General features: G+C 44.1%; 3 protein-coding genes across 3 annotated transcripts; 1 reads left to right on the plus strand and 2 right to left on the minus strand.

Annotated features, from left to right (window-relative positions):
• Nucleotides 1–6,869: 6,869 nt before the first annotated feature.
• LOC105464738 (ERCC excision repair 6 like, spindle assembly checkpoint helicase) lies at nt 6,870–50,955 on the plus strand. Its single transcript, XM_011712770.3, has 2 exons — nt 6,870–7,038; nt 47,265–50,955. Exons 1-2 carry the CDS (start codon nt 6,971–6,973, stop codon nt 50,953–50,955), a joined length of 3,759 nt encoding a protein of 1,252 aa, XP_011711072.1. The 5' UTR covers nt 6,870–6,970.
• LOC105464737 (peptidylprolyl cis/trans isomerase, NIMA-interacting 4) lies at nt 44,206–71,644 on the minus strand. The gene is made up of 4 exons (XM_011712769.2): nt 71,494–71,644; nt 67,112–67,185; nt 56,825–56,944; nt 44,206–56,349 (listed from the first exon to the last, which is right to left on the minus strand). Exons 1-4 carry the CDS (start codon nt 71,633–71,635, stop codon nt 56,191–56,193), a joined length of 495 nt encoding a protein of 164 aa, XP_011711071.1. The 5' UTR covers nt 71,636–71,644; the 3' UTR covers nt 44,206–56,190.
• A 28,343-nt stretch (nt 71,645–99,987) lies between these two features.
• LOC105464736 (TPT1-like protein) lies at nt 99,988–101,289 on the minus strand. Its single transcript, XM_011712768.3, is given in 2 exon segments — nt 99,988–100,310; nt 100,313–101,289. Coding segments are annotated over 2 exon segments (498 nt in total). The 5' UTR covers nt 100,707–101,289; the 3' UTR covers nt 99,988–100,206.
• Between the last annotated feature and the right edge of the window lie 3,397 nt (nt 101,290–104,686).

Below are 104,686 nucleotides of genomic sequence, written 5' to 3' on the forward strand. Positions count from 1 at the left end.
CTCGGTCTCAATCCTCTATCCCTACCCCCAAATCCCACCTACTTTATAAGAACCCTAGCTAGAAATGGGGTGGGAGAAGCCTAATTAGGTATCTGGGAAACACAAATTCTTTTTTTTTTTTTTTTTTTTTTGAGACGGAGTCTCGCTCTGTCGCCCAGGCTGGAGTGCAGTGGCGCGATCTCGGCTCACTGCAAGCTCCGCCTCCCAGGTTCACGCCATTCTCCTGCCTCAGCCTCCTGAGTAGCTGGGACTACAGGCACTCGCCACCGCGCCCGGCTAATTTTTTGTATTTTTAGTAGAGACGGGGTTTCACCGTGGTCTCGATCTCCTGACCTTGTGATCCGCCCGTCTCGGCCTCCCAAAGTGCTGGGATTACAGGCGTGAGCCACCGCGCCCGGCCGGGAAACACAAATTCTTACTGTTGGCAGAGCTTGGTGGCTCACACCTGTAATCCTAGCACTTTGAGAGGCTGAGGCAGGAGGATTGCTTGAGCCCAGGAGTTGGAGAACAGCCTGGGCAACATAGCAAGACTCTGTCTCCACAAACTATTAAAAAAATTAGGTGGATGTGGTGGCAGGTGTCTGTAGTCCTAGCTGTTAAAGAGGCTGAGGTGAGAGGATCACTGGAGCCTGGAGGATCACTTGAGCCCAGGAGTTTGAGGTTACAGTGAGCCAAGATCACACCACTACACTGCAGCCTGGGCAACAGAGACCCTGTCTCAAAAATAAATATGTAAATAAATGATTACTCTTTATAATCACTTTCATCTTTTTTTCTGCCCCACACCCACTCTCAGCTCCTTTTTTTTTTTTTTTTTTTTTTTTTGACAGGATCTCACTCTGTCACCCAGGTTGGAGTGCAATGGTACGACTCTGCTTACTGCAGCCTCGAACTCCTGGGTTCAAAAGATTCTCCCATCTCAGCCTCCTGAGTAGCTAGGACTACAGCACACACCACCACACACAGCTAATTTCTGTGTTTTTTGTGGAGATGGGGTTTCATCATGTTGCCCAGGCTGGTCTCAAACTCCTGGGCTCAAGCGATCCTCCCACCTCGGCCTCCCAAAATGCTGGCATTACAGGCATGAGCCACCACGCTCGGCCCCAAACCCACTCTTGATCTCCTTGCCCACGAAGACTTCATTTGGTTATCAAAAACACTCTTCCATTCTCAGTCCCCAAGAGCAACATTTTGCTGGCACTCCCTCCTCATATGCAGGGAAGCCATGATGTGTGCTGGAAAAAATGCTGGGTTGGGAGTGAGGGTACCTAGGTTTGAGTCCTGTTTCTGTCACAGGTGCAGGGTCTGACCTTGGACTGGTCACTTCCTTCTTTCCCACTGGCAGTTCCCTTACCTGTGGCGTTAGACTGGAGTCCAAAAAACCATTTCAACTCGGCCTTCTAGGCTTGCTCCAACCATCTTAGCCTTTTTAGTTTTTCATACACATCAAGCCCTCTCCTGCCCCAGGGCCCTTGGTCATGCTATTCCCTCTGCCTGAAATGCCCTTCCCTTCCCTTTTTGTTTGGTTAACTCCTCCCCATCCTTCAGCTCTTAGCTCAAATGCTACTTCCTGAGAAGAACCTTTTCCAGCCCTCCAGATTGGGTCAGATACCTCATGGTATGCTGTCATAATTGCCTGTAGTTTTCCTTCTGAGCCCTCTTCACGTTTGTAATTTTCCAAGTGTTTGTGTGATTATTGTTTCAAGTCCATCTTCCCCATGGAACTTGAAGCTCTTTGATAGCAAGGACTTGTCTGTTTTGCTCACCACTCTACCCCCAGCACCTGGATCTTTGCCTGCCCATCTTGTAAAGGCTCAACACATATTTACTAAACAAATGAATAAGTAAATGGATGAATTAATCCTTTTCTTCACCTGTCAGCTGCTTTCTATATCTAACTAGCATCGTGTTAAAGAGCAAAAAGTCGAAAGCCAGACTGCCTGGGTTTGGAGTCCTGCTTCACCACTCACAAGCTGTGTAAACTTGTGTAAGTTATTCAGTCTTTCTGTGCCTCAGTTTCCTCATCTGTAAAAGGAGGATGATAATAGTATACACTGTCTAACAAGGTTGTTGTTAAGGATTAAAAGACAGCGTATGTAAAGTGCTTAGACCAAGACCTGGCAATCCAGTGCTATCTAAGTAATAGCTATTGTTCTTATTCGGCCTCATCCGTCTCTCCATTTACGCATTCTGAACCCTCCCACAAAGCCTCATTATCTTATTTCCGGCCTCTGAGTGCAGATGACTCAGTGTAATTTGCAGATTAGGTTGAAAAGTTTTGTTTTTTAGAATTCTTATTATGGAAATGTTCAATCATACACAGAAGCAGAGAAGAGGATAATGAACCTCTGTAATAAGCTTCAACAATTATCAACATTTTGCCAATCTTTGTTCATCTATACTCTCCTTTTTTTCCCTCTGTACTGAAGTATTTTAATATAAGTCGCAGATGTCATATCATTTTGTCTGAAAATACTCCAACATGTATTTCTAACAGATGAGGACCTTAAAAAAAACACAGCAATACCATTATCACCCTTTTAAAATTAACAATAATTAGGGAGAGCTTTTTTTGTTTGTTTTTTTGAAATGGAGTTTTGCTCTTGTAGAGGCTGGAGTGCAGTGGTATGATCTTGGCTCACTGCAACCTCCGCCTACTGGGTTCAAGCCATTCTTCCTGCCTCAGCCTCTCGAGTAGCTGAAATTACAGGCGCCTGACATCATGCCCGGGTAATTTTTGTATTTTAGTAGAGATGGGATTTCACCATGTTGGCCAGGCTGGTCTCAAACTCCACCCACCTCAACCTCCCAAAGTGCTGGCATTATAGGTGTAATTCACTGCACCAAGCCTAGGAAGAGCTTTTTTCTTTTCTTTTCTTTTTTTTTTTTTTGAGATGGAATCGCCTTCTGTCGCCCAGACTGGAGTCCAGTGGCGAGATCCTGGCTCACTGCAACCTCCGCCTCCCAGGTTCAAACAATTCTCTTGCCTCAGCCTCCCAAGTAGCTGGGATTACAGGCGTGTGCCACCACACCCAGCTAATTTTTGTATTTTTAGTAGAGACGGGATTTCACCATGTTGGTCAGGCTCGTCTCGAGCTCCTGACCTTGTGATCCGCCCGCCTCAGCCTCCCCAAGTGCTGGGATTACAGGCGTGAGCCACCACGCTTGGCTGGGAAAGCTTTATAAACCCCATTCCCTTGAGAGATGCTGGGGGAATGGGAGGCCTTGATTAGGTATGCATAATGAGGAACAGCAGAGAATTAATCTATGTAAAGTGTTTTGAATGGGGCCTGTCACATAAGAGGGATATAGTAGTAACTATTATTTTGATTCTCTTTGATTCTCTCCATTTACCCACTCAAAATCCTCCCAATCTCTCTGTTATTTTCAGGCTGTGAGCCTGGATGACCATTTATAAAGGAGGACCAGGAGCCTGGGCTGGGGAGTTTCCTGGGTCATCAGAGCCCTGGGTTGAGACCTGGGACTCCAGAAGGCACCAAGAAGGGCCCAAAGGAAGCAGACTACAGGACTGAAGGGGAGGGGAGGAGCAGCCAGAGCTGGGGAGTTTAAAGGAGGAGCCCTACAGCTGTGTGAAAATGGGGCTTAGAAAATCCAATAGCCAAAGGGCAGGCAAGCTGAGGGTTGGTCCTTCCTTCCCAGTGATCAGGGCCTTTGGGCACCACTGCCAGCTGGGAAGCAGGGGGAGGTCGCCAGGGCTCCTGAGGGAGTTCTCTTTAGCTTTTCTTCACAGCCCACAATGGGGCATGCCTACAACAACCACCAGGGGCCTGCTTTGCTTCATCTTCAGTTCTCAACAATTCCCAGGATATGAGTGATGATGGTGGACCCTAAGCCAAAGCACAACTAGACATGGCCTTCCCCAGACTCAAGATGAAGATTTTTGTGCTCTCATCTCTCTTTTCCTTTCTGCAGAATTCTCTCCTACATCTTCTCCCCTATTCTGCTCTTCTCATTCTACTCATCCTTTGGGTATCCAGGGTGCCTGGACACTCGACTCATCCTTAGCTCCTTTGTGCTGCTATAATAAAATGCCACAGACTCAAACTCATATATATATATATATATTTTGAGACGGAGTTTCACTCTTGTTGCCCAGGCTGGAGTGCCAATGGCGTGATCTCGGCTCACCACAACCTCTGCCTCCCAGATTCAAACGATTCTCCTGCCTCAGCCTCCCGAGTAGCTGGGATTACAGGCATGTGCCACCATGTCCGGCTAATTTTGTATTTTTAGTAGAGACAGGGTTTCTCTGTCAGGCTGGTCTCGAACTCCCGACCTCAGATGATCCGCCCGCCTCAGCCTCCCAAAGGGCTGGGATTACAGGCGTGAGCCCCCGTGCCTGGCCGTCAAACTCATAATTTATAAACAATAGAAATGTATTTATTGTGGTTCTGGAGGCTGAAGAGTCCAAGATGAAGGTGCCAGCAGGATTGGTGTCTGCTGAGGGCTGCTGTCTGCTTCCAAGATGGTGCCTTGTTGCTGCATCCTCTGGAGGTGAAGAAATACTGTGTCTTTACGTGGTAGAAAAGCAGAAGAGCAAAAAGGGCCTAAATAGATTAGTTCCCTCCAGCCCTTTCATAAGGCACTAATTCATTCATGAAGTAGGATCCCTCATGACATAATTACTTCCCAAAAGGCCCCGCCTCTCAGTGCCACCATAGCGGGGATTAAGTTTCAACACGTGAATTTTGAAGGACCTTCAGACCATAGCACAGCCCAATCCAAGCTTGCCTCCAGGAAAAGATGTAATTTAAACACTTTAGCAGAGTAAACAAGTTCCTTCATAACCTGGCCTTCAACTGCCTCATCAACTTCATTTCCCACCACTGCCCTCTTCTTTCCAGTGTGACACAGTGAAACAGCACAGATTTGTGTCCATACGGACCTAGTATTGAATTCTGGCTCTGCTGCTTCCTAGCTCAGGAAGCTTAGGTGAAGTCACTTTATCTCTCTGAGCCTGTTTACACATCTGAAAAATGGGGATAATAGTATACTTAAAAGGCCTCTTAACAAAGGCCTTAAAGTCATACAAACCAGGAAAATAGCCCATGTTCTCCAAGTTCTCCAAGATCCCCCACCTCCCTCCGACCTTTTTTTTTTTTTTTTTTTTGAGACGGAGTCTTGCTCTGTTGCCCAGGCTGGAGTGCAATGGCACGATCTCAGCTCACTGCAACCTCTGCCTCCCGGGTTCAAGTGATTCTTTCGCCCCAGCCTCCCGAGAAGCTGGGATTACAGGCACCCGCCATCATGCCCAGTTAATTTTTGTAGAAACGGGGTTTCACCATTTGGCCAGGCTGATTTTGAACTCCTGACCTCAGGTGATCTGCCCACCTCGGCCTCCCAGAGTGCTGAGATTACAGGTTCAGTGAGCCACTGAACCCGGCCTCCAACATTCCTTTTAACTCATAACGGTCTATGAATTTTATAAAAAGCTTAAAATTCTCTGTACATGTGATGTATGACTGGGCCAATAGGTGAGTTTTCCAATACTGAATGCTAAATTAGTGTCTTGAGGAATCATGTCTGTGTTCTTAACGATATATGAACAAAGACAATTTTTGTTGGCCCACAACCTCCTATTTAGTGTCACCCAAGCAAGTCACTTAATCACATTTCCTTAAGCTCTAGGCTCCGCCTTTTTTTAGGCTCTGCCTTTGAAAATGACTGTATCTTAGTTGGTGCTTCTGAAGAAATGGTGACCACAGCACTACTTCTTTCTTTTTTTTTTTGAATTATTTTTGTCCTCTTCTTATTACACCAAGTATGTGAACCTAACTACTTATTTCTTAAATAAGAACTTTATTTTCTTTTATTTTTTTGTGAGATGGAGTCTTGCTCTGTCGCCCAGGCTGGAGTGCAGTGGCATGATCTTGGCTCACTGCAGCCTCCACCTCCCGGGTTTGAGATTCTTGAAGACCCTTCTCTCTTTCTCTCTCTCTTTTTAAAAAAATAAATACAGCATAACGCCCTGTGGAGAAGAAAAAAAAATTGAAAAAGAGATGGGGGTCTCACTATGTTGCCCAGGCTGGTCTCGAACTCCTGAGTGCAAGTGATCCTCCCACCTTAGCCTCCCCAAAGGCTAGGATTACAGGTGTGAGGCACCGCACCCAGACTTTTTAAAATTTTTTTATTTTTATTTTTGAGACAGAGTCTTGCTTTGCCACCCAGGCTGGAGTGCAGTGGTGCAATCGCGACTCACTGCAACCTCCACCTGCTGGGTCCAAGCGATTCTCGTGCCTCAGCCACCTGACTGGGACTGCGGGCGCCTGCCACCACGCCTGGCTAATTTTTTGTATTTTTAGTAGAGACGGGTTTTCACCATGTTAGCTAGGTTTGTCTTGAACTCCTGACCTCAAATGATCCGCCCGCCCCGGCCTCCCAAAGTGCTGGAATTACAGGCGTGAACCACCGCGCCTTCTTCAATGTGAGTTTAAATCACAGGGACTACGCCTCCCAGGGTGTTTGGATTCAAAGCACGTTCAGTGCCAGGTACTGGCGATCAAGGAAGGGAAGGTATCTCTGGATGTGGGGCAGGGGTTGACTGGGGGATGCAGGCGTTGGAGATCTCCAAGGGTCGCCACAACGACTGGGATCATATCGGGCAGCCTCCTCCACTCACAATGATAGCACACGCATGCGCGAACGAATTGGCCGCAGCATGGTTTGAACTGGGTTGAAACGCAAGGGACTACAGAGTGACGCAGCACACTCCGTGTCTCGAAGGCAGAGGTCACCTCCTACCTCCAGGCGCGCGTAGGCGCAGGCGCCTACCCTCATGGGCGGGGCTCAGGCGGTGGCGTCGCAGCGCGTGGTCGCGGATTGGCCGGCCGCGAGGCCGACGGTTGGCTGTGTCCCTCGCCACAGGCGCACAGAGCATGCGCGGGGCGGGAGTGCGCGAAATTCAAGCTCCAAGCTCCCGCCGGGGTAACTGGAACCCAGTCCGAGGGTCATGGAGGCGTCCCGTAGGTTTCCGGAAGCCGAGGCCTTGAGCCCAGAGCAGGCTGCTCATTACCTAAGGTATGTCGGGGCCGCTGGGCGGGTCTAGCTAACCGACCTGGCCCAGGGTGGAGGTGGGGGTGGCCCCCAGATCCCCCTGGTGACCCGAACTGTTGAGGCGCAGCCTTTTGAGGCGCGCTCTCGCACTCTTCTCGCAGTAGGGTGTGGGAGTCAGCTCTGGATGTTTGACCAGATTTCTAAAACCTCAGGAGACCCCGATGCCTTTTCTTTTGGGCAGATGACCCTGCAGTATGAGCTCCGTAAGAGCCAGAACCTTAATTAATCAAGCCCTTATTGATTCTTTTCAGCTTATCAAGCCCCAAGCCTAGGGGATACAGAGATGAGTAAAACAAGGTCCCCGCCCCCAAGTTGTTTGTAATCTAGTGGTGGAAACGGATTTGTAAAGCAATAATTACTAGGTTTGATAAGTGTTGTAAGAGGTATAATGTATGTGCAGGGCATAGTGTTGGCATAAAAGAGGGGATGGCCAACTACAAGGGTGGTCAGCTAAGGGATGGCATGGCAAGAGGAGACATTTGAGCTAGGCGTTGAAAACTAAGTTAGCATTCACCAGTTGGCTAAGGGTGGGGGGCGTGGTAATGTTGTGATGAGCATTTAAATTTTTTCTTAAATTGTGGTAAAGTACGCATAACATAAAATTTATCTTTTTGTGCAGAAACTGGGTTTTATGAAAAATAAAGTTTATCATCTTAACCGTTTTTAAATGTACAGTTCAGTAGTGTTGACTACATTCATATTGTTGTGCAACTGTCTGTCATCTCCAGAACTTTTCTTATGTGGCAAAACTGAAACTACTCCCATTAAACAACTCCCCATTTCCCCCTCCCTTCAGCCCCTAGCAACCATTATTCTGTCTCTGTGGATTTTACTGCTTTAATTTTTTTTAGACAGGGTCTTGCTCTGTCGCCTAGACTGGAATTCTGTGGCCTGATCATAGTTCACTGCAGCCTGGAACTCCTGGGCTCAAGCAGTCCTTCTGCCCCAGCCTCCCTAGTAGCTGGGACTTCAGGTGGGTGCCATCATGCCCAGTCAATTTATTATCTTATTATTGTTGTTTTATATGTTTTTTTAGAGACAGAGTCTGGCTCTGTCACCCAGGCTGGAGTGCAGTGGCTCGATCTCTAACTCAGTTCACTGCAACTTCCATCCCCCGGGGCTCAAGCGATCTTCCCACCTCAGCATCTCTAGTAGCTGGGACCACAGGTGCACACCACCACACCCAGCTATTTTATTTTATTTTTTTTGAGACAGAGTCTCGCTCTGTCACCCAGGCTGGAGTGCAGTGGCACGATCTCAGCTCACTACAAGCTCTGCCTCCCGGGTTCACACCATTCTCCTGCCTCAGCCTCCCGAGTAGCAGATACTACAGGTGCCCGCCACCACGCCCAGCTAATTTTTTGTATTTTTAGTAGAGATGGGGTTTCACCGTGTTAGCCAGGATGGTCTCGATCTCCTGACCTCGTGATCCACCTGCCTCGGCCTCCCAAAGTATTTTTTCGTATTTTTAGTAGAGACAGGGTCTTGCCATGTTGTCCAGGCTGGTCTCGAACTCCTGAGTTCAAGCAGTCCTCCTGCCTCAGCCTCCCAAAGGGTTGAGATTACAGACGTGAGCCACCATGCCAGGCCTTTCATTTAGATTTTTCCAATTGTTTGCCGTTTTACTTTTGTTGTAATAGGCAGCCTTTTTGTGAATTTTTGTGCACTTTATAACTGAGTGTACACTTTGGAATTCAGAGTGCTGTATCTTAGGGAATGTGTATTTAAAATTGCTATTCAAGAACACCATGCCAGATTTTAATAAAGTCAATAGTGTGAGTAAGCATTTATTTATATTCTCTCAGGCTGGTGTGTGATGAGCTATATGAGTCAATTCAAAAGTTAAGATACATAGTTTTACTTTTGAAGCTAGGACTTGTAGTATTTTCTTCTACAGATACACTTACATGAGTGGGCAAAGATGTGTGTGCGTGTATATACAGTAAGTCCTCATTTAACATTGTCCATAGGTTCTTGGAAACTGACTTTAAGTGAAATGACATAGCAAAACCAATTTTTTTCTCATCAGTGTTGCAGCAAAATGATATTGAATGAACCAGTGTCATTCAAGGACCTGCTGTGCGTCATTTTGCTTAAAGTTGCAGTTGCCAAGAACTTACTGACCACGTTAACTGAGGACTTACTGTACATGTAAACATATACCAGAGGTGTGTGCCACCAAGCTTGTCTAATTTTTTTTTTTTTTTTTTTGAGACGGAGTCTAGCTCTGTTGCCCAGGCTGGAGTGCAATGGCCGGATCTCAGCTCACTGCAAGCCCCGCCTCCCGGGTTCACGCCATTCTCCTGCCTCAGCCTCCCGAGTAGCTGGGAGTACAGGCGCCCGCCACCTCGCCCGGCTAATTTTTTTTGTATTTTAGTAGAGACGGGGTTTCACCGTGTTAGCCAGGATGGTCTCGATCTCCTGAACTCGTGATCCGTCCGTCTCGGCCTCCCAAAGTGCTGGGATTACAGGCTTGAGCCACCGCGCCCGGCCACTTGTCTAATTTTTAAAAGATTTCTGTAGTCTGGGCACAGTGGCTCATGCCTGTAATCACTTTGGGAGGGCGAGGTGGGTGGATCACAAGGTCAGGAGTTCAAGACCAGTCTGGCCAACATGGTGAAGCCCCGTCTCTACTAAAAATACAAAAATTAGTCAGGCGTGGTGGCAGGCACCTGTAATCCCAGCTACTTGGGAGGCTGAGGCAGAATTGCTTCAACCTGGGAGGCGGAGGTTGCAGCGAGCTGAGATTGCGCCACTGCACTCCAGCCTGGGCAGTACTCCAGCCTGGGCAACAGAGCAAGACTCTGTCTCAGAAAAAAAAAAAAAAAAGATTTTTGTAGAGATGGAGTCTCACTGTGTTGCCCAGGCTGGTCTTGAACTCCTAGGCTCAAGTGATCCTCCCACCTCAGGCTCCCAAAGCACTGGGATTACAGGTATGAGCCACCATGCCCAGCAGAATCAGACTTTTTATTACACTTCCATTATTATACCACCGTTCAAGCATTCTACTCTCCATCCTCTAGAACACCAGTTCCAACAACTGTTTGGTATCGTTGGGACCTATAGTTCATTGATTCCATTTTTTCACTGTTGCACACCCCTCAGGTTCTCACTTCTCTCCTTACATAGTTTGAAGTTCAGAGTCAATAATTGTGGAGGCTTCCTTGTATACAACCTTAACTTATTTTTTTTCTCTTTCACACTTCATTATACTGGCTTGGCAAGACCATAGCCTTCGTATGGTAAGCAGAGTAATGGCCTCCCAAGAATATCCACATACTAATTTCTGAACCCTGTAAATATGTTACCCTCATATGGTAGAGAGGAATTAAGGTCGCTAACCAGCTGACCCTAAAATAGGGAAATTGGAATATCTGGGTGAGCCCAGTGTAATCACAGGGTGCTTAAAAGTAGAAGAGGGGCTGGGTGTGGTAGCTCATGCCTGTAATCCCAGCACTAGGGGAGGCCAAGGTGGGTGGATCACCTGAGGTCAGAAGTTCGAGACCAGCCTGGCCAATGTGATGAAACCCTGTCTCTACAAAAATACAAAAATAAGCTGGGCGTGGTGGCACACGCCTGTAATCCCAGCTACCCAGGAGGCTGAGGTGGGAGAATTGCTCCAACCCAGGAGGTGGATGTTGCAGTGAACCGAGATTGCGCTGTTGCACTCCAGCCTGGGCTACAAGAGTGAAACTCCATCTCAAAAAAAAAAAAAAAAAAAAAAGTGGAAGAGGGAGGCAGAAGAAGAGGTCATAGTGATGCAGGGTGAAAAGGACTCAACCTGTTCTACCTGACTTGGTAGATGGGGGAAGGGGCTATGAGCCAAGGAATGTGTATGGCCTCTGGAAGCTGGAAAAGTCAAGAAGCACATTCTCCCCCTAGAGCCTCCAGAAAGGAACATAGCCCTGCTGCAACCTTAATTTTAGCCCAGTGAGACCTGTGTCAGACTTCTAACCTATATAACCTGCAAGATATAACCTGTAAGATAAAAGATAATACTATGTGTTGTTTTAATATTTGTGATGATTTGTAACAGCAGCAATAGGAAACTAATACATTTTGCTAAATCCAACTCTGGCCCTCAGAGATGAACATGGTTGAATAAACAATCATGCTGACTGGTCTTACTTGAAATCTGTCAATATTAATGTCAAGCAGGCCCTTCATGCTGCCTGGCAATCATATTACATTTCTTTAATGTATTCACTCATCCATTCTACTAGAGGCCTGTTTCACACCTTCTTGCTTTTCAGACCCTCAACACCTCTCCCTCATCTCTCTTGCTTCCAATTTCACTGGGTTGATAGAAGCAATCAGAAGAGTTTCCAGGAGCTTCTCCCTTATCGACCTACTTCCCAGCATTATTCCCCCTGTGTTCTTTGCCTTCTATCCTGTTAGTATGGATGAACTCTCTGCTTCTAGCACAACCCCTCCATTTGTGCAAAAGATCTCATCCCTTGTCACTCACTGGTATAAGGACTTCAACCCACCAATTCTTTTTTTTTTTTTTTTTTTGAGACGGAGTCTTGCTCTGTCGCCCAGGCTGGAGTGCATTGGCACAATCTCGGCTCACTGCAAGCTCCGCTCCGCCTCCCGGGTTCACGCCATTCTCCTGCCTCAGCTTCCCAAGTAGCTGGGACTACAGGTGCACGCCACCACGCCCGGCTAATTTTTTGTAATTTTAGTAGAGATGGGGTTTCACCATGTTAGCCAGGATGGTCTCGAACTCCTGACCTCATGATCCACCCGCCTCGGCCTCCCAAAGTGCCGGGATTACAGACGTGAGCCACCACGCCCGGCCCCACCAATTCTTTCACTGTTAAAAAAAAAATCCTCTCTTGATCCTATTTTCCTTTCCAGTTATTCCTCCATTTCTTCTCTTTCCTTTACTGCAAAATTCCAGGTGTCAATATCATTGTCTACACTTGTCATTTCCTATTTCTTTCCTCCTAACTTCTGTTGAACTCGTCCCAATCAGGTTTTCACCCCATCACTTTACTCAAACTGCTTTTATCAAAGTCGCCAATGACATTCACATAACAAAATCCAACAGTCAATTCTCAATCTTCGTCAACCTAGACCACTAGTACTTGACGAAGTTGATCACTTCTCCATGAAACACATGATTCATTAGTCTTTCAAGGAGCCCTTGCTCTCTGTATTTTCTTCCTACCTCACTGACTGCTGCTTCAGATTCTGTTGATATTCCTTCTCGTATCTTCTAAGGTAATTTAAATCCCCAGATATGACATTTCACGCTGAAATACTTAAGTATATGTTCCTTAAAAACAACAAACATATTCTTTTTTTTTTTTTTTTTTAACACGGAGTCTTGCTCTGTTGCCCAGGCTGGAGTGCAGTAGCGCAATCTTAGCTCACCACAACCTCCGCCTCCCGGGTTCAAGTGATTCTCTGCTTCAGCCCCCCAAGTAGTTGGGATTACAGGCAACTGCCACCACGCCCGGCTAATTTTTGTATTTTTAGTATGGGGTTTCACTATGTTGGCCAGGCTGGCCTTGAACTCCTGGCCTCAGGTGATCCACCTGCCTCGGCCTCCCAAAGTGCTGGGATTATAGGCATGAGCCCCCTTGCCTGGTCAAAAAAAAAAAAAAAAAATCATATTCTTACAAAACTACCATGCCATATCACACCTAACAAAATAAATGAATTCGTTGATATCATCTAAAACATAGTCCATATTCAATTTTTTTTTTTTTTTTTTTTTTGAGACAGAGTCTTGCAATGTCGCCCGGGCTGGAGTGCAGTGGCGCAATCTAGGCTCACTGTAAACTTTGCCTCCTGGGTTCAAGCGATTCTCCTGCCTCAGCCTCCCGAGTAGCTGGGATTACAGGTACCTGCCACCATGCCCAGCTAATTTTTGTATTTTTAGTATGGGGTTTCACTATGTTGGCCAGGCTGGCCTCGAACTCCTGGCCTCAGGTGATCCACCTGCCTCGGCCACCCAAAGTGCTGGGATTATAGGCATGAGCCCCCTTGCCTGGTCAAAAAAAAAAAAAAATCATATTCTTACAAAACTACCATGCCATATCACACCTAACAAAATAAATGAATTCGTTGATATCATCTAATACATAGTCCATATTCAATTTTTTTTTTTTTTTTTTTTTTTGAGACAGAGTCTTGCAGGGTCGCCCGGGCTGGAGTGCAGTGGCGCAATCTAGGCTCACTGTAAACTTTGCCTCCTGGGTTCAAGCGATTCTCCTGCCTCAGCCTCCCGAGTAGCTGGGATTACAGGCACCCCACCACGCCCAGCTAATTTTTTGTATTTTTACTAGGGACAGGGTTTCACCATGTTGGCCAGGCTGGTCCTGAACTCCTGACTTAGTGATTCGCCCGCCTCGGCTTCCCAAAGTGCTGTGATTACAGGCATGAGCCACCGTGCCCAGCCTCAAATTTTTTGAATGGTCTATCAGGATCCAAAGAAGGTCTACAACTTCATTTGGGTGTTATGTTTCTTGAACTTCTAATCTAGAACAGTTCTCCCCTCCCTTCCATTTTCTATGACAATGATTTGAATTACAGCGTGATGGCTTCCTTGTAGTGTCATTAGTTTGTTCTGTCTCCTATAATTTAAACTAAAGGCTTGATAAGATTAAGCTTCAATATTTTTGGCATGAATACTTTATAGGGAAGGCTGTGTACCTATGTTGGGTCATATCAGGAAGCATATAATGTCTGACTTTCCTACTTTCAGTAATGCTAAGGTTGACCAATGGGTTCAGTGATTCCAATCTGATCCCTCCTTTGCAAAGTTGCATTTCCCCCTTATGATGAGGAAGTAACACATTTAGGATATCTTAGCATGCTGTGAATATCCCGTTCCCAACCAACCCATCAGCCTTTAATCCATTGATAACTATTGCTCAAATCATTTTTTTTTTAAAGAGTTGGGGTCTCCCTATGTTGCCCAGGCTCGTCTTGAACTCCGAGTCTCAAGTGATCCACCTGCCTCAGCCTCCCAAAGGGTCAAATCAGTTATTAGAGATTACAAAGTGGTGATTTTCTTTTCTGAGATGGAGTTTCGCTTTTGTTGCCCAAGCTGGAGTACAATGACGCGATCTCAGCTCACTGCAACCTCCACCTCCTGGGTTCAAGTGATTCTCCTACCTCAGCCTCCCGAGTAACTGGGATTACAGGTGGGTGCCACCATGCCTGGCTAATTTTTTGTGTTTTTAGTAGAAACGGGGTTTCGTCATGTTAGCCAGGCTGGTCTCGAACTCCTGACCTCAGGTGATCTGCCCGCCTCGGCCTCCCCAAGTGCTGGGATTACAGACATGAGCCACCAAGACTGGCCGCAAAGTCGTGATTTTCTAGTTTCACCATTCTTTGTGTACTCATTAGCTGGAATTCTTCTATAGATGATCTTAATGTTGGAATGCCATGTCTTTTTTTTTTTTTTTGAGGCAGGGTCTGGCTATGTTGCCCAGGCTGGTCTCGAACTCCTGAGCTCAAGTGATCCACCTGCCTTGGCCTCCCAAAGTGCTGGGATTACAGGCATGAGCCACCATGTCAGCTGTCTTTTTTTTTTTTTTTTTTTTTTTTTTTAGTACTCCTTCCTTGGGTGATCTTATCCAGGTTCTTGGCTTTAAATCTCATCTCTGTGCTGAGAACTTTCATATTTTTTTAGTAAACCTTTTACTTTGGCATTATTTTATTTTATGTTTTATTTTTAAAGTTTTTGGGTTTATTTATAATTGACACATAATTATACATGTTTATGGGGTACAGTTTTATTTCTGTTTTTTTGGAGACAGGGTCTTGCTCTGTCACTTAGGCTGTAGTACAGTGGTGCCATCATAGTTCACTGTAATCTTGAACTCCTGGACTCAAATGATCTTTCTGCCTTGGCTTCCCAATGTGCTGGGATTACAGGCATGAGCCATTGCACTTGGTCAGTTTTATTTTTAACCAATAATTATACAATTATTTTAACAATAATTGTATATATTTGTGGGGTACAATGTGATGTTTCAATGCATGTATACCTTGTGGAATGATCAAATCAGGCTAATTAACATATCCATCACCTCAAATACTTATCATTTCTTTGTGGTGAAAAAATTTAAAATCCATTCTTCAGCCTGGCCAACATGGCAAAACTCTGTCTCTACTAAAAACACAAAAATTAGTTGGGTGTGGTGGTGCGCATCTATAGTCCCAGCTACTCGAGAGGCTGAGGCAGGAGAATCGTATGAACCCAGGAGGTGGAGGCTGCAGTGACCTGAGATCATGGCACACTGCACTGCAGGCTGGGTGACAGAGGGAGACCCTGTCTCAAAAAAAAAGGTTCATTCTTTTAGCTATTTTGAAATATATAATTCATTATGATTAATAATAGTCACCATGCTGTGCAGTAGATCACTAGAACCTATTCCTCCGTTTAACTGAAACTTTGTACCATTGACTAACCTTTCTCCTTTCCCCATCTACCCCTATCCCCCCAGCCTCTGGTAACTACTATTCTACTCTCTACTTCTTTTTTAGATTCCATGTATAAACCAGATCATGGAGTATTTGTCTCTCCGTGCCTGGTTTATTTCACCTAGCAAAATGTCCTCTAGGTTCATTCATGTTGTTGCAAATCAGAATTTCCTGCCTTTTAACGGCTGAAGAATTTTTCATTGTGTGTATATACCACATTTTAAAAATCCATTCATCCTGTTGATGGCTACTTTGGTTGTTTCCTTTTCTTGGCTCCTATGAATAATGCTGCAATGAACATGGGAGTGTAGGTATCTCTTCAATATACTGATTTCAGTTCCTTTGGAAGTACCCAGAAGTGAGATTGCTGGATCATATGGTAACTTTATTTTCAGTTTTTTGAGGAACCTCTGCACTGTTTTCCAGAATGGCCATACTTATGTACGCATTTATTTATTTAGAGACAGGGTCTCCCTCTGTCACCCAGGCTGGAGTGCAGTGGCATGATCTCGGCTCATTGAAGCTTGGGGCTCCTGAGTTCAAGCAATCCTCCCACCTCAGCCTGCCAAGTAGCTGGGACCACAGGTGCGTGCCACCATGCCTGGCTAATTTTTTGTATTTTCAGTAGAGATGGGATTTTGCCATGTTGCCCAGGCTGGTTTCGAACTCCTGAGCTCAAGCGATCTGCCCACCCTAGGCCTCCCAAAGTGCTGGGATTACAGGCGTGAAGCACCATGCCCAGCCCAGAATGTCCATGCTAATTTATCATAGTACCAACAGTATACAAGTGTTCCCTTTTCACCACATCCTTGCCCACACTTGTAAGAGTTAAAGAAAGAGGAAAGAAACACAAAATGCGGCTTGACAGTTAAAGGCAGGTTTACTTTAGATAAAACCTGAGAAGGGTTCTGGCCGATTTTTTTTTTTTTATTTAGTCAGGAGCGCTTTCTCTTACAGACTAAGAATATATATTGGTTTTAGGGTGAGGGGGCTTATCACAAGCTTGGAATGTTTCTGTGTGAGGGAGAAGTTTCTGTGTGAGGGTTGGAATGTCTCTGGGAGGAGGGGAGGTTATCTTGGGGCAGACATCTTTCCGGCCGAGGGGTGTTATCTCAAGGCTGGCATCCTCCTGGCCGGACGGGAGTTATCTTGGGGCTAGCATGTCTCTGGTCAGGGAGGAGTTTGGAATTGTGGGATATGATGAAGTTTCTCTTCAAATAGCCTGATCAATCCTTTATTCTTTAATTCATAGTACCCCGCACCCCCCCACCCCTGCCTTCCCTTTTCTCCTCTGTCCTTCCTATCTGCCTTTGTTACATGCGCAGACATGCCACAGTACCAGCTCACATTCCTTTCCTTATTTGGAAAGAAGACTAGCTCTCTAGCTCATTGCAGACACCCCTTTCCCCTTTCCCCTCTCGCCCTATGTGCCCATCTTATCTAAAGAAAGTTCAAATGTTTAGCCAACTGGGGCTAGTTTAGATTGTGTGGCCTGATTCCAGCCAATGGGGAAAAGGCACAGGGGCAGGATTTGCATCAGGAATAAAGGCTCTTGTTCCCCTTTGTTCTGGTGTGCTCTCATGGTGACTGGCCAAGGAGAAGCACCCCTCTGTGCAGAAGTAAAAATTGCTTTACTGAAAATCCTTTGTTTGAGTGCTCAATTTCCTTAAGACTCTGAGCTTTATTTTGACAGAATGTTTCTGGTTGGAGATGTTATTTGTGGTTTATGGTCGTGCTGACCTTAGCCATTAGGCTGATGCCCTTTGGATTTAGGTGGTTTTTTATTAAGTGAACTTTAGAATGAGGGACTTGTCTAAGATGGCGATGCTCCTGCTCTGTCAATCCAGACTCTATAGTTATAAAAAGGAGGAGGGACAGTGTGTTCTTTCTGGCTACTTCCTGCTGTTGAGGGGACAGAGAGTTTTCTGGTCTCCGGTTGACTGTGGGAGCATTGCTGTGTGTAGATGTTTTGGGGTAGTTGTCTGTGAAATGGCCATGATCCTGTCAGTCAAAAATCTTTGGCCACGTGTGGTGGCTCACACCTGTAATCCCAGCACTTTGGGAGGCCAAGGCAGGCAGATCACCTGAGGTCAGGAGTTCGAGACCAGCCTGGTCAACATGGTGAAACCCTTTCTCTACCAAAAATACAAAAATTAGCCAGGCATGGTGGCGAATGCCTGTAATCCCAGCTAATCGGGAGGCTGAGGCAGAAGAACCGCTTGAACCCGTGAGGTGGAGGTGGCAGTGAGCCAATATTGCGGTGCCACTGCACTCCAGCCTGGAAGACAGAGCAAGACTCCGTCTCAAAAAAAAAAAAAATCTTTGAAAAAGGTTAATTAGGCAGGGTAAGAATATTAGTCCCAGGAATGGGATGACCCATGCTATGATTTTGTTCCCAAACCAAGAATCTACTTTGTTGTTTTGATATTCCCTTAGCGTTTTAGTCCTTTCTTTAAGTTTTTCAGCAGCGTCTCTTACTAGGTCTGATTGGTTGAGGTAGAAACAACATTCCTCACCTCATGAGGGGCAGAATCCCTCTTTCTTTTTCAGCTATTATAAGATCTAGTCCCCGTCTGTTTTGGAGGACTACGCCAGCCAAAGAGTCTAGTTGGTCTTGGGCTTTTTTTTTTTTTGAGACAGATTCTTGCTCTGTTGCCCAGGCTGGAGTGCAGTGGTGCGGATCTCGGCTCACTGCAACCTCCACCTCCTGGATTCAAGCAATTCTTCTGCGTCAGTGTCCCGAGTTGCTGGGATTACAGGCATGCACCACCACGCCCAGCTAATTTTTTTGGTATTTTTAGTAGAGACGGAATTTTACCATGTTGGCCATGGCTGGTCTCGAACTCCTGACCTCAGGTGATCCACCCGCCTCAGCCTCCCAAAGTGCTGGGATTACAAGCGTGAGCCACCGCCCCTGGCCAAGGTCTTGGACTTTTATAAGGCTTCGGGCTGTGTCTTCTAACGAGTCCTGTAGTTCTGTTGAAAGAGCCTTAAAGTATGTTATGGAAGTGGCTAATCCGCTTGCTCTCAATCCATGTCCAGAGGTTATACCCAAGGTGGCTATTAAGGGAATGAAGTGTATGGCCCTTCCTTTTCTAACATATTGGATGGATGGGATGGGCAAAGGTCGATTAGGAGGAACAAGTCCAATGGAGGGAGATAGATAAACTAGGGTACAGGTTCCAGTCCAGTTGGTAGGGAGACAAAGGTATGTGTTGGTACCACACAAGAAGAACAGGCCTTTGTCGTGTATACAGGCAGAGATATAGAAAGAGAATAGGTGAACTAAATATGGAGTGTTTTTTCTTTCCTGTGGTTCATTACTCCAAATGGACAAGGAGGGGGCCAGGGAGACACCTACTAGAGTAGAAATATAGGAAGAGTTACTTTTTACACATTTAATGCAATAGGATGTTGCATCGTTATATTGAGCCATGGAAAAAAGTGGGCACCAGGGACAGCACAAGTTAGGCCAGTGGCATTGGTTGAGAGAGAGGCTGTCAAATGAGCCAGTTACAGAAATGCTCCATTTGCTTCAGGTGATACTGGGTGGTTAACTCTTAGTTTGATGGTCGGGGTGTTTAATAATGATAATATGGTTGCATTGGTTAAGTGTTAAGGATCCTACAGGGAGATTTCCTTCAGAGGCTGAAAAGCAAAGTGAAGCTTGTTGTAAAAGAGGGTGTATTTAGTTATAGGCCCTTTAATGGGAGAGTCTTGGGGCTTGAGGCATTGCAGGGAGTTGTAATAGGCTTGAAATAATTTGTTAGCCTGATTAGTCCTGGAAGTAGGATAATTGCCGACCAGGGTGTCAGCTCTTTCAAGAAAGGAAGCTCCCTTTTGGAGTGTATACATTAGGGTTATGCTCCCTGCTAAAAGGTCATGAAGGGGTGCAGGAAGGGCTGTGTAAGCTGAGGAAGACAGCGATAAGAACGTCCAGCATTTGGGAGCAAAGGAAGAGTTAGCTCGCAGCGAGAGGGATTGTGTAAGGTTTATAGTTCGAGCTTGAGAGCAGTGAGAAGTGGTTGTATTAGTGAGGTTGATGTACTTAGGGTATTTATATTGGAAAAAAAAAAAAAAAAGCAAAAAGAGAAAAAGGTTATTTGGGTAAGAGTAAAGTCCTGGAAAGTTCCTTGAAGCCATAGGTCCCATAGAACAGTAAAGAGCTGATCAGGATATATAATGGGAGTTTCGTAGGGGTACCGCTGAAGGTCTATAACAAGGTTGATTAGGAAGCAATGAAAGTTTAGGAGAGAAAGAGACATAAGCGGTGAATTTCTCTTCCTTTTCATCTGAGATTCAGGTGAGGCAAAGGGAAGTGGGTCCTGTGGAGACACAAGAGAAGGCTGAAGGGGTTTTAGATTTGGTTGTTTGGGTATGTGGCAAAGGGAAGTCTGTTTTCTTGAGAGAAGTATAATGAAACCAGTTGGGGAGTCCCTGGAGTTTTGCTGCTGTGGGTGTGGTAAGAATGATTTGGTAAGGTCCCTTTGTTAGAAATGCTTGTTCCCTGGTGCCATAAAGAAATAGCACTTGAACATAAATTTAATTTCCTCAGCAAGGCCATTTTTACTTTCTGCAGAAAGGGCACACTTGCCAGCAGTTTTGCCATGAGAGTACACCGAACAAAGGAGACAGGGTCATTTATAAACTGACGCGTCCACCCTACTGCTGTGTCCAGTTTCCATTGGCTGGAATGGGACCTCACATTCTGTATTTGTCCCGATTGGCTAGCAACTTAGAACTTTTTAGAAGAGGCAAAGGCAGAGGAGAACAAAGGAAGGAGGAAGTAACTTGTGGAATGCCAAGAAAGGTAAAAACACCTTCAAATAAGGAAGAGGAACAGGCTATGACCTAATGCTTGCTTGGACCAGTATAAGCATGCCAGGGCAAATACTTAGGCTAAATTGTGGGAGCTAAGAACATAAAGCACATTGATTTCTTTATTATGGCTAGCCAATATTTAAGAATGTTAGCACAGGTCTTTGAATAAATTTTGCTCCTAAGAGAAGTTACTATTTATTCCTAATTAGATGGGGAGGAAAGTCTTTGAAGAGGAACCTCTACTTTACTTTTTACACCTTCCATTTAGGTGTGAGGGGGGAATTGGGGGTAGGACTGGGATCTTTTATGAGAACCTAGTCTTCTGGCTGTAGGAAGGAATTAGAGGAGTCAGTGACGGGTTATGGCAGGTGTTTGTCAGCATATTCCCAAATGAAATGGCGGATAGTATACAGAAGAGGGGAAACAAGGGGAGTTGGTAGAGGTGTCGTTTGACCCTGAGGTGGAACAAAAGGGGCCAGTGGTTTCCCATACATGAGTTCAAAGGGGCTGAGCATTAAGGGTTTATGTGGGAGCACCCACATTTTTAGAAGGGCCAAAGGTAAAAGTGTAACCCAGTCTTTATGTGTTTGGAGTGAGTACCTGGTGAGGGTGGTTTTTAGAATACCATTCATTTTTTCAACTTCTCCTGAAGATTGAGGTCAATAGAGGATATATAGCTTCCAGGTGATTTGTAGAGATTGTGCAAGTGTTGAGTAATTCAGAGATGAATTCAGGACCATTGTCGGATTGAAAAGAGAGAGGCACCCCGAACCTGGGTATGATTTCCGTTATTAATTTGGAGGTGACAGTAGAAGCCCGTTTGTTGGTTGTGGGAAAAGCCTCAACCCATCCTGAAAAGGTATTGATGAGAACTAGAAGAAATCGAACCTTTTTAACTGGGGGCATATGGGTAAAATCAATTTGCCAATCCTGTCCTGGAAGGTGTGCCCTGGCTTGATGGGTTGGGAAAGAAAGGGGTTTAGTGTTGGAGTGGGATGAAGCCTTTTGGCAAATAGAACACTGATGGGAAATGGTCTTTAGCTCTTCCTTTATATCTGGGGTTATGTGTATATGGGAGCTTAAGAAATGTTGCCGAGGGGAATGGCTAATATGGAAGAGGTTGTGAATGTTCCATAAAAGAGTAGTTTTTTTTCAAGGTCAGGTGGGACTAATTTGTTTTGTACCAACCAGTATGGGGGTTTGACTTGTGCCCCCGCCGTGATTAGTTGCTGTATTTGGTGTTCTGGATAAAAGGAAGGGGATATTGAAAGGAGCCGGGCACATTCCTCAGCCCCGGGCTCAAAACAAACAAGCCCAGTACAAACACATCCCATCCTCCCATCCCACCACATATCGCCATATATCTCTCAAACTTCCTGAGCCCAGTACAAACACCACCTGGAAAGTCTCCGATAAGGAGACAGCCGTTCAAAGTTTTACTGAAAGCGCGGGAACCAAAAGAATTCCTTTGTTCCCCTGTAACTTTCGGGCTATAAAAAAGCAAGCACTCGCATTGTTCGGGGCCCTCTTGTATGCTGTGGAATGGAGGGACTAAGTTCGAACTTGCAGTAAAGATCCTTGCTGCTTGGCTTTGACTCTGGACTCTGGTGGTCTTCTTTGGGGAACAAACGGTCTGGGCATAACAATATGTTGTATGAGGGGAAATAGGTATTGGGGGATTGGATGGTTGGTTGAGGCTTGTTTTGCCCAATAGTCAGCCTCACGGTTTCCTATTGAAATGTGGTTTTTATCTGATTGATGTCCTTTGCAATGGATAACTGCAACCTTTTCTGGAAGTAAAGCTGCCTTTAGTAAATGATGGATTAGTTTTCCATTAATGATAGGAAATCCCGTAGCCGTGAGATAGCCCCGCTTGCTCCAAATTTGGGCATTGGAATGGATGGTGTTATAGGCATATTTAGAATTGGTGTATATATTAACTTGTGTACTTTTTGCTAGGGTTAGTGCTCTTATTAGGGCAACTAATTCTGCTTTTTGGGAGGATGTGCCCAAAGGCAAGGGGGCAGCCTCTATGATTCTTCTAGGTGGGTATCATTATGATATCCCTCAATGATGGCATACCCTGCTTGGAGGGAAGGGTTTTTTGATGCACTGCCATCTATAAATCAATCTGGGGCTTCCTTTATGTGAGTGGAAGTAAGGGGGTGAAATATGGTAAGAGAACTTTCAATTAAAGCATGAGTGTTGGTCAGGGTCTAAAATTGGTACTGAAGGCAAAAGAGTGGCAGGATTAAGCGGGGAGCATCTATGAAGAGAGATAGAGGGTTGAAGGAGAGTTGAATGTAAAGCCTGCATGTGGGAGGATGAGATGGAGCTTAGCGCCTTATGGCTGAGTATATTTTGCAGACTGAGAAGAAAATACCTGAAGGGGTTTGTAGAATGTGAGTTTTTGTGCCTCAGGGATAATTAGAGAGGCTGTGACCAAAATGTTTAAGCAAAGGGGCCAGGCTTTGTAAATGGGGTCTAGTTGTTTTGAAAAATATCCTACTGGTTGGAGGGAGTCTCCCACGGGTTGGGCTAATAGTCCAAGGGCCTGATTATGAGAACTGTGTGAATATAGATGAAAGGATCTCAGGGGGTTTGGAAGGCCAGGAGCAGGGGCCTATAATAAGGCACATTTTAGGTGAGAGAAAGCATGATAAAGGGCTGGGTGGGAGTGAGTGGGTTGGTCAAGATTGCCTTTTGTGTGTTCATAAAGGAGTTTAGTGATAATGGCAAAATTTCCTCTCCATAATCAGAAAAATCCCACTAATCCGAGGAAAGAAAATAAGTCCCTTTTTGTTTGGGATTTGTTGAATGCTTTGCTTTCATGCTGGCGGAATTTCTCGAGTATTTCGAGTTACGATTAATCCTAGGTATGAGACTTTTGGAGAGGTTAATTGGGCCTTCTTTTTGGACACCTGGTACCTGCATTCAGCCAAAGAATTTAAAAGCCTGGTGGTGTGTTGAATACAATGTTCTAGAGAGGGGCTGCAAAGAAGTAAATCATCCATGTACTGAAGCAAGATGCTAGGTTGTAGATGTAGTTGGGAGAGGTCTAATTGAAGTGCCTGACCGAAATAGTGAGGGCTGCCCCTAAACCCCTGGGGGAGGAGAGTGCAGGTGAGTTGTTGAGAGTAGCCTGTGTCAGGGTCAGTCTAAGTGAAAGCAAAAAGGTTTTGACAGGAGGGATATAGAGGAATAGTTAAAAAAAAAAAAAAAAAAAAAAAAGCATCCTTGAGGTGCAATACTGAGAAATGGCTAGTGTTGGGAGGAATTTGCAATAGGAGGGTGTAGGGTTTTGGGAACAATAGGATAAAAGGAACAACAGTGGAGTTGATTTGTCACGAATCCTGAACCAGTCTATAGGAGCCATCTGGGTTTTTGATTGGGAGAATAGGAGTATTATGGGGAGAATGGGTGGAGATTAAAATATTGGCAGCCAAAAGTCAGGAGATGATGGGCTTGAGTCCCAGTAATCCATTAGGGTTGAGGAGATATTGTGGGACCACTGTGTAGCGCTTAGGATCCTTAGTGAGATTTGAATTAGAGAATGGTGGGTAGCCATTATGGGGGAGTCGTCGTTCCATACTGTAGGATTTACCTGGCTGAGGAATTTGAGTGTTTTTTGTTTGTTTGTTTTTTGAGACGGAATTTTGCTCTTGTTGCTCAGGCTGGAGTGCAATAGCATGATCTTGGCTTGCCGCAGCCTCCACCTCCTGGATTCAAGCGATTCTTCTGCCTCAGCCTCCGAGTAGCTGGGATTACAGGCATGCACCACCAGGCCCGGCTTATTTTGTATTTTTAGTAGAGACGGGGTTTCTCCATGGTCAGGCTGGTCTCAAATTCCCAACCTCAGGCGATCCACCCGCCTCGGCCTCCCAAAGTGCTGAGATTACAGGCGTGAGCCAGGAATTTGGGTTTTAAGTCTATTTGATGTGGAGTGTCTGAGGAGGGGTTTTGTTCTTGATATAATAATAAGTAAGGGGTTAGGCTTTGCTGTAGGGCTGATAAATGAATGATTCCCCCTAGTTTGTATAGGATGTCCCTTCCTAGTAAAGGAGTGGGACAATGAGAAATGACCAAGAAAGAGTGAGTGAGGGTGACTCCCCAAAATGAGCAGTATAGAGGCAGTGTTTTGTATGGAGTTTCTTGTATGTCCTTCATGCCATCAACAGAGACTGATGAACATTCTAGTGGGCCTTGATATTCAGTTAATACTGATAGGCTCGCCCCAGTATCCAGGAGAAAGGAAATAATCTTACTGGATACCGTCCTAATTACCCTGGGTTCCATGGACTCACTGGACGTGGGGGCGAAGGATTCCAGGCACCCTCAATCTTCTGTTGTCAGTGCCAGCAGTGAAGGGATTTCCTCCTGTGATAGTCGGGGGGCCTCATTATGAGCCGCACTCGAACAGGGAGGGTGTACCCATTGGGCGCAGTCCATTTTCCAGTGTCCCCAAAGACCACAAGTTGGGCACGGTTTGGTAGGGGGCCAGGGTTTAGGACAAGCCTTTGCCTAGTGTCCAGGGTTGCCATGTTGGAACCCTGATGTGGTACTTCAGGGTGACACTTCCAGATAGGTGAGGGAGTTTCCCTTGGGGTTGTCAGGAGGCTTTTGTGTAACTGACCTTTGGACAGCAGAGGCGAGCATCTGGTATTTTAACCGGAGATGTTTGTCTTTTTGAATTTTTTGTTCCTCATCTCTGTTGTTAAAAGACACGGAAGGCCTCCTAGCACTTTGGGAGGCCAAGGTGGGTGGATCACCTGAGGTCAGGAGTTTGAGACCAGACTGACCAACATGGCGAAACCCTGTCTCTACTAAAAATACAAAATTAGCTGGGTGGGGTGGCGCATGCCTGTAATCCCAGCTACTTGGGAGGCTGAGGCAGGAGAATCCCTTGAACCTGGGCAGCGGAAGTTGCAGTGAGCCAAGATCATGCCATTGCACTCCAGCCTGGGCAACAAGAGCAAAAAAAAAAAAAAAAAAAAAAAAAGAAGACACAGAAGGCCACATTTAGGAGATCTTGCTGAAATGTTTGGGGACTTCCTCTGATTTTTATAATATTTTCCGGATATCTGGGGCAGATTGGGAAATAAATTGGAGGTGGAGAAAAGTTTGCCCTTCTCTAGATTTTGGATCCAGATTGTTATATTTTAGCATGGCTTCAGTGAGGCGTCATAAGAAAAGGGCAGGATTCTCCTAGGGCTCCTTTGTAATTTCTCTGATTTTTTTGTAATTAGCTGCCTTATGGGCATTTTTGTTCATGCCCGTGAGGAGGCAGGTAATCATGTGGTCCCATCGCCTGATACCATTGTTTCCCTGTTGGTAAGTCCAGGCTGGGTCTCTATGGGGGACTGCATCATTGGCCACTGGATTTTATATAGGGGCTTGGTTATGGAGTTCATCTGCGTGGGCTTCAGCTGAACGCCAGATGCGTTCCTTTTCATCAGGAGTGAGGGTGGAGGTTAAAATTATATAAATATCATGCCAAGTTAAATTAAAGGATTGGGTTACGTGCAGGAATTCCCTGTGATAGTGAGAGGGATTTTCAGAGAAGGATCCTGGATGCCATTCGATTTGTGACAAATCAGAAATGGAGAAAGGGATGTGAACGTGAGCAATGCCTTCAACTCCAGATACTTCCCGGAGAGGGAGAATGGCTGGGGTGGTTTGACTGGTGGCTTTTGAACAGGTAACAGGTGGATAAGGAGGAGGAGTGGGGTTTGGAGCTGGAGGCCTGGGGGCAGAGGGGCCCCTGGGGTGGAGGGTTTGGAGGGACGAGGAGCAGAACCAGGGGGATGGGAATACGGAGGGGGTTCATCTGCAGGGTGAAAAGGGGTTTCAGAGGAAGGAGTTTTGAGGGAAGGGGTTTTGGAGGAAGGGTTTTTGCAGGAAAGGATCTCAGAGGAAGGGTTTTTGGAGGAGGAAGAGACCAGACAGCGTTTTCATTGAGAAGAAGGACTTCATGAGGGGTGCAAGCTTGACATAGGGAGAGTTGGGATCTAAGGTAGAAGAAAGTCTGAATGTAGAGAACCTCTTGCCATTTGCCATTCCTGGTTATAAAGTTGTCAAGATCGCTAAGAATTTGCAAGTAAAAGGTGCCATTTTTGGGCCATCGTCTGTCATTATCTAATGTGTATTGGGGCCAGACCATGTTGCAATAAAAGACTAAATGCTTTGGCTTTATGCTTCCCCGTAACCCAAGTTTGGCAAGGTTGTGAAGGAGGCAACCCAGTGGGGAGGACGTAGGAATGTGGGATTGTTTGGCACCCATGTGGACTGGTGAGAAGAAGCCAAGGGTGTCTGTTTTTGTTCTAGGCATTCCCAGACGAAAGACAGAGACACGGAGTCCTCTTTCTAAAGAGGACGGTCAAGCTGAGATGAAAACTGGGCATCCCCAAGATTTCTTCTAGCTTTTTAGTGCTGCTGGTCCTCTGAGGACCGGGGTGGCAGACCTGACTTTTCCTGGTACTGTGGGAAAGCCAAGGGAGGGCAGATCTTAGCAGTTGGCTGGACTAGTGTCCAATGTTGGATGTTCCGGTTGGAATTGGCAAAGGGCCCCTTAGGCTGCAGCCACATGAGGAAGAGAGAAAGAGAGAGAAGGGAGGAGGAGGGGAGAGAGCAAAATACCCATTGTGGGCCGTTGGAGGCGGATTCCTGAGATCTGAAGGTTTCAAGAACTTGCTGGGGCCGGGCGCGGTGGCTCACGCCTGTAATCCCAGCACTTTGGGAGGCCGAGGCGGGCGGATCACAAGGTCAGGAGATCGAGACCACGGTGAAACCCCGTCTCTACTAAAAATACAAAAAAAAAAAAAAAAAAAAAAAAAAAAATTAGCCGGGCGCGGTTGTGGGCGCCTGTAGTCCCAGCTACTCGGGAGGCTGAGGCAGGAGAATGGCGTGAACCCGGGAGGCGGAGCTTGCAGTGAGCCGAGATCGCGCCACTGCACTCCAGCCTGGGCGACAGAGCGAGACTCCGTTTCAAAAAAAAAAAAAAAAAAAAAAAGAACTTGCTGGGAGTAGTCCCGGCCAGAGCCTCGCAGTCCCCTTTAGGTTAGTTGTCCTACTCATGCAAATCACTTGAAAAATGAAGTGAGAGAAAAGACAGGGTGAGTGGCCAGAGACCCTCAGGATCCAGGAATTAACTTACTGCCATTGCCCACTGTTTCCTGGGTTGCAAGAGAGCCTCTGCCCCCAGCACCTGTTCCAGATTTCGGCACCAAATATAAGAGTCAAAGAAAGAGGAAAGAAACACGAAATGTTCGACAGTTAGAGGCAGGTTTACTTTAGATAAAACCTGAGAGGGGTTTCTGGCCAATTTTGGTCAGGAGCACTTTCTCTTACAGACTAAGAGTATATATTGGTTTTAGGGTGAGAGGGCTTATCACAAGCTTGGAATGTTTCTGTGTGAGGGAGAAGTTTTATGGCGGGGTTGGAATGTCTCTGGGAGGAGGGGAGGTTATCTTGGGGCAGACATCTTTCCGGCCAGAGGGGGTTATCTCAAGGCTGGCATCCTCCTGGCCGGAGGCATGTTATCTTAGGGCTAGCATGTCTGTGGTCAGGGAGGAGTTTGGAATGTTTCTGGTTGGAGATGTTATTTGTGGTTTATGGTCATGCTGACCTTAGCCATTGGGCTGATGCCCTTTAGATTTAGGCAGTTTTTTATTAAGGTGAACTTTAGAATGAGGGGCTTGTCCAAGATGCCGATGTTCAGCATATGTGATTGTGATTATGTGATGCCGATGTTCGGCATATGTGATTCGGCATATATGATATGTGATTGCTTGGTTGACGTCTCTGCTTGATAATAGATATATCAAATTTAACATGCCTAAAAACTAAAGGACAAAAACCACATTTCTTATCTCAATAGGTGCAGAAAAAAACATTTGACAAAATCTAGCACCCTTTCATGATACAAACACTCAGCAAACTAGGAATAAAAGGTAACTTCCCTAACCTGATCAAAGGTATCTACAAAAATCCCATAGCTAACATTGTACTTAATGGTGAAAGACTAAAGGCTTTCCACACTCATATCAGGAACAAGGCAAGGATGTTTGTCTGCTCTTGCAACTTATATTCACATTATAATTCAACATTATAGTGGAGGTTCTTTTTTTTTTTTTTGAAACGGAGTCTCACTGTGTCACCAGGCTGGAGTGCAGTGGCGCAACCTTGACTCACTGCAATCTCTGCCTCCCGGGTTCAAGTGATTCTCCTGCTTCAGTGTCCCGAGTAGCTGGGATGACAGGTGCGCACTACCATGCCCGCTGTTTTTTTTGTATTTTTGGTAGGGACAGGGTTTCACCATGTTGGCCAGGATGGTCTCGATTACCTGACCTTGTTGTGATCCACCTACCTTGGCGTCCCAAAATGCTGGAATTACAGGCATGAGCCACTGTGCCCGGCCTATAGCAGAGGTTCTAGCCAGGGCAATTAGGAAAGAAAAAGGAAAAAAGAAAAAAAAAGAGCATACAGATTGGAAACGAAGAAGTAAAACTATCTGTATTTGTAGGTGACGTGATTTTTTTCCCTTCAATATTTTTATTGTTTTAAAATATGCATAACAAAATTTACCATCTTAACCATTTTTGAGTATATGGTTTACTGGCATTACATACATTCATAATGTTTGTATTAGTCTGTTTTCACATTGCTGATAAAGACATACCCGAGATGGGGAAGAAAAAGAGGTTTAATTGGACTTACAGTTCCACATGGCTGTGGAGGCCTCTGAATCATGGCAGGAGACGAAAGGCACGTCTTACATGGTGGCAGCAAGAGAAAAGGAGGAAGAAGCAAAAGCAGAAACTGCTGACAAACCCATTAAATCTTGTGAGATATATTCACTATCACGAGACTAGCAGGGGAAAGACCAGCCCCCATGATTCAATGACCTCCCCCTGGGTCCCTACCACAACACATGGGAATTCTGGGAGATACAATTAAAGTTGAGATTTGGGTGGGGACACAGCCAAACCATACCATTCCACCCCTGGCCCCTCCAAATCTCATGACCTCACATTCTAAAACCAATCATGCCTTCCCAACCAGTATTAACTCAAAAGTCCACAGTCTAAAGTCTCATCTGAGACAAGGCAAGTCCCTTCCACCTCTGAGCCTGTAAAATCAAAAGCAGGTTAGTTACTTCCTAGATATAGTGGGAGTACAGACAATGGGTAAATACACCCATTCCAAATGGGAGAAATTGGCCAAAGCAAAGAGGCTACAGGCCTCATGCTAGTCCAGAATACAGTGGGGTAGTCAAATCTTAAAGCTCCAAAATGATCTCCTTTGACTCCATGTCTCACATCCATGTCATGCTGATGTAACAGGTGGGTTCCTATGGTCTTGGACGGCTCTGCCCCTGTGGCTTTGCAGGGTACAGCCTTCCTCCTGGCTGCTTTCATGGGCTGGCATTGAGTATCTGTGACTTTTCCAGGTGCACGGTGCAGGCTGTCAGTGAATTTACCATTTTGGCATCTGGAGGACAGTGGCCCTCTTCTCACAGCTCCACTAGGCAGTGCCCCAGTGGGGACTCTGTGTGGGGGCTCTGACCCCACATTTCCCTTCCACACTGCCCTAGCAGAGGTTTCCATGAGGGCCCCACCCCTGCAGCAAACTTTTGCCTGGGCATCTAGGCATTTCCATACAACTTCTGAAATCTAGGCAGAGGTTCCCAAACCTCAGTTCTTGACTTCTGTGAACCCACAGGCTCAACACCACATGGAAGCTGCCAAGGCTTGTGACTTCCACCCTCTGAAGGCACAACTCGAGCTCCACATTGGCCCCTTTCAGCCACAGCTGGAGCAGCTGGGACACAGGGCACTAAGTCCCTTGGCTGCACACAGCACGGGGACCCTGGACCCGACCCATGAAACCATTTTATCCTTCTGGGCCTCTGGGCCTGTGATGAGAGGGGCTGCCATGAAGGTCTCTGACATAGTCTGGGGACATTTCCCCCATGGTCTTGGGGATTAACATTAGGCTCCTTGCTACTTAGGCAAATTTCTGCAGCCTGCTTGAATTTCTCCCTCAGAAAATGGGTTTTTCTTTTCTATTGCATTTTTAGGCTGCAAATTTTCAGAACTTTTATGCTCCGTTTCTTTTCTATTGCATTGTTAGGCTGCAAATTTTCGGAACTTTTATGCTCTGTTTCCCATTTAAAATGAAATACTTTTAACAGCACCCAAGTCACCTTTTGAATGCTTTGCTGCTTAGAAATTTCTTTCATCTTGGCCGGGCATGGTAGCTCATGCCTGTAATCCCAGCACTTTGGGAAGCCAAGGCAGGCGGCTCACGAGGTCATATCAAGACCATCCTGGCTAACATGGTGAAACCCCATCTCTACTAAAAATACAAAAATTAGCTGGGCACGGTGGTACGTGCCTGTAGTCCCAGCTACTCAGGAGGCTAAGGCAGGAGAATCCCTTGAACCCGGGAGGTGGAGGTTGCAGTGAGCCAAGATTGCACCACTGCACTTCAGCCTGGGTGACAGAGTGAGACTCTGTCTCAAAAAGAAAAAAAAAAAAAGAAATTTCTAGGCTGGGCGCAGTGGCTCATTCCTGTAATCCCAGCATTTTGGGAGGCCAAGGTGGGCGGATCATGAGGTCAGGAGTTTGAGACCAGTCTGACCAACATGGTGAAACCCCATCTCTACTAAAAATACAAAAAAAATTTAGCCGGGCGTGGTGGTGCCTGCCTGTAATCCCAGCTACTCAGGAGGCTGAGGCAGGAGAATCGCTTGAACCCAGGAGGCAGAGGTTGCAGTGAGCCGAGGTCACGCCACTGCACTCCAGCCTGGGCGACAGAGTGAGACTACGTCTCAAAAAAAAAAGAAAGAAAGAAAAAAGAAATTTCTTCCACCAGATACCCTAAAAATCATCTCTCTCAAGTTCAAAGTCCCACAAATCTCTAGGGCAGGGGCAAAACGCCACCAGTCTCTTTGATAAAACAGAATCACCTTTGCTCCAGTTCCCGACAAGTTCTTCATCTCCATCTGAGACCACCTCAACCTGGGCCTTATTGTTCATATCACTATCAGCATTTTTCTCAAAACCATTTGACAAGTCTCTAGGAGGTTCCAAATGTTCCCACATATTACTGTCTTTTTTTTGTTTTTCGACCTGACCTGACCATGTTGGCCAGGTTGGTCTCGACCTCCTGACCTCGTGATCTGCCTGCCTCGGCCTCCCAAAGTGCTGGAATTGCAGGCATGAGCCATTTCCTGTCTTCTTCTGAACCCTGTCAACTGTTCCAACCTCTGCTTGTTACCCAGTTCCAAAGTCGCTTCCACATTTTCAGGTGTCTTTTCAGCGGTGCCCCACTCTCATGGTACCAATTTACTGTATTAGTCCATTTTCACACTGCTGATAAAAAGATGTCCAAGACTGGGAAGAAAAAGAGGTTTATTTGGACTTACAGTTCCACATGGCCGGGGAGGCCTCAGAATCATGGCTGGAGGTGAAAGACTCTTCTTACAAGGAAGAAGCAAAAGTGGAAACCCCTGATACACCCATCAGATCTCATGAGGCTTATTCACTATCATGAGAATAGCAGGGGAAAGACTGGCCCCCATGATTCAATTACCTCCTCCTGGATCCCTCCTGCAACATTTGGGAATTCTGGGAGATACAGTTCAAGTTTAGATTTGGGTGGGGACACAGCCAAACCATATCAGTGTTGTACACACATCACCACCATCCATCTCTGTAACTCTTTTCATCTTGTAAAACTGAAATTCTATAACCATTAAGCGTAACTCCCCATTTCCTCATCCTCCTGGCCCTGGGTACCACCGTTCTTCTGTCTGCCTCTGTGAATTTGACTACTCTAGGTGCCTCATAAATGGAATCATGCAGTATGTATCTTTTTGTGATTGGCTTATTTTGCTTACCATAATATCCTCAAGGTTCATCTATGCTGTAGCATGTGACAGGATTTTCTTCCTTTTTAAGCTGAATGACACTTCATTGTGTGTATAGACCATATTTTGCTTATTCATTTATCTGTTTGTGGATACCTGGATTGCTTCCATCTCTTGGCTATTATGAGTAATGCTAGTATGAACATGGGTATGTAAATATCTCTTCAGGATCCCATTTTCAATTCTTTTGCATATATACCCAAAAGTGGAATTGCTGGATCATATGGTAATTCTATTTTTAATTTTTTGAGAAACTGTGATATGGTTTGGCTGTGTCCCCACCCAAATCTCACCTTGAATTGTAATAATCTCCATGTGTCAAGGGTGGGGCCAGGTGGAGATAATTGAATCTTGGAGGTGGTTTCTCCCATATTGTTCTCCTGGTAATGAATACGTCTCATGAGATCTGATGGTTTTATAAATGGGAGTTCCCCTGCACAAGCTCTCTTGCCTGCCACCATGTAAGACGTCCCTTGCCCTTCCACCATGATTGTGAGGTCTCCCCAGCCATGTGGAACTGTGAGTCAATTAAACCTTTTTCCTTTATAAATTACCCGGCCTCGGGTATGTCTTTATTAGCAGCATAACAGACTAATACAAACTGCCATACTGTTTTCCACAGAGGCTATACCGTTTTACATTTCCATCAACAGTGCACATGGGTTCACAATTTATCCACATCCTCCCTAACATTTATTTTCTGCTTTTTTGGGGGGGAGAGGGGAGCGGGGAATAAGGTCTGTTTCTGTTGCCCAAGCTGGAGTGCAGTAGTGTGATCTTTGCTCACTGCAACCTCCGTCTCCCAGGCTCAAGTCATCCTCCCACTTCAGCCTCCCAAGTAGCTGGGACCACAGGCATGCACCGCCATGCCTGGCTAATTTGTTTTTTAAGATAATAGTCATCTTAATAGCTGTGAGGTAGTATTTTCTAGTTTTGATTTGCATTTCTGCAGTAATTAAGTGATGTCAAGCATTTTTTCATGTGCTTATTAGCCATTTGTATATCTTTGGAGAATTCTCTATTCCCATTTTTTTGTATTTTGTACTTTGCCCATTTTTGAATTAAGTTTTTTGTTTCTTTGTTCTTGAGTTTTAGTTCTCTATATATTCTGGATATTAATCAGATATATAATTAACGAATATTTCTCCCATTCTATGGGTTGCCTTTTTACTCTGTTGATAATTGTCTTTTGATGTACAAATTTTGAATTTTTTCCTGAGGTTCAATTGGTTTATTTTGTAGTTGTTTGTGCCTTTGGTGTCATGTCCAAGAAATTATTGCCAAATCCAATATTTTGAAGCTTTTTTTTTTCTCTTTCTTTCTTTCTTTTTTTTTTTTTTTTTGAGATGGAGTCTTGCTCTGCTGTCTCCCAGGCTGGATTGGAGTGGCGCAATCTCAGCTCACTGCAACCTCCACCTCCTGGGTTCAAGCAAACCTCCTGCCTCAGCTTCCTGAGTAGCTGGGATTATAGGCATGCGCCACCACGCCTGGATAATTTTTGTATTTTTAGTAGAGACGGAGTTTCACCATGTTGGCCAGGCTGGTTTCAAACTCCTAACCTCAAGTGATCCACCTGGCTTGGTCTCTCAAAGTACAGGGATTATGGGTGTGAGCTACCATGCCCGGCCTGGTCTTGAACTTCTGGCTTCAAGTGATCCTCCTGCCACAGCCTTTCAAAGTACCAGAATGACAGGTGTGAGCCATCCGCCCAGCCAAATGTTGTGAAGCTTTTGCCCTGTTTTCATCTAATTATTTTATAGTTTTAGGACTTTGATCCATTTTGAGTTAATTTTTGTATATGATGTGAGGTAAGGGTCCAACTTCATTCTTTTGCATGTGAATATCCAGTTTCCCCAGTGCCACTTATTGAAAAGACTGTCCTTTCCCCATTGAATGGTCTTGTGAAAAAAATCATTCAACTATATATGCAAGGTTTTATTTCTGGGCTGTTTGTTCTAGTCTATGAGTCTACATATCTGTCTTTATGCCAGTACCATAGTGTTTTGATTATTGTAGTATTGTAGTTAGTTTTGAAATCAGGAAGTGAGTCCTCTAGGTTTGTTCTTTCTCAACATTGTTTTCACGGCTATTCAGGGTCCCTTGAGATTTCATATGAATTTTAGGAAGGGTTTTTTTTTTTTTTTTTTTTTTTTGAGATGGAGTCTTGCTATATCGCCTCCCAGGCTGGAGTGCAGTGATGCGATCTTGGCTTACTGCAGCCTTGCCTCCCGGGTTCAAGCAATTCTCCTGCCTCAGCCCCTGAGTAGCTGGGATTATAGACATGCGCCACCACGCCTGGCTAATTTTTGTATTTTTAGGAGAAATGGGGTTTCACCATGTTGGCCAGGCTGATCTCAAACTCCTGACCTCAACTGAGCCACTGTGGTTGGCCATGAATTTTAGGAAGGGGTTTTCTATTTCTTCAAAACACATCACTGGGAGTTTGACAGGGATTGCATTGAATCTGTAGATTGCAGTGGATAGTATGGTATCTTAAAAATACTGTATTCTAATCCATGAGCATGGAATGTGTTTCCATTTACTTATGTCTTAATTTATTTTAGTAGTGTTTTAAAATTTTCATTGTACAAGTCTTTTACTCCTTGGTTAAATTAATTCCTAAGTGTTTTATTCTTTTTGATGCTGTTATAAATGGAATTGTTTTTGTAATTTCCTTTTCAGATTGTTCATTGTTAGTATATAGAATTGCAACCGATACTTGGTTGTTGACTTTGTATCCTGTTACTTTGCTGAGTTTATTAGTTCTATCAGTTTTGTTGTGAAAAATCTTTAGGGTTTTCTACATCTAAGATCATATCACCTGTGAACAGAGATAATTTTACTTCTTCCTTCCTAATTTGGAGGACTTTTCTTTCTTTCTTTCCTTTCTTTTTTTTTGTTTTTGTTTTTGTTTTTTAGAGACAGCATATCACTCCATTGCCTAGGCTGGAGTGCAGTGCTGGGATCATGGCTTGCTGCAGCCTTAAACTCCTGGGCTCAGGTGATCTTCCTGCCTCAGCCTCCTGAGTAGCTATGACCACAGGCACGTGCCATCATGCCTGGCTGGTTTTTTAATTTTTTTGTAGAGATGGAGGTCTTGCTTTGTTGTCCAGGTTGGTCTCGAATTCCTTGCCTCAAGTGATCCTCCCACCTTGGCCTCCCAAAGTGGTGGGATTACAGGGATGAATCTCTGCACCCGGCCCTTTTATTTCTTTTTCTTGCCTAATTGCTCTGGTTAGAACTTCCAGTACTGTGTTGAATAGAATTGGTGAAAGCAGGGATTCTTTCTTGTTCCTGATCTTAGAGGAAAAGCTTTTAGTCTTTCACCATTGAATATGATGTTCATTGTGTTTTTCATGTATGACTTTCATTAGGTTGGGGTAGTTTTGTTTTTTGAGTGTTTTTATCATGAAAAGGTATTAAATTTTGTCAAATGCTTTTTTCTGCATCATTTGAGATAATGAAACTTCTTTCATGCTGAAGAACATTGCCTGGTATGATCTCTCTGGGTGCCAAAGCACAAGATGTTTTTTTCCTTCATTGGTTAATGTGATGTATTACATTGATCAACTTTCGTATGTTGAACCATGCTTGCATTCCAGGAATAAAATCTCACTTGGTCATGGTCCTTTTAATATGCTGCCAAATCTGATTTGCTAATATTTTGTTGAGGATTTTTACATTAATGTTCATAAGGGATGTTGGTCTGTAAGTTTTTTCTTTTCTTTTCTTTTTATAGTTATCTTGATGACATGACCTTTAATATAGAAAACCCTAATGAATCCACAAAAAACTATTAGAGCTAATAGATAAATTCAGAAAGTTGCAGGATACTAGATCAATATTTAAAATTTAATCGTATATATAATGTATATTTATATATATAATAATATATTATATAATTATATATTATATATAATTGTATATATAATATATAATTGTGTATATAAATATATATAGTATATATACATATGTATGTACATATACGTGTGTGTGTGTGTGTGTGTGTATATATATATATTTTTTTTTTTTTTGAGACAGAGTCTTGCTCTGTTGCCCAGGCTGGAGTGCACTGGCATGATCTTGGCTCACTGCAACCTTTGCCTCCTGGTTTCAAGCGATTCTCCTGCCTCAGCCTCCTGAGTAGTTGGAATTACAGGTGCCCACCACCACGCCTGGCTAATTTTTGTAGTTTTAGTAGAGATGGGGCTTCTTCATGTTGGTCAGGCTGGTCTCGAACTCCTGACCTCAGGTGATCCACCCGCCTTGGTCTCCCAAAGTGCTGGGATTACAGGCGTGAGCTATTATGCCTAGCCTATTTATTTATATTTTTTGAGGCAGAGTCTCTGTTGCCCAGGCTGGAGTGCAGTGGCTCAATCTCGGCTTACTGCAACCTCTGTCTCCCAGGTTCAAGCGATTCTCCTGCCTCCGCCTCCTGAGTAGCTGGGATTTCAGGCGCAGGCCACCACGCCCTGCTAATTTTTGTATTTTTAGTAGAGATGGGGTTTCACCATGTTGGCCAGGCTGGTCTCAAACTCCTGACCTCAGGTGATCCTCCTGCCTTGGCCTCACAAAGTGCTGGCATTACACGCATGAGCCACCGCACCTGGCCTTATTTATTTATTTAATTTTGGGGCACGGTCTCGTTCTGTTGCCCAGGCTGGAGTGCAGTGGTGCGATCTCTGCTCTCTGTAACCTCCGCCTCCTGGGTTCAAGCGATTCTCCTGCCTCAGCCTCCCAAGTAGCTGGGATTACAGGTGCCCGCCATCATGCCCAGCTAATTTTTTTATTTTTAGTAGAGACGGGGTTTCACTGTGTTGGCCAGGCAGGTCTTGAACTCCTGACCTCAGGTGATCCGTCCACCTCAGCCTCCTAAAGTGCTGGGATCACAGGCGTGGGCCACCGTGCCCAGCCAAAACAATTCCATTTATAATAGCAACAAAAATAAATGCTTAGGAGTAAATTTATGTGAGGAGGTGCAACACTTGGATACTGAAAACTGTAAAACATTTTTGAAAGAAATTTAAGAAGGCCTAAATAAAAGAAAGATATCCTGCATTTATGGATTGAAAGACATAATATCTTTAAAACGGCAGTACTTCCCAAAGTGTTCTACAGATTCTAATGCTACATCTAAGAAAATCCCAGCTGGCTTTTTTGCAGAAATTGATGAGCTACCAGCCTGGCCAACATAGTGAAACCCCGTCTCTAGTAAAAATATAGAAATTAGCCGGGTGGGGGTGGTGCACGCCTATAATCCCAGCTACTCGGAAGGCTGCTGAGGCAGGAGAATCCCTTGAAACTGGGAGGCAGAGGTTGCAGTGAACTGAGACTGTGCCACTGCACTCCAGCCTGGGTGACAGAGCGAGACTCTGTTTCAAAAAAAAAAAAAAAAAAAAAAGAGAGAGAGAGAGAAAGAAATTGACAAAGTATTATAAAAGCCATATAGAAATGCAGGGGACCCAGAATAGCCAAAACAATCTTAAAAAAGAGTAAAGTTAGCCGGCCATGGTGCCTCACATCTGTAATCTCAGCTACTCAGGTGACTGAGACAGGAGGATCACTTGAGGCCAGGAGTTTGAGACCAGGCTGGGCAACATGGTGATACCCCATCTCTATTATTAATTTTTTTTTTTTTTTTTTTTTTGAGACGGAGTCTCGCTCTGTTGCCCAGGCTGGAGTGCAGTGGTGCCATCTCAACTCACTGCAAGCTCCGCCTCCTGGGTTCACGCCATTCTCCTGCCTCAGCCTCCCAAGTAGCTGGGACTACAGGCGCCCGCCACCATGCCCGGCTAATTTTTTGTATTTATAGTAGAGACAGGGTTTCACCGTGGTAGTCAGGATGGTCTGGATCTCCTGACCTCGTGATCTGCCCGCCTCGGCCTCCCAAAGTGCTGGGATTACAGGCGTGAGCCACTGCACCTGGCCCCCATCTCTATTATTTAAAGAAAATTTTTAAAGGAACAAAGTTAGAGGACTCATAGTTCCTAAATTCAAAACTTACAACAAAGCTACAGTAGTCAAGATAGTGTGGTACTTGTATAAGTATAGATATAGGTCAATTGAATAGAATCAAGAGTTCTACACTGTTCTTTCCTGGAACAGCATGGAGTGCCCATATTTCAGGCACTTGCTTACGTGTAGGGAATTACGGTTGCTGTTGTATTTTGTTCTTTTTTTGTTTTTTTATTTTTTTTTCTACTCAATAAGCTTTCATGTCCACCTTCTGGTAATGATCTTATCCCCTGGCCACTAGTGTGGGCAAGTAACATTCTTTAAAACTTTTATTGTGAAATATAAGATACGTATATTTCACAATATATGCATAAACAAAATGTATAAAACATGAATATTCAATTTAATGGTGGCCTGGGCCTCTTAGGATAGGAGACTACACAAGTTTTGGTTTGGGGCTTGACACTGTTAGCTCTGTACTCTATTTCACCTATAAGAGCAATCACTGAAAACAGTGTAAGGCTTTCTGTAGTATTTATTATCTGGTTATTGGCTTTGGATTCCTCAGAAAAGAACTATTTGGACCGAACTGTATGGCTCAAAAGAGGCCCAAGGTTCTTCTTGCTCTTTTAGGTCCTTCATACCCTGTCATAAAGAGAATACAAGCAGGCAGGAAGAGCAAGGCTGATTTCAAAGTGAGTAAAAGCAGGCAGGGTTGTTGAACTCCTCCTTTGTAATCAGACCTGAATATTTTAGTGCTGCTTTTGGTTGAACTGGGCAAATACCCTTCTGCCAGAATAAACAGGAAGAAAGCATCCTCCTACATGCTAACAACATGCCCTCAGAAGCAGCTGAACCTGCTGGCTAATCACTCCGGAAAAAAATAGCATAACAGTAATTATGCCAAAACCAAAATTATCCTATTTTCTGGCATAGCAGATGTGCTTTGGCATCTAGAGGGTATCCTACCAGCCAATGTTCTTCAGCAGAAAGAAGTTTTATTATTTTGGGGAGTATTTGGTGGCTAACATCCTGACTGACCCTTTGGAATAAAGTCTAACTAAAAATTAAAAATTCTCCAGGGACAGTTAATTTCTTTTACAATGGGTATAGACCTTTAGTACCTCCAGCTCCTTAATCTTCCAGTCCAAGGTTATCTGGTTAACCACTGCCAAACACAAAAGGACAAATACTATATGATTCCACCTATATGAAATATCTAGAATAGGCACATACACAGAGACAAAAAGTAGATTAGATGTCACTGAGGGGTGGGAGAAATGGGGAGTTATAACTTAATGGGTACAGAGTTTCTGTTTGGTATCATGAGAAAGATAGTGGTGATGATTACACATTGTGAATGTAATCAATGCCACTGTACACTTAAAATGGTTAAAATGTCAATTTTATGTTATATGTATTTTACCACATTTTTTTTTTTTAAACCTAGACATTCTGTCACAGCTATGGAAACTGGAAGTCTAAAATCAAGGTGTCAGCAGGGTTGGTTTCTTTTTGGAGTCTGAGAAATAATCTGTTCCAAGCCTCTCTCCTAGTTTATGATGGTACTGGCAATCCTAGGAGCTTTTTGGCTTATAGGTGCATCACTCCATTCTCTGCCTCCATCTTCATATGGCATTCTCCTCTCTATGTCTCGGTGTCTCAATTTACCTCTCATAAGTACACTAGTCATATGGGGTTAGGGCCTACCCTAATCCAGTATGACCTCATCTTAAATCAATAACATCTGCAATGTCCTGGTCACATTCACGGGCTCCAGGTCGACATGAAATTTTGGAGGACTCTATTTAACCTAGTACAGGACACTGCCATGGATAAAATCTTCTGGGAAATGTACATAGAATCAGAAGGACATTGACAACAAAAAGATCCCCAGAAATGCCACCATTTTATATGGGATATGTGGATGGAGAGGAATTCAAGATGCAGACTGAGCATCTTGAATAGTTAGAGAGGTAGAAGAAATCTAGGAGAGAGGGTTGTATGCCACTGAACCCAAGGGGGGAGGGAAAACTTCAGGAGGGGTGTAGTCATCAGTGGTTTTAAGCACAGCAGAAAGGTCAAGAAAGATAAAGACTAAGAACTGTCCATGGAGTTTGGCAATATGGAGGTTGGTGTCCTTGGTGAGAACAGTTACATTAGAGTGCTAGGTAAGAAGCCAAATCGCAGCGTGTTATGAATCTTGCTTTTGTATGCCTTCAAATTGAGAGGCAGCAGTCTATTGGCAAAGCAGTCTTTTTAGTCTTTTTCACCCACCACCTAGATTCTGTTATTAATGTTTTACTATACTTGCTTTATCACATACCTATTCTTACAACATATCTATTCCATCAGTCCATCTTCTTTTTTTAGGATACATTTCAAAGTAAATTGCAGACATCAGGATACTTCCCCCTAAACACTTCAGCATATAAACTATTAAGTGGATTTCAATATTTGTTTAGTTTTTTTCTTTTAAAGTAAAATTTTCATACAAAGTAATATATAAATCTTAAGTGTACATTTGGTGAATTTTGACAAATGCATACACCTGTGTAACCCAAACTCCTATCAGGATATAGAATACTATTATCACCCCAGAAAGTTCCCTCACGCCCTTTCCCAGGCAATTTCCACCTCCAGAGGCAACCACTGTCTTGATGTTTTCCACCATATGTTAGTTTTGCCTATTTTAGAACTTGATATAAGTGAAATCACACAGTTTCTACTCTTTTATGCCTGGCTTTTCCTCAGCATGTATTTGAGATTCATACATGTATAAATTCATACATGTAGTAGTTTGTTCTTTTCTGTTATTGAGTCCTTTGTATGAATATACCACAGATTGGTGTTGTTTGTTTGTTTGTTTGTTTTGAGTCAGAGTCTTGCTTTTTCATCCAGGCTGGAGTGCAGTGGCTCAATCTTGGCTCACTGCAACCTCCGCCTCCCAAGTTCAAGCAATTTTCCTGCCTCAGCCTCCCGAGTAGCTAGGATTACAGGGACCCGTCACCACACTTGGCTAATTTTTGTATTTTTAGTAGAGATGAGGTTCCACCATGATGGCCAGGCTGATCTCGAACTCCTGACCTCAAGTGATCTGCCCACCTCGGCCTCCCAAAGTGCTAGGATTATAGGCATGAGCCACTGCACCCAGCCTAAACTTTTTTTTTTTTTTTTGAGATGGAATCTCACTCTGTCACCCAGGCTGGAACGCAGTGGCACAATCTTGGCTCACTGCAACTTCCGCCTTCCGGGTTCACATAATTCTCCTGCCTTTGTCTCCGGAGTAGATGGGATTACAGGTGCCTGCCACCACACCTGGCTAATTTTTGTATTTTTAGTAGAGATGGGTTTCACCATGTTGGCCAGGCTGGTCTCAAACTCCTGACCTCAGGTGATCCAACCGCCTCAATCTCCCAAAGTGCTGGAGTTGTTTCCAGTTTTTGGTTATTAGGGGTAAAGCAACATTGTTTGTTTGTTTGTTTGACTCTTAAATGCCTGTCTTATAAATGGTGCTAAGCAGGGAAAAGCTAATTATTAAACATTGTTTGACTGAACTGTGAACCATATTCTCCCCTAATTTATCTCAGAAATCACTACTATTTAATAATATTGTTTGTGTTTATATGTGATTTTAAAATGATCCCCACATTGATTAAAATGACCATCCCTGAAAGTGAGGCCAAAAGGAAGGAATCTTCCTAGCCTACTCTGCCATGACTTGGGCTTTAAATGGGCTGTTTTCAATACTGGCATTAGGTCACCTGCAATTTTTATGTTATCCAAATGTTTTACGTTTTATTGATTTTGATGGAGAATCAAAAGACATCTGTTGTGTCTAATGTGTCTACATGCATCTTGACAAGGGGACTGGACATAAAGACATGTCAGGGAGCTGATACTCCAGGAGCTGGATCAGTATAGGGAAACTGTTAACGGGCAGGTCTTTGTTCTTAGAGCTCCCAAGATGGTGGCAAGCCTTTTGTTCTCTGACCTTGGGGTTCTTGGCTTCACGGATTCCAAGGAACGGAACCTTGGGCCATGTGGTGAGTGTTATAGCTCTATTAGAAGCTGTGGGTCATGGAAGAGAACCGTGGAACCCAGTGACTAGTGTTCAGCTCGATTAGGACAAACCCGGGCACTTAGTCATGCAGGAACAATGGCAAGCCTTTAGCCTGATCCGGAGCGGCAATGGGCGCCTTGCTGTATCAGAAACGCAGCGGTAGACGGTGAGCGAAAGCTCGGCTGGAGCCGTAACAAACACAGACCAGAAGAGTGTGCAGTTGCAAGATTTAATAGAGTGAAAACAGAGCTCCCATACAATGGGAGGGGACCCAAAGGAGGTTGCCCCTCCCGGCTGGAATGCCTGTTTATATCCCGATCATTGTCCCTCCCCCTGTGCTCTCAGGTGATATATGATTTGACTATTTCTTTACCTCCTGCTTTTAGCCTAATTTGTATTTTAGTGAGCCCTCTTTACTACCTGATTGGTCTGGTGTGAGCTGAGTTATAAGCCCCAAGTTTAAAGGTAGGTGCGGTCACCTTCCCCAGCTAGGCTTAGGAATTCTTAGTCAGCCTAGGAAATCCAGCTAGTCCTGTCTCTCAAAACTGGGTTCTTGTTGAGAGGACAGCGATAACCCCACTCACATGCACCGAGATTAGCAGGTCTAGGTTCCTCCAACCCTATATGGGCCTAGTGACTGGTGGCCAGATTACGAAACAAAAAGCATTTCTGATTGTTTTGCATGTGAAGAAAACAAACAAAGTTTTATTGAGTTAGGGTCTTTGCATTCAGTTCTCTGTCTCTTCACATTCTTTTCTTTTTCTTTTTTTTTTTTTGAGACAGGGTCTGGCTCTGTAGCCCAGGCTGGAGTGCAGTGGTAACACGATCATAGCTCACTGCAACCCTAGCCTCCCAGTAGCTGGGTCTATGGGCGCATGCCACCAAACCTGGCTAATTTTTTTCTATTTTTTGTAGAGACCAGGGCTTCACTATGTTGCCCAGGCTAGTCTCAAACTCCTGGGCTCAAGCAATCTGCCTGCCTCGGCCTCCCAAAGTATTGGGATTAGAGGCTCAAGCCACCGCTCCCAGCCATCTCTTCACATTCTAAAATAACTTTGTAGGGAATGTTCCAAAGGGCCCTCCACAACAAGGAAAATCAAGTGTGTGTCTTATGCGACTTAAGCTTGTGTGCCTTTTCAGCTGCTCATTTGCAAACATTGTGTGTTTAGCTTAGCTTAGCTCTTTGGGGCATAGGTATAATAGTATGGCTTATTGGTTTCTCCAGATAGAAAAACTTTCAGCATCTGAACCAGCAGACTCTGTGGAGAAGAAAGGTTTCTCAAGGTATCACCCAGTTCCAAAGGGAGGTGGATTAGATGTTGAGAGGTTAATTGGCTATGGTCAAGGAAGATGTTTGCATCTGAGCAAATAGCTTTGGGGCAGAGATGATTTTATTTTTCATTTATTTATTTTTTGAGATGGGGTCTCACCGTGGTGCACAGGTTGGAGTACAGTGGTGCGATCTTGGCTCACTGCAACCTCCGCCTCCCGGGTTCATGTGATTCTCATGTCTCAGCCTCCCGAGTAGCTGGGATTACAGGCACCCACCACCACGCCCAGCTAATTTTTTTGCATTTTTTTAGAGACGGGGTTTCACCATGTTGGCCTGGCTGGTCCCGAATTCCTGACTTCAGGTGATCCACCTGCCTCAGCCTCCCAAAGTGCTGGGATTACAGGCATAAGCCACCATGCCCAGCCACAGAGATGATTTTAAATGGCCACTTGGGCAGGGCTTCTTATGGAGAAGACCTTTAGGTGGGGTTATGACCCAGGGAGTTAGCAGCTAGGCAGTTTTGCCAGTGAAAGGGTAGCTTTCCAGGTAACAGGACTTTGTAGCCCAAGTTTAATTGTTGTATCCCCTTCCTCCAGGAGTTGTTTGTATATTATATATATATATATATATATATATATATATATATTTTAAATGGGTCTTGCTCTGTCACCCAGGCTGGGGTGCAGTGGTGCGATCATGGCTTACTGCAGCCTAGACGTCCCATGCTGAAGCGAACCTCTTGCCTCAGCCTCCTGAATAGCTGGACTGACTACAGGCATGTGCCACTGATAGGGTTTGGCCGTGACCCCACCCATAATCTCATCTTGAATTGTAATCCAGATTGTAATCCTCATGTGTTGGGGGAGAGACCTCCTGGGAGGTGATTAGATGTCCTTTTAAACAATCCTTAAAGAGAATCATGCTCTAGTCATATAATTTCAGGTAAAACCATTTAAACACACAAATTTTTGTTTTTATTGTCCCTTCCTATGGAATTAAAAACTGACATTTCCCCCCATACTCTAGCACTATTCTTCTCCTTGTTCTCTTGCTTGAGGGGTATGGTTCTTTGTCCTGAACTGGTTACTCCTCCGTGTCCTCCTGGCTCCCAAGCAGGCCTAGCTTCTCCCTGCCTATGTTCAAGGAAAACAGGGGAGCAATTCTGGAAAAATATTTGAGCCCATGAAGTGTTAGCTAAGTTTTCCAGATCATTAGGGATCCTGTGTGCTATAGATGGATAAATCATTACATTAGCAATAAAAAGGACATGTTTTCCCTCCAAGCACTGAAAAATGGAAGTGATTAGAAGCTAAGTGGCTAAATCAAACTGCATTGTAAAAAGCATTCTAGTCTTGCAAATAATCAGATATCCAGGGCAGTGCTATAAAAAGCATTTATTTTTCCCCCCTGATTCCATTGTAGGGAAAGAATACCATCCTAGGTCCAACTTGATTGGTGGAATAGACTGAGGGGAAAGGAATAGCTGAGATGCAGTTGTTAGACAGACCTGCTAACTAGGGTGGACCAGGGACTGGGGAAGGCAGCTTGGCTCACAGCAGCGGTTTAACCCAGCCAGAAAGCAGTGATGTCCAAGGAATACTGTAAACTCTGGTTGTGGTTCAGGCAGAGGTTGACAAATGGGGGTTCCAGAGGGTGGGTAGAGCACAGCAATAAGTATTTTAGGCTGGTGCTAAGAAGTCTAGGCACACAGTTGCCATTTAAAAGGCTGGTGTGTGTGATTAGTGGGGACTCTGGCCCAGAGCTAGGGATTAGGGGCAGCACTTTAGTCTCTGGGGAAGACGCCTGGCTAGAGTTACACAGAACCCCAGGTTTCATAGGGGTTTCAGGATACTGGGTAGGTTACCAGTTCAGGAACTTGGAAATAGTCTAATAATTTAAAACTGTTATTTTTTCCTTCAAGCTCTAGAACATAGATCAAGACTGCTTTCCAAAGCAGCTCTGAATAATTAATAATTCCCACCAATAGTGGGAGTTTTTCACACCTTGCCAACACTTGTATTTTCCTACTTGTTGGTTATAGCCATCCTAATGGGAAGTGGTATCTCCTTGTGGTTTTGGTTTGCCTTTCCCTGACAACCAATGATGTTGAGAGTCTTTTCATGTGCTTATTGCCCATCTGTATATCTTTTTTTCCTTTTATTTATTTATTTTTTAAGAGACACAGTTTCGCTATGTTGTTCAAGCTAGTCTTAAACTCCTGACCCCAAGCAATCCTCCTGCCTTGGCCTCCCCAAAGTGCTGGGATCACAGTCATGAGCCACCGCACCCAGTCCTGTATATATTTTTTCCCCCTCTGGTTGCTTGTGTGTTTGGCATCATATTTAAGATACTGCCAAATCCAAGTCATGAAGATTTTTACACCTATATTTTTTCCTAAATTTTGTAGGTTTAGCCCTTAGACTTAGGTCTTTGATCCATTTTGAGTTAATTTTTGTATACGGTATGAGTAGGGGTCCAATTTCATTCTTTTGCACATGGATATCCAGTTGAAAAGAGTTCTTTCCCCAGTGAATTATTTTGGCGCCCTTACTGAAAGTAATTGACCATAAACCACTGAAGAACTTTAAGCAGAGGAGTGACATGATTTATTTTATGCTTTAAGACAGTATTGCTGGCTGCTATATAGAGAGTGTATTGGAGGGGCAAGAGTTTATGTAGGGAGAGCAGTGAGTAGGAAGCTGCAGTTATCCAGGCCAGAGATGATGGCGACTTGGGCCACAGTAATGGTAGTAGAGATGGAAAGAAGGTGGTTATAACTTGGGAAATAAAGTTAGTAGGACTTGGGACTGCCTGGCCTGGGGGTGGGGCATAAAAAGAAAGGAAAGGACAAGGATGACTCCTCTTTAGGTTGGGGTCAAGGATTCTCTTCAGATTTGAAGTTTGGATGGCTAAATAGATGGTAGTGTTATTTACTAGCACACAAATGGAGAAGCACGTTTTTAGAGGGCAAATAATGAGTTTAGTTTGGGATGAATTGAATTTGATTTCAAGCGGAGATGTCCAGAAGGCAGCTGGAATATGGGTCTAGAGTAGAGCTTGAGGGACAGCTCTGGGTTGGAGAGAGTGATTTGGGAGTCATGAGCACATAGGTGGGAGTGGAAGCTCTGGGAAAACTTGAGGAGAGACTAAAAAGAGTGAGAAGAGGTCCTAGGACTGAGTCCTCTGGGAGGAAGAACACAGAAGAAATGGTCAGTGAAGAGGAGGAAAACCAGAAGGAATCTATAGGAATCTGAAAGGAGGGAATTTTAAGAGGGGAAGGGAGTGATCAATAGTGTCAAATGCATCATGGAGCTCCAGTAAAATAAGGCCAGAGAAGTTCCCATGTTTCCATGCCCCTACACATAGAGGTTTGTTTTACAAAAAATATCACTTCGTACTTCTTATGGGTGCCAACTTAAAAAAAAAAAAAACTGTGGAACCAATAATCTTTGCACATTCATTTCCCACAACTAGTGCCTGAAGGTGTTGCTGGCAGCATCTGGTGGATATTTGTTTGTGTCTCAAGTGATGCCAGCTTTCATTGGCATCTTCTGTGCTAATCTTTCCCATCCTGAATTGAGGATATTAAAAGTCCAGCTGCAGTTTGGATTCTAAAATGAACTCTAAAGCATTCTTAGACTGAATGTCCAATGTTTCCTTTCTCTTCTTTTTTTTTTTTTTTTTTTTTTTAACCTTTTTTATAGATATGTGAAAGAGGCCAAAGAAGCAACTAAGAATGGAGATCTGGAAGAAGCATTTAAACTTTTCAATTTGGCAAAGGACATTTTTCCCAATGAAAAGGTGCTGAGCAGAATCCAAAAAATACAGGAAGCCTTGGAGGAGTTAGCAGAACAGGGAGATGATGAATTTACAGATGTGTGCAACTCTGGCCTGCTGCTTTATCGAGAACTGCACGACCAACTCTTTGAGCACCAGAAGGAAGGCATAGCTTTCCTCTATAGGCTGTATAGGGATGGAAGAAAAGGTGGTATATTGGCTGATGATATGGGATTAGGGAAGACTGTTCAAATCATTGCTTTCCTTTCTGGTATGTTTGATGCTTCACTTGTGAATCATGTGCTGCTGATCATGCCAACCAATCTTATTAACACATGGGTAAAAGAATTCATCAAGTGGACTCCAGGAATGAGAGTCAAAACCTTTCATGGTCCTAGCAAGGATGAACGGACCAGAAACCTCAATCGGATTCAGCAAAGGAATGGTGTCATTATCACTACATATCAAATGTTAATCAATAACTGGCAGCAACTTTCAAGCTTTAGGGGCCAAGAGTTTGTGTGGGACTATGTCATCCTTGATGAAGCACATAAAATAAAAACGTCATCTACTAAGTCAGCAATATGTGCTCGTGCTATTCCTGCAAGTAATCGCCTCCTCCTCACAGGAACCCCAATCCAGAATAATTTACAAGAACTATGGTCCCTATTTGATTTTGCTTGTCAAGGGTCCCTGCTGGGAACATTAAAAACTTTTAAAATGGAGTATGAAAATCCTATTACTAGAGCCAGAGAGAAAGATGCTACCCCAGGAGAAAAAGCCTTGGGATTTAAAATATCTGAAAACTTAATGGCAATCATAAAACCCTATTTTCTCAGGAGGACTAAAGAAGACGTACAGAAGAAAAAGTCAAGCAACCCAGAGGTCAGACTTAATGAAAAGAATCCAGATGTTGATGCCATTTGTGAAATGCCTTCCCTTTCCAGGAAAAATGATTTAATTATTTGGATACGACTTGTGCCTTTACAAGAAGAAATATACAGGAAATTTGTGTCTTTAGATCATATCAAGGAGTTGCTAATGGAGACGCGCTCACCTTTGGCTGAGCTAGGTGTCTTAAAGAAGCTGTGTGATCATCCTAGGCTGCTGTCTGCACGGGCTTGCTGTTTGCTAAATCTTGGGACATTCTCTGCTCAAGATGGAAATGAGGGGGAAGATTCCCCAGATGTGGACCATATTGATCAAATAACTGATAACACATTGATGGAAGAATCTGGAAAAATGATATTCCTAATGGACTTACTTAAGAGGCTGCGAGATGAGGGACATCAAACTCTGGTGTTTTCTCAATCGAGGCAAATTCTAAACATCATCGAACGCCTCTTAAAGAATAGGCACTTTAAGACATTGCGAATCGATGGGACGATTACTCATCTTTTGGAACGAGAAAAAAGAATTAACTTATTCCAGCAAAATAAAGATTACTCTGTTTTTCTGCTTACCACTCAAGTAGGTGGTGTCGGTTTAACATTAACTGCAGCGACTAGAGTGGTCATTTTTGACCCTAGCTGGAATCCTGCAACTGATGCTCAAGCTGTGGATAGAGTTTACCGAATTGGACAAAAACAGAATGTTGTGGTTTATAGGCTAATCACTTGTGGGACTGTAGAGGAAAAAATATACAGAAGACAGGTTTTCAAGGACTCATTAATAAGACAAACTACTGGTGAAAAAAAGAACCCTTTCCGATATTTTAGTAAACAAGAATTAAGAGAGCTCTTTACAATCGAGGATCTTCAGAACTCTGTAACCCAGCTGCAGCTTCAGTCTTTGCATGCTGCTCAGAGGAAATCTGATACAAAACTAGATGAACACATTGCCTATCTGCAGTCTTTGGGGATAGCCGGAATCTCAGACCATGATTTGATGTACACATGTGATCTATCTATTAAAGAAGAACTTGATGTGGTAGAAGAATCTCACTATATTCAACAAAGGGTTCAGAAAGCGCAATTCCTTGTTGAATTTGAGTCTCAAAATAAAGAGCTCCTGATGGAACAACAAAGAAATAGAAATGAGGGGGCCTGGCTAAGAGAACCTGTATTTCCTTCTTCAACAAAGAAGAAATGCCCTAAATTGAATAAACCACAGCCTCAGCCTTCACCTCTTATAAGTACTCGTCATACTCAGGAAGAAGATATCAGTTCCAAAATGGCAAGTGTAGTCATTGATGATCTGCCCGAAGAGGGTGAGAAACAAGATCTCTCCAGTATAAAGGTGAATGTTACCACCTTGCAAGATGGTAGGCACCCATATGAAGGTACATGTAGTGCTGACTCTATAGCTACTTTACCCAAGGGGTTTGGAAGTGTAGAAGAACTTTGTACTAACTCTTCATTGGGAATGGAAAAAAGCTTTGCAACTAAAAATGAAGCTGTACAAAAAGAGACATTACAAGAGGGGCCTAAGCAAGAGGCACTGCAAGAGGATCCTCTGGAAAGTTTTAATTATGTACTTAGCAAATCAACCAAAGCTGATCTTGGGCCAAATTTAGATCAACTAAAGGATGATGAGATTTTACATCATTGCAATCCTTGGCCCATTATTTCCATAACAAATGAAAGTCAAAATGCAGAATCAAATGTATCCATTATTGAAATAGCTGATGACCTTTCAGCATCCCATAGTGCACTGCAGGATGCTCAAGCAAGTGAGGCCAAGTTGGAAGAGGAACGTTTAGCATCTTCACCACAGTATGCATGTGATTTCAATCTTTTCTTGGAAGACTCAGCAGACAACAGACAAAATTTTTCCGATCAGTCTTTAGAACATGTTGAGAAAGAAAAGAGCTTGTGTGGCTCTGCACCTAATTCCAGAGCAGGGTTTGTGCATAGCAAAACATGTCTCAGTTGGGAGTTTTCTGAGAAAGATGATGAACCAGAAGAAGTAGTAGTTAAAGCAAAAATCAGAAGTAAAGCTAGAAGGATTGTTTCAGATGGCGAAGATGAAGATGATTCTTTTAAAGACACCTCAAGCACAAATCCATTCAACACATCTCTCTTTCAATTCTCATCTGTGAAACAATTTGATGCTTCAACTCCCAAAAATGACATCAGTCCACCGGGAAGGTTCTTTTCATCTCAAATACCCAGTAGTGTAAATAAGTCTATGAACTCTAGAAGATCTCTGGCTTCTAGGAGGTCTCTTATTAATATGGTTTTAGACCACGTGGAGGACATGGAGGAAAGACTTGACGACAGCAGTGAAGCAAAGGGTGCTGAAGATTATCCAGAAGAAGGGGCAGAGGAAAGCAGTGGCGAAGCCTCCAAGTATACAGAAGAGGATCCTTCAGGAGAAACACTGTCTTCAGAAAACAAGTCCAGCTGGTTAACGACATCTAAGCCTAGTGCTCTAGCTCAAGAGACCTCTCTTGGTGCCCCTGAGCCTTTGTCTGGTGAACAGTTGGTTGGTTCTCCCCAGGCGGCAGAGGCTACGAATGACTATGAGACTCTTGTAAAGCGTGGAAAAGAACTAAAAGAGTGTGGAAAAATCCAGGAGGCCCTAAACTGCTTAGTTAAAGCGCTTGACATAAAAAGTGCAGATCCTGAAGTTATGCTCTTGACTTTAAGTTTGTATAAGCAACTTAATAACAATTGAGAATGTAACCTGTTTATTGTATTTTAAAGTGAAACTGAATATGAGGGAATTTTTGTTTCCATAATTGGATTCTTTGGGAACATGAAGCATTCAGGCTTAAGGCAAGAAAGATCTCAAAAAGCAACTTCTGCCCTGCAACACCCCCCACTCCATAGTCTGGTATTCTGAGCACTAGCTTAATATTTCTTCACTTGAATATTCTTATATTTTAGGCATATTCTGTAAATTTAACTGTTGTTTCTTGGAAAGTTTTGTAAAATTATTCTGGTCATTCTTAATTTTACTCTGAAAGTGATCATCTTTGTATATAACAGTTCAGATAAGAAAATTAAAGTTACTTTTCTCAAGTGTTTTCCATCCACTTTGTTTCACTGAGATGATACTGGCAGAAGCCTGTCATTATCAGTCCAGATCTTAAGACATGCTTGTGAACATGCTGTTTCATGTTTTCAGCTTAATACAGGTGGAGCATCCCTAATCCAAAAATGAGGAAACTTTCTGAGTGCTGACATGATGCCACAAGTGAGGAAAGTTCCATACCTCATGTCATGTGACATGTCACAGTCAAAATGAAGGTGTACAACACACTGTTTACTCAGCATCCCCAAGGGAAAAGAGATTCTGTAAGCCCCCTTCAGCTACTATATATCCTTTCCACACAGGCCCAGATTCTCCCATGCAAGCCTGCCTACAAAGGGCAATAAAATGGTTCAACATACACAAACTTTGTTTCAAGCACAAAATCATTAAAAGTAATTATAAAATTACCTTCAGACTTATGTATATAACGTGTATATGAAACATAAATGGATTTCGTGTTTCGACTTGGATCCCATCTCCAAAATATGTCATTATGTATATGGAAATACTCCCAAATCCAGAACACTTCTGGTCCCCAGCATTTTGGATAGAGTACTAAACTGGAACAGCAGAAAGCTGAGCTAGGTACCTGGTGCTGGGATTCTTTATCACTGGTAGCTTGCCCTGGAGTCACTGCTGACCATTTAGCCATTCTTCATGCACCATTAACTGTTCTCCCTTTCGCCAAACCAGGTATCTCGTCTATTCTGACACATATTATCACAGTCTATCTTGGATTGTAGACTGAAAAGGAGTTTGGTACCCTTGTAGAAAGACAAAGTGCAGTATAGCATGCTGCACTCTATCACTAGAGAAGTGGACTATCCTTGATGAAGTACTATGTGTTGGGCACTCCACACAGGTTTCTCATTTCAGCCTTACCATAATCCTTTGAGGTGAAGGGAGAGTAGCATTTCCATTTTTCATTTGAGGAAACAAAGGCTCAGTGAGGTCATGACTTCCCCATGGTGACATGGTTGGGGTGAAACTGATTTTTAACCTTGTGTAAATGAATACACTATAATACACTGAGCTGTTTTTACTCACAACACTTCTGACACCAAATGTGGGGGTTTTCCACATCAAGCAATTCTCCAGTTCTCCAATTAAAGATTGAACTGGTGTCCTACAATTCAATTTCGACACTACCCAGGGTTAGCATGCTCAGTCCCACCAAACTGCCCTCACTTCAGACGTCAGTTTTAAGTATTCGGTCCCCATGTTACCCACACTTCTGTCTGACTTGGCTACAAATTAGGGGTTCCCGTGACCGCCCCATCCCACCCCCTGGTTTAATAATTTGCTAGAATAGCTTATAAAACTCAGGAAACGTTTACTTACTATTACCAGCTTATAAAGACTACAACTCAGGAACAGCCAAATGGAAGAGATGTGTATGGCAAGGTATAGGGGTGGTGCATTAAGCATCCATGCCCTCCAGGCACACCACCCTCCCAACATTTTGATATGTTAATCCAGGGATCTCCAAACTCCATTGTTAGGGTTTTTGAGGTTTCCTTAGGGAGGCATGATTGATAAAATAATTGGCCATGGGTGATTCACTCATCTTCAGCCCCTCTCCCCTCTCCAGAGGTTGCAGTTATGGCTGAATGTTCCCTCTGATCATGCCTTGATGTTTCTGGTGACCAGCCCCCATTCTGAAGCTACTAGCGGCCTCCAGCCACAAGCTATCTCATTAGCATAAAAAAGACACCAGTTGAGATTTCAAGGCTTTCAGGAACTATATGCCAGGAACCAGGGACAAAGACCAAATATTTATTTTTATTATATCCCATACATATAAAAGTTACTTGTAAATTATATGTATATACACACTAATAATCTCATGTGTATTGCAAGAAATTACATAAGTTCAAAAGAGAAGCTGAATTTCAGGTTGTTGATGGAACAAAATATTGTTCTTATAAAAGCAATTTATTACTATTTTAGGGTAATGTGATTGAATATATATCATTATTTTTGAAATATTGGTGTAATTGTGATTTAGCAATTCACAGTCTGCATCTGAGTTCAGCTTACCATTTCCCTGTGCTTCCCACCGTGATGTGAAGGGAGTGGCTGTGCCCTACATCTTTCTCTGTCCCTTCCACCATACACACACAAATGTTTGTGAAAATTCAGCTAATAAACTTCTTTCTTCCCTGATGTAGAAAACAAAAAATCCACACAATTTGCCTTCAAGGAAGCTTTAGCGGCCTATATCCATTTGATCTGAACAGTGAAACGTCTTAAGTTCTAGGAATATTTCTCACTGAAAATAGCAACGCTCTTTCTGTTGAAGTGTGTGTGTACTATGACAAATTCTGTTGTCTGGGGAAAAAAAAAACATGCTCATGGTAAACTATTCAAACAGTATCCATGGCAGGGATTTTTAACCTGGGGTTCATCATGGGTAGAAGAAGTCAGTTGTCTGAATTTGGATGGAAAAAAAGTTTTATCTTTTCTCTGTCTGGTAGCTGAAATACAGCATTTCCCTCCATCATGAATGTGAAGCAGGAAAATAGGGTCTGGAGGCAGGGAACATAAAGCCGATTCACACTAAAGCTATGGCAGGAAATATCCTCTCCACAGGGCGTAGGCCAAGTAAATGACTTTGTACCTTCACTTCATCCTTTCCATTTACATAGGGTGTACCCCAAGTAACCAATGGCATCCTCTAGGGGGTATTTAAACTCCCCAGAATTCTGTAACAGGGTCTTTTGAGCTCCTATGCTGTGGAGTGTAGTTTCGTTTTCAATAAATCCCTTTGTCCCTTCCTTGCTTTGTGCGTTTTGTTCTTTGTTCAAGATGCCAAGAACCTGGACATCCTCCACTGTTAACAAATGTAGCCATAAACTGCAGAAGTATTAGCAGTACACGTTATTGTCACCAGTAGAAATCACATAGATTTCGGGGTTATTGCAGATATCTCAAAATGCCATTGATATTCATTACTGCAAAGTCACAGTGCTTTTTAGACCTACTACCAGGTATTAATATATTAATAAAGAGGCACATACACATATTACAAACTTTTTTTTCTGAGATGAGGTCTTACTCTGTCACCCAGGTGGGAGTGCAGTGGCACAATCTTGATTCACTGCAACCTCTGCCTCCTGGGCTCAAGCGATCCTCCCACCTCAGCTCTACCTGCCCCTGCCAGGAGTAGCTGGGACTATAGGCGTGTGCCACCATCACGCCTAACTAATTTTTTGTATTTTTGGTAGAGACGGGGTTTCGCCATGTTCCTCAGGCTGGTCTCAAACAAGACCCCATGTCAGTAAATCATTAAAAAAAAAAAAAAAAAAAAATCGATAACATGTAGTTTCAGCTTTAAATTTTTTTTTTAGACATGGGGTCTCACTGTGTTGGCCAGGCTACAGTGCAGTGGATATTCAAAGGTGCAATCCCACTACTAATCAGCACAGGAGTTTTGACCTGCTCAGTTTCCAACCTGGGTCAGTTCACCCCTTTGTAGGCAACCTGCTGGTCTTTCACTCCCAGGAGGACACCATGTTTTTCTTTCTTTCTTTTTTTTTTTTTTAAGAGGCAGGGCCTCTGTTGCCTAGGCTGAAGTCTGAAGTGCAGTGGGCATGGTCATAGCTCACTGCAGCCTCAAATTCTGAGGCTCAAGTGATCCTCCCACCTTGGCCTCCTAAAATGCTGGGATTATAGGCATTAGCCACTGTACCCAGATGAGGTCACCATATTGATGCTGAACTTAGTGCTGATACCCAATTGGCATAGGACACTACAGCCCAGAACTCCTGGGCTCCAGTGATCCTCCTGCCTCAGCCTCCCAAACAGCTAGGTCTACAGGTGCACACCACTGGGCCCAGCCATAGTTTCATCTTATATCTATTTGAACATCTCTGTATACACTGGCATATCTGCTCCGTGGGGAAAATCTCATGGAGGCATAACCTACTGAGGTGCTCAGAAATTCTTCTCAAGTGGGAAAGTCAGGTATCTAGGTAAAGCTGCCATTATATAAATGGGTATAATATCAAATGCAGCTGAGGGAGAGAAAGCAGTGTGTTAATCACTGTTAAGAATCACAGAGCTGTGTTGGCAAAGTTTTATTTTTGAAGCAGTATAGTATTTATATTAGTAATCTTTATCCTTTTTTATATGTCATAAATATGGTGTTTTAAATTTTAAAAATTTAGATGCATAGAACATTGGCCCTGGAAAGGACAGTCCTAACGTAACCCATACACTGAAGATGAGGGAATGATGTTTTTATGCTGACATCCTTCCCTTTAACCAGCACTCGGTTAGTCTAGTACGAAACAACCCATGGAAGAACTGAGTGCTTTTTTCCTCCAATAAACATTTATTTAAAAAGAAAGGAGTTAACACTGAAAGACTATCACGTGCTGCGTACTATGTTAAGACAGTGGAGCTAATAATACCTGTCCTGGAAGATCAGAGTTGACTAACATGTAAAACAAATGTTGTCTAGGAACTTATTTTATGATTCTCACACACTAATCTGTTTGATGCCCAATATTTTCAGTTGTGTGAATAGGGTGAGTTGATATCTGCTTCCCCTGAAGATGGTTTCTGAATTAATTTATGGGACAGACTGAGAGATACAGTTCTGGGAGGAAAGGGAATACAAGTTAAAGGGAGTCTGCTTGACTTCTCTTTGAGAACGGCTGACTGAATACCTACTACAGTTGACATTCACTTAGCCCCACCCTCTCTTACACCTACAAACTCATACTGAGAGCCTTCACAGAATACAAGGGGCATCCAATATCTTTTCTTTTTAAAAATTTTTATATTTCCTTGCCGCTCCAGCTCAAAGGAATACCTAATACCTTTTAAAGAAACAAAATGTATAAAACTTATTCAGTCTTTCATATGATTTTATTTTCTTCCTTCAACCATAATAATATGATATCCAAACTTCGTCTTAACCGGCGGGTCTGTAAACACAGGCTTATCCATCCCACTTACAGGCAAGGCAAATGCTGCTTCTTGAAATGGTCCCACCATGGACCCTCTGGTCATCCAACCCAAGTCGCCCTGAAAAACCCAAAAGATTAAGTGATATCAAGTGGCCCTGAAGAGGGAACAGTTCTACTGTAGCTTGAGAGAATTTCCCAACATTTTGCTAAGGTTATGAGGTATATTCCTAAGAGCAATACAGGAATAGGCTCAATAAGGACAAATAGGTAGAAGAAGTCTAACTCTAGACTGAACACATAAGTACTCTCAACACTGCTGGACTTTGAAGTTAGCTGTGCAAGTATGGTCATGCCTAGGTTTTGACATAGGTGATCCTTATTCTACTATTCACAAGTTGGACATTTCTGCTTTTGAGATCTTTAAACCAAAATATGGCTACAACTAATGGTTGAACAAAAGAATGATCCCTACTTCTGTATTTCTTCTGTGGAGGATGGAGACTTTTATTTTATCTTATTTTATTTTATTATTTGTCATTTTTACTTTGCTTTCTTACCCTGAGAGAAAATTATAAATAATAAGAGCAACGTACTCCTTGCCTGGCTTTATCTTCACTATACTGTGAGGCCACTTCATTGAATCTCATCCCAGACTTTAACTTTTCCATGGCTTCCATGATTTTGCCATGTTTTTCACATAGAATGTGTCTGACCTGCAAGGAAAAAAGTACATTCATGTAATACTTGGAGACCCAAATGACTCCTTAAAGTACAGCGGTTACAGTTGGATTACCCCCACCAGTTAAAACACACACACACATTAGTTCATAGCAAGTAAAAATCCTGGAAATTTGCCCAGGACAACAACCACAATCCCATTCCCCATATTAAGATAATGTCTCAGAGTCCTGATTTAGATCGAAAAATAGGCATCTGGCTGTGGGAAGCTCCCATCTTTTTTTTTTTTTTTTTTTTTTTGAGATGGAGTCTTGCCTTGTCACCCAGGCTGGAGTGCAGTGGCATGATCTCGGCTCACTGCAACCTCCGCCTCCCGGGTTCAAGCAATTCTGTCTCAGCCTCCCGAGTAGCTGGGTTTACAGGCACGTGCCATCACACCTGGCTAATTTTTCTTTTTTTTTTTTTTTTTTTGAGACGGAGTCTCGCTCTGCCGCCCAGGCTGGAGTGCAGTGGCCGGATCTCAGCTCACTGCAAGCTCCACCTCCCGGGTTCCCGCCATTCTCCTGCCTCAGCCTCCCCACTAGCTGGGACTACAGGCGCCCGCCACCTCGCCCGGCTAGTTTTTTGTATTTTTTTAGTAGAGACGGGGTTTCACCATGTTAGCCAGGATGGTCTCGATCTCCCGACCTCGTGATCCGCCCGTCTCGGCCTCCCAAAGTGCTGGGATTACAGGCTTGAGCCACCGCGCCCGGCCTAATTTTTCTATTTTTAGTAGAGGTGAGGTTTCGCCATGTTGGCCAGGCTGGTCTTGAACTCTTGACCTCGTGATCCACCTGCCTTGGCCTCCCAAAGTGCTGGGATTACAGGCGTGAGCCGCCGCACATGGCTGGGAAGCTCCCATCTTTTACAATATACCTCCATGCTAACAGGAGGAGGAAACATGATACAGGTTGAGAGCTGTGGTTCTGGAATCAAATCCCACCTCTGCTGTATGAACTAAGGCATTATTTATTTATTTATTTATTTAGAGACAGAGTCTCACTCTATCTCCCAGGCTGGAGTGCAGTGGTGTGCTCTCAGCTCACTGCAACCTCTGCCTCCCAAGTTCAAGCAATACTCTTGCCTCAGCCTCCCGAGTAGCTGGGATTACAGGCATCCGTCACAACGCCCAGCTAATTTTTGTATTTTTAGTACAGACGGGGTTTCACCACGTTGGCCAGGCCGGTCTCGAACCCCTGATTTCAAGTGATCTGCCCGCCTCAGCCTCCCAAAGTGCTGGGATTACAGGCGTGAGCCACCATGCCCGGCTGAACTTAGGCACGTTTTTAAACCTCCAAGTGTTTCTCCACTTGTACATCGAGATGCAATGATAACAGGACCTATGTGTTCTGACAGGATTGTGAAGATTGAGATAATGCAGCTACCATTGACCAATGGCTATTATTTCATCAGAGTGAGGATGCTAAGAAAAAACCTGCTAGAGAGTATTTCTTTCTTTTTTTTTTTTGAGACAGTCTCCCTCTGTCGCCCAGGCTGGAGTGCAGTGGCCCGATCTTGGCTCACTGCAACCTCCACCCATGGGTTCAAGCGATTCTCCTGCCTCAGCCTCCCAAGTAGCTGGGACTATAGGTGGACACCACCACGCCCAGGTAATTTTTTGTATTTTTAGTAGAGATAGGTTTCACTGTGTTGGCCAGGCTGATCTCAAACTCCTGGCCTCAATCTGCCCACCTCGGCCTCCCAATGTGCTGGGATTACAGGCGTAAGCACACCGCGCCTGGCCAGGAAGTATTTCTTACTAAAAGAGACCCAGTGTATAAGCCTCCCCACAATTCCACACTTTGAAAAGGAATCATAGGTTGAATATTAAGAACACCCAACCCTACTATTCAAATTTGACCTGTGTTTATTTACATAAAGCCATGGATTTATAAAAACACTACTATCCTTAAAAATGATTTTGTCAAGATAGTTGTTTGGCAGGATTTCTCATTTCACATTGAAACAGAATCACTTATAGTCATGTGTCACTTAACTACAGGGAAACATGAGGAGAAATGAGTTATTAGGCAATTTTGTTGTTGTGCAAACATAACACTGTACTTACACAAACCTAGATGGTATGGCCAGCTACACACCTAGGCTATATGGCATAGCCTATTGCTCCTAGGCTACAAACCTGTACAGCATATGACTGTACTGAATACCACAGGCAACTGTAACACAATGGTAAGTATTTGGGTATCTAAGCATAGAAAAGGTACAGTAAAAGTACAGTATGAAAGATAAAAAATGGTACACTTATATAGGACACTTTACATGAATGGAGCTTGCAGGACTGGAAGTTGCTCTGGGTGAGTCAGTGAGTGGTGAGTGAATATGAAGGCCTAGGACATTACTATACACTACTGTAGACTTTTTTTTTTTTTTTTCGGAGATGGAGTTTCGCTCTTTTGCCCAGGCTGGAGTGCAATGGTGCGATCTTGGCTCACCGAAACCTCCCCCTCCTTAGCTCAAGTGATTCTCCTGCCTCAGCCTCCTGAGTAGCTTGGATTACAGGCATGCGCCACCATGCCCGGCTGCCAGCTAATTTTTTTTTTTTAGAGTGCAGCAATGCGATCTCAGCTCACTGCAACCTCCACCTCCTGGGTTCAAGTGATTCTACTGCCTCAGCCTCCCTAGTAGCTGGGATTACAGGCACAAGTCACCACACCTGGATAAGTTTTGTATTTTTAGTAGAGATGGTTTTGCCATGTTGGCCAGGCTGGCTTCGAACTCCTGACCTCGGATGATCCTCTTGCCTTAGCCTCCCAAAGTGCTGGGATTAGAAACATGAGTCACCATACGCGGCCTAATTTTGTATTTTTTGTAGAGACGGGGTTTCACCATGTTGATCAGGCTGGTCTTGAACTCCTGACCTCAGGTGATCCACCCGCCTCGGCCTCCCAAAGTGCTGGGATTACAGGCATGAGCCACTGCACCCGGCCCCTACTGTAGACTTCATACACACTACACATGTAAGCTACAATTTATAAAACACTTTTCTTTATTCAATATTAAATTAGCCTTAGTTTATTGTATCTTTTCAACTTTATACATTTAAAAATTTTTAAACTTTTTGACTCTATTTAATAACACTTGGCTTAAAAAACAAGCACATTGTGCAACTGTACAAAAATATTTTCTTCATATTCTTATTCTACAAGCTTTTTTTTCTTTTTTTTTTTTTTGAGATGAAGTCTCGCTCTGTCGTCCAAGGTGGAGTGCAGCAGCACGATCTCAGCTCACTGCAACCTCCGCCTCCCAGGTTCAAGCGATTCCTGTGCCTCTCAGCCTCCTGAGTAGCTGGGATTACAGGTGCATGTCACCATGCCCAGCTAATTTTTGTATTTTCTGTAGAGACAGGGTTTCACCATGTTGGCTAGGCTGGTCTCAAACTCCTGACCTCAAGTGATCTGCCCGCCTCAGCCTCCCAAGGTGTTGGGATTACAGGCGTGAGTCACCACACCTGGCCACTATAAGCTTTTTTTTTTTTGAGATGGAGTCTCGCTCTGTCACCCAGGCTGGAGTGCAGTGGCTCGATCTCGGCTCACTGCAAGCTCCACCTCCCGATTTCATGCCATTCTCCTGCCTCAGCCTCCTGAGTAGCTGGGACTACAGGGGCCCGCCACCACGCCCGGCTAATTTTTTTGTATTTTTTTTAGTAGAGACGGGGTTTCACCGTGTTAGCCAGGATGGTCTTGATCCCTTGACCTCGTGATCCGCCTGCCTCAGCCTCCCAAAGTGCTGGGATTACAGGCGTGAGCCACCGTGCCCAGCCACTGTAAGCTTTTTTCCACTAAAAAAATTTTTTTTAACTTTTTAAACTTCTTTATTAAAGACTAAGACACAAATACACACATTAGCTGAGGCCCACACAGGGTCAGGATCCTCAGTATCACTGTTTTCCACCTCCATGTTCTGTCCCAAGGAAAGGTCTTCAGGGACAATAACATGCATGGGACTGTCATCTCCTATGATAATGCCTTCTTCTGGAATACCTCCTGAAGGACCTGCCTGAGGCTGTTTTACAAATTTTTTTTTAAGAGACAGCTTCTAGACTGCCTCCTTGTTTCTGCTTCCGTACTCACAAAGTGATTGTCTGCTACAATTCCTGGGAAAATGTACACTGCATTCATGGTCACAGATAGGGGATACCATCCACCATTTTATAAATGAATAAACGAGTATTCTAGATTCTAGTTTAGACAGTGCGACAAAGAGTTTGTAATTCCTGTGGGGTCTGCAAGTGTGACCAACCAACTGGCAACAGTGCATCTGTGTCTTGGAGAGCCAAGCTACAGAAAGTTTGGGAGTGATGACTATGGAGGTGGCAGCTGAAGTGTGGAATTCATGAGGTTACCAGGAAGGAGACGAAAATGAGAAGAGGAGAAAAGAAAGCTAAAGACAACCTTAGAGACTATTAATGTTCAAGCAACAAGTAAAGAACTCAAAAAGTGTAATAAAAAGGGGCCGGGCGCAGTGGTTCACACCTATAATCCCAGCACTTCGGGAGGCCAAGGCGGGAGGATCCCTTGAAGCTGGGAGTTTGAGACCAGTCTGGGCAACATAGCAAGATCCCCACCTCTACAAAAACTTTTAAAAAAATTAGCTGGGCATGGTGGTGTACATCTGTAGTCTTAGCTACTCAGGAGGCTGAGGCAGGAGGATCACTTGAGCCCAGGAATTGAAGACTGCAGTGAGCTATGATCATGCCACTGCATGTCATGCACCCCTTGCTCTGTGTGACAGAGCAAGAACCTGTCTCTTAATAAGAAAAAAGAAAAAGCATAATAAAAAGGAAAGGCCATATAGGTAGGAGAGAAGTGTGTGCTAATAAACCAAGGCAGGAGAGAGTTTCAAGGACGAAATGGTCAACAAGAGTTAAGTGCTGCAGAGACATCAGGTAAGAAGTATAATAAATAAAGTTAAGTAAAATAATGCAATGATAAAGCAATGATCTCAGAAAAAGGAGTTTCAGAAGAGTTTAAGTGCAGAAGCCAGAATGCAGCAGGCTGACTGAGGAAACAATGGCAAGTGGGAGGGTAATGTGTAACGTAAACGTGGGAGACTCTCTCTACTAATTTTGTTTGAAAAGGAGAAAGGGCTCTGGCTAGAAGCAAAAAGTGGAAGACATGTAAATATGAATTTTACGCTGGGCACGGTGGCTCTGGCCTGTAATCCCAGCACTTTGGGAGGCAGAGGCGGGCTGATCACCTGAGGTCGGGAATTGAAGACCAGCCTGGCCAACGTGGAGAAATCCCATCTCTACTAAAACTACAAACAATTAGCCGGGAGTGGTGGCGGATGCCTATAATCCCAGCTACTCGGGAGGCTGAGGCAGGAGAATCGCTTGAACCTGGGAGGTGGAGGTTGCCGTGAGCCAAGATTACACCACTGCATTCCAGCCTGGACAACAAGAGACTCCGTCTCAAAGAAAACAAAACAAAACAAAACAAAACAAAACAAAAAACAACATGAATTTTAAAGGTCCCTGGGCATATTTTCAGAATGAAGGGAAAGACCCAGGAAAAAAAAAACTGGTTGAAGACAGAACAAAAAAGAGGGTAGAGATAAATGAAGGAGCAAGGTTTGGTATTCAGAACACGGTTTGAAAAATTAGCCTTAAAGGAAAAAAGGTAAGGAGATAACTTTGTTGACAGGGGGCTGAAAGCCAGTGAGTTCCTGACGATAGGGCTGGTTTCCACTTTCTTGTTAAAATAATAAAAACATTTAAAAGTTGATGAGTACTTACCTCATTAAATCCTCACACTAACCCTGTGAGACTAGATGAGTGTTTCGAGTGTTTCTTAACCCTGGCAGCATATTAGAATCACCTCCAGAGCTTCTAAAAAATTTTGTTTTTGTTTTTTTGAGATGGAGTCTCACTCTGTCGCACAGGTTAGAGTGCAGTGGCACAATCTCAGCTCACTGCAACCTCCACCTCTCACGTCCAAGCAATTCTCCTGCCTCAGCCTCCTGAGAAGCTGAGATTCCAGGCGCACACCACCATGCCCAACTGATTTTTGTATTTTCAGTAGAGACAAGGTGTCACCATGTTGGGCAGGCTGGTCTTGAACTCCCGACCTCAAGTGATACACCCACCTCGGCCTCCCAAAGTGCTGGGATGACAGGCATGAGCCACAGAGCTCAGCCCTTCTAAAAAAGTTATCGAAGTCCAGGCCCCTCTCCCAGAGATTCTGATGCAGTTCGTCTGGGCTGAGACCTAGGCACTGGTATTTTTTTAGGTGAATCTGATGTACTTCTAGTGTTGAGAACCATGGAATCAAGTTCTCTGTTGACTGATGGGAGTGGGGTGGTGGATGGCTACAGGTGGGTGGTAAAGGATTGCTGAGCAGCATTGAGGGCCTAGGTAAAGTTAGAGACCAAGTTTTAGTGGTCCCAATCCCCAAGGCTATGAGACTTTCCAGTAGGGCCCAGCAGTTCTGGGGAGTTTTTTGTTTGTTTGTTTTTTTGGTTTTTTTTAACTGACTGAACCTCCCTCCCTTCCTCCCTCCCTCTCTCTCTCTCTTTCTTTCCCTTTTTGAGATGGAGTCTCACTCTGTTGCCCAGGCTGGAGTGCAGTGGGGCAATCACGGCTCACTGCAACCTCTGTCTCGCAGGTTCAAGCAATTCTCCTGCCTCAGCCTCCCGAGTAGCTGGGATTACAGGCGCCCGCCACCACACCAGGCTAATTTTTTGTATTTTTAGTAGAGGCGGGGTTTTACCATATTGACCAGGCCGATCTTGAACTCCTGACCTCAGGTGATCTGTGCGCCTTGGCCTTCCAAAGTGCCGGGAGTACAGGCGTGAGCCACCGGCTGAATTTTTCTTTCTTAAGTAACTGTTTCAAATTTAAGCCAAGCTACTGAAATAAGTTAATCTATGAGCAAATATAATACTCATATTGGAATTATTAGTAAATATTTTATTTACATACTTATTAAAAATCAAGTATTAATACTTAAGTTGCCCCAAGGTAGACGTTTTCAAGGAAATCTATCTTTTCTTTTCTTTTCCTTCCTTTCTTTCTTTTTTATTGATGCACAGTAGATGTACAATTTCAAGGTAATACAATAATCTAATACATTCATATAATTGGTAAAGATCAAATCAGTATACTTGGAATATCCATCCCCTTAAATATTTGTCTTTTCTTTATATTAGAACCACTCAAATTCTTCTCTTCTAACTATAGTTCTGATTTTAAGTGCATAGAAAGTAGACCATTGGACTGATCCTGAGTAGCAGGGAGGTGGATGCAGGGAGGTGGTCAAAAGAAAAAGAAACTGGACCTCCTCAATCCAATGATCAAGCCCTTAGGCCTCATTTTGAGTGTGCAGGGGATAGGAAAACAAACATGAAGCCTAGGACAAAGTGGGGAGATTAGGGTGGGCTCGAGGGCTTGGGTGTCTGCGAGGAGAAGAACAGAGGAACAGGACTGGTGGAGTCAGGAAGGGAAGGGGAAGGAGGGAAGCTGAGCTGTGGTCAGTGGGTGGGCCTCAGAATCTGCACAGCTTTTAGCGACGAAAGGGCAGGGTGTGGGCACAGGGGTGGGGTCTGAAGCAGAATGACAGAATGTGAAAGGAGCTGGAGGGTCCCGGGGTCCCTCACCGACTGGCGCCTTCAAAAAGCACTTGAAACAACCCAGCTGTCCTTCAACAGGTGAATGGTTCAACATACTACAGACATACATCATGGGATACAGGTTGAATATCATTTATCCAAAATGCTTGGGACCACAGTGTTTCGGATTTGGGAATATTTGCATTATACTTACCAGATGAGCATCCCTAATCTGAAAATTCGAAATCTGAAATGCTATAATGAGCATTTACTTTGAGTGCCATGTCAGTGCTCAAAAAGTTTCAGATTTTACAGCATTTTGCATTTTGGATTTTTGGATTAGGGATACTCAACCGGTACTATTTAGCAATACAGAGGAATAAACTATTGATAAACAAAACCACTTGAATGAAATCTCCAGCAAATTATACTGGGTGAATAAAACCAATCCCAAAAGGTTACATACTGTATTATTCCATTCATATAACATTCTTGACATTATAAAGTTACACAAATGGAAAACAGGTAAGTTGCTGCCATGGGTTAAGGGGGCTGAGGTGGGGCAGGAGGGAAGTGGGTATAGTTATAAAAGGCCAACAGGAGGGATCCTTGTAGTGGTAGGATTATCTGTATCTTGACTATACCAATGTCAATATCCTGTTTGTGCTATTGTACCATAGTTTACCATAGTTTTGTTAGGTGTTACCATTGGGAGAAACAAAGGAACACATATTATTTCTTTTTCTTTTTTTCTCTTTTAGACAAAGTCTCATTCTGTTGCCCAGGATGGAGTGCAGTGGCGTGATCATGACTCGCTGACGCCTCGAACTCCCAGGCTCAAACAATCATCCTACCTCAGCCTCCCAAGTAGCTGGGACTACAGGCACACACCACCATGCCCAGCTAGATGTATTATTTCTTACAAGTACATGCGAATCTATAATTATCTCAAAATAAAAGGTTTTATGAAAAAAAATTTAACTCTAATCTACTTTCCTAGTGAATAACGTGCCACTCCTTTCCATATATCTCATGAGTGGCCACATTGAACTTATTTTTTCCAGAGAGGGTAAGACACCTCTTTAAAGCCATATGCACCAGGTGTGGTGGCTCATGCCCCTATAATCTTAACACTTTTGGAGGCTGAGGCGGGAGGATCGTTTGAGGTCAGGAGTTCAAGAACAGCCTGGGCAACACAGTGAGACTCCATCTCTACAAAGATAAAAACAACAAAACAAAGTTTTTAAAAAATTAGCTAAAACCGCCAGGCATGGTGGCTCATGCCTGTAATCCCAGCACTTTGGGAGGCCGAGGCAGGCGGATCACCTGAGGTCAGGAGTTCAAGACCAGCCTGGCCAAGATGGTGAAACCGCATCTCTACTAAAAATACAAAAAACTAGCTGGGCGTGGTGGCGGGCACCTATAATCCCAGCTACATGGGAGGCTGAGGCAGGACAATCGCTTGAGCCTGGGAGGCGGAGGTTGCAGCGAGCCGAGATCGTGCCATTGCACTCCAGCCTGGGCAACAAGAGTGAAACTCTGTCTCAAAAAAATAAAAAAAAAAAGTAGCTAAAGCCATATGCAGTGCAACAGTCTCTCAGGTTAGATGCTTATAAAAGCATATAGCCAAAATTACCCTAGAATAACCCTTTATGAAGATGTCATATGGGAGACCAGCATGTCAGCTCTCCTTTAAGCCCAGACATAGCTAGACACACTCTACTTTGTAACAATGACCGCTTCTTCACTTGAGCACCAGTTGAAGTAACTGGGTTGTATTTAGGGGCTATGTTTTATGAAAACTTATCTTTGGATACCAGAACCCCACTTCACATGACTGGATGCCCATACAAGAATTCAGCGCAACTACAGAAAAGCAGGTGCATGTCTCTCATCTCTCCCTCTCCCTCCCTCCCTCTCTCTCTCTCTCTCTCTCTCTCTCTCTCTCTCTGTGGGGCATAGGTTCATTGAATAGAAGAGCAGGCAGAACAGCCCACACCATTTACATGATCTCTCTTTTTTAGGCTACACATGTATGGCTGCATTTATATGATGCAGTTCTACTGCTAAGCTTATCATACAGCAAGGAAATATATATCTTTACCAAACTGCTCCCGAGTAGCCTGTGATAACAAGGATCATCTCTTACTTTTTATTTATTTATTTATTTTTGAGACAGGGTCTCGCTCTGTTGCATAGGATGAGTGCAGTGGCACAATCATGGCTCACTGCAGCCTCGAATTCCCGGGCTCAAGGAATCCTCCCACCTTAGCCTCCTGAGTAGCTAGGGCCACAGGTGTGCACCACCACGTCTGGCCAATTTTTTTTTTTTTTTTTTTTTTTAGTTACAGGGTCTTGCTATGTTGCCCAGGCTGGTCTCGATCTCCTGGGCTCAAGTGATCCTCCCGCCTTGGCCTCCCAAAGTGCTGGGACTACAAGTGTGAACCACTGCGCCCAGCTCCAATTTTGTGTTATTTTGATTTTATACCAGTGTCAGGCTGGCCTGGTAGAATGAGTTAAGCATTCCGTCTTTTATGTGTTCTAACACATAAATGGAATTTATATTTAACATGGAAAAAAAGGAACTAGTAACTCACCTTTACTGCATTGCCACCACCTTTGGGACCTTGAGCCTTCTTGTCAGCACTGTCACTCCCAGAGGCTGCTCCCCCTTTAGAGAAGAGATGACAGGTACTCATTTAAACTGCACCTCCATGTTTACGGACAGGTCCAACACACAACGGGAGTGGATACTTCCATCATAACGCCACACTTCAAAAGGGAACTCGGCCAGACACTTTACAACAAGGGTATCCAATCTTTTGGCTTCCCTGGGCCACAATGGAAGAATTATCTTGGGCCACACAAAATACACTAACACTAATGACAGCTGACGAGCTAAAAACAAACAAACAAACAAAAATCACAAAAAAATCTCATAATGTTTTAAGAAAGTTTCCGAATTTGTGTTGGGCTGCATTCAAAGTTGTCCTGGGCCATATGCAGCCCGTGGGCCATGGGTTGGACAAGCTTGCTTTACAACATCAAGCTAAATTAATCTGACTCATCTTTCTTCAAACAGGAAATCTGTGCCCTATATAAACCCTTCACAGAAAATGGATACACAAATGAGTGTGCTAATAGGTAAATGAAAGCTCCGGAAGCCTGGCCCAGATTCTCTGCATGCAATTTAACACCCTGCCTTCTGAGGGCAGACTCTTAAGTTCTTGTAAGAGTTCTATCAAGTATCACAACTATGTGTTCAAGCATCACAATTCCAGTAAGTAAAATCTCCAAGAATATATTTTTTAAAAAGATCAAATTTCCCACTACCCTTTTTTGGCTAAAGAATACATTCATGTCCAGATTTCTAGAGTCTACTACATTGCCTACTGATGTCTTCCTAGAACCATTAGCAGCATCTTACATTTTACTAGTATGTCATTTTACTACTATGGTAACTTCTGTGTCAATGGCAGCCTACGTACTGCTAGAGGCTGATGTTCCTAATAATTACAGTTGAATTAAGGGTTCAGTTCAATAAACATTTCCTAAACAACTACTGAGTTCCAGGCACTGGGAGTACAAAGATGAACAAGCCATGTACCTTCCTTCAGAAAACTCATATTCTAGTGAGGAAGACAGATCATTTCAGGAGAATGCAGGATATGCAGAGATGGTGATGGACAGGGGGCTGTGGAGGCACAGAGGAACACTGGAGCCAGCCAGGAAGGTTTCCTGGATGAGTAGGAGCTGGTTAGCCAAAGAAAGGATGAGGAGACACTCCAGAATGGGGGAAACGACATGGTATGTGTAAGAAATTGTATGGATGAAGCCAAATCTGAGGTGGGAGTGCACTCAGATGAGCCTGCCTGAGGGAGGTAGCTGAGGGTCAGGTCATTGAGGCCTTTTGGCCCCATTAAGGAGCTTGGGATTTATCTTAGACGTAATAGGGAGCCATTGAAAAGTTTTAAGCAGGAGTGTCCATCTTGCTTGTCTTAGTATCTCCAAGCCTAGCACAATGCCTGGCACACAAAAGGTATTTTAATAAATGTTTGATTAAACTGAAATCCCCAAATACTGACTACCAAAACCCTAAGAAAATGCTACTGCCAAAGGAGTGTTATTAAATCAAACTCCTAACTGGGTTTGCTGTAGATCCGCTCTTGAATGATGATGCCTTCCAGTTATCCCATCCTCTTCCCCACTGGATGCTGTCATCTTCTGACTGCCACCTCACTGCCTTTGATTTCCTAAGGACTCTGGCAACAGCTTTGGGCTTCCTCTCCACCCTCACTCCTGCCATTACCTTGAGTGACCTCACCATCTATCTTGAGGAATCTCACAGTTCTAGGTCTCTTTCCCGAATGTCATGCTCTCTACTCCAAGCTACCGGCCCCGGGGGCACACAATGCAACTGTGCCACTCAGAACTAGTTCAGTCTCTGGCTATAACCTCCTGTCCTTCCAGCTTTCTCATGTCTCATTCCCACAGTACTGGCTCTCTGACTTCACAGAACCTCCCCCTCGACCCCAGTCCCTTTGTCCTGCTACATTCACCTAGACCACCAGACCTCTTTTCACCTTCCCACTCTGGACCCCATGCTCGTTCATCTGAACTGCATTCCCACTGGCCCTTGTAATTCCCTTGTGTTGCTATCGTCCTATCATAACTGCCTAACAAAACCTCAACCACGGCTTAAGGCTGCACCTAGCTCTTTTCAATCCTATATTGTGCCAGTTGCATGGTACCACGTAAATCAGACTGTGAATATTATGTAGTCTACAAATTCATGGCCTTTGATCTCAGTCAGGCTCCTAGCCCTGAGGGCACTTCTTTTACTTTTGTTTCATTCCATCTCCCATTACAATATTCCAGACCTTTATCACTCTCCTCAAGATGCCTACTGACTCCCTGCCCCTCCATCTCCTTTCCTATGACCTCAAGCATAAGGTGTCCCTGCTCCCCCTAGGTCCTGGATTCCATTTTCTCCTAAATCTCACTCCTCTGTACCTTTACCTCTTTTACTTTACTGGATCCTTCAGCTTCACTCCCAAGTTTTCCCCATTCCAAAGAAGCAAAGAAAGTAAAACTTTCTCTTAATCCTCTGTCCTCCTCTATCTACCATCCCATTTCCATGCTTTTCAATTAAAACTTTTCAAGAAGTCCAAATTACCACTTCCCAGTCAGTTCTATAGTCACTGCAATCTGGCTTTTGTTTCACTGAAATCACTTTTACCCAAGGCCACCTCTAATTTCCAAATCTGCCGTGCTTGATAGACTATACCCTCTCTCTTTAAAACATTCTGGTCTCTCCTGCCTCTGGCCACCATTCTGCACTCCCTCTATCTGTCTGCCTTTCTCTGCCTGTCCTAGATCACATCCTCTGCTCTCTGCTCTTTTAATTCTATAAACTCACCACGGATAACTGCATACACTCTAATGGGCTCAACTACCATCTATAAGTTAATGACTCCTAAAACTTACATGTACAGTCTAGACCTCTCCCTCAAACTTCAGACTCAAATATTCAACCACTTCCTGACTACATCTCCACTGAGATGTCCCACAGACACCTCAAAGCCAATCTATCTGAAAGTGAATTCATCAGTCTCATCCCTGCTCCTCATGTATCCTTGATGTTAGCCTGCAGGACCTGCAACAGGTTAGAAATCCAATCCAGAAAACAGAATGATCGTTGATCCTCCCTCACCACCCCTCCCCAACCCAATAAATCACTAAGTCTTGACTATTTCACATCCTAATGTTTACAGAATCTTTTCTCTTTTCTCAGTTCCCACAGCCACTGCCTTAGGTCAGTCCACCATCATCTCTCACCAAGACTACCACAACAATCTCCTTACAGGTCTTTCTGATCCTTAACAGTCCTTTTTAGCACCATATATAGCACTCTCCATGATCTGGTCTCTGTTTCTGTTTTCATTCTCACCACTTGCCATTCTGCCTTGAGTTTTTGCTCCAGCAACACTACACTGCTCACATCATGCTGTTTCCCACCTCAGTGCTTTTGCTGCTGGACCCCAAGTTAGGAATGCTTTAACCTACCCTCAATGCTCATCTTGACCTCTGCCTAATTCGTCTCCAGGAAGCCCTGTTCCCCAGCTAAATGAAGCACTTCTCTCAATTTCTATTATATCCCATACACATCCCTCAACACTACATTTAGTACAGTGCTTTATGATCACTAAGCCTTTATCTTCGGGAGCTCCTTAAGGCCAAAATCTTTTTTTTTTTTTTTTTTTTTGAGACAGAGGCTCGCACTGTCGCCCAGGCTGGAGTGCAGTGGCACGATCTCGGTTCAATTGCAACCTCTGCCTCCCGGGTTTAAGCGATTCTCCTGCCTCAGCCTCCCGAGTAGCTGGGATTACAGGCGTGCACCACCATGCCTGGTGAATTTTTGTATTTTTAGTAGAGACGGGGTTTCGCCATGTTGGCCAGGTTGGTCTCGAACTTCTGACCTCGTGATCCACCCTCCCTCGGCCTCCCAAAGTGCTGGGATTATAGGCGTGAGCCACCGCACCCAGCCCTCTGTCTTATTTTTATATCCTCAGCGCTTAGCACTGTGCCTGACACATTTCTGTTCAATGGATGAATGATTCCTTCCCCGATGGAGGGCATGTCATTCTGTAAGCATTAAAGTGAACTTTAAGGACCATAATCAATGTGTACTTCTTATTACTGGCTTTTGATAAGACCCAATTTTAGAGCTCTAATAACCCCTCAAAATAGCAGCCCTAAAGTCATCGCCTCCGAGGAACTATCCCCACCAGATTCCATTACCCATCAGGGCGCTCCCTGAACCGTAGCCCAATGTATTCCTACAGATGGAATCGATGGGGCCACTGTGGGGCCACTGGCTACCTGCTGCATTCGTCCCGGACTCCGGAGATGGACTGTCTGTTCCCTCCCTTCGCTCCTCACCCGCCCCCATTCTCCTGGATCGCTCTGGCCGCTCTACCTTTCCCCGCTTTTCCAGAACCACTTTTTCCTTTGGGCGGCATCTTGGAAGCTTGTTGTTGAACTCTGAACTGCTCCAGTTGCCGTTCAAGCCCCCTTACACCGCCATGGGCATGTCCTAAACAAATGCCTGAAAGCCGCATCTCAATTGACCGTTCTTATTGAGGCTCCGGAAGCAGGCACAGCTCGGGGCAGACCCTGTCCTTTGGCTCTTGGACCAATGGGGCTGAAGATGTCTGACCAATAAGACGCTTCGGGCCGAAACAAAGGCGGAGGGGCGGAGACAAAGGCCGGATTAGGGCGGGAAGCCCCGCCTCTGCGCTTTTTGTGACTTCTTTCACGCACCGTAATTTGCACCAGATCCCCCACTCCCCACGCTCTACCCCCGAAACCTCCAAGCTTTTTTCACGCTTGCGCAGTAGGAGCCGCGGGGGCCTCTGCAGTCCCTCGGCGCCAGCTCTGGCCAATCCCGCGGGGCCGCCAGACAAAGGGAAGCAGGAGGAACAGTGGTGGCGGCCAACTTCTGCTGTCTCCTCCTACACATAGGGTTGTCCTCCCTGGCAGTTTTTCGTTTGTTAATTTTATTCTGCAGTTGTAGCTAATTGGGTTCAAAAGGTAGTTTTTTAAAAAGCCTGTTACCCTTTTGCCTCTTGCAGAGCTCAGTCATGGAGAAACATTGGAAGCAGTCTTAAGTGCTCCTCAGTCGGGTACTGCTTAAATAATGTTTTAGCCACACAAAAATATATTATACAACATTCAAAATAACGGTTTTGAACAGATAGGGGAAATGCTTTTTTTTTTTTTTTTTTTTTTGAGACGGAGTCTCGCTCCCTCACCCAGGCTGGAGTGCAGTGGCCGGATCTCAGCTCACTGCAAGCTCCGCCTCCCGGGTTCACGCCATTCTCCTGCCTCAGCCTCCCGAGTAGCTGGGACTACAGGCGCCCGCCACCTCGCCCGGCTAAGTTTTTGTATTTTTAGTAGAGACGGGGTTTCACTGTGTTAGCCAGGACGGTCTCGATCTCCTGACCTCGTGATCCGCCCGTCTCGGCCTCCCAAAGTGCTGGGATTACAGGCTTGAGCCACCGCGCCCGGCCTTTTTTTTTTTTTTTTTTGAGACGGAGTCTCGCTTTGTTGCCCAGGCTGGAGTGCAGTGGCCGGATCTCGGCTCACTGCAAGCTCCGCCTCCCGGGTTTACGCCATTCTCCTGCCTCAGCCTCCCGAGTAGCTGGGACTATAGGCGCCCACCACCTCGCCCGGCTAGTTTTTTTGTATTTTTTAGTAGAGACGGGGTTTCACCGTGTTAGCCAGGATGGTCTCGATCTCCTGACCTCGTGATCCACCCGTCTCGGCCTCCCAAAGTGCTGGGATTACAGGCTTGAGCCACCGCGCCCGGCCTGGGGAAATGTTTTTAAGACCAAGATAAAGAATATGATTCCTTGTAAAAGAAGTATATGTAATGCACTGTATGGTATATGAATATAAAGGAGAGGAAAGCTATACAGCAAGATGTGGCCAGTGGTGCTACATACAGGTCATCGTGTTTGTTTCTGTGTATTTTCCAAAATTTCCATAATGGTGCAGCATAATGTAGTAAAAGCATGGATTCTGGAGCCAGATTGACCAGTTTCAAATCCCTGCTCCAAATCTGTCTACTAGCTCCATGACCTTGAGGAAGTTACTTCACCTCTCTTTGGCTCAGTTTCATCATCTGTAAAATGTAGTCGATGATAATAGTACCTACTATTATCCTATCAGGTGTTAAGAGAATTAAGCAAGTTCATATCTGTAAAGCACATAAAATGATGGCTTTCTCATATTAATAGTGTTTGCCTAAGATAAATGATTTTTGAATGTGTGCCCACACACTTTTTCTCCCCTTACAATCCCTCCCACCATCAATAATTTGTATATGATATGTCAGGGCGTTTTCTCCACTCCATGAGAGAGCTGTCCTAGCTTGCCACTGCCAGCCAGAATGTAGAGGTCTTCCAGCTCAGAGTTTAGTTTCTGGATGCAGCCTTGCTGGACCTGGAGATGCTTCATGCTCATACCAGGGACTCAGGTATTTCTGAGATTGTGCTCATCCCCTACTCAAGACATAACATGGAGCCCCCTTATGTTTGGCTGCTATAAGTTCTGGACACATTTTGGGCACTCCTTGTTTCGGATTGGGAGTGATCAACTGCAGAGGACACATCTAGTGGTGAGGGGATCATTGCTCTGCCACTTCTGAGGTGGATCCTGCCCCTGTACTAATTTTCCAAGTTCGGCTGCGAGATGGAGGGTCGGGGGAGTCGGGGGAGTCGGGGTTGCGGGTTGACGATGACAGTGTAACCTTGTGTTCATCAGGTTATCTATGGCCAAGAGGCCCAAGAGGAACCCTTACTTTTGATTTTTCATTGGGAAGAGCCTTTCCGGTGACCACTGGCTATGGCAGTTGTGAAGTAGGAATGAAGCAAACTAGAGTTCAGATCCCAATGAACAGCCAATGTCTGTCAATGGCTGATGTGCCTGGCAAGTGCTTAGTGCCTGGAACACTGTGAGAGTTCTGTGCATTCCAGCAGATAATAACAACAACAATGATAATACGTAAGCCTGTGTCCATGGCTGAATTTTTCAAGCAAGCCTGAAGGCCAACAGCTCCAAGGGGAAAAGAATGGGCATAGGCCTGCTGGAGGTTTCAAGGTCAAAAGCACTTTAAGACAGATCTCAACTATGCAGTATGCATTACAAAAATGGGGCAGGTATTATAATACAATTTTAAGTATAAGTTCTGAAATGTGAGTTTAACTTTCATTTTCTTCAGTTTATATTATGTTCTATCACTTGACATTTTTTATTCAAGAGAAAAAGACAATAAACATAATTTGAAAAGCAAATCATAGAAAAGCCAGCTTCTATTCAGGGTTAAGTCTGCACCAGTCTATGGAGGCAGACTGTGGAGGAGTCTGTGGAGCAGAGTGACAGATTAACTGAAGAGAGAGGGCAGGGGGAGCAAAAAGGAGAAAAATTCAGCCTTGAAACCATGGTAACATCTGCTGGAGTGTGCACTGCGACTCAGCCAGCAATGGCTGCCAGTTGTATTTTCTACTAATTATCTCATCAGGTTCATTCTTCTATGCATTACTTGAGGAAAATCAGGAAGAGAAGCTGGCAGCCCTCTTCCCAGGACAGAGGTTCACAGACCTTGGCCCAGACTCACATACTGCCCCACCTAACCTGCTTCACAGCCAAAGAACTACAGTTTCTTTACTATTTGAGATCCCAGTGGAGCTTATTCTGCAGGGGAAAGCTTGAAGCAACAAAACACAGAGATCTAGTTGATCCCATTCATAGAAGGTCATTGCATAGGGAACTCTGGGCCCCAGACTCTGGGAACAAGGGCAGGAAAAGGTCATGTTTGGAAAATGAAGACAGGAAAAAAATCAGTACATAGTGGATGAGATCAGCCACCTATAAAAGTAACTACTTATCGTGGCAAATGGACATAGGTATTGATATTAAATATATTGCTGATAAGACTGATGTATCTCCGGGAGTCCAGTCAGTGGCCAGATAATTTTCTTTCTTTCTTTTTTTAAATTATACTTCAAGTTCTAGGGTACATGTGCACAACATCCTGGTTTGCTACATAGGTATACATGTGCCATGTTGGTTTGCTGCACCCATCAACTCATCATTTACATTAAGTATTTCTCCTAATGCTATCCCTCTCCCAGCCCCCCACCCCCCAATAGGCCCCAGTGTGTGATGTTCCCCGCCCCGTGTCCAAATGTTCTCATTGTTCAATGCCCACCTATGAGTGAGAACATGCGTGTTTGGTTTTCTGTCCTTGTAATAGTTTGCTGAGAATGATGGTTTCCAGCTGCATCCATGTCCCTGCAAAGGACACGAACTCATCCTTTTTTATGGCTGCATAGTATTCCATGGTGTATATGTGCCACATTTTCTTAATCCAGTCTATCATTGATGGACATTTGGGTTGGTTCCAAGTCTTTGCTATTGTGAATAGTACCACAATAAACATACGTGTGCATGTGTCTTTATATGCAGCATGATTTATAATCCTTTGGGTATATACCAGTAATGGGATTGCTGGGTCAAATGGTATTTCTAGTTCTAGATCCTTGAGGGATCACCACGCTGTCTTCTACAATGGTCAAACTAATTTACACTCCCACCAACAGTGTAGAAGCCTTCCTATTTCTCCATATCTTCTCCAGCATCTGTTGTTTCCTGACTTTTTAATGATTGCAGTTCTAACTGACATGAGATGGTATCTCATTGTGGTTTTGATTTGCATTTCTCTGATGACCAGTGATGATGAACATTTTTTCATGTGTCTGTTGGCTGCATAGATGTATTCTTTTGAGAAGTGTCTGTTCATATCTTTTGCCCACTTTTTGATGGGGTTGTTTGTTTTTTCCTTGTAAATTTGGTTTGAGTTCTTTGTAGATTCTGGATATTAGCCCTTTGTCAGATGGGTAGATCGCAAAGATTTTCTCCCATTCTGTAGGTTGCCTGTTCACTCTGGTGGTAGTTTCTTTTGCCATGCAGAAGCTCTTTAGTTTAAGTAGATCCCATTTGTCTATTTTGGCTTTTGTTGCCTTTGCTTTTGGTGTTTTAGTCATGAAGTCCTTGCCCATGCCTATGTCCTGAACGGTATTGCCTAGGTTTTCTTTTAGGGTTTTTATGGTTTTATGTCTAACATTTAAGTCTTTAATACATCTTGAATTAATTTTTGTATAAGGTGTAAGGAAGGGATCCAGTTTCAGCTTTCTACATATGGCTAGCCAGTTTTCCCAGCACCATTTATTAAATAGGGAGTCCTTCCCCCATTTCTTGTTTTTGTCAGTTTTGTCAAGTATCAGATGGTTGTAGATGTGTGGTGTTATTTCTGAGGCCTCTGTTCTGTTCCATTGGTCTATATCTCTGTATTGGTACCAGTACCATGCTGTTTTGGTTACTGTAGCCTTCTAGTATAGTTTGAAGTCAGGTAGCATGATGAGTGGCTAAATAACTTTCTAACCCACTTCATACTAGGTAATGAAGCTTTAAGTGACTGGGTTTTCTTTTTTTTTTTTTTTTTTTTTTTCCGGAGACGGAGTTTCACTCTGTTGCCCAGGCTGGAGTGCGGTGGCGCAATCTCGGCTCACTGCAAGCTCCGCCTCCCAGGTTCACACCATTCTCCTGTCTCAGCCTCCTGAGTATCTGGGACTACAGGCGCCCACCACCACGCCTGGCTAATTTTTTGTATTTTTAGTAGAGACAAGGTTTCACCGTGTTAACCAGGATGGTCTCAATCTCCTGACCTCGTGATCCGCCTGTCTTGGCCTCCCAAAGTGCTGGGATTACAGGTGTGAGCCACCATGCCCAGCCATGACTGGGTTTTCAAAAAAGACTTCAGAGAAGAAGGCTCCATCTGTGTTTGTCCAGCATTATCTAAGCAAAAGAACTACAGTTTCTGGAAGACCTTACTATACCAGTATCTCATGAGGTGGATTTTGTTTTTTAGAGGCAGTGTTCACTTAAGACAGTGGAAAACAACCAACACAAATTGCACATGTACTGTGAGCCAGGAGCTTTCCCTTCATGATGTCTTTTAGTTTTCACAACAGCCTTATTTACAAAATATTACTATTGCCATCTTTTTTTTTTTTTTTTTTTTTTTTGAGACAGAATTTCGCCCTGTCACCCAGGATGGAGTGCAGTGGCACGATCTGGGCTCACTGCAACCTCCGCCTCCTAGATTCAAGCAATTCTCCTGCCTCTGCCTCCTGAGTAGCTGGGACTACAGGTGCCTGCCATGACGCCTGGCTAATTTTTGTATTTTTAGTGGAGACGAGGTTTCACCATGTTGACCAGGCTGGTCTCAAACTCCTGACCTCAAGTGATCTGCCTGCCTCGGACTCCCAAAGTTCTAGGATTACAGGCATGACCCACCCCACCCAGCTCTATTACCATCTTAAGGCTGAAGAAACAGGGTCAGAGAAGTTAAGAAATGTGCCTCAAGTTTCACAGCTAGCTAGGGTCTGTGGCAAGGTTGGGCTCCGAACTCGTCTGTCTCTCTTCCAAGTTGGTACCCTCTCCAAGATGCCATGCTGCTCCAGGCTTTGCCATCCCCTAAATGAAATCTGAAAACATCCAGTTCTCTTTTTTCTGAGAGCATGTTCACCAAATCAGCTCTCCAGGGACCTTGAGGCATTTGGGGACACTCTGTGCAAGAGGCCCCAAGGTCAAGTTATACCCCCAACATAAGACATACATAAGCCTTTTGCTTACGCATCAGTGTGTTATTATGAGTAACCTGGAATGTGCTCTCCTCTGCCTGCTGTGCTGGACCTTCCAGGCTGCAGAAGCACAGAGGCAAGGAGAAGGAACATAGTGTGGGTGGGGGACAGTGGGCAGGGTACTGTAGGCAAGGAAGAGGGGAGCTGCTGGAGAAGAGGTCTTCTGCATCCTCAGCCTTGGGCACTGGTCTCCATGTTCAGTGGATTCTGCCTCCTAAACAACACTTCTCCCTGCCCCCCATAATTTTATGGTGAACAGTGAACATTTTGCTAGATTTGCTTTATCACATATTCACCCATCAATTTATCTTATTTTTGTTGCATTTCAAAACAAGTTATAGACATCAGCACACGCCATCCCTAAACCTTCAGTCATCATAATGTTGACTAGGAGTCACTAATTATCTCTGGCTTGTCGTCTGCCCTCCCCGCCACTGCCATAGCCTTCTGCATATTCTCTAGACCATCAGAACAGCCTCCACATTGATCCTTCTGCTGCCAGTTTCACCTTCTCTTCAAACTACCTTCTGCAGCATCTCAGAGGGAGCTCTTAGAAACACAGACCTGATACTGTGACTCTCCCAGTTAAGACCCTTCAGTGACTCCCCGTTGTCTGATAGGACACTGTCCCACTTTTTAACCTGGAGGCCCAGGGGCCATTATACTGACATCTGCAGCCTCATTTCTTGCTAGTCTCCACTGGGCTCAACCATACCAACTTACTCTTTACAGGCCCTATCTTAAGACTCCATGCTGATCTCTCTGCCTGGAATGCTTTCCCTTATTTTTGATCTAGCTAATTCTTATTTACCTTTCAAGACTGAGCTCAGGGGATACCTCCTTCCTGGAAGCCTTTTCTGATCCTCTCCTTTTTCCCAGGCTGGGCTAGACGCTCCTCTGTGCTCCCAAAGTACCGTATGCTTATCCCCAATGATGTATAATTTCTATTATTTTAAATTTGTGAAGTTTTGTTTTATGGCCCATACTGTGGTCTATCTTGGTAAATGCGTCACGTGTACTTGAGAAGAATAGGTACTCTGCCATTGTTGAGTGGAAGATTTTATACATGTTAGTTGGATCCTTTTGGCCGATGGTGCCGTTGAATTCTTTCATATGCTTCGTAAATTTATTTTTGTTGTTGTTTTTAATTTATTCATTTGGCCTTTTTGCCTTTTTAAAAATTATTATTGTTATTATTTTGAGACAGAGTCTCGCTCTGTTGCCCAGGCTGAAGTGCAATGGTGCAATCTTGGCTCACTGCAACCTCTGCCTCCTGGGTTCAAGAGATTCTCCTTCCTTAACCTCCCCAGTAGCTGGGACTACAGGTGCGAACCACCACGCCTGGCTAATTTTTTGTATTTTTAGTAGAGAGGGGGTTTCGCCATGTTGCCTAGGCTAATCTCGAACTCCTGAGATCCGGCAATCCACCCGACTGGCCTCTCAAAGTGCTGGGATTACAGGTATAAGCCAATGAGCCTGGCCTAAAAAATTATTACTATTATTATTATTTTGAGACAGAGTCTGGCTCTGTCACCCAGGCTGGAGTGCAGTGGTGCCATCTCGGCTCACTGCAAGTTCCGCCTCCCGTGTTCACGTCATTCTCCTGCCTCAGCCTCCTGAGTAGCTGGGACTGCAGGCGCCTGCCACCACGCCTGGCTAATTTTTTATTTTTTGTAGTTTTTAGTAGAGATGTGGTTTCACCGTGTTAGCCAGAATGGTCTTGATCTCCTGACCTTGTGATCCACCCACCTCGGCCTCCCAAAGTGCTGGGATTACAGGTGTGAGCCACAGCGCCCGGCCTAAAAAATTATTTTTAATTGACACATAATAATTGCACATATTATGGGGTACAGTGTGTCATTTCTATACCTGCATACTATGTATAATGATCAAATCTGGTAATCAGCATATCTGTCCCCTCAAACATTTATCATTTCTTTGTGTTGAGAATATTCAGAATCTGCTCTTGTAGCTATTTGAAAATACACAATAAATTGTTGTTTATTGTAGTCACTCTATAATGCTATAGAACACTGGAACTTATTCTTCCTATCTAGCTGTACTTCAGTGTCTGTTAACCAAACTCTGCCTTGCTAAATTTCTGTCTACTTATTTCATTAGTTGGTAGTGGAGGGGTATTAAAATCCCCAAATGTAATTGTAGATTTGCCTATTTCTCCTTTCAGCGCTATCAGTTTTAACTTTAGATAATTGGAAGCTGTATTATTAAGGACACAAATGTTTAGGATTGCTGTGTCCTCTTGATGAATTGGTCATTTGATCATTTTGAAATCACTTTCTTGATCCCTGGTGATATTTGCTCTGAAATCTACTTTGATATTCACCTAGGCATTCCAGATTTTTCTTTTTTTTTTTGAGACTGTCTGACTCTGTTGCCCAGGCTGTAGTGCAGTGACAGAATCACAGCTTATTGCAACCTCTACCTCCTGGGCTATCCTCCCACCTCAGCCTCCTGAGTAACTGGGACTACAGGTGCCTGCCACTATGCCGGATTTTTTTTTTTTTTTTCATTTTTGGTAGAGATGGTGTTTCACCACATTGCCTAGGTTGGTTTCAAACTCTTGAGCTCAAGTGATCCACCTGCCCTGGCTTCCCAAATTGCTGGAATTACAGGCATGAGCCACTGCCACCCAGCCCCAGCTTTCTTTTGATTCATGTTAGCATGGTAAATATTTTTCTATCTTTTTACTTTTAACCTATTTGAGTCATTATACCAAAGTGAGGGCTTTTTTTTGTTTGTTTGTTTTTTTGTTTGTTTTTTTTCTTTTAGAAGCAGAGTCTCACTCTGTCACCCAGGCTGGATGCAGTGGTGTGATCACAGCTCACTACAGCCTTGAACTCCTGCGATCAGGTGATCCTCTGGCCTCAGCATCTCAAGTAGGACTACAGGCATGCACCACTACACCTGGCTAATTTTTTAAACTCTTTTTGTAGAGATGGGGTCTCGCTGTGTTGTCCAGGCTGATCTCGAACTCCTGGGTTCAAATGATCCTCCCACCTTGGCCTCCCAAAGTGCTGGGATTATAGGCATAAGCCACTGTGCCCTGCCCTCTGTGTTTTTTCTACTTAATATGACAGTCTTTCCCTTTGGATTGGGAATGTTTAGATGCTTTGCATTTAATGTGATTATTGATATCGTTAGTTATCTACATGGTTTCTCTTTGTTCCATCTGTTCTTTGTTCCATTTTCCTCTTTCTTTGCCCTTTTTCAGGTTGAGTTTCCTTCCTTCCTTCCCCCTTTCTTTCCTTCCTTCCCCCTTTCTTTCCTTCCTCCCTCCCTCCCTCCCTCCCTCCCTCCCTCCCTCCCTCCCTCCTTTCTTTCTTTCTTTCTTTCTTTCTTTCTTTCTTTCTTTCTTTCTTTCTTTCTTTCTTTCTTTCTTTCTTTCTTTCTTTCTAATAAAGAGATGGGATCTTGCTCTATCGCCCAGGTTGGAATGCAGTTGTGAAATCATAGCTCACTGCAGCCTCAAACTCCTGGGCTCAAGGGATCCTCCCACCTCACCCTCCTGAGTAGCTGGGACTACAGGCACATGCCACCACCCCGTGCTAATTTTTAAATATTTTGTAGAGATGGGGTCTTTCTATGTTGCCCAGACTGGTCTCAAACTCCTGACCTCAAGCAATCATCCCAACGTGGCCTCCCTAAGTGCTGGGATTACAAGTGTAGGCCACCATGCCTGGCCATGTATTTTTATGACTCATTTTTATCTCCATTGTTGGCTATTATCTATAACTTTTTGTTGTATTATTTTAGAGGTTGCTTTAGGGTTTATATTATAAATCTTTAACTTGGCCAGGTGCAGTGGTTCATGCCTGTAATCTCAGCCCTTTTGGAGGCTGAGGCAGGCAGATCACTTGAGGTCAGGAGTTCAAGACCAGCCTGGTCAACACAGTGAAACCCCGTCTCTACTAAAAATACAAAACATTAGCCGGGTGTGGTGATGCACGCCTGTAATCCCAGCTACTCAGGAGGCTGAGGTGGGAGAATCGCTGGAACCCAGGAGGCGGAGGTTGCAGTGAGCCAAGATCACACCATTGCACTCCAGCCTGGGAGACAGAGCAAGACTGCGTCTCAAAAATAAGTAAATAAATAAACGTTTAACTTTTCATATTATACATTCAAATGATATACCACTTCACCTATAGCATAGGAACCTTACAAAGGTATACTTCCATTTCCCTCCTCTGGCCTTTGTGTTATTGTTATTATGTATTTTACTTATCTATGTCATAAACCTCACAATATTTTGTAATTATTTTTGCTTTAAATAGTCAATTATCTTTTTCATTTTAAACATTCTTATTTTCAAATAATTATAGATTAACAGGAAGTTATAAAATAGTTCAGAGAGGTTCTGGGTATCTTTCACCCAGTTCCCCCAAATGGTTACAACTTACATAACTATAGTACAATATCAAAACCAGGAAATCGACACTGACATAATGTGTGTGTAAGGTTTTATATCATTTGATGCCCCGTGTAGGTCCATGGAACTACCATCAAGATACAAAACTGAGGCGGGAGAAAAGGGTCTGGAGGCAGGGAACCTAAGGTCAATTCACGCTGACTTCCCAGAACTGAATCAAAAGGAAAACCCCAACTTTCTACACCTAAGTAACAAAAGGACCAGAAGCTACTCCCTTTGCAACATGCCCCTTTTCTGCATGGCAGATGGAAAATTGAAAGTACCTCTAATTGGTTGCATTCTGCAACCAATCAGATGTTTGCATAGGAGTGTAACTTTGTAAGTTCACTTCAGCCTCTGATTGTTGCTTTCTACAAACAATTAGCCTGATTGCGGGCCAAGTCTTCCTTTGTGTAGGAGTGCAACTTTGTAACTTCACTTTAGCCTCTGATTGCGGACCACTACTTACTTCATTTGCATGGGGTGAACACCAAGTGGCCAATGGGAAATCTCTAGGGGTTATTTGGACCCCAGAAGATTCTGTAACTGGGCTCTTGAGCCCCTGTGCTTGGGGCCTGCTCCCACACTGTGGAGTGTCTTTTCATTTTCAATAAATCTCTGCTTTTGTTGCTTTATTCTTTTCTTGCTTTGTGTGTTTTGTCCAATTCTTTGTTTAAAATGCCAAGAACCTGGACACCCTCCACCAGTAACACAACTATCCCATCATCCTCATCTCTAAACCCTAGAAATAACTAATCTGTTCTCCATATTTATAATTTTGTCACTTTAAGAATGTTACATACATGGAATTATGCAGTATGTTACCTTTTGAGATTGCCCTTTTTCACTCAGCATGGTTGCTTTGCGATCTATCCAAGTTGTGTCATGTATTAATATTTCATTCTGTAGTATTCCATGGTATGGATGTACCACACTTGTTTAGCCACTCACCTATTAAGGGACAGTTTGCTTATTTCCAGCTTTTGGCTATTGCAAATTAGAGTGCTGTGAACATACATGTATAGGTTTTTGTGTGGACACAAACTTTTATTTTATGTATTTATTTTATTTTGAGATGGAGTCTTACTCCGTCGCCCAGGCTAGAGTGCAGTGGTGCAATCTCGGCTCACTGCAACCTCCACCTCCTAGGTTCAAGTGATTCTCCTACCTCAGCCTCCCGAGTAGCTGGGACTACAGGAACACACCACCATGCCTGGATAATTTTTGTATTTTTAGTAGAGATGGGGCCTCACCATGTTGGCCAAGCTGGTCTCCAACTCCTGACCTCAACTGATCCACAAGCCTTGGCCTCCCAAAGTGCTGGGCTTACAGGCATGAGCCACCGCACCCAGCCCATAAACTTTTATTTACTGGACTAATTAACCAGGAGTGCAATTGCTGGGTCAATTGGTACGTATATGTTTGGATTTTAAAGAAAATGCTAAATTATTTTCCAGAGTGGCTGTACCATTTTGCATTTCCACCAGAATTATGTATGAGTGATCTATTTCTCTGCATTTTTTACCAGCATTTGGTATTGTCACTATTTTTTTTTTTTTTTTTTTTGAGACGGAGTCTCACTCTGTCACCCAGGCTGGAGAGCAGTGGCATGATCTTGACTCACTGCAACCTCCACCTCCTGGGTTCAAGCAATTCTCATGCCTCAGCCTCCCGAGTAGCTGGGACTACAGGTGCAGGCCACCATGCCCAGTTAATTTTTGTATTTTTCGTAGAGACAGGGTTCCACCATGTCTTGATGGCCACGTGGCCAGGATGGTCTCGATCTCCTAACCTCGTGATCTGCCCCACTCAGCCTCCCAAAGTGCTGGGATTACAGGCATGAGCCACCACACCCGACTGGTATTGTCACTATTTTTATTTTTTGTTGTTCTAATAGGTGTGTAGTAGTATCTTATTGTGTTCTTAATTTGCATTTTCTAATGGCTAGATATGTTGAACATATTTTCATGTGTTTATTTTCCATCTGTAGATAACTTTGGTGAAATGTCCCTTCATGTTCTTTGCCCATTTTCGAATTGCATTTTAATAATCATTGTCTTGGGTGAGCATAGTGGCTCACGTCTTTAATGCCAGCACTTTGGGAGGCTGAGGCAGGTGGATCACTTGAGGTCAGGAATTCGAGACCAGCCTGAGCAACATAGTGGAACCCCCATCTCTACTTTTAAAATAAAAACAAAAAAATGCCGTTTAAGATCATTGTAGCTTCACGTGCAGTTGTTAGAAATTATGAGTCCATGTGTACCCCTTGTCTAGTTTCACTCAATGAAACTTGCAAAACAATAGTACAGTATCACAAACAAGAAATTAACGTTGATACGATCCATCTATCTTATTCAGATTTCACCAGTTTTACGTGCACTCAAATGTGTATTTGTGTATTAACTTGATGTAATTTTACCATGTTGTAGATTCGTGTAACCTCCGTCACAGTCAAGATGCAGAATAATCTCATTACAAGAATCCCTCATGATATTCTTTTATAGCCACAGCACCTCCCTCCCTCGCTCCCTATTTTTTTTTTTTTTTTGAGACGGAGTCTCACGCTGTTGCCCAGGCTGGAGTGCAGTGGCGCGATCTCGGCTCACTGCAAGCTCCGCCTCCCGGGTTCCCGCCTTTCTCCTGCCTCAGCCTCCTGAGTAGCTGGGACTACAGGCGCCCGCCACCTCGCCCGGCTAGTTTTTTGTATTTTTAGTAGAGACGGGGTTTCACTGTGGTCTCGATCTCCTGACCTTGTGATCCACCCGCCTCGGCCTCCCAAAGTGCTGGGATTACAGGCTTGAGCCACCGCGCCCGGCGCTCCCTAATTTTTAACAACCACTAATATGTTTTCCATTCTTGTAAATTTGTTATTCCAAGAATGTTATGGAATCATACAATATGTAATATTTTGAAATTGACCTTTTCACCCAGCATAATTCTCTGGAGATTCATTCCAGTTGTGTATATCAGCAGTTCATTCCTTTTTATTACTGAGTAGTTAGTATTCCAGGCTATAGATGTGCCATAGTTTGTTTAAGCATTCACCTGTTAAAAAAACATTTGGGTTGTTTCTCATTTTTGGCTATAAAGCTGCTATAAACATTTATGTACAAGTTTTTGTGTGAACATATTTTCGGCCAGGCATGGTGGCTCATGCCTATAATCCCAGCATTTTGGGAGGTCAAGGTGAGTGGATTGCTTGAGTCCAGGAGTATGAGACCAGCCTGGGCAACATAGTGAGACCCCCTCCCCCCCGGCCCGCCGTCTCTACTAAAAAATAAAAAATTAGCCGGGCGTGGTTGTGCCTGCCTGTAGTCCCAGCTACTTGGGAGGCTGAGGTGGGAGGATCGCTTGCACCTAGGAGGTGGAAGCTGCAGTGAGCTGTGGTTGTGCCACTGCACTCAGCCTGAGTGACAGAGCAAGAACTTCCCTCAAACCCCCACCCCCCCAACGTAAGTTTTAATTTCTTCGGGTTAATTGCCCAAGCGTGTAATTGCTGGGTTGTATGGTAATTGCATAGTTTTGAAAGAAACTGCCATACTTTTTTCAGAGTTGCTGTACCAATTCACATTCCTACAAGTAATGTATGAGTGATCCAGTTTCTCCACCTACTTGCCAGCAGTTTGTGTTATCACAGTTTTTTATTTTAATCATTTGGGTAGGTGTGTAGTAGTATCTCAATGGGTTTTCATTTGCATTTCCCTAATGCTTAATTGAAACGGGAAAAGTTCCCTTGTCCCCCTCTCAGGGCGTGCAATGGGGGTGTGGCTTCCTTCTTCAGTGCCCCACTGCTCAAGCCTCTATGGAAGCATACAGACAGGCTAGGGCAGGCTATGGAGCTCCCACCGCACCGCAGTGTCTAGGGGTGAATGTTTACAGCTCCTGAAGCCCCAGTGGGCGTGTTAACGTTATAGGGTGCTCTTTTAGTTTGCCATCTATAGGCGGCTTGTGTTTGTCAGCTAAATTAGACCTGCTTCCTTATCATAAGGACAGTGGGATTTCTGTATCCTAGGGTTTCTTGCCTCAGTGTACCACAAGAATCGGATCACACGTGGGCTTGGAGAATGAGTGCAAGGTTTTATTGAGTAGAAGTAGCTCTCAGCAGATGGGGGAGCCAGAAGGGAGATGGTTTTCCCCTGGAGTCCGGCTCGGCAGTCCTCTGACCCGCCCCGCCCCCGCGCCCCCGCCAAACTCCTGCCTGATTCTGCTGGTTGATGGCTTGCCAGGGTGCCGGTGCCTGCCGGTGTGTTTTTCTGCGGGTGTGCTCTTCTGCCGACGTGCGCTTCTTGACGCCCTCTGGATGACCAGTTGCTTGCGTCTTCTTCAGTCAGTGTGCTTCTCTCGAAGTCTGGCTGCCTGTGTGTCTGCCCGCTAGGGTCTGGGGATTTTATAGGCCCAGGATGGGGACATGGCAGGCAAGGGTGGTCTTGGAGAATGCAATATTTGGGCAGGAAAGCAGGAGTGCCTGTCCTCACCTAGGTCCGTGGGGTTAGAGCCCTAGCCAGGGACCCACCTTTTTCTACCAAAGGACTTCCAGTCCTCGCTTCCATATCATTTAAAGGGACCATGCTCTTCCCTTCCCAGCACTGCTGTATCAAAATGATATTGAATATCTTTTCATGTGTTTATTTTCCATCTATATATCTTCTTCAGTGAAATAAATGTCACATCTTTTGCCCATTATCTAATTGAACTGTGGATTTTTTTTCTGGCGAGTTTCAAGAGTTCTTTATTCTACATACAAGTCCTTTGTCAGATATGAGATTTGCAAATATTTTCTCCCCGTCTGCAAGCTTGTCTTTTCACTCTCTTAAGAGAGTCTTTTCCAGAGGAAAAGTCTTTAATGTTTTTCCTTTATGAATCATGCTTATGATGTCGTGTCTAAGAGCTCTTTATTAAGCCTTAGGTCTGAAGATTTTTTTCCTATATTGTCTTCTAAAAGTTTTATAGTTTTACATTTAAATCTACGATCCATCTAAGTTAATTTCTATATAGGGTGTGAGGTTTAGATCAATTTTTGTTTGTTTGTTTGTTTGTTTCTTTGTTTTGAGACAGAGTCTCGCTGTGTCACCCAGGCTGGAGTGTAGTGGCACGATCTTGGCTCCCTGCAACCTCCGCCTCCTGGTTTCATGCCATTCTCCTGTCTCAGCCTCCCGGTTAGCTGGGACTGCAGGCGCCTGACACCACGCCCTGCTAATTTTTTTTTTTTTTTAAGTGGAGACGGGGGTTTCACCGTGTTAGCCAGGATGGTCTCGATCTCCTGACCTTGTGATCCGCCTGCCTCGGCCTCCCAAAGTGCTGGGATTACACGCGTGAGCCACCACACCCGGCCATTAGATCAATGTTTACTTATTTATTTTTTTGCCTATCAATGTTCAATTGCTCCAGGATCACTTGTTGAAGAAACTATCCTTCCTATTCTTTTTTTTTTTTTTTTGAGACAGGGTCTCACTCTGTCACCCAGGCTGGAGTGGTACGATCTGGGCACTGCAACCTCTGCCTCCCAGGTTCAAGCAATCCTCTCACCTCAGCCTCCTGAGTAGCTGGGACTACAGGCGCACACCACCATACCAGGCTAATTTTTTGTAAAGACGGGATTTCGCCATGTTGCTCAGGCTGGTCTAGAACTCCCGAGCTCAGGAGATCCATCCACCTCAGCCTCCCAAAATGGTGAGATTATAGGCACATGCCACCACACCTAGATAATTTTTGTATTTTTAGTAGAGATGGCTGGAAACCAAAGTTCTGAATGTCATGTAAATGAAACCATAGAGTAGGTACTCTTCTGTATCTGACTTCCTTTGTGAGTAGCAGCATGCTATGGTTTGAATGTTTGTCCCCTCCCAAACCCTTGTTGAAATTTAATTGCCATTGTAAATTATTTAAGTGGTAAGACCTTTAAGAGGTGATTAAACCATGAGTGCTCTGCCCTCATGAATGGATTAATATCTTTATCATGGGAGTGGGTGTCTTATTTTCAGAGTGGGTTCCTTATAAAAAAGCAAGTTTGGTCTCTCTCTCTCTCTTTCTCTACCCCCCAACTTTCTCTCTCTGTCATCCCTTCTCCTTGCCCTTCCTCTATTTGATGACACAGCAAGAAGGCCTTCACTAGATACCAGAGCCTTGATCTTGGCCTTCCCAGCTCCAGAACTGTGAGAAAATAAATTTCTATTCTTTATAAATTACCCAGTCCCAGGTATTTTGTTATAGCAGTCTGTTAAAACACACTAAGACACAGCAATTTATTCTCTTTAAAGTTGCTAATAGTATTCCACTGCATAAATATTTTCTCATTTTTTAAATGGCTGCATAGAATTTCATTGTATGGATGTATCACAACTTATCTAACTGGTTTCCTATTGATTTACATTTAGAGATTATTTCTTTTTTAACTTTGCTTTTAGGTTCACGGGTACATGTGCAGGTTATTAGGTAAATTGTGTCATGGGGGTTTGATGTATAGATTATTTCGTTACTCGGATAATGAGCATTGTGCCTGATAGGTAGTCTTTTGATCCTCTCCCTCCTCCCATCCCCCACCCTCAAGTAGGCCCCGAAGTCTGTTGTTTCCCTCTTTGTGTCCATAGTGTCCATGTGTTCTTGTTTAGCTCCCACTTGTAAGTGAGAACATGTGGTATTTGGTTTTCTGTTCCTGCGTTAGTTTGCTTAGGATAATGGCCTCCAGCCCTATCCATGTTGCTGCAGAGGACATGATCTCATTCTTTTTTTCATGGCTGTGTAGTACTCCATGGTGTATATGTACCACATTTTCTTTACACAGTCTACTGTATATTGGGCATTTAGATTGATTCCATGTCTATATGTGTATATGTACCATATTTTCTTTATACAGTATCACATTTTCTTTATACAGTGTACTGTTTTATACTTCATATGCATAAAGTATACTTTACATGTACCACATTTTCTTTATACAGTCTACTGTTGATGGGCATTTAGATTGATTCCATGTCTTTGCCATTGTGAATAGTACTGCAATAAACATACACGTATGCATGTGTCTTTATAGTAGAATAATTTATATTCCTTTGGGTATATACACAATGATGGGATTGCTGGGTCAAATGGTAATTCTGTTTTAAGTTCTTTGAGGAATTGCCACACTGCTTTCCACAGTGGCTGAATTAATTTACATTCCCACCAGTAGTGTATAAGCGTTCCCTTTTCTCTGCAACCTGGCTAGCATTTGTTATTTTTTGACTTTTTTAATTAAAAAGCCATTCTGACTGGTGTGAGATGGTATCTCATTGTGGTTTTGATTTGCATTTCTCTAATGATTAGTGATGTGGAGCATTTTTTCATATGCTTTTTGGCCGTGTGTATGTCTTCTTTTAAAAACTGTCCATGTCCTTTGCCCACTTTTTAATGGGGTTGTTTGTTTTCTGCTTGTAATTTTTTTTTTTCTTTTTTTGAGATGGAGTCTCACTCTATCGCCCAGGCTAGAGTGCAGTGGCGTGATCTCGGCTCACTGCAACCTCCACCTCCCAGGTTCAAGTGATTCTCCTGCCTCAGCCTCCCAAGTAGCTGGGACTACAGGCATGCACCACAACGCCCAACTAATTTTTGTATTTTTAATAGAGATGGGGTTTTACCATGTTGGCCAGGATGGTCTTGATCTCTAGACATTCAGATCTGCCCCTCTCAGCCTCCTGAAGTGCTGGGATTGCAGGCGTGAGCCACTGCGACCGGCTGCTTGTAATTTTGATTCTGGATGTTAGACCTTTGTCAGGTGCATAGTTTGCAAATATTTTCTCCCATTCTGTAGGCTGTCTTTTTACTCTGTTGATAGCCTCTTTTGTTGTGCAGAAGCTATTTAGTTTACTTAGATCCCATTTGTCAATTTTTGGTTTTGTTGCAATTGCTTTTGGTGTCTTTGTCATGAAATCTTTGCCAGGTCCTATGTCCAGAATGGTATTTCCTAGGTCATCTTCCAGGATTTTTATAGTTTTAGGTTTTACATTTAAGTCTTTAAACTGAAAAACACACTACAAGAATGTTATGATGCAATTGTAAATATTAACAGCAGAATAGACCAAGCTGAGGAAAGAATCTTGGAGCTTGAAGACTGGTTTTCCAAACTAATGCAGTCAGACAAAAATAAAGAAAAAAGAATAAAAAAGAACGAACAAACCCTCTGAGCAATATGGGACTTTGTAAAGAGGCTAAATCTGTGACCATTGGTGTCCCTGAAAGAGATGGAGAGAAAGCAAACAACTTGGAAAACATATTTCAGGATATCATCCATAAAAAATCTCCCAACCTCACTAGAGAGGCCAACATTCAAATTCAGGAAATACAGAGAACCCCTATGAGATGCTACACAAGAAGATCATCCCCAAGACACATAATCATCAGATTCTCCAAGGTCAAAATGAAAAAAAAAAAGTTAAAGACAGCTAGAGAGAAGGGACAGATCACCTGCAAAGAAATTATTTCTGATTTCTTGCTATGAACATCTTTCTTTTTTTCTTTTTTAGGGATAGAGTCTCACTGTGTTACCCAGGCTGGACTCAAACTCCTGGGCTCAAGTGATCCTCCCACCTCAACATCCCAAATAGCTGGGACTATAGGCACATGCCACCACAACCAGCAAATTTTTGTATTTTTTGTAGAAACGGGGTGTCACTATGTTGCTCAGGCTGGTCTCAAGCTCCTGAGCTCAAGTGATCCTTCTGCCTTGGCCCCCCAAAGTGTTGGGATTACAGGTGTGAGCCACTGCACCGAGCTGGAATTAAAATCAAATAGGTCAGAAATGGTGTTGAGGATTTCAAAAAGAGCAGGAGAAAACAAACAGAGAGAATTCCTACAGGAAGTCTGGGAACAGTATCCCTGAATGCAGCTCAGACAGATGGATGCATAAGATTGGCAAATCTCCATCAGAAAAAGATAGACAACAAAATATTACACAAAATTTGGAAAAGCAATCTCTAATCATATCTCACTACTAAAAATTACTGTTATTATTGTTTATTCCTTTGTGGTGGTTGTCCATATGTATATTACTTTTCATTCATTAATCCATTCAACAAATGTTTACTGAGCATGTGTGCCACGCATGTTCTGCACACAGTTGTACATGGTTGCAATCATAATTTGCATACCATTTTGTAGCCTGCTTTTCCACCTACTGTGTGTTTTGCTGAGCACAAGCTGCCCCATGACAAAAAGTTTCCATGATTAGGAAGGTTTGGGAACACTGCAGTCTAGAGCCTTTCTTGTGGCAGTTCACAACTCTGTTCCCTTTCTTTCTTTTTTATTTTATGGACAGGTTCTTGCTCTGCTGCCCAGGCTGGAGTGCAGTGACACCATCATAGCCCACTGCAGCCTCCAACTCCTGGGCTCAAGCGATCCTCCCACTTCAGCCTCCTGAGTAGCTGGGACTACAGGTGGGTGCCACTTTTTTGTAGAGACAGGGTCTTGCTATGATGCCAAGGCTGGTCTCTAACTCCTGGCCTCAAGGAGCCTCTTGCTTCAGCCTCCCAAAGCACTAGTGCTACAGGGGTGAACCACTGCACTGGGCCTGTTTCCTTTCTTTTTTTTTTTTTTTTGAGACAGAGTTTTCCTCTTGTTGCCCAGGCTGGAGTGCAATGGTGTGATCTCAGCTCACTGCAACCTCCGCCTCTCAGGTTCAAGAGATTCTCCTGCCTCAGCCTCCCAAGTAGCTGGGATTACAGGCATGTGCCACTACACTTGGATAATTTTGTATTTTTAGTAGAGATGGGGTTTCACTACGTTGTTTAGATTGGTCTCGAACTCCTGACCTCAGATGATCCATCCACCTCGACCTCCCAAAGTGCTGGTATTACAGGCATGAACCACCACACCCGACCCTGTATCCTTTCTTGATTGATCTTTCTCTACCTGATGTCTAAACATTGGACAGTCCCAAGGCCCATCCTGGGCTCTCTTCTCTATTTATACTCACTCCTCAGGTGAACTCATCCAGCCTCAGGGCTTTAAACTATCAATGGCTATTAAATGATATTTTGTGACATGTAATATACCAAGTACATTAATTATCTACTTCAGTGAAACCACCTTGAAAATCTTTTATTGCTACTTCAATTTAAATATGAAAAAACTGAAGCTCAGAGAAGCAGATTAACTTACCAGAGATCACACAGCTAGTGAGGGGCAGAACCAAGATCTGAGTACTATCTATCTGTCTGAATATGAAACCTCTGTTATCTTTACTCCATTGTACTGCAACACACACACAGAAAATACTTCAGTAAGCATTCCAAAAGTGCTTTCCCCTAAAACCTAGGACATTATTAAGAGGTTTCAAAATACCAGATTAAAAGGGGTTCTTTTCTGCTAATCTTCTCAGAGTTTTTATTGTAAATTCATTAATTCCATAAGTATTTATTGGGTACATCAGATACTTGGGTGTTGGGGATACAGCAGTGAAGCAGAGACACAGATTCCTGCCCACATGAAGTTTATATTCCAGTTAGAAGAGACAGAAAACAAGGCACTATGCAAATAAACACCTCAATTTACTTCAGATTGTAGTGAGTGCTGTGCAGGGAGTTAACAGGGTGATATGCGGGATAGGAACTTGGAGAGAGAGGCTACTTCAGATAGGTTGATCAGAGAAACTTCTTCTGGGGTGACATTTGAGTGGAAACCTAAGGGAGCCTGGAAGGAGAGTTTTCCGGGCAGGGAGACAGAAAGTGCAAAGACCCTGAGGAGGGAGAGAATTTGTTGTTTTGAAAGAATAGGAAGAAGCCCAGAATGGAGTGAAGCAGAGTTACCATGGTAAGGAGCTTGGATTCTACTCAATGAGGAAAGGAAAGCCATGGGAGGGCTGTACTGACATGATCAGATTTCTATTTATTTATTTATTTATTTATTTATTTATTTATTTAGGGTCTTGCTTGGTTATCCAGGCTGGAGTGCGGTGGCATGAACACAGTTCACTTCAGCCTCGACCTCTTGGGCTCAAGCGATCCTCCCACCTCAGCCTCCCAAGTAGCTGGGACTACAGGCGTTTGCCGCCACGCCTGGCTAGTTTTTTTGTTTGTTTGTTTATTTGTTGGTCTTACTTTTGTAGAGATCGGGGGAGATCTCACTTTGTTTCCCAGGCTGGTCTTGAACTCCTGGGCTCAAGCAATCCTCCTTCCTTGGCCTCTCAAAATGCTGGAATTACAGGCATGAACCACCATGCCCGTCTTGATTTGATTTTTTTAAAAACTATTCTGGATGCCGTGTGGAGAACAGATTGGAGTGAAGCAAGAACAAAGGCAGAAGACCAGTGAGGAGATTACTGCACCAATCCCAGGCAGAGAGAACAGTGAGAGAACAGTGGCTTGGGCTAGGGTAGTGGCTTGGGCTAGGTATTAATGTTCTCCAGAGAGACAGAACCAATAGTATATTGACAGATAGATGGATGGATAGATAGATAGATAGATAGATAGATAGATAGATAGATAGATAGATAGATGGAAAGGGCTTTATTAGGAGAATTGGTTCATGTGATTATGGAGGCTAAGAGGTCCCATGACAGGCCATCTGCAAGTTGGAGCCCCTGGAATGCTGGTAGCATGCATGGCTCATTTCAAGTCTGAAGGCCTCGGAACCAGGGAAGCCAAAGTTGTAACTCTCGGTCCGAGGCCAAAGGCTGGAGAACCAAGTTCTGGAGTCCAAAAACCCGAGAGCCTGGAGTTCTGATGTCCAAGGGTAGGAGAAGAGTGTTCCAGCTCCAGGAGAGAGAAGGAGAATCACCTTTTCTCTGTTTTTTTTTTTTTTTTTTTTTTTGTCCTATCTGGGACCAGTGGTGTCCGCCCACATTGAGGGCAGATCGTCCCCACGCAGTCCACCAATTTATATACCAATCTCCTCTGGAAACACCCTCATAGACACACCCAGAAGTAATGCATTACCAGTTCTCTAGGTATTCTTTAGTCCAGTAAAGTTGACACCTAAAATTAACCATCACTAGTGGCAACCATGAAGATGGGGAGAAGTGGAATGCTTTTGGTTATATTTTGAATATTGAACCAACAAGATTGGTGGCAAATTGGAAGTGGGTGGTGAGCAAAAGGAAGAATCAAGAATGACTCTTAGGTTTTGGGCTTCAGCAGTTGCATGGATGGTGGTGCCATTTATTAGGGTGGTGAAGATTTGAGAAAGAGCAGGTTTGAGAGGAACAAAGGAGTTCATGTTACACTTTATGTTTATTTACTCTGAGTTGCAGACTAGCCATGTGAGTGGCAATGCCAGGTGAACCACTGGATACACAGATTGGGCTCAGGGCGGTGGTTGGGGCTGGAGAAAGAGATTTGGGAGTCACTTCTAAACTCATTCACACAGCCTTTTTCTTTCCTTTGCATAATTTTCCTAGTATAGAGGCCCAGAAGTAGGATTACTGAGTAAAATGGTATGAGCATTTAAAATTTCCTATTGCATATTGCCAGATTTTATTTTAAAGGGGTGGTATTTATTCATAGTGTTAGCAGCCAGTAACCGTGCATCAATTTGGTATTCTTTCCAGCCTGACATACTGTAATTTCTTCTGCCTCCCCTTAATTTTTGCTACTATAATTGGCCAATCAGTTTTCACAATTTAGTGTGTCTTTGCTCATTGGGAAATGTAGACATTTTCCCATATGTTTGCCTTTTAATAGTATTTCTTCTTGTCTGTTTCTGCCTTTGCTCATTTTTCTATGGTGCAAGAGTGTTCTTATCATAGCTGCAAGGACACAGGCTGGTCACTGTTGGCTGTGCTCTGATGTGTCCCGCAGAGCAGGGGTGCATAAGGGTTGACACGGTTGCCCACTCTCTTTTTGAAAATTTGGAAGCTTCTGTTTTGAGCTTCCTTAACACCCTGCTCTACTGGTTTGCCATCTGCCTCTGGCTGCCCCTTCCCTGTCTGTTTCCTAAGGAGACGTCTTCTCCTGCAGCCTTCTCTGAAATGTGATGTTACTCAGAATTGTATCCTGGGTCCTTAAGAATATTTCTCATTGTAGGCCGGGTGCAGTGGCTCATGCCTGTAATCCCAGCACTTTGGGAGGCCGAGGTGGCCGGATTACCTGAGGTTAGGAGTTTGAGACCAGCCTGACAAACATGGAGAAACCCTGTCTCTACTAAAAATACAAAAATTAGCGGGCGTGGTGGTGCATGCCTGTAATCCCAGCTACTTGGGAGGTTGAGGCAGGTGAATCACTTGAACCCAGGAGGCAGAGGTTGTGGTGAGCTGAGATTGTGCCATTGCACTCCAGCCTGGGCAACAAGAGTGAAACTCCATCTCAAAAAAAAAAAAAAAAAAAGAATATTTCTCATTGTAAAATATAACATGCATACATACATACATATATATATATACACAGAAAAGTGCTTAAAACAAATGTATAGTTTGTACACTTGCAAAATTAGTTACAAGTGAACACCAGTGTGACTACCATGAAGGTCAGAAAGTAGAACTTTGCCAGCACCCTGAAATCGTCCATGTGTCCTTATCAATTACAATTTATCCTTAGAAGTAGCCAGTCTCTTAACTTTTATGATAATATCTTGCTTGCTTTTCTTTTCTCTCCCTCTGTCTCTGTCTCTGTCTCTCTTTTTTTTTTTCTCCGAGTCGGGACCTCACTCTGTCACCCAGGGTGGAGTGCAGTGGTGTGATCAAGGCTCACTGCAGCCTCTACCTCCTGGGCTTAAGCAATCCTCCGGCTTCAGCCTCCCCAGTAGCTGGGACAACAGACACATGCCACCATGCACAGATAATTTTTTTTAAATTGAGACAGAGTCTTGCTCTGTCACCCAGGCTGGAGTGCAGTGGTGCCATCTTGGCTTACTGCAACTCCCACCTCCCAGGTTCAAGCAATTCTCCTGCCTCAGCCTCCTGAGTAGCTGGGGGTACAGGCATGTGCCACCACACCCAGCTAATTTAAAAAATATTTTTAGTAAGGGCGGGGTTTCACCATGTTGGCCAGGCTGTTCTCCAACTCCTGACCTCGTGATCCACCCACCTTGGCCTCCCAAAGAGTTGGGATTACAGGTGTGAGCCATCGTGCCCGGCCTTTTTTTTTTTTTTTTTAAACTTTTTGTAGAGAAGGGGTCTCACCATGTTGCCCAGGCTGGTCTCAAACTCCTGGGCTCAAGTTGTTACCTGTGGAGGGTGTCCAGGTTCTTAGCATTTTGAACAAAGAATTGGACAAAACACAAACAAAGCAAGGAAAGAACGAAGCAACAAAAACAAGAGATTCATTGGAAACAAAAGTACACTTCACAGGGTGGCAGTGGGCCTGAGCAACCGCTCAAGGGCCCTGGATACAGAATCTTCTGGAGTCCAAATACCCCCTAGAGGTTTCCCATTGGCCACTTGTTGTTCACCCCATGTAAATGAAGTGGTGGCCTGCAATCAGAGACTGATGTGAAGTTACAAAGTTGAACGTCTATGCAAATGAAGACTTGGTCCACAATCAGTCTGATTGGCTGTGGACAGCAACCAATCAGAGGCTGAAGTAAAGTTACAAAGTCATACTCCTATGCAAACGTCTGATTGGTTGCAAAAAGCAACTAATCAGAGGTACTTTCAATTTTCCATCTGCAGAAAAGGTGGAGGTTTGCAAAGGGTGTAGCCAGGCGTGGAAAGTTAAGGTTTTCCTTTCAATTTAGTTCTAGGAAGTCAGCGTGAAACAGCCTTAGGTTCCCTGCCTCCAGACCCTATTCTGCCTCAAAGTGATCCTCCTGCTTTGGCCTCCCAAAGCGCTGGGATTACAAGTGTGAGCCACAGTGCCCAGCCTTGCTTTTCTTTAATTTTAGCATCTACATGTGCATTCACTTTTTAAAATGTATTAAATAACGTATTTTTTTGGTAGAGATGGAGGTCTTGCCACATTGCCTGGGTTGGTCTCGAACTCTTGGGCTCAAGTGATCCACCTGCCCCGGCCTCCCAAAGTGCTGGGATTACTGGCAGAGCCACTGCACCCAGCTATATGTGCATTCCTAAACAATAATTTAGTTTTGCTTGTTTTTGAACTTTATGTAAATGGAATCACACTGTATGTATTCCTTTGTGTCTTCTTTCACTCAACTTCATATTTGCATGATTTATACATGCTGTGTGTGCTGTAGGTTTTTTTTTTTTTTTTTGAGACGGAGTTTCACTCTGTCACCTAGGCTGGAGTGCGGTAGCACAGTGTCAGCTCACTGCAACCTCTGCCTCCCGGGTTCAAGAGATTCTCCTGCCTCAGCCTCCTGAGTAGCTGGGACTACAGGTGCCCGCCACCATGCCTGGCTAATTTTTGTATTTTTAGTAGAGACGGCATTTCACCCTGTTGGCCAAGCTAGTCTTGAACTCCTGACCTCGTGATCCGCCCACCTCGGCCTCCCAAAGTGCTGGGATTACAGGCGTGAGCCACGGAGCCTGGAGCCTGGCCGTGGCTGTAGTTTAATTGTCATTTCTGTATAGCATTCCACAGTTTATTCATTCTGCTCTTGATGGACTTTTGGGTTGTTTCCAATTAGGGCTGTTATGTACAATGATGCCTTGAACCTTTATATATCTTCTTTCTTTCTTTCTTTCTTTCTTTCTTTCTTTCTTTCTTTCTTTCTTTCTTTCTTTCTTTCTTTCTCTCTCTCTCTCTCTCTCTCTCTCTCTCTCTCTCTCTCTCTCTCTCTCTTTCTTTCTTTCTTTCTTTCTTTCTTTCTTTCTTTCTTTCTTTCTTTCTTTCTTTCTTTCTTTTTTTTGGTGATAGAGTCTCGTTCTGTTGCCCAGGCTGGAGTACAGTGGTGCAATATCGGCTCACTGCAACCTCTGCCTCCTGGGTTCAGGCGATTCTCTTGCCTCAGCCTCCTGAATGCTGGGTACAGGCACGTGCCACCACTCCGGTAATCCCAGCCTTTTTTCTTTTTTTTTGTATTTTTAGTAGAGATGGGGTTTCACCATGTTGGCCAGGCTGGTCTCAAACTCATGACCTCAGGTGATCCGCCCACATCAGCCTCCCAAAGTGGTGTGATTATAGGCGTGAGTCACCGCACCTGGCCTATATATCTTTCAGTAAAGCTATGTACACTTTTCTCTAGGATATATACCTAGGAATGGAATTGCTGGGTTCTTGGAGATGTGTATCTTTAACTTTAATAGATAATGACAAATTGTTTTCCCAAGTTGTTGAACCAATCAATAGCCCTATCAGCAGTGCATGAGGATCTCTGTTCTTCTACATCTTCCTCAACACTAATTATCATCAGACTTTAAAAAATTTGCCAGTCTGGCATATGTGAAATGGTATGTTGTTGGTGTGTGTCTGTGTATATAACTTTTTTTTTTTTTTGAGACGGAGTTTCACTCTTGTTTCCCAGGCTGGAGTGTAATGGTGCGATCTCGGCTCCCTGCAACCTCCGCCTCCTGGGTTCAAGCAAATCTCCTGTCTCAGCCTCCCAAGTAGCTGGGATTACAGGCATGCGCCACCATGCCCGGCTAATTTTGTATTTTTAGTAGAGACGGGGTTTCTCCATGTTGGTCAGGCTGGTCTCGAACTCCTGACCTCAGGTGATCCACCCACCTTGGTCTCCCAAAGTTCTGGGATTACAGGTGTGAGCCACTGCACCGGGCCATATGTGTGTGTATATTTTACAACTTTATTGATATATAATTGATGTGCAACAAACTGCATATGTTTTAAGTGATGATTTGATTAGTAAACATCCTTGAAACCAGAGCCACAATCAAGATAATGCACATATCTATTACCTCAAAAAGTTTTCTCATGCTCCTTCCTCATGCCCCATTCTCCCTCATTCCTCATTTCCCTGACGGTCGATGAGGTTAAGCACCTTTCCATGTTTATTGGATGTTGGGATTTCTTCTTTTGTGATGAGCTCATATAAGTCTCAACAAAGTTGAACAGTGTAATGAAGTAATCAGATGGGGAAGTTAGAAAGATGTGAGGTTGTGGGGATTGAAGTTAAGATTTCAGTGGTACAGCAGTTCTGGGTCATCGCAAGATCCACTCGAGGCCCTAAGAGTGGGTGACTGGAGCAGAAAGGGAGGCCAACAGAGGTGAGGAGGCCGAAGAAACAAGAAGCATGGTATGTGGGATAGATCTTCCACATGAATGTTGAAGTGATTTGGATTTGGGCAAGACTAGGGGGTGGGCAAAAGGATAGAATGAAGGGAAGTGCCTGAGAGGTACAGCGGTCATGGTCTGGAAGGTGCAGTGGGCAGCAAAGAAGGGGCCCGCTCCACCTCCAGATGCAGAAGTATTTGGAGGAGCGAAAGAATCTCTGAGGAAAGGCCTACAGGAGAAGTGGGGTTCTCCAGAGACAGCTAGGTCTCAGTTAAGGAAGGTGTTTAGGGGAGCTTTCTATTTCTGTTGTTGGGGTATTTAGCAATCCCTGTGCTGTGGTTTGGATGTGGTTTATTTGTCTCCATCAAAACTCATGTTGAAATTTGATCTCCAAATGTTGGAAGGTGGGTCCTAGTGGGAGGTGTCTGGGTCATGGGGGTGGATCCTTCATGAAAGGCTTGGTGCCAGTCTTGCAGGAGTGAGTGAATTCTCCATCTCACAAGACTGGATTAGTTCTCTCAGGAATGGATCAGTTCCTGCGACAGTGGGTTGTTATAAAGCCGGGATGCCACTCAGGTTTTCCCCTCTTTGCACGTGTCCACTTTCTCTTTGACCTTTTCCACTATGTTGTGACACAGCACAAAAGCCCTTGCCAGAAACCAGGGCCATGCCCTTGAACTTCTCAGCCTACAGAACCACAAGATAAAGAAATCTATTGTCTTTCTAAATTACCCAGTCTCAGGTTTTTTTTTTTTTTTAGTTTAAATGCATTTTATTTTTAGACAACCTACATGACATGTTTTTCTTAAAAACAATGCCTCCACTCCAAATAAATCAGTCAAAATAATGAAGAGCTCAAGATGACATCAGTCCCATTTGTCTTAAGTCCTGGTGTTGTGTGGATGACAAACAGAAGCCAGTTATGATGACAGGTGATAGATCCAAAGTAATTGCCAAATTTGTTAACATTTTTCAATTTCTAAGCCATCCTTAAAGAAAATCATATATTGAGTCACACCATCCTCATGGTAGTCCGCAGAGCAACCATCTGGATTCATGTTTTCTCGTAGTTTTTTAAATTAGCAAGGATGTGCTTGATTTGTTCTGCAGCCCCTGTCATAAAAGGTTTTATTCTTTTTGGTCTTTGTTCTTCCAGTTTGCCTTTGATTGATTTCATGTAATCTTTGATGCACTTATTGTAGGCTTCTTTTGTGAAGCTTGTTTCTGGCGGGTGATGATTCATGACAATATTGACACCAGTGATTACTGTGCTTTCGGTACCTTTGCCCCCAGGGCCTTCAGCGGAGGCATTTCCACCAATGAGCAAGTCAAAAATTTAACCTTCTGTCCTACTGACTATCTTCCCCTCCACCTCCAGGCACAGCCTGTCTGTGATCTCCCGGATCTTGTAGCTGTCGGAGAACATCTAATTGTCGTTGATGAGGTCCCAGTAGATAATCATGATGGCGGCTGAAGGGAGACAATGGCGGTGCTAGATTAGCAGGAGCCCAGAGCTCGGAGCAAGCTCAGTGCAGCCAAAGTGGTGCTGGTGGGAGAGGGGGAGTGGACGGAAAAACTCAAGTATTCTTTTATAGCAACACAAAACAGACTAAGACAGGAAATTGATACTGAGAAGTAAAGTGTTAGTGATAAGAAATGCCTGAAAATGTGGAAGCAGCTTTGGAAATGGGTAATGGGCAGAGGTTGGAAGAATCTGGAAGAGTAGGCTAGAAAAAAAAAGATTCTGGTGAGGGCTTATTAGACAAGACCACTATGGAAGGTCTGGAACCCTTCAGAGATTGGTTAAATGGTCCCAACCAGAATGCTGATGGAAATATGGACAGTAAAGGCCATTCTGGTGAGGTTCCAGATGGAAATGAAGAACAACGTATTGGAAACTGGAGTAAAGGCCATCCTTGTCTTAAATTGACAAAGAACTTGGATGAACTACATCTATGCCCAAAGGCTCTGTGGAAGGCTTACTACAGAATTGAACTGGCAGGGGCAGGAGATCCCTGCTCCATCTAAGATGGAATTTAATAGAATACCTGGTAGAAGAAATTTCTAAGCAGCAAAATGTTCAGGCTGCTGCATGGTTACTTCCAACTGCTTATGGTGAATTTCTGGAGAACAGGGAAACACAGCAGAAAAATTTGGAAAATGCATAGCCTGGCCAAATGGCATAGAAGAAAAGAGCATTTTCAGGACAGGAAACCAAAAGGAGCCAGGTGCTAAAGTCAAGACAATGGGGAAAAAGACCCTGAAGGCATTTCAGAAATCTTCAAGGCTGCTTTTCCCATCATATGCCTGGAGGCCTAGGAGGACAGAATGGTTTCTGGGGTAAGGCCTGAGCACTGCTGCCCCTGCTCCACCTCAGGACACTGCTCCTCAGATCCCTGCTACATTGTTTCTGAGTCTGGCTGAAGCTCAGTGGCCCCAGGTACTGCTTGGGCCATCACTTCAGAGAGTGCAACCCATAAGCCTTGGTGGCTTCCATGTTGTGTTAAGTCTGTGAGAGCCCAGAATGCAAGAGCCATGGAGACTTGGCAGCTTTCACCTAGATTTCAGAGGATGTATCAGAAAGCCTGGGTGCCCAAGCAAAAGCCTGCTGCAGGGGCAGAACCTCCACAGAAAGTGCTCATGAGGCAATGCCTAGTGGACCTATGGGAGTAGGGCTGCCATGGGGACCCCAGAATTATAGACCCACTGGCCGTGTGCAACCTCAGCCTGGAAAAGCCACAGGCATTCAACTCCAATCTGTGAGAGCAGCCACATGGGTAGTATTCAGCAAAGCCATGGGGCAGGGCTGCTTGAGGCCTTGGGAGCCCACTCCTTGCACCAGTGTACATCGGAAGTGGTACATGGAGTAAAAGATTAGTTTGGAGCTTTAAGATTTAGTATCTGCCCTGCTGGATTTTGAACTTGTATGGGCCTGTTACCCCCCTTTTTGGGTCCGATTTCTCTCTTTTGGAATGGGTGTGTTTGCCCAATGCTTGTACAACCATTGTATCTTGGAGGTAAATAACTTGATTTTTTGTTGTTGTTGAGATGGAGTCTTGCTCTGTTGCCCAGGCTGGAGTGCAGTGGTGCAATCTTGGCTCACTGCAAGCTCCGCCTCCTGGGTTTATGCCATTCTGCTACCTCAGCCTCCTGAGTAGCTGGGACTACAAGCGCCCACCACTACACCAGGCTAATTTTGTTTTGTATTTTTAGTAGAGACGGGGTTTCACCATGTTAGCCAGGATGGTCTTGATCTCCTGGCCTCGTGATCCATCCGCCTCGGCCTCCCAAAATGCTGGGATTACAGGCGTGAGCCACCGTGCCTGGCCAATAACTTGATTTTTTATTTTACAGACTTATAGCTGTTAGGAACTTGCCTTGAGTCTCAGATGAGACTGGACTTTTATGTTGGTGCTGGAACAAGTTAAGACTTTTGGGGCTATTGGGATAGAATGATTGTAGGTTGTATGTGAGAAGGACACTAGTTTTGGGGAGCCCAGGGTTGAAATATTATGATTTAGATGTAGTTTGTTTGTCTGCACCAAAACTCATGTTGAAATCTGATCCCCAAATGTTGGGAGGTGGGGCTAGTGGGAGGTGTTTGAGTCATGGGAGCAGCTCCATCATGAATGGCTTGGTGCTGATCTGGTGGTAGCAAGTTCTCACTCTGGTGAGACTGGATGAGTTCTCTCAGGAATGAATCGTTCTTGTGACAGTGTGTTGTTATAAAGCCGGGATGCCCCTCAGGTTTTCTCTTCTTTGCACATATCCACTTCCCCTTGGACCTTCTTCATCATGTTGTGACACAGCACAAAAGCCCTTGCTAGAAGCCAAGGCCATTTCCTTGAATTTCTCAGCCTGCAGAACCGTGAGCTAAAGAAACTTCCTTTCTTTATAAATTACCCAGTCTCATATATTCTATCAACACAAAATGGACTAAGACACCCTGGAACTGGGGTTCCAGGAAGCCACAGTTGAAAACGGTGGGAGGAAGAGGAGCAGGGAAGATTAGGAAGCAGAGCAGAGTATGAAGTAAGTGCTGACCAGAGGAGTTCATAGCCAGGGTAGTGACCTTTAGATAACAGAAACATGAGATCCATTGGTCCTGGTTCCCAGGGATGCTGTATGAATTGGTCTCAGCAGTGGCTCCACTGGATGGTAAACTCCATAAGGGCAGGCATTGTGCCTCCCTCAGTCACTACTCTACCCTCAGATCCTAATGCGCCACCCAGCATGTTGTAGGAGCTCATTAGACATTGTTGAATGGAAGCATAAAACAAATGGATGGAGGAGCACACAATGCCTGGCCCATTGTGGGTGCCTGATAGATGGTAGCGACATTTTATTCATGGTATTTTATGATGGATTGATTTAGCCATTTGCATATGTGACACGACATGTCCTTGGAGAGAGTTTATTAATGGGCACTAATGAGGCTTATGAAACACTGAAGTCTATTTAAAGTCTACTAGCATGTGTCCTAAGATGGTGACATTGAAGAAAGTTATAAACCTAATAAAATGAAGTGTAATTGGTCTTAAGTAAGGAGTGGGGGAGGGAATTGGGATGGGCGTGGTGGCTTACGCCTGTAATCTTAGCACGTTGGGAGGCTGAGGCAGGAGGATCACTTGGGCCGAGGAGTTTGAGACCAGCCTGGGCAATATAGCGAGACTGTCTCTACAAAACAATTTAAAAATTAGCCAGGTGTAGTGGTGCATGCCTATGGTCCCAGCTATTCAGGAAGCTGAAGAGAGAGGATTGCTTGAGCCCAGAAGTTCGAGGTTGCAGTGAGCTGTGATTGTGCCACCGCATTCCAGTTTGGGTAACAGAGCAAGACCCTGCCTCAAAAAAAGAAAGGTGGGGGTGGAATCAGAATAAGGATTTGTAAGTGTTTTGCCTGCACTATTCATGGGAGAAAGACACCTGTGATGGACACAGAACTGTGTCACCGAGATCCCCCTTCAAGGAAGGATTTACTGCCAGCTGCTAAAAGTGCTGTCAGCCAAGAGCCTTCTTCAGCCATCAGTTCCTTCAGGGATTGCCTCAGCTTGAGACAGACATCTCACCCAAGGTCAAGCCCTTCATGGCGTGGCCCAGAGCCAGTGACTTATTGAAGCGGGGATATGAAGGCCTGCCCTTTGGCCCAATGTAGGACAACGGACAGGTCATGTGAATGCCAGAGCCAGCCACTGAGTGAGCAGAAGCTTTTTAACACCTGCATTGCTGCTCTTTTCTCCTCCTATTTTTTTTTTTTTTTTTGAGATGGAGTCTTGCTGAGTCACCCAGGCTGGAGTACAGTGGTGCAATCTTGGTTTACTGCAACCTCTGCCTCCCGGGTTCAGTTCTCATACCTCAGCCTCTCGAGTAGCTGGGACTACAGGTGCACACCACCACATCTGGCTAATTTTTGTATTTTTAGTAGAGATGGGGTTTCGCCATGTT

Source organism: Macaca nemestrina, chromosome X (assembly GCF_043159975.1).
Source record: "Macaca nemestrina isolate mMacNem1 chromosome X, mMacNem.hap1, whole genome shotgun sequence".
In the NCBI taxonomy this organism is placed as follows: Eukaryota; Metazoa; Chordata; class Mammalia; order Primates; family Cercopithecidae; genus Macaca; species Macaca nemestrina.

What these genes read in the sequence shown, in the direction of transcription:
- LOC105464738 (XM_011712770.3), top strand. Translation starts at nt 6,971, where the DNA reads ATGGAGGCGTCCCGTAGGTTTCCGGAAGCCGAGGCCTTGAGCCCAGAG. An exon ending in CAGGCTGCTCATTACCTAAG is followed by an intron (nt 7,039 to 47,264) that starts GTATGTCGGGGC and finishes CCTTTTTTATAG; the next exon opens with ATATGTGAAAGAGGCCAAAG.
- LOC105464737 (XM_011712769.2), bottom strand. Translation starts at nt 71,635, where the DNA reads ATGCGGCTTTCAGGCATTTGTTTAGGACATGCCCATGGCGGTGTAAGG. An exon ending in GTGGTGGCAATGCAGTAAAG is followed by an intron (nt 56,945 to 67,111) that starts GTGAGTTACTAG and finishes TTTTCCTTGCAG; the next exon opens with GTCAGACACATTCTATGTGA. An exon ending in AAGATAAAGCCAGGCAAGGA is followed by an intron (nt 56,350 to 56,824) that starts GTACGTTGCTCT and finishes TGGGTTTTTCAG; the next exon opens with GGCGACTTGGGTTGGATGAC.